This window comes from Colius striatus, chromosome 24 (genome assembly GCF_028858725.1).
Source record: "Colius striatus isolate bColStr4 chromosome 24, bColStr4.1.hap1, whole genome shotgun sequence".
NCBI classification, from domain to species: Eukaryota; Metazoa; Chordata; class Aves; order Coliiformes; family Coliidae; genus Colius; species Colius striatus.
The window spans coordinates 563,906-706,337 of record NC_084782.1 but is presented as its reverse complement, the minus strand read 5'-3'; the positions used below and the strand labels follow the sequence as shown (position 1 = coordinate 706,337).

Sequence of the window (142,432 nt, the reverse complement as noted above, 5' to 3'; positions counted from 1 at the left end):
TAATATGAATTCAGACTGAAACCTGAGCCCCAGACCAGGCACAAGACCTAAAGTTTGAGCAGGAATTCACTCCTAACTCTTCACAGCCAGCAAGAATCTTTCAGCTCCACTTCAGAGAACAGCAGAAGGACTTATTTCCATCCCTAGCCAATACTATTAGGGAAACTATTGGATTGGAGAGATAGGAGAGAAATCACTGCCTATGCTTGATTTCTCCAGTATGTGTCTAAGGGGAAGCTAAAGAAATAGTTGAGCCAAAAAGCCTAGAAGTCAGAAATCCTCCTGGTGTAAGCAGGCTGACTGTAATTTGAGGATATTGCCAAAAAACCCTCTGTTTTGGCCCAGTTCCTCCTATCCCCCATCCACAGCATCTCCTCTGGGGACACTACTGCCCTGCAGTTCTCAAGGAGCAGCCCTGGCTGCCAGGACACTTGTGGCCTCTCCCATGACCCAGGTGTGGAGACTTGGCCACATCCTTGGCTGCTGAACGCCCTGACATTATCCAGCCACCTTGAAATCACTTCTAACTCAGGCCAAGTTAAGGTAAAATGCAAATAGAGGTGTTAATTCCCAGCATCCAAAAATAGACAACAGAGGCAGAGGTGTTTGGAGAAGACATAGGTGAAGAAATAAAGGAAAAACTCACTTTTTCCACTACCTCAGCAAGTTCAGATCAGAGCAACCTCCTTCTGTAACCCCTCCTCTGCTGGATAGCTTTCTAGACAAGGGGGTGAGGAGGGTTCCTCCTCCTGCTGCCCCTGACCTTCTGGTTGCCTCTTTTGCTAGCAGTGAGGTGGTGAGGATATGATTGTCCCTCATGTATTATCATGAGATGCTACCCAGGGGGATCTTCATGCACCCATCACCCCCCCAGCTTTGCAGGGAAAGGAGCAGACCTCTAATGTACCCACCTGCTGAAAGGCATGAAATGCAAAGCCACAGCATCACTGCTGGCAAAACAACATCCTGCCTTGTACCCTGGATCTGCTTAATGCAATGCTCAGCAGCTGTGTGGATCCTCTGCACCTAGAGATCACTTCTCATGCGTTGGATGCCATTTAAATAAACTGGTGTTTAAAGGGAGGTTGTGTTAGGAGAGGTGATGCAGCTGTGGGGTGGTTAAAGGGCCCAATTAACAGGCTTCTCAAGTATGACCAACCTTCAGCAGCTTTGCTTTTTGACAGACTGCTCAGGGTTGCTGGGGCAGGATGCAAACAGGCTTGCCCAGCAGTTCCTCTTGATAGTCAGCTTTACTGACACCAGCCCTGCAGAGCTCCCCAGACCATGCTGTAAGGGGATGGTGACGAGTTTGACCTCTGATGCAACTCCTTCCCCATTGTGGGAGATGAAGAGCTTTCCTCCAACTCCATGAGCCAAATCCAGAGAGAAATGCCACAACTATGTCAGGAAATCCCCACCCATGCTGGGAGGAGTGGGGCTGCTCCTGTTTGCCTCTGGAAGTCACTGCCAGGAGGGATGAGATTTGGTCTGAGTTTTATCAGAAGCAGCTGTTCCAGTTCCCCATCTCCAACGACTTTGTGTTTGATGAGAGAGGATTACCCAAAAAAATAATGAGAAAGGCAGGATCAGATTGGAAAGGCTGGGGTTTATCTAAATGGAACACTTCAATTGCTTTAGCCTTTAGGATTGTTTTTGTTACAGGCAGTAGCACAGGGTCCCTATTATTTTTAATTGGCTTTGTTCCTCATTAGATTGAGCACAGATTGTCAACCAGCAGAATCTCTCATTGAATGCAAATCCAGGCACCAAATATCCAGCCTCCAGCAGCCCTGGACAAGTGCTGACTTTCCTGAACCTTTCTACAGGGGGGAAATATCCCATCAGGGAATTCTCTGTCCTCTCAGATACAGGACACAGGGTGGAATGTCCTGTTCCCCCATCACTGGGATGGATGCAGCTTCAGGAAAAACAGAGGCTGGCTTGTGGAGGGGAGGAAAGACGTCTGAGAAGGGTTTGGAGTGAGGAAGGGACATGTTGATCAGCACAGCTGCCAATTGTCTCAGAGCAGGTAAATAATAGGAACTGTTGGACTGCTGTGTTAGCTGCTATTAATATCTGCTGATGCTCAGGAAATGTTGTCATGCAGAGCAGGAATAGGCTGCTCTTTGCCTCAAATCCAGTACAATAGACCAAAAATACTCTGAGGCGGCTTTCTGGAGCCATTGGTGTCCTCTGTGCCCATCACTCCCAGCAGGCAGCTCTGGCTTCCACACCAGGACAGGGAGTTGTATCCGGCCATTCTCTGCTGGGGTGTTATCTTTTTGGTTTTCTTGGAGGACTTTCTGCCCTTGGAAAGAAGGGAAAGGAGTCCAGGAGCTACGAAATGTGGGAAGAAACACAGGGAGGACACTTGAGTGAGAGGGAAGTGAGCTGGGAGGGACCTCAGGAATAAAAGGGGAGAAGATGGGGATGTGGATGTGGGAGTTGGATGTTTACAGCAATGCAGAGGACTCTGAGATAGGACTGTGTGTACAGGATCAGGTCTGACAGGGATTTGGGGTGAAGGAAGGCAGGAGATGACCCACTATGACCCACCCAGGTGGGAGCAGAGCAGCAGCTGCCTCCCTGGGGGATGAGACAAGACAACCCCTCACTACCTCCAGCAAAGCTGCCTTGGGAGCAATGAGTCTGCATTAGGTAGAGCAGCTGGTAAACACTGTTTATTTGGAGCATCCAGAAAAGCTCAGGAAGGATTTGTAACCCTCTGAGGACATAATGGGGTGGTTCTGTCACCACTGAGATGCAGCCAGTGTTGGGTGGTGTGACGTGAAGTCTGGGAGTCAGAGCAAGGCCACGACCTGACCTCATCCTTCATTAGCTGAATGTTGAGGTGGATTTAGAGTCTTGGCAAATCCCAGACAGCAGTCTCTATCCCTTCCTGTCCTGCTTCCTCTCCAGCACCCCACAATGGCTCATGCAGCAGATCCCCAGCACACAACACCCTGCCAGCACATTAAAGGGTGAAGTTCCAAACTCTTGGAGGTGAGCAGTTCTCTAGGTACCTGCCCATGTTCTCCCACATGCCATCCCACCCATGACTATCCAGCCTGAGGGCAGATCTTAACAAGTTCTACAACCCTAAGCAAGACATGAAACACATTCAGGAGATGCAGCAGCAAAAGCAGGATGAGGGTTGGAAGGGACCTCCAAAGCTCATCCAGTGCAACCCCCCCTGCCAGAGCAGCATCACCTAGAGTAGGGCACACAGGAACTCATCCAGCTGGGTTGGAATGTCTCCAGAGAAGGAGCCTCCACAGCCCATCTGGGCTGCCTTAGAGAAGCACATCTCCACAGCAGATGTGGGCAAAAGGAAGCCAAAACCAGCTGAAGCAGCTGGGGAGTTTCTGCAGGTGTGCTGTGTTTCAGACATCTTTGGCTACAGCCATGTGAGAGAGTAGGATGGTGCCATGGCCTGATGCCCTGGTGAAGGGCACTCAGAAGCCATGAGCCTATTTCCAGGCTGGAAGTGCATCAGAAAGCAAAAGGTACCAGTGGTGTGGCTTTGGGTGGTGGATGCCAAATGGGCTGTCCTTGAGGTGGATGGCAGCCAGAGAGCAGCAGACACATCCTGGGGTCATAAAATCATAGAATCATTTGGTTGGCAAAGCCCCTGAAGCTGCTGCAGTCCCAGTCCTCCCCTCACCCTGCCCAGCCCAGCACTGACCCACAGCCTCAGCACCTCAGCTCCAGGGCTTTGGGATCCCTCCAGGGCTGGGCCCTCCCCCAGCTCCCTGGGCAGCCTGGCACAGGGGCTGACACCCCTCTCAGGGAAACAGTTCTTCCTAAAAGCAAAACTCATGGGCAAGGACATCTGGGACAGCTCTGGGCTGGTGAATCAGAGATGACAACACTCCCCTGCCTTGGCATGGGATGGAGTGCAGGCATGGCCCTGGCACATGAAGCCACACTACAGTGGTCTGCTGTGATTTAGTTTGCTGGGTCTGTATGACAGAGATGCACAGTGGCTTGATTTGCATCTCAAGGAACGTTATCTCTCAAATCCCAGTATGCACTCAGCTGCTTTGGAGAAAGTCTCTGGACCCTTGTGACATCCAGCAAAGAAACAGGCAGGACAAATTGTCTTCTCAAGGCTTCTGTGTTGGATTCTTGCACAGACAGTGGTGAATTATCCTCTGGTAGGGCCTCTCCACTGAGCAGGGAGATGGTCTTTTATGACACCTTTCCCATTTCTTAAGATCACTGGGAATTCCAGCCCTGTCCTCTCAGGTACTCACTGTCCCCTCCAGCCAGGGACTGGCTGAAAATGGATAACCCATGTGATGCCATCATTCAGCTGCTAATGAAAACACTGAACCAGCCCCCAGGAGACACCCTGGCTCAATCCAGATGTCCATGTTGACAAGAAACTGCTGAGAACCACTCCCCAGCTACCTTACAAACAGGTTTTCCACCCCTCTTACAATAACTTCATGTAGATAAGGGTCCCCTGAGAGACAGTGACAAAACTTCCCTGCCCTGGCTGTGTCTGGCACAGGCAGGTCTTTGTGCCCAGAGCAAGGTCATGAAAGAACATTAGATGGATTTGACACATTAGTTCTTGACAAGTCCATCAAGACTGATGCCCTTGTCATCTCCAGGCTGCTTACAAGCAGTGTGACTACTTAATTCAGTATTTCCCTAGTTTCTAGAGTAAACTGGGAAGTTCAAAGCACTCTGGGTCTTCTTTTCCCACCTTTTTGGATGTCCTTTCACAGGTCTTCAACAGGAACTAATGTTCCAGATGCCTCAGCCAGGTTTTTGAGATGTTTATTTGGTCCAGCTTGTTGGAAAATATCCATCTCTGAGCAGCTTGTGCACTCCTGAGGTCCTGACTGAGCTTCTCACCTGTATCTGGAGCCCTCTGTGAAGTCTGGGTGAGATCTCAGAGCTGAGACTTGCACCCTGTGGACCTCAGAGCTGGGTTTGTCCTTGTTACCTTTCTGCTTCACCCTGAATCCCCTGAGCACAGAGGCAGCCACAGGGGTGAGAGGAGATGTTTCACATCCACCCTCTCTAAACCACTCATTGCATTTATCTGGGATGAATTAGCCTTGTTGGTCTTTCAGTTCCTCACAGCCAGTCTATCATGAGAGCCTGTGTCACCAAAGTGCCTCAAAAGCCAAGCCCAGCATTAACTCTTTGACTTGTTGCTGTTCAACCCTTTCCTTTGAAGGCTGAGCAGAGCATTTTCTCACTCCAGCTGAAACCTGTCAGAACTCATCCAAGTGATTGCAGTGATTTTTAGGAACCTCCTAAGGCTATCTAGAAGGAAGTGTTGCATTTCAGTGAAGGTGCTGGTTGCTATTGCTTTAGATCATTCAGATCCCAACTGCAAGGAGCAGTACTGCTGCCTATCAGCCTGGACTTCCCTTCCCCAAGCTCAGCTTAAGCAGGAGCCCTACAGTGGGCATCTTATTTGCAATACAGCTTTTGGTTTAGAGCATAGGCACAATGGTTGCTCCAATGGTTTGCTCTGGGGACAGTTACCCAGCACCATCCTGTTTCTCTCCATGCTCTTTCAGCTCAGATTTGGTATCTCAAGATCTTTCCCAGCTGTGTCTCCATCAACACTGGACCCTCAGCTGTGTGTTGTGGCTTTTCTCATGCCATTGCCTGAAAGTCCTTTGAACCAGGAGGGGGTTAGTGCCTTTGGGCATGTTATATGCAAGGTGAAGTCTCAGTTTCAGTGTGGTTTTTGACACTCTGCTCATTTCACGGAGATTTATAAAGGGGTGAGTCATAGGGAGCCCCTTTAACTGAAAACAACCCTACACACTTGGCCCATTTTGGGTTGTCCTACCAAATCCTAGGGCTCTGCCAAGGCACTGTGGGAAGGGAACACTCCCACAACAGCCATTGGGGGAAGAAATTATACAAGAAATAGAAATGAGGATATAATTAGAGGCTGTTTCAAGCCTTCAGCCTAAATACCAACACCTCAGTGCAAGCAGTCATTCACTCCATGTGTAACAGCAGCTGCCTGTGGCTGCTGCCAAGTGTAGGGGTAGTGTGACCACCAGCACACTGAAATCATTATTGCTGGGGCTGGGGACAAGCTTGGAAACCTCAGTGGGTGGCCCTGGTAAACCTGAGGTGCTTCTATAGGCAGTGAGAGCTGCTGTGGGGAGCAGTCTTGGGGGTACAGCAAGGCTGGGGACAATGGGGACCCCATGAACTCCCAGGGCTGCCAGCAGCTCGCTCCAGGATGAGCTCCCCACGCAGTCACAGCCTCCTTCAGGCACCCACCCGCTGCGGCGTGGGCTCCTCCACGGGCTGCCCGTGGGTCTCTGCTCCCTGGGGCCTCCATGGGCTGCAGGGCACAACCTGCTTCACCACGCTCCTCACCACATCTCCCAGGGGAGCCCTTGAGTGCCTCAGCACCCTCCTCCCCTCCTTCTCCACTGCCCTTGGTGTCTGTGGGGATGTTCTCACATTCTCCCTCCCTGTTGCTGCTGCAGCATTGCAACTGCCCAACAACTTCTCCTTCTCAAAGGTTAATCACAGAGCTGTTACCTCCATCACTAACTGGCCAGGCCTGGGTCAGCTGGCCCCAACCCAGTGACTTCCACGGGAAGCTTCTGGCAACTCTTTCTGTTTAAAGAAGCCACCCCTGTAGCCCCCCAGCTACCAAAAAACCCAGCCCAGGCAAAACCAACACAAGGGGCCCCAGTGGCTCAGCCAAAATGCTCCTCAGCCCCTTCCCCTGCCCCGCATCCCCCTCCCCTCCCCTCCGAGGCCTGGCAGGCGCATGGAGCCGCTGGGCCGCGTTGCCATGGAGACCATCGCCCGCCCTGCCGCCCTCTCCTCAGGGGGTGCAGCCATCTCCTTCCCTGGGCCTCCATCCAGTAGCAGCACAGCCGACCCGAGGTGTGCAGCGAGAAAGCAGGAGAAGCCCCGGGCAGACAAGGTTTCAATGACTTTATTGGTTTGGTTGGGGGTTTCTTTTTCTTCCCGTTTCTCCTTTTATAAATGGGCACAGCACAGAAATCGTTAACAAAAATAGACAGTACCATGACAGTGCTCGATCCATTGGCAAAGACTCTTTGTATAGGCTTTTCTTTTGAACTCTGTCTAAAGTTTTGGCCATTAAGAACAAAAGAAAAACAATGAACAAACAAGTTTCTTTTCTTTTTGTTGTGGGGTTTTTGTTTCCCTTTGAACAGACACCATGAAGCAGTTTCGGTACTAAACTCCAGAAGAGCTCTGTACAAACAAAAACAAAGGTTCAGTTTGAGATATGGTTCCTATTAAAAATATTTACATGCATTTGTTTCTTCCCCCCCCTTCCCATATCCACTGAAAGGTCAAACACTTGGAGATCTTCAAGGTTTCGTTGTCCTTCTCCTGTTGGGAATTGAAATCGGCTCCAAAGTAAAAGTGAAGTGGGGCTCCCTTGTTGGGCTTTTCTTTTGCTTGGAGTTATTGACATCTTCTGGAAAGGGATGTCTTTTTCTTTCTTGTTGGGATGTGTATCAATGGAAAGTTTTTGTTCTCTTTGATTTGTACAAGAAGGTCTGATGTTTATTTACAGCAGGAGCAATGGCTGGTGGTTCGTCCTGGAGACGTGGGGGTGAGAGGTGGTGAGTGAAGAGAGAAGCTTGTGGTTTTAAAAAGTAGTTCTATCAAACTGCAGTGGGTAGCTACTCCTCTCAAGTCAGCAGTTCTGGCAGGTTTGATTGTCAACTGGACTGGTACGACTTTAACCAGGGGGATCCAGACCAGGGGTCGAGTCGCTGACACCCTTGAGGTCTTTGGAGATGTGGTGGATGAGCTGTGTGGAACGTGGGGTGGACATAAAAGCATCTGGGTTATCACATGGGAGTCTCCTGGGGTGACTTTTACCCCAAAATAAAAACACTAGTAAAAAACCTAAACAGACAAACAAAAAGGAAGAGGGAACCAGAAAGGTTTGTACACTCCAGACTGAGACCTCTGCAGAGACCGAGTGTGAAGACGTCCACAGGCTGCAGGCAGAAGGTAAGTGGGACAAACTAGAGCAAAGGCAGAGCCTTGGTGGGGCTTTGCTTGCTTCACCAGCAACCCCAGGGGCTGCTCCAGCTCCAGCCAGGCATGTGGCAATCAGCAAAAGACTCCTTACCCCCAGCCCTGCCAGACCCCGAGCGGCAGGATGAGACCGTTGCTGCGACAGGGTAAAGGGTGGGAGGGAAGGAAGGAACCACAGGGCCAAATCCTGGCTGATAACTCCCTCTCCCTCCTCCTTGTTAGGTGCAGAGTTTACACCAAAGCTGTGCACACACGTGTGCTCTGCACACACACGTATATACATATATACAGAGATATTAATTACATACACATATATATACATACATACACCCACCACACACCCACCCCCCTCCCAGGCTCCAGCCAGGGAGCTGCCCAATTGTTCTAACTCCAACTTTCACTGCTCAAAACCTCAATGTCACTTTAGGAGCTGTCAGAGCCTGGTAGAAAAACCTCAGAGCCCAGAAACACTTGGAATCATAACAAAGGTGGGTGGGTGGGGGGACAATTTATACAAATCCACTCTTGTTTTCAGCTAATGGTTTTGTTAAAGGGCTCTGTGCTGGTGGGGTCAGATAGCTCTGAATTATGAGCCTGAGGAGCAGGAGCCAAGGTTCATGTGGAACAAAGCAGCTCCTGCCCAGGGATTTTCAACAGTCACCAGGAAAAATAGGGAGGGAGTGGGAAACTGAAGAGGCAAAGCAGCGTGGCACACACCCAGCCCTGGGCCATTGCCTCCCCTGCAGAGGGATCCCCCCAGCACAGGGTCCTGCTGCTGGTTTTGAAAGGTCCAAAAGCAAAGAGGGGTTTTTTGGAGGAAAGGGACAACTCAAGCCCTGTATAACCTGTCTGGGCTGAGTCACAGCATCTCAAGGGCTGGAAGGGACCTGGAAAGCTCATCCAGTGCAACCCCCTGCCAGAGCAGCACCACCTAGAGCAGGGCACACAGGAACTCATCCTGCTGCTGGCCAGGGCCACCTCCATTCCCTGGCTTTTCCCATCCTCAACTGATCTCTCACACACATTTCCTGGTGCTCCCTTCCCTTTGACACCCTCCTCCTGCCTCATGTGGCCCAGGACACACTGGTTTACTTTATCATTCTCCTCTGAGGCACCAACTGCTGCAAATCCCACCAGAGAGAGACACTAAAAACCAACCCAGCAGGAGAGGAGCTGCTGCCTTTCACTCCTCACAACTGCAGCACTCCCAGGATGACAAAACTGGCATGGCAAAGAGTCTTCCTTCAGACTCACATAGGCACAGACAAAAGAGGTGGAAAAGCAAATGGGAAAGCCCTCCATGCTGCCCATGTCCTCAGGGCACACAGCTGGAAGGATTGAGCACATCTGGGCACTGCCCCAGCTGGGAGATGCAGCCATTCATGGCTGGTGTCACTGCTCAGGCTGGGGAAGGGGCTGAGTGTGTGCAGAAGGGGATGATGCCAAACCTGGCAGCCTTGAGGAGCAGATGATGTGGGAGATGCTTGAGCTGCCATTGGGAGCTCATTTTCCTAAATGGTTTGGCTCTGCAGCCAAATCAACAGCTGAGAAAAGATGCTTTCCTTCCTCCTGCTGTGCTGTCTCACCTCTTCCCCATCCAGCTTCACACCAGGAATCCCTCAAAAGCCCCAAAGCACAGTGAGACACTCTGGGCATGGTCACATTGCAGCCCCCCCCCAACCCCTTTACATACCCCAGCAGCATCATTGCTCTGAGTTTCAGTGGGGTTTTTACCCATCTTCATTGCTCTGGTAACAAAGAGATGATGGGATCTGCAGTTTTTTGGGAGCTAGGCTTTCCCAAAACAACACAGCCCACGTTCAGCTCTGTCCCACCACTCTCTGCCCTACAAGGGAAGCACAAGAGCAGCCGCCCTCCAGCAAGATGAGGCTGTTTTTTCCTTCCAAGCATCAACTGCAGCAACTAACCCAGTGCTGCTGGGGAGTTGAGGCAACAGGAAAGGCTTCATTGTGATTTATCACCAGTAAAAGGTAAGCTCCAAGCCCAAAAGGCAGTCTCCTTGAGCTCCCATCCCCTCTCTGGGCAGAGAGCAATACAGCAAACACGTGGAAGGAGCAAAGAATTCAGCCTTTGGTTGATTCTGATTCAAATGCCCTCACCTTGGGGCTTGTTTTTGCACACACCTATCTCACCCTTTTAATTACTGCAAGAGGAAGAGCTGCCCCAACCTCCTCTCACTCTCCCACCTCCAGACTCTCTCACTTCTGCAACTGGAAGGGATTGAAATGCTGGGATTACAACTTAAACACCAGCTGAGCAGAGCCAGGGTAAGCTTGAGTGAATAAAAAATGGTATTATGGAGCTTCAGACTATTAAATGGGAGGGAAAAAATGGAATGAAGAGGATTAGGGAAGCAGCTAAGAAAAGCAGCATTTAAAAGATAAAGCTGGGAGAGCTGGGGTGGGGTTTTTTTTCAATGCAAGCTCAAAAGATTAAGTCCATGTGTTTCCAGAAGATGGTGATTTTGGGTGGCCTTGGTACCTGCTGTGCCCAGCTCACTCCATCATGAAGAGGGTTGATTTCTGCCACTCCCCAACAGCCAGGGTCCTCTGTGCAGTTCCAATGGGACCAAGAAAACCCCCCAAAACCATCAAATCTTCCCCTGTGAGCAGGTCAGAGAAGGTGGCTCTTAGCACTAGGTTGGTAGCAGAGTTACTGAGGTGTGTGATCCTCCCTCTCCCAGCATCACCCACCGCTGGGATGGACCCAAGCAATGGGTACAATCAGCCTCTCAGCATCCCCATCCCTTGCCAGCCAACAGCACCATCTTCTCCAAACTGAAAGAACCAAACTGATGATGATTTGGAGGCTGCCATCTCCAAAATGAGCATTGCAGAGCTGGTCTGTGTGCACAAGGGGCTCTGCTCCCTACCCTGTAGGAAAACCAGGTGGGTGGCTTTGGGTCATACCTTGTACACCCCATAGGGAGTGTGGCCCAAACCTCACACCTTCACAAGCACCAAGCCCCATCCAGCCCTCAGATGCAGTGCAACTAAAGTTCAAAGGGATTTCATTTCATCTGTTACTGGGTATGTATGTGAGTGTGTGTATATACATATATATATATATATATAAAGATGCATTTGGCCTCTCAAACTCCTAAATCAAAGTGCTGCTCTCTTGTAGCCTGCCCCAGGGGTTATAAAGGCTCTATAACCACTCACACCCAGAGGGGACAAAGCCTCACTGTGCCTGTGCAGGTTTAAAGCAATCAGGTGAGGGGTTTCCCCCTTCCCTCCCTCATTCTCCTGTTTCAGTTGCTCTCCTAGCAAAGTCCAGATCTCAGTGGGACACCATCCAGATCACAGCCTTCATGGAAACAAAGCCCCTTGACTGCATCACAAACAGCACTTCAGCTAATTAAAAGCCAACTCAACTGAAAGAGCTAATTGGCTTCTCAGTGCAGAGAGCTTGCTGCAAGCAAACCCAAAACCCAGCCTTTCTAGGAGGCACAGCCTGGGGGCTCTGCATCAGGCCCTGCTGCTCTGCACCTTCAGTAGCCTCAGAGGGGAAACCACTGCTCTTGGGTGATGAAGGCTTCCAGGATCTACTGCTCTCAGGGTTCTGGCTGCCCCGTGGCTTCTACTGGAATCCAAACAACAAAACAAGCACAAACCATCAGTCCTGGGTCTTGCTAAAGGTGTGTAGCAGCCAACCTGCCCTGGGCTTGACTGCTGGAAAGCCAACACTCCTTCTGGGTGCCACCAAGGACCCCTGACCAAGCCCCTGTGCTTTGCATTCCTCCTGCTGCAGCTCATAGCCTCGTGGAGCTTTGCTCTGGAGAACCAGGCGAGAGGCTTCTTCCATTTCCACCTCCTCTCCCCACCAAGCAACGGCCCGTTCTGCTGTGTTTGAACACCAGTGCTGTGGCTCCTACTGCCCAAGCTGAGCTTTATTGGTCACAGTGAAAACCCAGTGAGGTCCTTTCTCACCCCAAGGCCTCAGCAGCTCCTGTAGCTGGCAGGTCCCTGGCAGTGCACAGCACAGTGCAGCGAGGCTGCTGGGCAGGAGGGGAAGCAGCACGAGCCACCCTGCCACAGCTTCCCACTGCTCCACAAACTCTCCAAAGAGCTGATCATTTCCAGAGTGCTCTCTTGGTGTTTTATTCTTTTCCCTTCTCCCCACACCCATTCCAAGAGCAACACCCTTCCCCCCAGAGCCTCAGGTTTTCCAGCCCCTTGTGCTTTTCATTCAAGGTTCAAAGCGTGTTTGAGAGTCGTCGTCCTCTCTTGGAACTGAAGCAGGGAGCAAGGTCGTTCCTGGCAGCAACCAACCCCTTCAGAAAGGAAACAAAACATCAAAACAAGAGAGAGGGAAAGAAACCTCCCTCTTTTCCCAAGGGAATCAAAAAAAACCCAACAGAACCAAAAGCAGATCAATCCAAAACCAACCCCCAATGCACCCCAGGGCTGGCAGAAGGTGTCCAGATCCCAGAGTCTTGTTCAGGTGGGAAAAGCCCAACGAGCTCCAGGTGCTGTGGGCAGCCTGAATGCCCTGTCCTGCTTGCCAGGGCACTTTCCTGGGCACAGCTGCCTTGGCAGTGGCTCCTGCCCCGTCCCTCTTGCTGCAGCACGGCCGGAGCTGCCCCAGCCCACCTTGGCGATGCTCCGGGCGCTTCTCATCACCCAAAGATGTGGTTTTTCTCCTTTAGCTGTTGAAGGGTTTTGCTTTGTAAATTCACAGTCTGATCCAAAAAAAGAGAGAGAGAGGGAAAGAGACAGAGAGAGAAAGAGAGAGACTGGATGAAGTAGAGGAGGAAGGAGAGTTTGGAGCAGGGAGGGAGGGAGCGTGAGGCACGCCTGGTTCTGCTTCTACGCGTAAAACTCCTCCTGCTTGTCAGGCTTCTGGTAGGTGACGTTGGCTTGTTTGGGCTCCTCCAGCGTGTAGCTGCCCTCGTCCTTCTTCTTCATCCGGTAGATGAGCAGCATGACCAGGAAGGCAGCAAAAAGGGCTCCCACCACACCACCCACGATCACGGCTGCAGCAGAGAGAAGGGAGAGAGCTGTCAGTGCCACCCCCAGCCTCACAGTGCCTGAAGGGTGGCTGGCAGGAGGATGGGGCAACACTTTGTGGTGCCCGGTGCCAGGACAAGGGGTGATGGGCATCAGCTGGGACACAAACAGTTGCACTGGCACAGGAGGAGAAACTCCTTTGGTGCTGAGGTGAGGGAGCCCTGGCCCAGGCTGCCCAGGGAGGGTGTGGAGGCTCCTTCTCAGGAGGTTTCCAACCCCACCTGGACACGTTCCTGTGCCCCCTGAGCCAGGGGAACCTGCTTTAGCAAGGCTGGAGGGGTTCTACAGGGCCCTTCCATCTCCTACTGTTCTATGATTCAGGGAGGATCATTTTGGGTTCCAGCTTGGTTTGGGGCTTTGCAAGTTTGGGAGCAGCTTTCCTCCTGAAATCTGTGGTTAAGAAAACTGAACGTGATGGTGAGGGGCTGCAATGGCATGATTCAAGGAGCTTCAACAAGCTCCCAAGGGTGAGCAGGACTCAAAGGCATCAACTCCACTGCTGCAGGATGGGCAATGGACTGGCAGGAGACAGCCCAAGCACAGACCTCTGCCTGCACAGGCTAGAACCTCATGCAAGGAGGATGGAAAGTCCCCTGAAGAGCTGCTCATCTGCCATACTCAGCTGAAGGCCACCAGAACAACAGCAGCTTTGCCACACCATTGCCTCCAGCTCCCTTTAGCAGGCAGTGGGACACCCACACCTCTGCCCCATCTCTGCTGCCCCTCTGACTGGGATAAGTGGCCCTCCCAGGGCTCCTCTCCTCCCCTGCACTCAGGGGTGACTGGGTGCTTGTAGCACATCTCATTATCTTCCTGAAGACAAACCATGCAGAGCTCTGCACTCCCAGCAAAGACAAGAAGACCCCTGGGCTCCACCCTCCCCAGCACCAGCCCTGAAGCTGCTTTGGTAGATGAGTGTGAGTTATTCCAGGCTCAACACTACCTCAGCATCCTGCTAAAGACCAACTCCTCTCCTGGGGCAAGGACAGCCCAGCTCTGTTCCCCCTCCCAAAGGAGCCAGCCCTTTCCTCCACACACCCTCAGCCTCTGGTCTCACCTATCAACACTTCTTTCCTCTCCAGGATGTTCTTCTGGGGGAGCTGAGCAGCTGAGTTGCCAGAGTCTATTGTGTTGTCCAACAGCCCTGGCTCCACGTTCTTGCCCACCCCAGGGCCTGGGGGAGGGGTGACCACAGCCATCAGCTCGTTCCCAACATCTGGACGTGTCGTCTCTTCCTCCTCCCGGATCTCAAAGTCCCCGCTGGGGCCGCTGCTGGCCGGCACCTCCAGCTCCTTGTCTGCTGTCGTCACCTCCCCTGGCTCCACCTGGGAGAAAGGACAAGATGGAGCAAAGGACAAGGACCAAAGGGTGGTTCCTTCCTCCAACAGCTCTGATGTGTCCAGAGTATTGATGACAGAGTGGCCTCTTCAGCCGGGAACACAGGGGAGAATGTTGGGGTGTCCCTTCCATGTGCCTCTGAAGTGGATGCTTGTACTGCAGCAAGCAACACAACCCCATACCTTGATGGTCAACAAGAGGCTGAGGCCACTGTGGCTTTGTTCCCATCCCTGAAGAGCCCCAATCTCTCACATGTTCCCTGTAGCCCACATCCCAGACCCTCCTTTGGGCTCTCTGTCCCCAGTGTAGAGCTGCAACATCTCACAGATGCCTCCCTGCCACACCTGAAGTGATGCAACTGTTTGTGCTACAGCAGTGCAGCAAGTGTAAGGATCAGATGTCATCAGATGAGTCCCAGGTGGGTCCCATCCTTCTTTTTTCCCCTCTCTTCAAACTGCCCTTACAGTTGCAGCCCAGGGCAGGAGCAGGGAGATGGGTCCTTCTCCTATAGGACATGTAGCCAGCCCAGCTCCCTGCCACAGTCCCATACAAAGTCCCCACAGAAGAGCATCATGGAATAGAGTCATTTTGTTTGTTAAAGCCCTTGAAGCTGCTGCAGTCCCAGCCCTGCCCTCACCCTGCCCAGCCCAGCACTGACCCACAGCCCTCAGCACCTCAGCTCCATGGCTTTGGGATCCCTCCAGGGCTGGGCACTGCCCCAGCTCCCTGGGCAGCCTGGCACAGGGGCTGACACCCCTCTCAGGGAAACAGCTCTGCCTCAGCTCCAATCTCTACCTCCCCTGGGACAACCTCATGCAGAGGTGAGCCCACCCTGGATCGCAAACATGGGCTGGGCAGATGAGCTGCTCCATTCCCTCCCCACCAGTCCAACCAACCTGTTCATTGCCTCCTGCACATCCCCACATCTGCACCTCCCTCAGAGCCAAATCCCCCCTGACCTCTCCCTTGTCTCAGCAGCCTGAGCTGGACCATACAAAGCATCCCTGAGCAAAACCTCCCCTGGATCTTTCCTTCCCAGGTCAAACACCTCCCTCCACAGCTGCCTGGTACAAATAGGGATGAGCAAAGAGTTTGCTGAGCTGAGGCTGGGGAGGGTGAGTAGGAGCCTTCTCAACATTGGGCTGCCCACAGCATGAGCTCAGGGCTTTGCTGCTTCCCACAAGCAGGAGGTTTTGTGACAGAGATTAATTGAAGGTCAGTGAGAGCCCAGAGCTCTGTATGTCCAGATCCAGATCCTTATGCAGAGAAGAGGGACTAGTTTAGACAAATCACTGCACCTTTCAGTCAAAGAGGTTTTCAAAGGGCCCCTGAGGGGCTCTGAATGGCAGAGAGATCAGTGGATTAAATCCCCTGGCTCAGGACACCCAACAGGCTGGAAATGCACCATTAAGCAGGAACTGAGGAGCATTTGGGCCTCCCACTGATGGGCTGCAAGCTGGGAAATGTCTGGGATGAGCCCACATACCAAACCTAGAGGAATGCTACCCCAGCCCTGCTCCCCTCCTGCCTGGGGAAGCTGCTCTGGAGTAGGGGGCACTGGGGACGTGTGGCATACCCCTGGGTGCCTCCCATCAGCTCTCACATCAGCCCCATCACCATGTGATAAATCCCCCACCCTTTAATCTTCCCTCTCCAGCTCCCAACCTGGCTTGACCTCCCTCTGAACAACTGGCTAAGAATGGAGTAACCCCAAAGGCTTCCCATCACCATCACTTGGTTTCAAACACAACCCACAAGCCCTTTAGCAGGTGAGAAGGGCTCCAGCCTCCTACCTGGGGGGCTTCTGTGGGTGGCAGCGTGGTAGGACTGGATGGCAAGGCAGGGCTTTTATCTGTGAGCTCTGCAGTCCTGGAGGTGCTTGCTTTTGGCAGGGACCTGGGTTTGGCTGTGCTGCTGGGGACAAGCCGTGTTGTGGCCACCTCTGTGGGTGTGCTGGTGTCAAGGACTGAGGTGCTGGGTGTCTCCAAGGTGGTGGCCCGGGTGGTGGCTGCCTTGGTGATGAAGGGGGGCAGGAACCTCCTGACAGTGGTGGGTTTGGCAGTGGCCACAGTGGTGCTGGTGGTGGTGGTGGCCACACTGGTGCTGGTGGTGGTGCTGGTGGTGGTGGTGGTAGGGGAGTCACTGGCAGTAGTACTGATGGTGGTTGCTTTCCAGCTGGGGATCACTGGTGTCTCTGTCACTCTGGGCACGTACAAGATGCTGGTGGTCTGCTCAGGGCTGGTGTCCTCAGCAGGGGATGGTTCCAAGGGGGTGGCCACAGGCTGCACTGAGGTGATGGGCAGCACAGCTGCTGTGGTGGGGAGGGTGATGGATGTGTCTGTGGTGAGGCTCACTGCTGTCTCCAGCCCAGACTCTTGCTCAAAATCTGAAAGGAAGGGGGAAAAGCAAAGGGTGAAGCTGCTGCTGCCCCAGGGCTGACACACATCTGGTTTCACCCCAAAATACCCCGAGAGCACGAACTGGTTCCAGGCTCAGCAGAAACCACAGCCTACAAATGCTCACATGGTGTCAAGGCCCCTCTCTGGGGTCAACAAAACCTCTATAATATGGTACATCTGGGGCAGGGCTAATCCTGCCCACTGGGGCCAAAGGCTGAAGTGGGGAATGGAGTCACTTGAGTCCCACCTTTGGGACGGTTCCCTTTGCTTTTCACTAGCAGAGGGCAGCTCTGCCGATGGTTATCCCTCTGATCCCACCCTCCAATCCCACCAACACCCACAGCCAAGCTCCCAGAACCCTGCAGCTACTTACACCCCGAGCCAGAGCCTGAGTAGACATCATCCAGTTCATCATCCCCGAAGGGATCGTCGTCCCCAGAGCCCTCCAGGTCCACGGGCCTCTCGTAGTTCTCGTTGCGCCAGCGCTGAGCCTGCAGCCGAGCAGAGACACGTGTCAGCAGCTCCAGCCCCAGCACAGCAAGCCAGATGCCTGCACAGACACCCCTCAGCCAGCCCTTGGGGAGGATGCACAGGTTAAATGCACAGGGAAAGGCAAAACCAAGGGAGCAGGAGCACAGGCAACACTTGCATGGAATCATTATGGTTGGAAAAGACCTTGAAGAGCACCAAGTGCCAGCCCTGCCCTTACCCTGCCCAGCCCCACAGCCCTCAGCACCTCAGCTCCAGGGCTTTGGGGTCCCTCCAGGGCTGGGTACTCCCCCAGCTCCCTGGGCAGCCTGGCACAGGGCTGACACCCCTCTCAGGGCAACAATTCTGCCTCAGCTCCAGCCTCAACCTCCCCTGGGGCAACTCCAGCCCCTTTCCTCCTCATGTTCTCCAGCTGAACCAACCAGAACCAACGTGGGATGGGTTATCCCACCCATTGGTTATGGGATATCCCCCAAACCAATCCATTGCTGCAAATCTCTCTGTGGAGAGCTCACCTTGGCTCTGACAACATTTCCCTCTGGAAAAGGGCAACCCCACACACACACACCTCCCAACAACTACTTTTGGCAACAGAAAAATCCACAACCAGTTTGGTTCCCCAGCTTGCTTTGCTTTAGATGATGTTCGTGGGATTCCTGGTACCTGACACACACTCTCAGCTCCCACAACTTGGAAAGTCTCACTATGAAGTAATAGCAGGCTTCAAACATTCGGGTGCTGCTACAACGTGAAGAGCCCTTGCTAGTAGGGCTCTTAAACATCTTGTTTTGCAGATCAAAGCGTCTCCTGTTTGTGTTGTAAGGAAACAGTTTGACACTTCATTACAACGCAAACAAGGAGGCTTTGATCTGCAAGATAGCATCGGCTGTTTCAAGATGTAACGAGCCAGGTTAGTGCTTGGATTTAAAATGAAGGGGTTGAAGGGTCCCCTTCACCTATCAGAGCGTTTTAGCTCTTGATAACAGCTTCAAGTTTCTTTGTTTTCATTGGAGATGGGGACAGAAAGGAGTTTTGAAAAGCCACAAGGTCCCATGACACAGGCACTTGGGATTTAACTCCCATTTTGCCCCCACATCTCTTCTCCTAGAGCCCATCAGCTGGGAGAGGAGTCCTCAGCTGCAGTGAGATGCTGGAGGCTGGCATGTGGGAGGATGCTTCCCAGGGGCTGGCAGCTGATTGCTGCCATGGTGCCCAAACCAAGGAGATATCTGCTGCCCAAACCCTGCCTGTGTAGCCAGTGGGATGCTGCAGATACAGCACTTGTGGCACGTGCCCATGGTGAGAGCATGAGCACATTCCTGGGGTCATAAATCTCTCAGGAAGGTCAAGGGGAGTTGGGCTTTTAAGTGTCTGTCTCTCCTGAAAGTGCTGCTGAGCTTTTTGTGGCTGGATCTATTCCTTTCTTTCCAGCAGCAGCAGCACCCTCCCACCCACCACTGCCCCTGGTTAGAGCCTGTCAGTCTCCACTGCACCCAGGAAGGTCAATGACACAGTCCAGGACAATGCACAGTCCTGGAGGTTCAATTACACAGTCACCAGCTTTGCCCAATAAAGCCCCCACGTTGCTCCACTCCTGAGGTACTGACCCAAAGCTCCTCCTGGCCAGGCTGCCCATGATGCTATTAGGTCAGGCTCATGCAATAACTCTTGGGCACAGGCAGTGTTTCCTTGCAGTTACTGCTGCTTAGAACAGGAATGCTCCCCGTGCAGAGAGAGCTGCAGTGGTGACAGACCCCTCCCCTGCACCCCCTGCATGGCTGTGAGGAAATCACAAATCACACAGGACAGCAGCTCCCACCTCCTGACCTGTCCCTGCCTCCTCATCCATCACTGCCTCCACTGCAGCAAAGACACAGCCAGCTGGATTGGTTCCAAAAGACAAACTTCATCCAGACTTTATCCTGGATTCTGGGAGCAGGGCTGGAGGGAGCCCACTGGCAGAGTCCCCCCAGGGTTGCTGGATCCATTCCCTTGCAGCTCCTGCTCCCCAAGGATGGTGCCAGGGGCTTGTCCTGACCCTGCTGAAGGAGAGATGGGGCTGCTGTCCCAGCAAGGACTGCAAGCCCCAAAAGAGCTACAGCATGAATCTCCTGCCTGCCTGGGGCTGAGAGTCACTCAAGCCACATCCCCAGCCTTGATCAGTCTCCCCCTGTGCTTGGGATGGAGGGACAGGCTCACAGGGATCCCAGATCCCTAAGCAGCCCTCTCTGGGCATCCAATGCACAGTTAGCTCAGAGGGAGCAGAGGCTCCTTGGGGCAGGAAGGAAACCCCAGTACCCCCTGCCCCACATCACCCCCTGCCCTGCCTGCAGTGGGATGCTGAGGGCTACTGATTAGCCAGCTCAAACCACAGGCCAGCAGCTCCCCTCCATGCAATTACAGCTGCCCAGCTAATAGCTCTTGGCAGGGGGTTTTGTTAACCAGCTCAGCCCTGCTTCCCCCAGCTGGGCTTCATTAGGGAAATTAAAGCAGGGGTCAAGGCAGAGCTGCTGGAGGCACCAGGGCTCAGGACCTTGGCTGGGCAGTTCATGGAATCTTTCCTGCAGAGGTCCCCCAGCCTCTGCTACAGCAGGTTCCCCTGGCTCAGGGGGCACAGGAACGTGTCCAGGTGGGGTTGGAAACCTCCTGAGAAGGAGCCTCCACACCCTCCCTGGGCAGCCTGGGCCAGGGCTCCCTCACCTCAGCACCAAAGGAGTTTCTCCTCCTGTTCCAGTGGGACTTGTTGTGTTCCAGCTTGTGCCCATGCAAAAAAGTATCCCCCCATCCTCCTGACAGCCACCCTTTAGGTATTGATCATCACTGATGAGGTCTCTTCTCAGCTTTCTCTTCTCCAGGCTGAACAGCCCCAGGTCTCTCAGCCTTTCCTCATTATCAGATGATCAGTCCTCTGAGCATCTTGGTAGCCCTTGGTGAGAACACTGAGCTCAGATAAGAACAGGACCCCAGAGGACACTCTTGCTCCTGCAGTGATGGTGCTCACACAGCACCTCTTCAGTGCCTCCACTCCACAGCTTGGCTGGACCAGCCTGGAACAGCAGCCAAAGGGCTGTAGCAGCACAGATCACACCCAAATCCTCTGCTTAGAGCCTTGGAAAGTGAGAGAGAGCTCAGGCCCTTTGGCCTGACACCATGAGAGCTGAGCAGGGAGATTAAAGGCTTCAGTCCCTCTCCATCCTCTCTGCACATCTAACCCCCTATGCAGTGTGGATGTCCTATCCCTCCCTCTTCTCTCCCTTTACCAAGGTGGGTGACACCATTTTAAAGCTGCAGAACAATGCTGCTCAGGCCAAGGGCCCCACAAGCAGCTGTGTGTGCAGACCCAAGGATTTGGGTGCTTAAAAGATATGGAAACCAAGGCACAGAGGGGACCTGCCTGCCACCTCCAGCAACCTGCACCTACAGACCCTTCCACATCTTTGCACATGTCCTGGGGGCCAAGGGTCAGCTGGTTTGGGTGTTCCTAAATTGCCTGTACACCCTTGCTTGCCTTGTACACCCTCCCTCCTTCCCTGGGCAGGGAGAATTAGGGTGTTGTATGTTTTAGGCTGTTCCCACAGCAGAGCTTTCATGGAAACACTGAAAACCCCCTGCCCCAAACGTTAAACTCAAAGTGTGCTGCTGCTGCAAACGTGGCATCCACTGCTGAGGCTCTGGCTTGCACACCAGGAGGAAGGGAGCCTTTTAAATCAATGCATCTCCAGTGCTGGGGAGAGGCTGGTGAACCTCCCCAGGATGCTCTCAGACCCTTCACCAGTAGCCATCGGCATGGCAACGGTCGCCATGGAAACCTCCCTCTCCATGGAGATGCATCCTCCAGCACATCCACCCCACCCAGGTCTGGGGTCTGCTTCCCTGGGGGTGTAGTGGGGAAGGAGGGATTAAATGGCTTCGTTGGGGTGGGGAGAGGGGACAAGAGTCGCCACTGAAAACACAGAGGAGCTCCCAGGGGAGGAGAGGGGGAGAAATCCCAGTTCCACTGGCTGCTGGCACCCTTCACAGAGGGTCAGAGCAGCTCCTCTCAGCCCAGCAGCTCTCACTGGGGGGTATCTGCCCCAGGCTGGCTGCTGCAAGTGACTGAAGGCTCTGGATAGTTCTTTCTCTCCTGGCTGCAGAGAGAAGCTCAAGAGGCTCCCCTGAGGGAATGAGAATAGCAATAAACAGAGCAGCAATGTGGTGGTTTCCAAGGCAGGCAGGATGGAGGCTCAGGTGGTGCCCAGAGCTCAGGCTGGTGGTGCTGAGGGACAAAAGCAAGTGCTAAAGTCCTTTGCCTGGCACACATGGAAGGCTCACTGCTGGCAGGCATGGAGAGCAGAGCTGAGCAACTCCAGAGGCAAACTGAACCCCAGGAAAGCTGTGAGCCTGAGGAGCTCACATGCCCCCTCACACGAGGTCCAGACACAGTCCCCAGCACTGAAGGTAGGGTCTGAGATAAGCAGGCTCCTGGCATGGCAAATTGGGAGATGGAGAGCATTTTGTCCTGTGACAGGGATGCCCACAGCCACCCAGCAGCCACTGGAACAAGCCTGGGGCACAAGACAGAGCCAAAGCAGGGGAAAGGATGCACGAGGGATCAGCAGGGATGCAGGGCACCAGCCTGCTCCCAACCTGGAGGCTGCAGGGAGCTGAGGCAGAGCTGCTTCCCTGAGAGGGGTGTCAGCCCCTGTGCCAGGCTGCCCAGGGAGCTGGGGGAGTGCCCAGCCCTGGAGGGATCCCAAAGCCCTGGAGCTGAGGTGCTGAGGGCTGTGGGTCAGTGGTGGCTGGGCAGGGTGAGGGGAGGGCTGGGACTGCAGCAGCTTCAGGGGCTTTAACAACAGAAACAACTGTATGATTCTATGAAATGGTGATGTTGGGTGCAAGGGTGAGCCAGGTTCATCCCCCATGGGAGATGCTGAATGTGGCACTTTGCAGAGCCAGGCTCAGCTCCCTGTCAGCAACCAAAAGCCATTTTCTCCAGGAGCACCCACTGAGCCTGAGGACACACCACAGGAGAAGTGTCAGCTCTTTCTGGGACATTTTCCATGGGATATTTTCAATTAATCACCCCTTGAAAGCAGTTTGCTGGTGCTTTATACAGAAAACCTTCATAACACAGCCCAAAGTGTGATTAGTGACACTGTAAATGGCTGGAATCACAGTAATTCCTACATAAAGTTGGAATGAAAACAGTGTGTCTGAACCTTAAAGGCTCCACAACTTCTTGTCTCCTGCTACACAAGAGAAAACAATCAGGGATATCCCTGAACTTCCACTCTCTGATCCAAACCTCCCAAGTTGAAAAGAGACCTGATGGAAAGCTGCTCCAGACAGCAGCTCAGGGTCACCAGGACCTGAGCTTCAGGACAGGACCTCCATGTCCCAGCACAGTCAGCCTCAGCCAAGATTCTGCCCATAGATTGATGTTAGAGACCACGAGAGCTGGAGATGGAGGTGAGGTGGAGATGCCCAGAGCAGAGCTGAGGAGGCTGGGGAAGGAGCTACCAGGATGCTGAGGGGATTGGAACAGCTTTCTTCTGGGGAAAGGCTGTGGGACCTGGGGCTGTTCAGCTGAGAGGGGATTTCATGCCAGGATGATCACAGAACACAGAGTGGTTTCAGCTGGCAGAGCCCTCTCAGCCCATGGGGTGCAGCCTCTGTCCCAGCCCATCACCCACCAGCCCATTGCCCTCAGTGCAACACCCACCCAGCTCTGAAACCCCTCCAGGGATGGTGACTCCTGCAGCTCCCTGGGCAGCTGTTCCAATGCCTGACAGCCCTGGCAGCACAGAAATTCCTCCTCACATCCAGCCTGAACCTCCCCTGGTGCAATCTGAAGCCATTCCCTCTTGTCCTATTGCTTGTTACCAGGGACAACAGACTGACCCCTGTCTCCAGTGCCAGGACAAGGGGGAACAGGCACAGGCTGGAACACAACAAGTTCCACTGAAACACAAGGAGCAAGTGCTTTGGTGCTGAGGGGAGGGAGCCCTGGCCCAGGCTGCCCAGGGAGGGTGTGGAGGCTCCTGCTCAGGAGGTTTCCAACCCCACTGGACATGTTCCTGTGCCCCCTGAGCCAGGGGAACCTGCTGGAGCAGGGGCTGGGCTGGATGAGCTCTACGTTCCTGTGCCCCCTGAGCCAGGGGAACGTGCTTTAGCAGAGGGTTGGGGCTGGATGAGCTCTACAGCTCCCTTCCAGCCCCCAGCACCCTGTGAACCCCACTGTGTGCCTGTCAGGGTCTGGGCAGGGCATGGCTGGACTCTGGGGGCTCAGGATGCTGTTGGAAACCGAACAGCAGACGCTGACAACGGGCAGAGATCCCACTCACCAGACGTGATGTGAGCAGCAGCCAGTTGTTTTGTGTGACTTCATTCCTTCTCAGCTTAATTAAGGCCCTGAATACCAGCTTCCTAAGCCCCAGTGCATTTGGATTTAATAGGCTGGTTATTTCATGTGAGTAAAATAATCATCAGCGTTTAGTGGCAGCAGCGACGCCTCTGGCTTTGTGGCGGTTCCCTGCTGCCAACGCCACGAGGAGCAGGCTGGGCACAGGCACATCCCCAAACCTGCCTCTGGACACACACACCCAGGAGTTTGGAATCATCACTTGGGGAATATAACAAAGCATCAGGCCCAGGGACCCTGGAGCAGGCTCAGTTCTTCACGCAGCATCTCCTTCCTCCTCCTCCTCGGGATCATTTGTCTCCATCATTTCTCTCATCCCAACCATGCCACATCCTACCCCACTCCATAATCCATAAACATGGCACAGACAATGCCCAGCTGTGAGGCTGCTAACACCTCATCTCCCAGCACACTCTGCTTTTTACCTCCAGGGAGATGGAGGAGGAAAAAGAACCCCAAACACAAAGTCCCCACCCCCTGCTGCAGGTGAAGAGGCACAAAGAAAGCCCAGAGAGGCTCTGTCAGCCTTGGCTAGGATTGAATCAGGCAATTGAGGTGACTTCTTGGGGTTCCCCTGGGCTGGCACAGCCCCCCCAAGGCCTGGGCATCCCCCAGGGTCTGCTGCTTTAGGCAACTGCTGCATCCACAGTGATGCCAAGTGCAGCCTTTTGCTTGGTTTGGTCAGAGCTGATGGAGCCCTTGGCTGTCCTCCAGCAGACACAGGAGAGGGCAGGAGGATCCCCCAAGCCTGAGTGAGCCAACACAGGGAAAATACAGAGCCAAAGATTGGCTCTGCAGCCCCTCCTTGACACCCAGGAGTGGGGAGAGCCCTGTGCCACAGCCCAGAGCACCATGATACCTGCTCCCTGAGAAACCCCCAACCCCCTGTGCCCTCCTACAAGAGCATCCTGCAAACCCAGGGTGAGCAACACAGAAAACATCCATGGGACAGAGCAAAAGCAGCTGGGCTGGCAGAGAGGGACAGGCAGGGCTCCAGTGCAGCCCCAGCCCTGCCCCCTCCTCCATCTCCCCACTCTGCCAGGCTGTGCTCAGGGATGGCCAGTGACAGGACAAGGGGCAACGGGCACAAGCTGGAACAGAAGAGGTTCCAAAGCAACACAAGGCAGAATTTGTTCCCTGTTGAGGTGAGGGAGCCCTGGCAGGGGCTGCCCAGATGGGCTGTGGAGGCTCCTTCTCTGGAGACATTCCAGCCCAGCTGGATGAGTCCCTGTGTGCCCTGCTCTAGGTGGTGCTGCTCTGGCAGGGGGGTTGCACTGGATGAGCTTTGAGGTCCCTTCCAGCCCCTGAGATCTGTGATGCTGTGACCAGGTTGTGTGTGTGATACCTGGCCAGGCTCAGCTCTGTTCCACCCAAAGGCTTCCCAGACTCATTAATTCCCGAGGGTTTGCACATTGCCATGGCAACACCAGCAGCCCCGGGAGAATCCTGCACCCCTCAGCACCCTGCAGGACTCAGCACCCTGCTCCTTACAGCACCCTGCCCCCTACAGCATCCTGCACCCCCAGCACCCTGCTCCCCTCAGCATCCTGCTCCCCTCAGCACCCTGCCCCCCTCAGCACTCTGCCTCCCTCAGCACCCTGCAGCCTCAGCACCCTGCTCCCTACAGCACCCTGCCCACCTCAGCACCCTGCTCCCCTCAGCACCCTGCCCTCCTCAGCACCCTGCTCCCCTCAGCACCCTGCCCCCCTCAGCACCCTGCTCCCCTCAGCACCCTGCCCCCTACAACACCCTGCTCCCCTCAGCACTCTGCCTCCCTCAGCACCCTGCAGCCTCAGCACCCTGCTCCCTACAGCACCCTGCCCCCCTCAGCACCCTGCCCCCCTCAGCACCCTGCTCCCCTCAGCACCCTGCCCTCCTCAGCACTCTGCCTCCCTCAGCACCCTGCCCCCCTCAGCACCCTGCCCCCCTCAGCACTCTGCCTCCCTCAGCACCCTGCCCCCCTCAGCACCCTGCCAGCCTCAGCACCCTGCTCCCCTCAGCACCCTGCTCCCCTCAGCATCCTGCTCCCCTCAGCACCCTGCCCTCCTCAGCACTCTGCCTCCCTCAGCACCCTGCCAGCCTCAGCACCCTGCCAGCCTCAGCACCCTGCCCCCCTCAGCACCCTGCCCCCTACAGCACCCTGCCTCCCTCAGCACCCTGCCCCCTACAGCACCCTGCTCCTCTCAGCACCCTGCCCCCCTCAGCACCCTGCCCCCTACAGTACCCTGCTCCTCTCAGCACCCTGCCCCCCTCAGCACCCTGCCTCCCTCAGCACCCTGCCCCCTACAGCACCCTGTCCACCTCAGCACCCTGCCTCCCTCAGCACCCTGCCTCCCTCAGCACCCTGCCCCCCTCAGCACCCTGCTCCCCTCAGCACCTTGCCCACAGCCCCGTGGATGCTCAGCTGGGTCCCAGCCCCCAGGCTCCATCCCTGGCTCCCTGTCCCAGCAGCTCCCCCCAGCCATTCCAGCTTTGATTTCATTTGCTCTGCTCCATAATCCTGTCTCAGCTTAACGTGCAAAACTGGCTGGAGCTTTTCTCACCTTCCACAAAGGCTGGATTCAGAGCTCTCTGCTCTCCCTCACACTCAGCTCTACAAAGAGCTGCAAAGTAAAAAAGGCTTTATCTGGTTTTGCCCTGCCCTTCCCCAGGCTCCTGGCACAGGGATCCTCACTCTGTGTGTGTCAAACACCTCCCCAGCAGCCTCTCATTGGCACTTGGGGTTTCACACCATCCCTGATGGCCCCAGGAGACCACCCCACTCTGCCAGGAGAAGCCACCCCCTGCTCCATATGGCAGCAACCCAGAGCAAAACAAACATCTTGGGTGCTGCTGAGGGCAGGGAGCTGTGGGTATGGCACACACTGGGGACAGGGCATCTGCCCAGGGAGCTGGGGGAGTGCCCAGCCCTGGAGGGATCCCAAAGCCCTGGAGCTGAGGTGCTGAGGCTGTGGGTCAGTGCTGGGCTGGGCAAGGTGAGGGCAGGGCTGGGACTGCAGCATCTCCAAGGGCTTTGCCAACCAAAAGGGTTCTATGAGCCACATCTCACATCCTGCTGTCCCAGCCCCTTGTCTCTCTCCTCCACTCTCCCAGATGAAACTCTGAGCTTAAAGTCACAGTTTCCTCACCAGAAACACTTGTCAATGTGAGAGGCTGGGGGGAGATCCCAGCATCCCAGCATGGTGGGGGCTGGAAGGGCCCTGCAGAGCTCACCCAGCCCCTGCTACAGCAGGTTCCCCTGGCTCAGGGGGCACAGGAACGTGTCCAGATGGGGTTGGAAACCTCCTGAGAAGGAGCCTCCACACCCTCCCTGGGCAGCCTGGGCCAGGGCTCCCTCAGCTCAGCACCAAACAAGCCTCTCCGTGTGTTCCAGCAGAACTTTGTGTTCCAGTTTATGTCCATCACCCCTTGTCCTGTCACTGGGCACCACAGAAAATGTCACCCCATGGTCCTGACACACCCTTTGGGTGCTGGAAGTGCTCATCACATTCCCCTTTTCTCTTACTATTCTTTTTCCTTCAACTTTCCTTCTCCTTTTCAACTTTCTCCTTTCCCCCATCAGCTCCATGCCCCAGGAGCCAGGGCACTGCCTGAACCCCTTTGCTCTCCCCAGCAACCAAAGGGAGAGAAAAGCCCATTTCCAGCCTCCTTTGCTGGAAAAACCACCCAGAAAACTGCACTTTAACACCTCAGAACTAGAACAGAAAACCCAAAGAAACACTCAAGAGCCTTTAAGGCAGAGCTGAGAAGCAAGAGCAGCTCAGTGTAGTTTTGCACACCCCAAGCTTCATCCCAGAGAGAAGCAAACCTGAGCTGCAGGGACCCACGTTTGGGGCAAGAACTGGGGTGCTGTGCCTTGCTGAAAAGCAGCTTCATCCCTCCTAATTAGACCTGAGAGGCTAATTATTCCCACTGAACTCATTATCCCCACTTAACAGGACATCTTCACCCATCCTCCTGCCTGTTGCTCATCCAGCCAGGTGAAAATCAGCAGCTCCCCCACTCATTTTGGCCTCTGAAGGGTTTCCCAAGGAGCAGATGACTCCTTTTGGCCCATCACTAGAGGTTCAGCCCCGAGCTGGGTGGGTTTTGGTGAGAGCTTGAGCTCCTCTGTGCATCCCAGTCTCCCCAGCCAGATGGTTGGGCTGATCACACACTTCCCAGGTCACTTAAGGGCAACAGCAGCATTCCCACAGCCCCACCAGCTCCTGAGTGATGAGGGAATATTTACTCTCCCAGCCTCAGATAGCAAAGGAGCATCTTTCCCCCCACTATGCATCCTATTTGCTGTCAACTGCAGCCTGTTCTCTTCCCTTCTTCATGAACAGGGGAGGACAGACACTGTAAATAGAGAGAGGCCACCATGTGCAGCCAGAGCCAGGAGCCCCAGGGAGCAAATTGAGTCCCTCCAGGCTCAGTTTTTCTTTACAACCCCTTAAGTGCTGGGATGGTTTGATGCACAGAGCCTTGGACACTGGAGTCCTTGTTCTCCACTAGCCACAGCTGCACAGCCAGAGAGGGGGAAACCTAATCCAGCCCCCTCCCCACTCAGGTTCCCCAGCTCTGTGCTGAAGCTCTGAGGAGGCAGCAGCACCAACAAAATACTGCAGTGGCACCAGCCCTGGAGACACAATGATTTAATGCTCAGGCTGTTCCCTGAGTGCTGGGGGCTGAAGGGCCCTGCAGAGCTCATCCAGTCCCTGCTCCAGCAGCTTCCCCTGGCTCAGGGGGCACAGGAATGTGTCCAGGTGGGGTTGGGAACCTCCTGAGAAGGAGCCTCCACACCCTCCCTGGGCAGCCTGGGCCAGGGCTCCCTCACCTCAGCACCAAAGGACTTGCTCCTCCTGTGCCAGGGCACTTTTCATGTTCCAGCTTATGCCTGTTACCCCTTGTCCTGGCACTGGGCAGCACACCACAAAGCCTGGCCCCATGCTGCTGACACCCACCCTGTGGGTACTTGTATTCCTGGGGTCTCTCCTCAAAGCAAGGCAGCAATGGAGTGAGGTTCTGCATGTGCTGTGCTCCCATCTCCTCTCTTCATTGCAAGCCCTGAGCTGGGACAGACTCTGGCAAAGGGGGTTAATCCTTGTCAAGACCACCCTGAGGACAGGTACCTAAAGTAAAACCCAGAAGGGATGTGGGGAGAAGGACACAGAGTGACTGGGGTGCAGGGATAACACTGGGGCCATCAGCTTCCAGTGAGCTGCAGTGATTTCTCCCAAGTAACCAGTGACAGGACAAGAGGGAAGGGGCTGGAGTTGCCCCAGGGGAGGTTGAGATTGGAGCTGAGGCAGAACTGTTTCCCTGAGAGGGGTGTCAGCCCCTGTGCCAGGCTGCCCAGGGAGCTGGGGCAGTGCCCAGCCCTGGAGGGATCCCAAAGCCCTGGAGCTGAGGTGCTGAGGCTGTGGGTCAGTGCTGGGCTGGGCAGGGTGAGGGCAGGGCTGGGACTGCAGCAGCTTCAGGGGCTTTAACAACCCAAATGATTCTGTGCTTTCCTGGGACTGATGTGCCACCATCACTGGGGAAAGCACCTGACTTGAGAGATGTGGACATTCTCACTGAGCATTTGGAAGATGAGCAGATGCCAACTGTTCCTTGCTTAACACTTCAATACACTTTATTTTTGGCACCTTAAAAACACATCTGGGGCTGATTAGATTCAAAGCCACCAGCACAGGGGGTGCAAAGCCCCAGCTCAGGCTCCTTCAAAATGGTGAGAGGTTCCCAGTGCACATGGAAGTGCTTCTCCCTGCTGAGAGTAACCCAATCCCTGCTGGCTTGCCTCATCACTCAGCTCTCCAACAAGAATTAGAGCAGGCTGGGGAGTCACACCACACTCCCCTGCCATGCCCAGGGGGGAAAGGTGATGCCATGAAGCAGAGTAAGATCAGCAGCCAGGCTGGGACCTCGTCCTAGCCCTTCTAAATGAGACAGAGGTTGTTGCTGTGTCCTTTTTCAGCTGCAAAATCAACCCAGCTTCCTCCACAGCAGCTCAGGAGCAGGTCCATGTTCCCTGCCCCCACCAAACCACCAGCCAGTCCCTCCACTTAGGAAAGAAGAAGAAGAAAAACAAGAAGGTATTTCCTCTTTCTAGTCCACACACAAAGAGCCTCCAACTATTCATCAGCCCTGAACTTTATCTGCTGCAGCTATTTGTCTGGAAATGTAATCAATCTCCCTCCTGATGGCAGCAGCCCCCTGAGCTACACAACCCCCCCCTTCATCCTCATCCTGAGGCATCAGCCCTGATGGTGTGAGAAAGGGACATGGGGGTATTTTAAAAACCTCCTGCATGAGGCAGCTCCTGCATCTCTTAAAACTCTCTGGATGTCACCCTGTCTTGTGCAAAGGGAAGAGAAATGGTCCCAGGAGCACAGGGACAGCGATGGGGCTGGTGCAAATGCAGCTGCTGCTGGGAGCTGGTTCCTGGTGTGTCCTGTCTGGAAGTGCTTGAACTCTGCACTTTGGCAATAAAGCTAAAGTTTTGAGATGAAAGACAAATGGCTGGAGTCTGCTGAGGATCAGAGGCCTGAGCTGAGCTTTGCCCAGCTCTGGTTACCAGTCCTGGCCCAGGTAATAAACACTACCAGCCTCCCAGGGCTCAGCTTACCCAGGACATAAATGAGCTGGAGGCTTCCAGCCTTATAAATGAACAAAGCTTCTGCCAGTGGACATAACCACCCTGTGCTCTCACTGCAGCCACCCCAGGAATGGGGCCTTTAGGAGCCTTTTATATGCAGTGGGAAATCAGAGAATCATGAATGGTGGGATGGGAAGGGCCCTGCAGAGCTCATCCAGCCCCTGCTCAAGCAGCTTCCCCTGGCTCAGGGGCACAGGAACGTGTCCAGGTGGGGTTGGAAACCTGAGCAGGAGCCTCCACACCCTCCCTGGGCAGCCTGGGCCAGGGCTCCCTCCCCTCAGCACCAAAGGACTTGCTCCTGGTGTTCAAACATCTCAGGGTCTCCTGTGCACATGTGATGGGTGTCTGTGTGCAAGGGGGTGATGCTGCTGGAGGGAGATGTTCAAAGACTTGTCCAGCCTGAGCCTCTGTTTCCAGCCCCCTGCTGAAGTCCTCATCATGAAATGGAACTAAACAAACCCTTTCCACTCAGCCTTTCCAACCAGCATTAGGGCTGGTGCAGGAAGGGGGGATGGCAGCATCTCAGCTCTGTGTCGCCTGCAGAGAAGATGGGCTGGGGGCTCTGGGTGCATCAGAGAGAAGGACACACATCCAACATCAGTTCCCTTCTGCTTGAGAGAGGAAATGTCACCTTTCCCAGGGAGGAGAGCTCTCCAGTGGCTGGGGGGAGCACTCAGAGGTGCTGATGTCCACCATGGGTGGATGAAACCTTGAGAATGGTTGAAGACAAATCCCTGGTGCCCACAATAGAACTGAGCATCCCCCAACCTGAGCACCCAGAAGCATCCATTAGAGTGAGGTTGCAATGACCATGGGCACAGCCACATTCATGTGCACTTACTACAGCCCATGCTGAGTGGGGAGAGACTTGCCCCTACCAGCCCAGCTGGAGGGTTCTGCTTCAGTCCTGAGGGTTTAATAGAGCAGAAGGAGCTGGGCAATGGGACCAAGCTCCATCACACAGCCACAGCAGCATCCTGGTGCTCACACACATCTCCCTGAGCTCCTCAGGCCTCAACAGGGCAGCTCTCAGGTGCAGGGCTTGCCTGGCTTGCAGGGAGCATCCTCTCTGCCATTCAGGTGGGGAAACTGAGTCACAAAGCTACTGGGCAGCATCTCCCCAAAAAGCTGCAACAGCCTGGGAGAAGGTCCAGGAGTCCTGAGCTCCATCTCACACAACCTCTGCTCAGGGCATGAGAAAAGCCCCAGCTGTGTGTGTCTGGGGGTGCTGGGGCCATGACCTGATCCAGCATCTCTCCCAGTGCACCCACAGCACCATCCAGCCCCTCTGCAGGGATGGGGCTCCACAGAAAACAAACAGACATAGAGGGTGAAGGAAAAAGCCACTAGACTTGGAGAACAGATCAGTTCAGCAGCTTTCTGATGATGTTCCTTCAGATCTAAAATTGATTAAAATAAACCCAGTGACCTGACTTGGCTGTTTCTATTTAGGACCTGAATAAGGACTTGTGAGCCCAAAAGCTTATCTGCTTTGGAGCTTTTTATTCCCCCCCCAACTGTATCAGTTGCTATAATGAATGCTGCAGCCTCTGGCTGTCACCCTCACACTCACAGGCTCCCTGGCACCATTCCACCCTACAGCCACTGCCACCGACCACTCTGAGCGAGCAGCGAGGCCCCTGACTGCCACTGCTCAGCAGAGTGCCAGGGTTACAGCTCAGAGAATCAGAGCACAGGATCATTTCAGCTGGCAAAGCCCCTGAAGCTGCTGCAGTCCCAGCCCTGCCCTCACCCTGCCCAGCCCAGCACTGACCCACGGCCTCAGCACCTCAGCTCCACGGCTTTGGGATCCCTCCAGGGCTGGGCACTGCCCCAGCTCCCTGGGCAGCCTGGCACAGGGGCTGACACTCCTCTCAGGGAAACAGTTCTGCCTCAGCTCCAGCCTCAACCTCCCCTGGGGAAGCTCCAGCCCCTTTCCTCTTGTCCTGTCACTTGGGAGCAGAGCCTGACCCCCAGCTCCCTGCAGCCTCCTGTCAGGGAGTGCCAGAAAGTGCTGCTGGCTGCCCTCAGCCTCCTCTTCTCCAGATTAAACACCCCCCAGGGCTCTCAGCCACAGAGAATCACAGAATCCCAGCATGGTGGGCATTGGAAAGGCCCTGCAGAGCTGCTCCTGCCCAACCCTCTGCTCAAGCAGGTTCCCCTGGCTCAGGGGGCACAGGAACGTGTCCAGGTGGGGTTGGAAACCTCCTGAGAAGGAGCCTCCACACCCTCCCTGGGCAGCCTGGGCCAGGGCTCCCTCCCCTCAGCACCAAAGGACTTGCTCCTCCTGTGCCAGGGGAACTGTTTGTGTCCCAGCTGATGCCCATCACCCCTTGTCCTGGCACTGGGCACCACAGAGCAAAGTGTCCTCCCATCCTCCTGACACCCACCCTTTCCACACTGATCAGTGTTGATGAGATCCCCCCTCAGCCTTCTCTTCTCCAGGCTGAAATGATGATGCTCCTGCAAACTGGGATCCTCCCAGTCTGGGATATCTCCATCCCACAGGGGACACTGGTGGCTGATGCCCATTCCAGCCTTCCCTTGTGAAGGAGGGTGGTGGGACACACACCTTGCTTCAAACCCACCTCAACACACCCCAGCAGCAGGGTTTACACAACAACTCATTGCTCACAAGGAGATTTGACCCTGGCTGGGCACCAGCTTTGCCCAACCCTGATGATCACTCACTGGAAAGCAACCCCCAGCTCTCCTGGTGCTGAGTCCTTCTGCCCCAGGGCCAGTTCAGCGAGGGACAGGGTGAGGATTAAGGATGTGATGGTGGAGGGGATTACCCACAGCCCTTGCTGGGCACTCAGATCCTGGCAGATTGTCTGTGCTGTGGGGGAAGGGCAGCATAAACCCTCCTGCCTTTGCATTTGATGGATTGGGGGGGGTTATGGTGTAATAAAAGAGAGGATTTCCCTCCATGCTGAAATGACACCAGGGATGGACTCATGGAGGGGCAGAAGTGAGTGACAGCCATTGCAACACTGTGATGGGTGTGTGAGCTTTGATCAATCAAAAGGAACCTTTCTCCAAGGGAATTCATGACCCTTTGCAAGTCTCTGAGCAGCTCAGGAAAGCACCTCCAGCACCTTTTCACCCATGGGGACACTGAGTCACAGAGCAAATCCCCAGCATGGCTGTAAATCACCTTTCCATGACCAACTGTGGAAACAAATGGGAATCTCCTTTGCTCTTCCCTACAGCCACAAGCATCAGCACCCCTGAGCACCCCAAACAGCACCCCAACCTCCACATTGCACCCAGCAGCTCAGAGATCAACACTCATCCTGCCTCCCCTTCCACTTTCCCTCCTGCCAGCTTCCCCAAAGGCACAAGGACAAGTATCTGGAGATAGAAAGCCCTATTTTTAGCACCTCATATCATTAACCTCTGGCACTCCAGAGTGGTGGCATCCCCAGGGTCAAGGTCCATCACACCCAGGGCTGGGGAACACACACTTACATCAGCCAGAGTGAAAGCCAGGGTATAAATGTGCATGTTGGTGGGGTGGAGAAGAGTGTCCTCTCCTCTCTCCTCTCCTCTCCTCTCCTCTCTCCTCTCCTCTCCTCTCCTCTCCTCTCCTCTCCTCTCCTCTCCTCTCCTCTCCTCTCCTCTCCTCTCCTCTCCTCTCCTCTCCTCTCCTCTCCTCTCCTCTCCTCTCTCCTCTCCTCTCCTCTCCTCTCCTCTCCTCTCCTCTCCTCTCCTCTCCTCTCCTCCCCAACTACCCAAAATAACGTTGTTTACACACTCCAGGCTGCTCTAAAAATGTGCATTTCTGCCCACATCCCAACCTGGGAGAGGGAATGGCAGTGAGGAGGGAATGGCCCTGTTCTCTCTGCCCCAGAACCACAAGACCTGAGCTGAGAGTGCAGTGTGGCCAAGCACCCAGGATGTCTGTGGAGGTTCCTTTTGCTGCTGCTGCAGGGATGCTCTGGGGGATGCTCCATGCACATGCTGCAGAGAAACCCTGATTTCTGCAGGGGATGAGGCTGTGCTTGCTCAGACAGGCTCTGCCAAGCTTCAAGTTGCACCAGGGGAGGTTTACAATAGAGATGAGGAAGATGTGGAAATGCCACAGTCGCCCTCACACACACAGGGATGCTCACCTACTCCCCCAGAAAGATGCTCTTTAGTGCTGGCATCCAGCATAGAATCACAGAGTGGTTTTGGTTGTTAAAGCCCCTGAAGCTGCTGCAGTCCCAGCCCTGCCCTCACCCTGCCCAGCCCAGCACTGACCCACAGCCTCAGCACCTCAGCTCCAGGGCTTTGGGATCCCTCCAGGGCTGGGCACTGCCCCAGCTCCCTGGGCAGCCTGGCACAGGGGCTGACACCCCTCTCAGGGCAACAGTTCTGCCTCAGCTCCAATCTCAACCTCCCCTGGGGCAACTCCAGCCCCTTTCCTCTTGTCCTGTCACTGGTTACTTGGGAGAAATCACTGCAGCTCACTGGAAGCTGATGGCCCCAGTGTTATCCCTGCACCCCAGTCACTCTGTGTCCTTCTCCCCACATCCCTTCTGGGTTTTACTTTGGGTACCTGTCCTCAGGGTGGTCTTGACAAGGATTAACCCCCTTTGCCAGAGTCTGTCCCAGCTCAGGGCTTGCAATGGAGATGGGAGCACAGCACATGCAGAACCTCACTCCATCGCTGCCTTGCTTTGAGGAGAGACCCCAGCAACACAAGTACCCACAGGGTGGGTGTCAGCAGCATGGGGCCAGGCTCATCTCCTGTCAATTGGGAGCAGAGACTGGCCCCAGCTCCCTGCAGCCTCCTGTCAGGGAGTGTCAGAGAGGGCTCCTGGCTGCCCTCAGCCTCCTCTTCTCCAGGCTCAACACCCCCATTCCCTCAGCCCCTCCCCAGCCCCTTGTGCTCCAGCCCCTTCCCCAGCTCTGTGCCCGGCTCTGGCCACGCTGCAGCCCCTCAGTGTCCCTGTGGCAGTGAGTGAGGGGCCCAGCACTGACACAGCCCTGGAGCTGCAGCCTCCCCAGGGCCCAGCACAGGGGCACAATCATTTCCACCATCAGCCCAACCCTGAGCTCGGCATGTCCTGAGTGCACAAAGCCACCAACCTCTCCCTGGAGTGACCCCACAATCACCCAGGAGACCCCAAACTCCAATTGCAAGACCCTTAATGGCTCATTTCCCCCCTCCCAAAGCCCACTGCCTCCCTTTGCCCCTCCTGACCCTGCAGCTTTATCCTCCCTAAGCCGATTGCCCACGGGCAGCTCCGTGTGCCGCCGCTGCCCGGCGCCAGGTGAAGCAGGAGGCTCCAGGGGCTGCAGCAGGAGCCTGTCTGGGAGGATTAAAGGGAATTACAGCCACTGCCTCAGCACTGTGGCAGCAGCAAAGCAGGAGCCAAGGTGTTACCTGAGTGCACTCCCCAGCCAGGGGCATCTCCAGGGCTGCACATTGAGCTCAGGGAGAGACATCCCCTTATTCTTCATCTTATTCCCACCCATGGCAGGTGGGTGTGAGCCAAACCTTCCCTGAACACAGCTGGGAGATGTCCATGGGGTTTTTCCCTCTCTGTTTCAATGAGCATGTATCTGCCTGGCTCCAAACTTGTTCCCTGAAGATGGCATCCACCCCTGGCACCCAGCAGTCCCATAGAATCACAGGATCATTGTGGTTGGCAAAGCCCCTGAAGCTGCTGCAGTCCCAGCCCTGCCCTCACCCTGCCCAGCCCAGCACTGACCCACAGCCCTCAGCACCTCAGCTCCAGGGCTTTGGGATCCCTCCAGGGCTGGGCACTCCCCCAGCTCCCTGGGCAGCCTGGCACAGGGGCTGACACCCCTCTCAGGGAAACAGTTCTGCCTCAGCTCCAACCTCAACCTTCCCTGGGGCAACTCCAGCCCATCTGAGGCCAAAACAAGGTGTTTCCCCCAGGACAGGCACAGCCATTCCCCCCACAGCCAAAGGGGGGACATGGGGAGCTACTGAAGGTAATTCTCCCTGTGTGGGTGAGCTTCTCACCCAGGCATCCCCAGGATGGAGGCTGTCCCCAGCATGGGCACAGGGAATGAGCAGGGATGAGCTCTGGGACCTCCAGGCAGACAGGTCTGTGGAGCAGAAAAGCTGCCAGGGTGGGAAGGTCCCAAACTAGAGAACTGGGCTGGGGCTGTGAGCTGTGTGGTTGCTGCTGGCTCTGTGATGACCTCAGAGGGCTTAATCCCCTCTCTGTGCAATGGTGCAACAAGAAAGCAGAAAGTTACCCAGGGAAAAACAACTTTACCACCCCCCACATTGCAGCCAGGGGAGAACTTCTGGCACTGGTTGCATTTTGCTGGCACACACCTCCTCCAGACACAGAGAGTCGAGCCCACAGAAGGCTCTGCCCACACACCCCACAGCCTTGAAAGGAAAAGCAGCCTCCCAGCCTGAAGGAACTGGAGAAAACCCTGTCATTTGATGACTGTCAATATCCTCTCTAGGCTTAAAACCTCCCAGCTGAGGTACACCCCACCAGATCTGCTCCTTGGGGTGGCACAGCAGGGATGGGAGCTGCTGGAAATGGGTTGGGAGGCAGCAGGGCTGGGTCCAGGCTTGGTCCTTTCCTGCCACGTTTCCCACTGTGGATTAAAACAAAAGGAGAATGTCTCCTGATTTTCTCTCCCTAATTCTGGCCAGGAAAGGTTTTCTGTGCCAGTCTCTGTGCTCTGGCTCCTAATTACAATGCAGAGCGTGCAAAATACAGGTCACCTGGTGCTATTATTATACACCTGGATGGTTTCCATTAATTAAAAGGGGGAGAAAAACCAAAAGGAAAGCTGTGGAGGGAGATGTGGAACACAGGAGCCTGAAGTGATGGATGTAAAAATACCCTGTGTGGGGATGAGTCTGTGACTCACAGGGACTTGGCTGAGTGTGGCCAGGACACCAGGCAGATGGGCTCCAAAGATGGGCTGCTGCCACAACCCCATCTGGGTTGGCTCCACAGGCCTCCCATCTGGGGATAAAGGGGGTTTGGGGGTGTCTTTGTGCCCTTGGGGGCATATCTCACCATTGCTGGCAGTGCATGGAGGAGGAGAAGGGTGGTACATGAGCTGTGGGCCAGGCAGCGGGTGCTGCTGGAGGCTGGGGGGTGAGGGGATGAGGGAGATGCTCTCCCTGAGGCCAAAGCCCTGACAGCACACAAACCCATCAGCTGGAGCAGAGGCAGTCCCTGCTTTGGAGATCTGCATCAGGAGGCTGCTCATGGGCTTCACCCTGCAACACCAGCACAGCTCAGGAGCTTCTGTGTGCAGCCAGATGGGCACCCAGCAGCGTTTGGGCTCCCAGGAGCCTCTTTACCCCCTGCTCTGCTCACCCTTCCCAAGGCCAGCTCTGGCTCTCCTTTGGGGCTGGTTCTCCAGGGACAGAAGAACAGGAGGGACATTCTTTTTGAAGCCTCATTTCAGCCATTGAAACCCTCCCTGCAGCCCAGCACTGGTGCTGCCAGCCTGCTGCTCCCTGTCTGCTCAGCCACCAGCCCCTTGCTCAACAGTGCCAGCACAAGGACAACAACTCGTGTCCCAGGCCACTACCAAAACCTGGCCCAGACAAAACCACTGCAGGATGAAGGCTCAGGCAGTGTGGCTGGATGAGTGGAGGTGAGGTGGATGAGAGCTGCTGAATGACAGAGCCCAGAGGCTGGGATCAATGGCACAGAATGGAGTGTGAGGCCTGTGGCCAGTGGGGTTCCACAGGGATGGGTTCTGGGGCCAGTCTGGTTCAACATCTTCATCATCAACCTGGATGAGGGGACAGAGGGAGCCTCAGTGAGTTCCCTGCTGGCACCAAACTGGGAGCACTGGCTGATTGCCCAGAGGCTGAGCTGCCAGTCAGTGAGAGCTGGACAGGCTGAGAGTTGGGCACAGAGGAACCTGCTGAGGTGCAACAAGGACAAGTGCAGAGTCCTGAACAATCCCCTGCACCAGCACAGGCTGGGGGTGACCTGCTGGAGAGCAGCTCTGCAGAGACAGACCTGGCAGTGCTGGGTGAGAATAAACTGACCATGAGCAGCAACGTGCCCTCGTGGGCAAGAAGCCAATGGCAGCCTGGGGGCAGCAAGAGAGTGTGGGCAGCAGGTCAAGGGAGGTTCTGCTGCCCCTCTGCTCTGCCCTGCTGAGGCCTCATCTGGAGTCCTGTGTCCAGTTCTGGGCTCCCAGCTCCAGAGGGACAGGGAACTGCTGCAGAGAGGCCAGTGCAGGGACACCAAGATGATCAGGGGATGGAGCATCTTCCTTGTGAGGAAAGGTGATGGGATGAAGCTGGAACACAAGAAGTCCCATTTAAACACCAGGAGCAAGTCCTTTGGTGCTGAGGTGAGGGAGCCCTGGCCCAGGCTGCCCAGGGAGGGTGTGGAGGCTCCTGCTCAGGAGGTTTCCAACCCCACCTGGACACGTTCCTGTGCCCCTGAGCCAGGGGAACCTGCTGGAGCAGGGGGCTGGGGCTGGATGAGCTCTGCAGGGCCCTTCCAACCCCACCACACTGGGTACATTTGGTTCCAGTGACCCAGCAGGTCCCTTCCTCTACCAGGGCAAACAAAACCCTTCCCTGAGGTGAGGAAAAGGCTTTGGGGTGCCTAGGCAGCCACATCCCCCTCCTTGGCTGCTGGGAAGGGGATCACAGCGTTTCAGCTCATATCCCTGCCTTCATTTGCAGTGCAATAGGGAGGACAATGCTTAATTGTGTTGTGGGAGGAAGAAAATGAGCTCATGGCTGTTTGTGGAAGAAAAGGCTTCAGCTGGAAAGGGCTGTGTGCTAAGGGAAATCACCCACTGGCAGGGCTGGGACAGGGCAAACAGCCACTGCACACACCAAATGTCTTTTCCATGAGGTTGCTGATGGGGAGCAGCGAGGGCTCAGCCCTCCCTGGGGCCAGGAGTGATGGGATGAGCTCAGCACTGGTATCTGGGGACATGGGGACACAGCCCAGGGACCATGAGCCAGGCTGAAAAACCTCTTCTGCTTTTGGGCACATGACACCCTTCCCAGACAGAGCAGCCAGGGTGAGTCAGGAGGCAGAAATCCCCCTGCTCCAACGTGTCACCTCCTTTCCAGGGGCACAAGGCCACCACTGTGTCATTGCAACAGGCTGCCCAGGGAGGTGGTGGGGTCCTCATGCATGGAGATGGGGGAGAAAACACACAGAGAGGAGGTGAGGGGTTGGGCTTAATCTTAAAGGTCTTCTCTAACCAGAATGATTCCTTGCTCTCTGATTCTGTGTCACCTCCTTCCATGGGGGACACCTCTGTGGGGTGAGGTGTCCCTCTGTGGGTGCTGCTGGCACAGGTTGGATGCACTAGAACTGCTTTCCCCCTGTCTAAAGAGATTAAGGGGAAGCCTGCACCCCCCCAAAACAGCTCCCCAGGGAGTCTGGGATGGCTTTGGTGAGCCAGGGCACTGTCACTGTGCCAGGGGATGCTCAACCAAAGGCTCAGGAGAAGGAGCTGTGGGAGTAAAAAGCCTCTTTAATGACCACAAAAGGCAACTGTGGGATTTCTAACCTGACTTTGTTCTTTGTTCTAGACACCACTTCATTTGCTGGGGTTGCTTGAATTGTGGCCATGAAGGTAACAAGGGCAACAACTGAGCCTCCAAGGGATGGGCTGGGGGGATAGATCTCAGCCCCTTTGCTCTTGGAAGATCCTCCAGCCCTGCAAACCATCTCCCTTCTCCCTGGGCTCTCAATGTCTCTCCCTGCCAGGTGCTGCCTCAGTTTCCCCATCCCTAACCCAGGAGCTGTGCTCACAGGGGATCCTGCACGTGCTGCAGAGACAGTTAGTGGGGCCCTGAGACCTTCCCCAGCCACAGGCTCCAGGAGCAAACAAATGGTCACAGTTGAGAGGGATTCTCTCTGTGGTTTGCAAGGAGCAGGGATGCTGGAGCAGGCATCAGCCTGTCCCCACAGTGAAGGAGCTGGGGGAGTGCCCAGCCCTGGAGGGATCCCACAGCCCTGGAGCTGAGATGCTGAGGGCTGTGGGTCAGTGCTGGGCTGGGCAGGGTGAGGGGAGGGCTGGCACTGCAGCAGCTTCAAGGGCTTTGCCAATCAAAATGACTCTATGAGCCCACCCAAAGGCATCACTCCAAGCCTGGGAGAGCTTCTCAGCATCATCTGTAGGGCTGCAGGAAACCTCCAGCTGTGCAGCACCCCTGCAAGTGGCAATAGATGCATTAAACAAAGGAGCTGTGGGGCTTGTGCCACGCTGAAGTGACATGGAAAGGAGAAAGCCATTGCCTTCTCTGCTCCCAAAACCATTCCAGTTGGGTTATCAGAGCCCTGTGGCCCCTCCCAGCCTGTTCTCCTGCTGAGCCACAGCTAATGAACCTCTTAATAATGATTAAGCAGGAACACATCCCAGCCTCTGGCATGCAGCAGCAGATTAATCCCACCTCCCCCTCCCCAAAGGGCAGATCCCCCTCCAAACCCATAAAGGAGCCTTTTTCCAGGCAGCCTCATTTCCTTAGGGCTGTAATTAGGGTAATTAATCAAGGGTGGTGCTTTGCTGCCCGAGGGCTGTTTGCAGGACTGTCCAGAGCTGTCATGGTAAGGGGTGGTGATGGAGATGCTGTGCTTGCCAAATGCAAACCTGCATGGTCAGAGGGACCCCAGCCTGAAGGAGATCAGCCCCAGGAGGAGGGGAGAGCCAAAACCTTGCTAGGGGTGGAGGGGAATGGTGTGAGAGAGCCAGAGCTGTGCTGGGGGTGGGGAGAGGCAGAGACGCCTCTCCCTGAGCTTTGTGCTTTGCAAATGCAAAGCCCTGACACCAGGAGGAATGAAGAAACCCCCCCAGTACCAGGAAGCAAGGCTGGGAGATGTGCCAGTAACTGCTGCCCAAAAGTAGCCAGTGCAGACAGGCAGCTCAGCACCCATGCAGAGCTCAGCACCCATCCCAGGCCTGCAGGGGAGAGCTTTGGTCTCTGGACCAGGAGACAACCCCAAAGCTTTAACCCAAAGCTGCCCAGCTGTGAGCATCCCCTGCTCAGCCCAGAGGTGGCAACAGGGCTGGAGCCACCAGCTGGGCTCTGGCACTGCCAGGATGAGCCCCTGGGAGGGGACAGAGAGGGAGGAAAGGCCCTGAGCTGCCTGAGCCCAGGGTCCTGCCAGCCACCATCAATAGAGCCAACTGACATCTGTAGGACAGAGCTCTCCCTGCCAGCCTGGCCATGACCTACTTTCCTGCCACCCCAGCAAGAGGTGGGCACACTCAGGGGCTGTGGAAGGCTCAGTTCACCTCTTCCCACAGCAGCCCACCCTGCTATGAGGAGCACAAAGAGAGTGAGGGTCCTGCTTTTGACAGCTCCCTGGGTTGTCACACCCAAAGCTGGGCAGCTCCTGCATCCAAAGGGATCCCAGAGCTGGTGAGCTCACAGCATCCAGTGAGTTCAATCACTCTGGAGCTCTGAGCAAACTCAGAAGCCCCTTCCCATATGTGTGATGAGCTGTGGGGGCTCAGCTCCTGCACATCTCCAGCTCCCACTCCTCACTCACTGCCATCCCACAGCCCACCAGCACAAGGTGCAGAGACCTCCCTCACACCCCCTCTGCACACTGGTTTTCATTTGATAAGCCCTTTTGCAACACTGAGCATAAAGCCATAAGCTTGCAGCAGTGCCTTTGGGATGCTCCTTCCCTCAAGGGCCACAGAAACCAATTGGTTTCCCTACAAACAGGGGCTTTTTCTTTCCATTGAGAGATAAAAACCCCATCACATAATCCCCATCTGCTGGGGGTTGGAATCCCACTCCCTGGGGGTTGGAATCCCACTCCCTGGGGGTTGGAATCCCACTCCCTGGGGGTTGTGATCCCACTCCCTGGGGGTTGGAATCCCACTCCCTGGGGGTTGTGATCCCACTCCCTGGGGGTTGGAATCCCACTCCCTGGGGGTTGTGATCCCACTCACTGGGGACTGTAATCCCACTCTCTGGGGATTGCAATCCCACTCCCTGGGGGTTGGAATCCCACTCCCTGGGGGTTGTGATCCCACTCCCTGGGGGTTGTGATCCCACTCACAGGCCAGCTTCAGGGTCTCAATTAGACATGGCACAAGGGGGAAATGCCAGTACTGTTTCCCTCACCCTGGGCAGCTCTCAGCACAGATCCAGGCAGGAAGGGGGAGGTTTCTGCTCTGGCTTTCTGCAATAGATTCCAACCAGCTTCAGCCTGCTGGTGGAAAAGCCTTTTCCTGTCAGGTTTTGTTTTATTTGCTCAGAGCTCTGTAGGGCTTCCAGTCCCTGCTGTTGAAGGAAAACTTCTTCTTGTAGAGGGAAAAGAAAACCCACCTCAACCAGCTCTCAGATACAGTCCCTGGGTGAGGAACAACCAAGCAGTGCAAGAGGAGGGTTTCACTGCATCCAAGGCCTCTTTTTGCTTTAGTGCCCACTGAAGGCAGGAGGGGAAGAGATAAAAGGAAGGAAAGAAATGTTGTGCCCAGCCAAAGAGGGTTGAGAAGGGAAGAAAGAGGAGAAAAGCTCTTTCTCCTGAGGGTGAGTGGTCAGTGCACTGTCAGACATCCTTGCTGGGGGCTGGGTACCAGTATCCCCATGGCAGGACTGTCAAAGGTACCAACATCCCTGGGAGGGAGTTGTCAAACTTCCCAGCAGCCCAAGGAGGGGCTGCCAAATATATCAGCATCCCTGCACTGGTACCAGCACCCTCAGGTAAATGTCACCCAGCTACACACAGGAGCCAGCCTCATGTCTCAAGCCCTGCAACTCTCCTCACCCACAACCCTAAAGCCATCAGACCAGGAGGAAGATGGAAGCAGGGAGAGCTCTGTTGCAGGGGAACATGTTCCCATGGTACTGTGATGCTCCTGCTCCCCAGCAGAAGCCACAGGGTTTGTTTCACCCCTCACTTAGCTCAGTCCCCTGGGCAGATGTTTCAGGCACTGACCATCTCCCACCACACTCTTGTGTCTCCCTAAAAGCCTCAGCTCCACAGGGCACAGCATCATCCCCAGAACAGGGGTGGAAGGGCCCTGCAGAGCTCATCCAGCCCCTGCTCAAGCAGGTTCCCCTGGCTCAGGGGCACAGGAACGTGTCCAGTGGGGTTGGAAACCTCCTGAGCAGGAGCCTCCACACCCTCCCTGGGCAGCCTGGGCCAGGGCTCCCTCCCCTCAGCACCAAAGGACTTGCTCCTGGTGTTCCAGTGGCACTTCTTGAGTTCCAGCTCAGAACAAAGCCTGGCTCCATCCTCCTGACACCACCCTTGAGGTACCTGCAGGTGCTGATGAGGTCCCTCCTCAGCCTTCTCCAGACTGAACATCCCCAGCTCCTGCAGCCTGGCAGAGCCAAGGGAATCACCTTGTGCTCACAAAAGTATTTCCAAGCTCTGAAGTCAGCAGGTGAAGCTTGAAAATGGGACCCCTGAGGAGCAATCCCAGCCCACAGGGAGCCAACATTTTGGAGTTCCCAAAAAGGGAAGGGCTCCTTTACTGGTGGGATCCCACACAGCACTGCAAAAGCTGACATGAAGCAAGCCAAGGCACCCATCAGCCTGATCCACCAACCTGTTTTCAAGTCAAAACAGGGCAGCTTCTCTTCATAACAGGTTCTTTTGTGGTTTTCCTCCCAGGAAACACTTTCCCACTCTTCAGCAGGACCAGCAGCTCCAGGAAAATGTGGCTTTCAGGTCCCACCACAGGCAGGATCTGCCCAGCACCCTCCTGACCATCTCACCCAGACCTGCTCTTCCTCCTTGGATTTCCCCTCCTGGGACTTTCTTTCCTCTTTCTCCTACAAGCAAGGTTCCAACTGTGCCAGAGCCACCCAGCTGAGGGGTGCAAACCCTCAGAGCTCTGTCCCAAGACAAGCCCTGGTCCCCAAAAGCACTGGTAATGCAAAGCATGGCAGAGAGAGCCCCAACACACAGCCAGCCCCACAACCAGAGCAGCCCCTGAACCTCCATCCCCTTGCCCCAGGGAAGCAGCCAGGCTCAAACCTTTGCTGAAGAAAACCCACTGGAGATCAATTTCCCTGCAAGATATGGGGTCAGACAAAGCAACATTGAGTCCCTGTGTGCCCTGCTCTAGGTGGTGCTGCTCTGGCAGGGGGTTGCACTGGATGAGCTTTGCAGGTCCCTTCCAGCCCTTGAGATGCTGTGACTCCCCTTAGCCATGGGATGGGGCTCTGGCAGAGCCTGTTTTCCCTCATCTCCTGCCCCATCCTCAGCCTTGCTGCATCCTGGGGAGGGGAAGGAGCCTTTTGCATGTGATACACCCCCCTGCAGCTGGGAAAAGCCCTGGGGAAGTTCAAGCTTGGGCCTTCCCTAATTACCAGCACCCAGAGTCACACAGGAGGCACTGACCCCACTGCAAACACCACAAAGGAGAAGGAACCCATTGAATTTCTTGGTGTCCCTTTCCTTTTAAGCCAAGGTTGCATTTTTTCACACCCTTGGGAGAACCCTGAGATGGTGGTTTCACATCACTTTGCTGCCCCTGGTCATGAGAGGAGGGGGTTAGACCTTGTGTCCCATCCTCCAGAGCCACTGAGGTGGGAGAGCAGGAGCCTGTAACCCTGGCTGAGGATGGGGAGCCCTTGGAAAAGAGCTGGAGTAAGACACAAACTGTGGTGTTGGAGTGAGGGGGGTTCTCTCCTCTAATTGCTGTTGCTATTTTAACCAAGACAGACATTTCCTTGACGAGTTTCAAGGGCTATAAATGTTTTATGTCCCTTCCCTCTCAGGCAGCAACTTCAGCTGATGCTCAGCATAAGTAAGACCTGGAGTGGAGCAGCTGGGTGCAAAGACACCAGGAGATCAGCCCCAGGGAGAGGATCCAGCCCTGTATCCCCATGGAAAGGCATCACCCCCCCATTGTGTCCTCTCCTTCCTCCATTCCTAGAAGAACCCTCTGCCTGGCCTCTGTGTTTTCTGCTGCAGAAAACTATATATAGTGCCTGAATCCTTTGGGGGCTCTGCTGCCTGCTGAGATATTTATAGCTGCAGGCAAACTCTGACTGTGCTGGTGGGAGCAGCTGGAATTGCACCAGGAGAGGCAGGATCTGGCCCCTGCCCGCAGCAGGACAGTGGGCACTGGGGTGGGCATCCAGCCTGGCAGCCAGGATCAGCCCCTAAACCACCACTCAGTGTGGAGAGGTGTGGGATGCTCATCTGCCATGGCTCAGGGGGGGCTGGGGAGAAATTTGGAGGCCAAATGTGGAGCAAAGAGGATGAGCTGCAGTGCTGAGAGGCTCAGGAACAGCCCAGCCACTGGCATGAGGCTCCTGTTGTTTAGGTTGGAGCTGAGGCAGAGCTGTTTCCCTGAGAGGGGTGTCAGCCCCTGTGCCAGGCTGCCCAGGGAGCTGGGGGAGTGCCCAGCCCTGGAGGGATCCCAAAGCCCTGGAGCTGAGGTGCTGAGGCTGTGGGTCAGTGCTGGGCTGGGCAGGGTGAGGGCAGGGCTGGGACTGCAGCAGCTTCAAGGGCTTTCCCAACCCAAAATGATTCTTGCTTCCATGGCACATCCTCCCAGCTGCCTCTTTGCAGCCCCTTTTTTACTGCAAGGTTGAGCTCAGCCCAAAGGTGAGATGCTCCAAACACAGTGGGTGCTGCTGTGGGATGCTCCCAATGAAGGAATGCTCATGGGGATGTGCAGCTGCCTGTGAGGGATGATGTGCCAGGGCCTGGCCCATGGGCACCAGGCAATCCCTGCAACCCCAGCCATGCCCATCCCAGCCCCACACCATGTTCAGTGGATTCTCTCTCTCTTCCTCCACAGCTGCAAGATCCTTCTCTCTCACTCTCCTCCTGCAGCATTTGGCTGGGTGTTTGAACAGCTCTTGCCATGGCAAATCAAGAGATTCAGGATGCTCCACAGCCAGGACCAGGCATCCTGAGGGGAGCAGGGCTGCAGTGATGCCCTGGCATGGGGAGCTTCCACCCAGCTCTGCATGAACAGCCCTGGAGATCAGCCACCATGGCTTTAAGGGCACCTACACAGAGACCTTGGGGGATGGTGTGAGCCAAGGTCCTGTGCCTGGCTTTAAACACCCCAATTTCCTCACCAGCAAACACACATCAGCACAGGCTCTAATTAACACCAGGCTAATTAACACCAGAATCCCACCCAGCTTTGCACAGGATGTTTGTGATCATCCTCTGACTGGGGCAAGGGCAGCACACACAGGACCTGAGCCATGCAGGCTGCCAGGGCACCCACTTGCAACCACTGCTGCCTAATTAGGGCTTAATTAGAGCCCTTCAGTGCCACAGGAGCATGAGGAGAGTGTTCTGCAGGTCATAGTCCACTGGCAGCCAGGTGCACAGAGCTCAGGAGGAGGGGAGCACCCTGCAAAGCTCATGTGTTCTATTCTGCACTCCCCCCATAGAATCCCAGCATGGGAGGGGGGCTGAAAGGGCCCTGCAGGGCTCATCCAGCCCAAACCCTGCTAAAGCAGGTTCCAGAGAAGTCAAACATAAGGAGAAGCTTTGGAGTGGAACTGTTTGTGGTCCAGCTTATGTTCATCACTGGAGACAAGAGAACAAAGGTGCTGCCCCAGCCTCCTGACCCCCACCCTTTAGGGATTTGTAAGTGCTGATGAGCTCTCCCCTCAGGCTTCTCTTCTGCAGCCCCAGGCTCTGCAGCCTTTCCCCCTCACACACATCTTCCATGCCCTGATCAGCTTGGTAACCCTGCACTGGCCTCTCTCCAGCAGTTCCCTGTCTCTCTTGAAGAGAGGAGGTGGGAAGGGAGCAGTGACCCCAAAGAGCACCCCAAAGCCCCAGGGGCTCAGCAGCCTCCTCTCTCAGTGCCTCCAAAAAAGGGAACCTGTGTCTGAGCAGCCTCCCAGGCCTGGGTTAAAGCATCAGTAGAGCTGCATAAAATTATCTCCCTTCATCAACAAATACCTGGCAGCTCTGAGTTTTTCCACTGGGCCAGAGCCAGGACCTCAGGGTGCTGTTAAGCACCAAGCTCTGTCTCCTCACCATGCTCCCCAGAGGTGCCACTCAGCTCTGGCTGACCCTCATCCCATCAGTGGGAGATGCCCATGACAGCCTCACCTTGCAGGGAGCAGACACACACACACAGCCTGGGCACAGGGGAGAAGGAAAGTGAAAGGCTGAGTGATGCTACTTGGCAAAAAGCCTCCAAAAAGGGTAGGGGGGGGTGGAATAGAAACCTGTATCATCCCAGCTTCCTCTGCTTAACCTTTATGGGAGAGGTTTCCCAGGACAAAGAGACATCTTCAGGAGAGGCAGCACCTAGAAAAGCTGTTTAGGAGCCTGCTGGGGCCACATTTGCCTTAAATCAGCTGGAAATGGTGAGCTGGTTGCTCATTTGGGGCAGCAAAGCTCTCAGTGTGCTCTGTGCCAGCAGCACTCGCTGCCTCTGCAGGGAAAACTGCCCTGGGCCAGGAGAGGAACACAGCAGCTTTCTGTTCACTTGTGGCTTTCCTTGCAAAAAAAAAGAGTAAGGAACAAATAAGATTGGTGGGTTTTGTTAAATGCTCCTTTTAAGCCCAAACTCCCACTCTCTCTCCCCAAAACTCAGCCTTCTGCTCCACTGCTGACATTTACACCCGTGAGCATCACACCCAAACCCACCCAAACCCCCTCAGCCTCCTTCAGCCTGACCAAAACAGCTTCATTCCCCTCCTCCTCCTCCTCCTCCTCTGCAAAACAGCACTTTCTGGGCAAGTAAGCTGTTTTGCCAACAAGTTGTGCTCTGTGGCTGCCTGAGAGATGAAGCTTCAGCCCAGCTCCAGCCTGAAGGGCTGTGATTTGGGGCTGCAGCAGTGGGGACACGCTCCCAGGCTCCCCCAAACTCAAGGGTTGGGAGGGGTTTTTCTTCCCCTGCCCTCTTCTTGCTGAAACAATCCTTGTTTTGCCATCAGCTGGGAAAGAAGCAGCAGCCCTGAGGTTGCTGCTGTTATTTTTATCTCGAAATAAACAGTTGGAGGCACGGCCAAGCTGTTGGGAGCGAGGCTCTGGGATGCTTTGCATGGTGGAAGCACAGATGTAAACACACAGGGCCTCTGGCTCAGCAGGGGCAGAGGGAACATCCCAGTGCAGGGGCAGAGAGAGCTGCAGGCTCCTGTTCTGGGATGCCAAAGGGAGTGAAAGACTCAGGGAGCATCACTGTTGCCATCCCTGTTTGCCCCCAGGAGGTCAGGAGGTTGGGGCAGCACCTTTGTTCTCTTGTCTCCAGTGATGAACATAAGCTGGACCACAAACAGTTCCACTCCAAAGCTTCTCCTTATGTTTGACTTCTCTGGAACCTGCTTTAGCAGGGTTTGGGCTGGATGAGCCCTGCAGGGCCCTTTCAGCCCCCCTCCCATGCTGGGATTCTATGGGGGGAGTGCAGAATAGAACACATGAGCTTTGCAGGGTGCTCCCCTCCTCCTGAGCTCTGTGCACCTGGCTGCCAGTGGACTATGACCTGCAGAACACTCTCCTCATGCTCCTGTGGCACTGAGGGGCACTAATTAAGCCCTAATTAGGCAGCAGTGGTTGCAAGTGGGTGCCCTGGCAGCCTGCATGGCTCAGGTCCTGTGTGTGCTGCCCTTGCCCCTGTCAGAGGATGATCACAAAGCGGTGCCATCCCCTCAGCCTGCTCAACGTGCCACTCTGCAGTTAAACCTTGCTTTAACCAGGGCTCAGAATCACTTTGTGAGCCATTGCTAACAAAAAGAAGCCTTGAAAGAGCCAGCTCTGCAATTTCTCTCACCTTCCCAACCTTGTGAGAACCAGCCCTGCCAATGCTTTGCCCTGCCCAGGAGCATCCTCGTGTCAGCAGCACCATGACAGGGTCAGTCCCAGCCCTTCCCAACCACAGCAAGACCCCCAAAACCACAGTCTGAAAGGGGCAGATGCTGCAACCAGCCTCAGTTTGGCAGCTCCTGGATCCAGCCACATCCCTCCCCCCTGCCCTGACTTCCAGTAGCTCCCATCCTGCCCCACAGGGCACAAGGAGAGGGGAGGGGGGGCCTTTGCCCCATGAGCTGCTCAGAAAGGAGCTCTGCAGGAGAAACTCAGTGGAAATGGCACATTCACTGACTGAGGAGGATGTGTGTGCTGCCACAAAAAGCTCTCTGTTTCACCCCACATCTCTTCCTCCCATCTCTGCTCTGCCCAAAGCCTGAGGAAGCCATGACTGGGACTGGAGGGCTGGACACTCCCCATGGGGAATATTTCCCCTCCCCCATGAATCACCTCATCAAGGGAATAGGGGAAAAAAGCACAAAGTGAGGAGGGAAAAGCTGGGAAAACCTCTCTGAGAGCTGCTGCTCCTCCCTCCACACTTGTGGCATCACCTTCAGGGACACAGACAGGGAAGGATCCCAGAATCCCAGCATGGTGGGGGCTGGAAGGGCCCTGCAGAGCTGCTCCAGCCCCTGCTCAAGCAGCTTCCCCTGGCTCAGGGGGCACAGGAATGTGTCCAGGTGGGGTTGGAAACCTCCTGAGAAGGAGCCTCCACATCCTCCCTGGGCAGCCTGGGCCAGGGCTCCCTCACCTCAGCACCAAAGGACTTGCTCCTCCTGTGCCAGGGGTACTTTCTGTCTTCTAGCTTGTGTCCATCACCCCTTGTCCTGGCACTGGACACTACAGAAAAGTGTCTCCCATCCCCCTGACCCACCCTTTAGGTGCTGATCAGTGTTGCTGAGGTCAGCTGCATGATCCAGTCCAAACCCCTGTGGGGTGTCTCTGGGCCCCAGCTGCATTTCCATGGGTTGCAAGGAGCCCAGGATGCCATCCCACACTTCTCACCAGGAGAGCCCCAAGGAAACACTAAATCAGGACTAAATCACCATCATCACCTCCTCCATACCCCCCAAAGAGGAGCAGGATGAGGCCATCCCCAAAGCATCCCAGAGCAAAGCTCCAGTGGGGACAGGGGTGTGAGCAGCCAGGACCTGCAGAAGGGTTACAGCCAAGCAACACTCCCAGTAATTAAGGTGATGAGTTGATCCCTAAGCTTGAGGCTGGGCCAAGCAGGCAGGGCTGAGGCCAAGCATCTTCCCCCAGCAGGCTGAAGGAGTTGGGGTCCCCAGAGCAGGGTGTCACTCAGGGCTGGCTGGATGCCACTCCCCTGGCCCAGCACAGGGGCCACCCTCACTGCTTAAAGCTGCTCAGCCTGAGCTTTGCCTGCATCTGCTTCCTTGCTGCTGCTTCTCCTCCTGCCCACCCCAGCCCCAAAGGGTCCCCAGCTCATCCCAAACTGCCCCCTGAGGTGTGGAGGAGGAGGAAGAGGAGGAGGAAGAAGAAGCAACCCCCTCCCAGGCCTGAGTGTGGTCCATGGGGTGGGGAGCAGACAGCTGAGCAGAAACAGCCCTTTCTTGGGTTCTTGTGTGTCTAATAAGGGATTGTGCTTCATCCCACCAGGAGTGGTGTGTGGGCTGCTCTGCACCAAGCTGCCAGCCAGGTCCAGCCCTCACTCTTCAGCAGGGGGCTGGGCTGGATGGTCCTTAGGGCTCCCTTCCAAACCTCACCATTCTCTGACTCAACCTCCCTCAAACTGCTCCATGGCCAGATCCAAAGTGATGGGGCAGGAGATGAGGGCTCAGAAGGGATGGACAGGGTGAGGCTTTGGGAGCTTTACAGCCCAGGGGAATCTCAGCCAGACCCAAACCTGTGTGTCTGTGCCACTGCTGGGCAACCACCCCTGCCAGGATGGGCTGTCAGCAGGAGGCACACAAAGGGTTAAAGGGTCCCATCCCAGCTTCCCCAGGCTGAGAGGGATCAGGGCCAGCAGGAGGTCAAAGGGAAGGGCTGAGTCCCGGGGGACTCCTCACACATCCAGCATCCCCCTGAGCCTGTGCCGAGGCTGGGGAGGGGCCGGGGGTGGGACGGGGGTGGGACGTGGCCCCGGGGCCAGCGGGACTTGGGCTTGTTTGTCCGGTCTCCACGGTACAAACGGGAATGAGCTCCCCGGGAGCTGCTCCCGGGCAGGAGCTGCACACAGAGCAGGGGTTGCAGACGGTGTCAGCTGCAGCAGGGGGACACAGGGCCCCGAAGTCACCCAGTCACCCCTTCCCATCCCTGCCCCGGGACAGGCTGGGGCTGTGCCAGTGAGACCCGTTCCTTTGGGGCTGGGGTGAGGGAGCCCTGGCCCAGGCTGCCCAGGGAGGGTGTGGAGGCTCCTGCTCAGGAGGTTTCCAACCCCATCTGGACACGTTCCTGTGCCCCTGAGCCAGGGGAACCTGCTTGAGCAGGGGTTGGGCTGGATGAGCTCTGCAGGGCCCTTCCAGCCCCCACCATTCCGGGATTTTAAAGGCATCAGAGGAGAGGAGAAGCTCCCAACCCTCCCGGGGAAGGTTCCCGATGTCCCCTTCCCGATGTCCCCTGGAGCATCCCCTGGGAGAGGGGGAGCAAACACCCTCCTCCCTCCCTAGAGCCACCTCCCCCAGCCCCTGTGTCCCTCAGGAGCACCCCAGCACCCACCTTTCACAAGCCCAGAACCTTTCCTCCTCAACCACCCCCCGCCCATGGCAACAGCCGCATCACCATCCCCCAGCCCACGCCCCCTCCAAGGGGAAAAGCTGACTTAGGGGCAGGAGCCGCCGTGCCCAGCCGCCCTTTGAGCCGCTCAGTCACACACCTGAGGACGGGGCTGGCTCTGCAGCCTCCTCCCAAACACCGAAGTTGGCCTGGGGAGGGGAAGAAGCCGGGAGAGCACCCTGCACACGGGAAAAACGGGGTGGCAGCACGAGGTGACCCCCAAACCAGAACCACGGGAGGATGGGGATGAGCTCGAGGTTACTTGATGCCAGGCCTTAGGACTTCTTCCTCTTGTAAAGAGAAAGGGAGGAGGAGGAGGCAAGCCCTCCTCCCCACCACGCTCTCCCATTCCTCCAGGGTTGTGCTGGTTGTGTGTGGGGGGAAAAAGCATCTTCTTTCTGGCTGCTGGAGGATCCTTCCCGGAGAACATCACCCCATGAAGCCTCCCCGGGCCCCCCGAAGGAGTTCAGGCAGGGTGGCTCCCACGGAGGGGCGCCCAGCGTGAGGAAAAGGAGTTTGGGAAGCACCACACCATGGAAACCACCCCCTGCGCTGGGCAGGGTCGGGCAAAGCTCCCGGCACACAGAGGCAACGGGCAGAGCCCACCCCCAGCCATCCCCAACGGGGCTGAGGATGCGGGAGAGATTCCCGGGGGGGCAGGTGGGGGTCGGTGCCTGCAGGGATGGGGTCAAACCCCCCAAGTTTCCAGCCCCTGGCAAACAGGAGCGGGATTTTCCTCCCTCTCCTCCCCGTACGGGGTTATTTTAAGGTGTGTTTCGCTACGACCTTCAAATGGCATCTGCCCGCATCCCCCTCCCCGGGCACGCGGCAGAGCCCCGCACCCCTCCCGCACCCTTCCTGCCCCCCAGCCCCCGCTCCCCGGGGATGCGCTGGGGAGGGGGCACCGGGGGGGTGGGGGTAGGAGGGGGCATTGGCTCCCGCCTGCTGCTTTGGGGGGCCTGTGCGGGGCCCCTCGGGACGTGGGTGTCCCCCCCAAGGTGGGTGACGGAGCCCCAGAGCCCCCCCAGTCTGGTACCGACCCGACCCCACCGGGCAGGGCGCCGGCCCCAGGACCCCGCTCCCGGGCAGGTGCGGGTCCCAGGGCTGGGTGCGGGTCCCAGGGCTGGGTGCGGGGTCCTAGGGCTGGGTGCGGGGTCCCAGGGCTGGGTGCGGGGTCCCAGGGCTGGGTGCGGGGTCCCAGGGCTGGGTGCGGGTCCCAGGGCTGGGTGCGGGGTCCCAGGGCTGGGTGCGGGGTCCTAGGGCTGGGTGCGGGTCCCAGGGCTGGGTGCGGGGTCCCAGGGCTGGGTGCGGGTCCCAGGGCTGGGTGCGGGGTCTCTGGGCACGGAGCCGCCGCCTCCCCCCCATCCTTCTCCCTGCCCTCCCCAGTCGGGAGACCCTCGTCCGATGCCGGTCCACGCACGGTACCGATCCCGCTCCCACCCCCCCGCCAGCGCTCTGCGGGTGCCTCCCACCCGCTGCCGACCCTCGTACGATACCGACACCCACCCCGGTCGGGGTCAAGCACAGCACCACGCCGCTCCCACGCACCCTCCCTCCCTCCCACTGCCAATCCACGCACGACAGCGATCCAGGCAACGCCATCCGCTCCCACACACCCCCCATGCCGGGTGCCGACCCCCCTCAATCCCCCTCCCCCGCTCTCCAGCAGCTCCCGCACGATGCCGATCCACGCAGGATAGATGCCGATCACACACGATAGATGCCGATCCACGCGCGACAGATGCCGATCACACACGATAGATGCCGATCCACGCGCGATAGATGCCGATCACACACGGGAGATGATGCCGATCACACACGCCACCGGTGCCGGTCCCCTCCAAGCCCCCTCCCCGCGCCGCTCTCGCCCAGCCCTGCACGATGCCGCTCCACGCACGGTACCGGTTCCGCTCTCAGCAACACGATCCGGTCCCTGACACCCCCCGGTTCCCGCACCATCCCGATCCCATCTCCCGCATCCCTCCCCGCACCCCGCTCCCCACGCTCAGCACCAGCCCCTGCCCGCAGCCGCTCCCCGCCCGGCGCCCATCCCGGTGCCGCCCGCTCCCCGGTGCCCATCCCCGGTTCCCCCGCACTCACCGGCGCGGCGCGGGCGCTGAGCAGCAGCAGCAGCAGCACGGCGAGGCTCCGCAGCCCCCGGGGCGCCGGCGGCAGCTCCCCGGGCATCATCCTGCCGCAAGGACGGCTGGCGGCGGCGGCTGCGGCGGGAGGCGGCGGCGGGGGCGGGGAACGGCCTTTGTTGCCGCCGCCCGCGGGAGGCGGAAGGGGTTGGGGGGGTTTGGGGGGGGTTGGAGGGGGGGTTCGGGGGGGTGTGTGCGGGGTTTGCCGCCGCCGCACCGCCCTCTCCCCGCCGCCCCCCTCCCGCCCCCCGGCGCCGAGCTCTGCCCGCGCCGCCGCCCCGCAGCAAGCGCCGCGTCGGATCCCACCCCCCGAACCCGAACCGGAGCACGGATCCGGACTCGGTCCCCAGCCCGCCTGAGGCTTCATCCCTCCCCTCCCGCCCCCCGCCTCGAGGATGCCACCGGAGCCGGCCGACAGCGGGGTGTCAGGGATGGGGGGTCCCTGGGCGGGGGGGTACAGGGCAGGGGTAGATCAGGGGAGGACTGGGGTAAGTAAAGGACGTGGCTGGGGAAACTGGTGGGGTGCTGGGAGAGCAAAGGGGGCCGGGGCAGGTAAAGGATGAGAGTGGAGCAAACTGGAGGGTCCTGGAGCGGATTGTGGGGGGCAAGGGGTAAATTGGGGGGGCTGAGGCAGGTAAAGGATGGGACTGACTGAGGCAAACTGGGGAGGGGGCTGAGGCAGATTGGGGTGGCCTGGGGGGATGGTGCAGGTAAAGGATGAGACTGGGGCAGGATGGGGGGGTCCTGGGACAGACTAGGGGGAGCCAAGGGACTGGGGCAGGACTGGGGTAAACTGGGGTGGGAGGGACTGGGGTACATGGGAAGGCCTTGGGGGGGATGTGTGGGGATTCAGGAGTAGATGGGGGAAGGTTGGAGCAGGTGTCAGCAACCCTGGGGGGACCTGGCACAGATTGAGGGGGGCCAGGAGGAGATGAGGGGAGAGTTGGGGCAGATTGAGGGGGGTCAAGAGCTGATAAGGTGGTGCTGAGGCAATGGGGGGACTCAGGAGCTGTTGGGGGGGGCCAGGAATAGATGAAGAGACTCAGGGGGATGTAAGGGGGGAGTAAATCAACAGGCAGAGGGGTGGGAGCCAGGGGCACATGGGGTCACCTCGGGGGAGAGGAACCAGGGGCAGATGGGGGCCCCAATATCTGCCTCCAGAGTGGGACCCTGCAGCTCCCCTCCGTGGGACCCTCACTCACCCCCGGACGGGTGCCGGGGCCGGGGCCACCCCCGGGGGTACAGCCCGGGATGGGGATTGCTCTGGGGAGAGCCGGGAGCCCCCGATACAACAGCCCCACGGCACCGTGCCTCAGTTTCCCCGTTCACACAAGGGGTGTGTGTGGGGATGCCGGTGGGAGCAGGGGGCAGAGCAGTCCCCTGTCGTGACAGCCGCTTCCAATCAGCTGCCACGTGCCCCAGTCGTGACTTTGCTCCGAATTTGGGCGTCGGGTGGCCGGGCCGGGGGCGGCGGGGGGTGAGCTGAGAACAGACGGGCAGGAGAGGAACGAGCCGCTTCCCCCACGCGTGTTGCTCCCCCGAGGGGCTCCCGCACGCTTGGTGTGAGAAAGCTGGGAATACACTCGGGTTCTCACCAAATCCCTCATCTGAATGCAATCAGAGCCGGGGAGGGAGGAGGGGGGTTACCTGGGAGAAAGGGCACTGTCCCCCTCCCTCCCTCCCCACACCACCTTAGGAGGGGAAATTAGGCAAATTCAGCTTAAAATCGGGGTGCAGCCCCCGGAGAGGGAGAGCTGGGGCACAGCCCATCCTCCCTGAGCCCTCTCCGGGGCTGTGAGACATCGCGGGGAGGGGTCGGTCTCTGCCTCAGGGTCCCCACCTCGAGTCGCTTCTCTCTGCTTTAATTGCGCTTTAATTAGCAGCATGCAAAGTCATTTCTTTTTTGTTTTTAATAAAGTGCATTAACATCAGCAGCGAGAGGCTGCGGGGGGGCAAAACCCGGGGGGAGGCTTCGGGTTGTGCACAAACACAACCAGGGGGGTAGTCGGGGTGCTGGGGGGGAGCCCCTGGGCAGCAGGGGAGGGGGGGGCTCTGAGGGAGGGTCCCCGGGCCCGGGGTGGGCAGAGAGAGTCTCTGGGGCATGGGGAGGGGGCTCTGGGGCAGAGAGAGTCTCTGGGGCACGGGGAGGGGGCTCTGGGGCGGTGTGTGGGGGTGTCCCTGGGGCAGGGGAGGTCCCTGGAGCTGGTGCATCCCCAGAGCAGGGGGGAGCCCTGGGCGCAGGGAAGGGGTCTCTGGCTCAGAGGGGGTCCCTCACATACAAGGGGGTCCGTGAAGCCAAGGCATCCCCGGGACAGCGGGAGGGTCTCTGGAGCAGGGGGGTCCCGGGGCAATGCGGGGTCCCGGGCGCGGGCGGCGCGGGGCCCGGCGGGTGCGGGCGCGTTGCGGGGCTGCACCGCCCCGCCGTGGCCGTGGCCACCGCTGCAGCCCCGCGGGGACGGCCGGGCAGGAACGAGCCCCCGGCACCCGCCGAGGGGTCGGCAGCCGAGAGGTGAGGCGGGGACGGGGCCGGGGTCCCGCGGGAGGGGCTGCGGAGGGGCGCGGGAGCTGCCCCCGGGACCCTCCGCACGCCGCCGCTGCAGCGGGTGCATCGATGGACGTGATGGATCCCCTTTGACGGGACAGCCCACGGCTGTAACATGGACTGGGGGGGGTGTGGTGGGTCCTGGCTTACATGACAGACCCCAGCTGGTGTGTTGGATCCTGGGGGTCGTGGTGGGTCCCGGCTGGTGTGAAGGATCCCAGTTTATGTGGTGATGGACCCCAGCTGATGTGATGGACTCTGGATGTCCTGATGGACCCCAGCTGATGTGATGGACTCTGGATGTCCTGATAGACCCCAGCTGATGTGATGGACTCGGGGTGTCCTGATGGACCCCAGCTGATGTGATGGATTCTGGATGTCCTGATGGACCCCAGCTGATGTGATGGATTCTGGATGTCCTGATAGACCCCAGCTGATGTGATGGATTCTGGATGTCCTGATGGACCCCAGCTGATGTGTGAGCCCTGGATGTCCTGATGGACCCCAGCTGATGTGTGAGCCCTGGATGTCCTGATGGACCCCAGCTGATGTGATGGATTCTGGATGTCCTGATGGACCCCAGCTGATGTGTGAGCCCTGGATGTCCTGATGGACCCCAGCTGATGTGTGAGCCCTGGATGTCCTGATGGACCCCAGCTGATGTGATGGACTCAGGGTGTCCTGATGGACCCCAGCTGATGTGATGGACTCTGGATGTCCTGATGGACCCCAGCTGATGTGATGGACTCTGGATGTCCTGATGGACCCCAGCTGATGTGATGAGCCCTGGATGTCCTGATGGACCCCAGCTGATGTGATGGACTCGGGATGTCCTGATGGACCCCAGCTGATGTGATGGATTCTGGATGTCCTGATGGACCCCAGCTGATGTGATGGACTCGGGGTGTCCTGATGGACCCCAGCTGATGTGATGGATTCTGGATGTCCTGATGGACCCCAGCTGATGTGATGGATTCTGGATGTCCTGATGGACCCCAGCTGATGTGGTGGACTCTGGATGTCCTGATGGACCCCAGCTGATGTGATGAGCCCTGGATGTCCTGATAGACCCCAGCTGATGTGTGAGCCCTGGATGTCCTGATAGACCCCAGCTGATGTGATAGATCCCACATGTCATGATGTGACACAGCTGATGTGAAGGATCCTGGTTTATGTGATAGCCCTGAGCTGATGTGATGGATCCCATGCTCAGGAATAACCAAAGCAGGGCCTGCACAGAGTAACCTGGCTCTGCCCTCCTGGCAAGCCCCTGCTGTGCCCCTCTTTCACCCTCTATCACCCCACTGGCCGTGGGGCTGCTGCCCAGGCTGGCCCCAGCCACACCAGCCCTCAGGAACTGCTGCCCTGATCCATCCCCTGGGCACTGAGCAGGAGTTTGCAGGTCTGGGCAAGAGCTAAAGCCGTTCCTGCAGCCCTCTGCTGCCACTGCCATGGTGGGAAGGGTGCCTGGGGTTAACTTCAGACCCATGGGTGTAAAGCCAAAGAAACACAGAGCCTGAGCAGACCTTCACCCCACTCTCCAACCTCACACTGAGACATGCTCAATTAAACTGCACTTCAAAGAGACACCTATATATCTCCACCCCTTGCTTTTGCCACATTCTGCAGCCACACCAGGGGTTAAACCAAGTGTTAAAGGACTGCAAGAGCCCCAGAGGCTGCAGGATGTGGGACCCAAGGGCTCCTGTAACCCTCCTTTCTTGTTTGGTAGAGGTTTAGGCTGGTTTCAGAGCCAGGGTGAAAAAAAAGGTGTCAGAAAGCCCAAGTCAGCTCTTTCTGCTGAATTTAACAACAAGAGGTGTGAAAACAGAATAAAGCCACTGCTGGGTCCCAGGGGTGTTGGGTTTTGTTGAGGGGTGAGATGAAGAAAGTGGCAGCATGGGCAGGATCAGTAATTTCACACACTCTAAAATCAAACACTTGGGTGCCCTGAGCCAAAAACATTCATTTCCTGTAAAATGGGAAGTTTCTTCCCCTCCTTCAATCCCCCACATCCCTCCTCTTGCACAAGCTCTCGTGCTTGTGGGCACTTCCCAACTGATGTGGACATCACCTTCAGAGTGGGATGTCCTCCTTTATGAGGAGCAGCCACCAAAGCCAACCTGCACCCCAAGGCTGAGGAGGTCCTGTGGGCTGAGGAAGGGAGAAAGACTGATGGCAAGAAGAGGCTGATTTCCCACCCCTGAGCAAGGGTCACACAGGTCCTGCTGTGTGGCAGAGGGGATGAAACACAGGAGTGTCCCTGAGATGGGGAGTGGGGGATGGAGGACTGGGGGTAGGGGGGATATGTTGCTCTTGCTCACCCAAGGTGGGTCCAGGCCCACCCCAGCTCTTGGGAAAGTGTCCCTGGAAACATGAGCCTGGTGCTCCCTTCCCTTTGTCAGCAGTTCCCAAGGAACCAGGAGACACCGTGGCACTCGATATTGCTGTGGGAACCCACCTCTGGGTGCAGCCCCCATCCCCTTGTGACACCTTCCCTCTCCCCACCTCAGAGTGCAGGAGGGATGAGGACAGGAACAGCCTCTGCACAGCCACCAGCCCCTGGGGAGGAGGGATGGGAGGAGGAAGGCAAAAAACCACATATGGGAAGTGAGAGGACCCAGGGAGTCAGTCCCTGCCCCTCTGCCAGAGCTGCTGTGCTGGAACAACCGACGGCTCCTTCACTGCCAGCTCCTGCCTGAGGATGGAGGCTGCAGGGGCCAGGAAGGCTCAGACAGGGTTAGATGTGCCCAAAGTGGGAAAAAGCCAAACTGTCAGACACCAGGAGTAGCAACAGATACACACATGGAGCCATAGAATTGTTTTGGGTTGGTTGAGTCCCAGCCCTGCCCTCACCCTGCCCAGCCCAGCACTGACCCACAGCCTCAGCACCTCAGCTCCACGCCTTTGGGATCCCTCCAGGGCTGGGCACTCCCCCAGCTCCCTGGGCAGCCTGGCACAGGGGCTGACACCCCTCTCAGGGAAACAGTTCTGCCTCAGCTCCAGCCTCAACCTCCCCTGGGGCAACTCCTTGTCCTCTTGTCCTGTCACTTGGGAGCAGAGACTGGCCCCAGCTCCCTGCAGCCTCCTGTCAGGGAGTGTCAGAGAGTGCTGCTGGCTGCCCTCAGCCTCCTCTTGTCCAGGCTCAACACCCCCATTCCCTCAGCCCCTCCCCAGCCCCTTGTGCTCCAGCCCCTTCCCCAGCTCTGTGCCCGGCTCTGGCCACGCTGCAGCCCCTCAGTGTCCCTGTGGCAGTGAGTGAGGGGCCCAGCACTGACACAGCCCTGGAGCTGCAGCCTCCCCAGGGCCCAGCACAGGGGACAATCCCTGCCCTGCTCCTGCTGCCACCCCACTGCTGAGCCCAGCCAGGCTGCCCTTGGCCTTCTTGCCCCCCTGGGCCCTCACCACAGAGCCTGGCTTTGCTTTTCCTTTGCGGGGGGCTGTGGCCCAGCTCAGGGCAGGAAGGCCGCTCTCAGGGCCAGCCTGGAGGAACAGGCCCCTCTCTCTCTCTCTCTCTCTCTCTCTGTTCAAAGTAACCACAAAAAGCCAGATTCCAAAGTTCTGTATTTTTCAAAATAAAGATCACACGTTGTTTAGAGACAATCTACACAAGAGTTACAAAAAATAGTCGCCCAGGCATAAGCATACACAGGTTTGTTAATTATACACATATGGTTACAAGTGTGCTTGCAAAAAAGTTCATTGGAAATATACACAAGGCTCTGTAAATGTACACCGTGTAGTGTTACAGGTCTATATTCAAACGAGGAAAATTGACAGTATGTTACATTCACTTACAAGTAGACAAAATGCAAAATACAGTTCATCTTCTGTACAAAAAGGGGAAGGGGGGGAAAGGTGATTCACACTTTACAAGGTGAAGAAGGGGACTCTGATTGTTAAGGAGAAACAAGGGGGGAAGGGGGAAGGTCTCTGGACTTCTGCACTTTTCGGTTTCTTACTGTCACAAAAGAAGCAAAAACGTTACTTTTTAAGATTCCAAAAGAAAGAAAAACCCCACTATTTGGAAGTGAATCATTGCTTTTCCTCCTGTATAACATTTAGAAAGGCTCTCTACCGTTCAACCAGGTGACAAAGAAAACCAAGCAGCTGCTTTTTTTTTATCCATTTTTTCTGTTTTTCTTGTTAAACATGAACTAGAGGCTGTATAAAGAGAACATTTCCTTCCAAAATAAAAAGGTAAAACCAAAACAAAGAAGAAAAGAAAATTTACTTCTGGTTGAAATTACAATTTACAATATACAACACTATATGCTACGACCATAAAAGGTGTGAATATACACTGAAATGCACAGGTTTGGCTGATTCTCTCTCTCTTTTTTTTTGTTATTGTTTGCTTTTCTTACCAAAAAAAAAAATTAACCAAAACAAAAAAAAAAACCAGGGTTCATGTCGATTCAAACTTCTCCACATTTACATTACAGAGGTTTACAAATGTACAATTGTACAGTCAGAAGTATGTTCCACTACTTAGGGTACATTATAGATACAGATCAGACATCAAAACGAGAAAATACTACAAATTTCTTTATATATGTAAAGTCTACACCAAGTATACACTATATATTTATAGAAGCAAGACCAAAGCTGGGTTGGGTTGTTGTTTTGGTGGGTTTTTCTGGGTTGTTTTTCCTTCCCTCCTCATGCTAAATTACCCACTGGTGTCTCTCCATGTGAAGAAGGAGATGGGGAGAGGGGGGAAAAACATGGGACACCAGCCCCTGGCTTTAAAAACTTGCTGGGTTGGGGAAGTTTTCTTCCCCCTTAAACACCAGCTAAGCCACCTCCCTTCAGCATGTTCTCCACTCAAATAAAAAGGCAATTAAAAAAAGCTTCAACGAGGTTTTGAAGCTTTAGCACACTGAATCCTTTTCCTTCAGCACACTGAATCCTTTAGCAAGCTGAATCCTTTTCCTTTAGCAAGCTGAATCCTTTTCCTTCAGCACACTGAATCCTTTTCCTTCAGCACACTGAATCCTTTTCCTTCAGCACACTGAATCCTTTTCCTTCAGCACACTGAATCCTTTTCCTTCAGCACACTGAATCCTTTTCCTTCAGCACACCGAATCCTTTTCAACAGGTTTACCAACAGCGTGGAACTAAAACCCAAACTCCCCGCTGACTTTGGATTAAAAGGAGACAAAACCAAGGTTGTTTGCACAAATAATAAAGTTGCCTGTGAGGCAGGTGAATTAAAAACTTGGGAAGGGGGGGTTGGGCTTGTTTGGGTTCTCCCCCCCCCCCTTTTGTTTTCTTCAAACCAACCACCCTGAAAGTTTCCACATTTGGAATATAGATACAACAGTGAACAAAAAGAAACTGTGGCCTTCCATGTACATTTGATACCTATGTACAAGTAATTCTATACACCAGTAAAACAGCAGGGCAATTAGTTAATTAAAAAAAATAATTAGTACATGTTATGCATAATAAAATTAAAGAAATTTACAAAGGCTTTTTCTTTTCCTTTCCTTTTTTTTTTTCTTTTTAAGCAGTTTTAGCAACCAGAAACAAAAACCTTTTGTCTAAGTGTAGCAGTGGAATCTCCTTGGTTGCTGGTTTGTAGGTGCCGGGTGGTCACTGGGCTCCTGCCCCACGCTGCTGCTGCTGCTGCTGCTTTCAGATGATGCCGTTGGGAGGGCCACAAATAGGCCCCAGGTCTACCCCATTCTTCATGTAGTATTTCTCCAGCTTGGCCAAAATGTGTTTTCCATAGGTGTATTTACGGAGGGTGGCGATGTGAGGCCGGATCTGGGAGGGAAAAGGAGGAGTGAGTGAAGGGGAGGAAGCTCAGCTGTGGCCAGCTGGATGCTGAGCGAGCTCTGGGTAACCCAAAGGGCAGTGCTGGGCACCACAGAAAGCTCTGACAGGGTAAACTGGGCTGGAACAGCTTGCTTAGGGCAGAAGGCTGAGGGACCTGGGGCTGTTGAGCCTGGAGAAGGCTGAGACCTCATCAACACTGATAAGGAGCGGTGGGTGTTTGGAGGATGGAGTGACAGCTTGTCTGTGGTGCACAGTGCCAGGACAAGGCAGACACAAGCTGCAACAGACACAAGCTGGAACACAAACAGTTCCATTTAAACACAAGGAAAAACTCCTTTGATGCTGAGGTGAGGGAGCCCTGGCCCAGGCTGCCCAGGGAGGGTGTGGAGGCTCCTTCTCAGAAGGTTTCCAACCCCACCTGGACACATTCCTGTGCCCCCTGAGCCAGGGGAACCTGCTTTAGCAGGGATTGGGCTGGATAAGCTCTGCAGGGCCCTTCCAGCCCCCACCATGCTGAGATGCTGTGATTAAAAGTGATAGTTACTGGAATCACATCAATTACACTGTGAATCAAGTTAATGTTCCATATCTCACTGATGTTATTTTTAGGAGGAACTTCTGGTCAAGCAGATGGTCCTGAGCCACATCACTGGAACCTGGTGCATCTGAGCTTTGTCTCTAGAGAAGGGCTGGAAAGACATAACTCCCAGGGGCTTCAGCTTCCCAAGGAATCACCCTGTCCAAGCTCAGGGCAAAAACATGAAGGCAGAAAAGGCATTGGAAGGGTCTAGTGGGGCTGAGCAGCTTTTGCTGAAGATGGGCTGGGGCTTCCAGGCTACAGGCTGAGCTTGAAAACTGCCTCAACAGGGTATCTGAATGAGCTACCAGGAGAGGCAAGCAGCATTCCTGGGCTGGAGAGCAGTTTCATTTCTGAATCTGACAATTAAAAGATTTCTTTTAAGCAGAAGAAAAGGAGCAAACTGCCCTCACTCACACGATTGCAGAGCAATTACTGCAGCCAGTAGAAAACCTCCCTTGAGTGCCAGGGCAGCCACACAAGGAAAGCCCTTCTCATTGCACTAACAGCCCTGCACTGCTCAAGGCCTCCTGGACAGTTTCAAAGGGAGGAGACATAACAGCAATTTATTTTCAGTACTGGATGAGAAACATCCCTCCCCACAGCACGTGTCTTCAGTGAGACACGGTACAGTGAGGCTCTGCATGGGGAAGCTGCAGACAGGGTGAGGAAGGACACATCAACCATTCCCAGCACTGACCCCAAACCTGGGAACTCCAGCCTGACTCCCCTGCTCCAGCCTCCAGCAGTTTCAATTCCCATCTCACTTCAGGGACTCACCTTGCAGTGATCAATCAATGCCTTGGTGATCAATCACTCCCTCCCCACAGCCCATCCAGGAAGGTGCAACTGCTCCTCCAAGCTACAGAGAGGTGAAGCTCCTCAGGCCCTTCACTCTGCTCACCTTCACTTCTAACACCTTTTATGGGCTTTTTTCACTGTTACAAATTACTGTTCACTATCTTTTCTTTTCAAATCAAAGTGCTCTTTAAGAAGAACACAACGTGCTTGTTGGGACTAACAGCAAGCTGAGCCACTCCATATCCCCAGCCTTTCATTCAGCCTGATAATGGAGCTGGAATCTTCATCCTCAGTCCTATTTAGCTGTCATCTCTGTTCTATTTTTGACAGCCACATTGATAAGCTAATTAGCATTTTATTCAAAAGCCTTGGTTTGACAGGGAAAAGAACATGTCAGTAAAGATCATTTGTGTGTATATAGATATTTAGTGTATGTATCCCTGTGTACACATCAGCAAAGCCACAGGTCATTCTGCTACAGTTAAATGGTGCATAACCCTTGCCACACACTTCAGTTTCATTAACCTCACCATTTCTTTTGGATTAATACAGATTTGGGTTCCAAAAGCTGCTCTGAATGATTCCTAAACCTAGGAATTAACCCCCTGGAGCTTATTTCAGCTGGATGCACGTTGTTTCTACACTGATCAACTGCCTTGTGTAGGGAAAAATCAGCTCCCCAGCAACACCCACTTCTTTTCACAGGGGGAAAAAAATCAATCAGTCAACCACTGGGGCCATTTTACTCAAAGAGTCTTCAACACACTTGATTTCATTGGGATTTAAATGCTTGACATTATTCACAGTTCCTCAGAAAAGCCAACAGATAAGGGCATTTCCCAGGCAGGGTTAGTGATGTACTTCTAAGATGAATCTAGCTGAGACTGGTATTTTTCACAGGCCCTAAAACCCATGACTGGAGAAAACAATCTCAACTCCACTACACATTTATAACCACCTTTTCTTCCCTTCATTCACTGCAATTATGAAGACCTGCAAATGTGACCTTTAAAAGCAGGAAAATGCACAACATCACTTGATTGTTTCCCAGCCTCCTGCCCTTGGGGCAGCAGGTGAACAGCTCTGGGAGCAGAACTGGCAGCAATACATCTTGAACTCCAGTATTTGTCAAAAGTGAAGACATTTTAAGTCCTAAAGCTGGTAGGTATTCAAACACTGCAGCATAATGCTCAACCAGGGAAGCCTCCCATCAAAACTGTATTGAAAAATGAGTCAGAATCATTTGGTTGTTAAAGCCCTTGAAGCTGCTGCAGTCCCAGCCCTCCCCTCACCCTGCCCAGCCCAGCACTGACCCACAGCCCTCAGCACCTCAGCTCCAGGGCTTTGGGATCCCTCCAGGGCTGGGCACTGCCCCAGCTCCCTGGGCAGCCTGGCACAGGGGCTGACACCCCTCTCAGGGAAACAGTTCTGCCTCAGCTCCAGCCTCAGCCTCCCCTGGGGCAACTTGAGGCTGTTTCCTCTTGTCCTGTCACTCATCTGGGAGAAGAGACAGACCTCCACCCCGCTACACTCTCCTATCAGGAAGTGGTAAGGAGTGATCACATCTCTCCTGAGCTCCAGAGCACATGAAACTGCTCCCCAGAAGATGCTGCACCCAGTGAGGGTGACTGTGTCATCCAGGCCAGATCTCTGGAGGACCCTGGAGAGGCCTCAACTTGGCAGTGCTGCTGCAGCAGGTCCCAGCAGCTGGAAGAAGCTTTTGCTATAGCATGAGTGTGGAACTGGGTTACTGGGTCAGGAGAGATTGCTGGAAGCAACCAGTCCAAATGGAATCTCCTTATTTCATATTTTCCTCTTTTAGCTACTACTGAAATCACAGCAGCAGAGAGTCCCCAAATGGTGGGGTTGGAAGGGCCCTGCAGAGCTGCTCCAGCCCAGCCCCTGCTCAAGCAGGTTCCCCGGCTCAGGGGGCACAGGAATGTGTCCAGCTGGGGTTGGAAACTTCCTGAGAAGGAGCCTCCACACCCTCCCTGGGCAGCCTGGGCCAGGGCTCCCTCACCTCAACACCAAAGGGGTTTCTCCTGGTGTTTTGAGTGGGATGTTTTGTGTTCCAGCTTGTGCCTGTTACCCCTTGCCCTGGTACTGGCCACCACAGAATAAAGTCTGGCCCCATCCTCCTGACATCCACCCCTAAGGTTTTGATCAGCATTGGTAAGGGCCCCCTGAGCCTTCTCCAGATTAAACAGCCCCAGGTCCCACAGCCTTTCCTCCTCACACACATGTTCCATCCCCTCAGCATCTTGATGTCCCTGCCCTGGCCTCTGTCCAGTAGTTCCCTGTCCCTCTGCAGCTGAGGAGCCCAGAACTGGCCCCAGGACTCCAGATGAGGCCTCAACAGGGCAGAGCAGAGGGGGAGCAGAACCTCGCTCAGCCTGTTGCCCACACTCTTCTTGATGCCCCCAGGCTGCCATTGGCCTCTTGGCAAGACTCAACTTTAAAATACCTCCATCATCTGGAAATCCCACTGGTAAAAGCAACCAGCTCAGCCCAATTGTCTCCCTGCCTGCAGTGTGGCAGTGCCGAGCCCCACACCCTCACCAGTGGGCAGCAGCTGCTCACCTTGTGCATGACAATCTTCCTCTGAGCTGGTTCTGCCACATCAATCATCTTCTGCACCACGTAGTTGGCGTACTGATCCTTCATCATGGTGTATAAGGCACTGTGAGGGCCGTCGTTCATAGTGCACACCTCGTCGATCAGCATGGCCCGCTCCGTGCGCGACGCGTGGGTCACACACTTCTCCACCACGTTGCTGGACCAAGGAAAGAAGGACAATCTGTGAGCACCCAACGTGTCTACTGGGCTCTTCAATCAACCTCTGGGTGATTTCTTACACTTCATGAAGTCATGAGGTACAAAAAAGCCCTTGGAGATGCTGCAGTCCCAGCCCTGCCCTCAGCCTGCCCAGCCCAGCACTGACCCACAGCCCTCAGCACCTCAGCTCCAGGGCTTTGGGATCCCTCCAGGGCTGGGCACTGCCCCAGCTCCCTGGGCAGCCTGGCACAGGGGCTGACACCCCTCTCAGGGAAACAGTTCTGCCTCAGCTCCAACCTCAACCTGCTCTGGGGCAAGTTGAGCCTATTTTCTCCTGTCCTATTACCTGACAGAAAAGACCAACCCCCAGCTCCCTGCAGCCTCCTGTCAGGGAGTGTCAGAGAGGGCTCCTGTCTGCCCTCAGCCTCCTCTTCTCCAGGCTCAACACTCCCATTCCCTCAGCCCCTCCCCATCACACTTGTGCTCCAGTCCCTTCCCCAGCTCTGTGCCTGTCTCTGAACACACTTCAGCAAGGGCAGAGCATTTGGGAGGGACCTGTGGGCTGGCACAGGAGTAGAAGAACACAAAATAGAAGGAGCAGTTCAAGGCACTTGGGATCTGAGCAGGAAGCTGGGGAAAGGATTGCTTCTGGTTTTATTTCACCCCAGTTTGTGCAGCTCTGCTGTATTTGAGCTTGGTGTCTGTTCTCTGCACGTGCCCATGAGAGAAACAGATGAGTAGCTGTTATTTTGTTTGGTTTTCTCAGCACTGGAGCTTGAAGGGAACAGAGATCCAAGGTTAGAACAACAAGGAAATGCTTTTTCAGGAATGAAAGATCTTAGCAAAGGCAGAGAGCTTCCAGAATCCCTGACTGTATGAGATGACTAGGCTGTGCTCTCCAGAGAGCCACGTTACACAGGAGGTATGAAAGGGGACGGAGTGTTTTGCTAGTCTTACCTTCTGCATCCCTGACTGAATCATAAAATCACCAAGTGGTTTGGCACAACTAGTGCTCAGCTCAAGGGACACCCTACACTAATTAATGCTCCATCTGGAAAGAAGTTTAGAAAAAAAAAGAGCAAGGCAAGTCAGGGAGGAAGAATCTGAAAGAACAACATTCATACCACGCTCTTCTCACTCTTGTTAATGTTACACTTCCCTTGTGCCCAGAAGTATTAAAGCACTAGTCATAAAAAAGGGGGGATGCTGAGCCTTTGAAGAGCTCAGCCTTTATGTTCAAATGGCTAGAAACAGGCACAAATGTAGGAAGTGTTTGTCTTGCTATCCACTGAGGTACTTGGACTTTGCTTCTACTCATGTGTAGCTCTGTAGTATCTGAGCTAAGAACCTCAGACTGCTGCAGCTTCCCTGAGAGGGCATCACTACACACATCTCCAAGAACACCATGAAACTGAGTGTGTCACAACCCAGATTCTTCTAGGAAAAGTGGGATGAAAAACAACTGCTGCTACATTCATTCCCCAAATTGCCTTGTGGCTTGACACAGAATCCCAGGGGCAGTGAAATGCTCTTGTGGCATGCTGTTACCAAGGGATGGTGACCACTTAAGGGTAAAAGAAACCAACACAGTAAGTTCAGGAACTTGGATCAGAGCTACTTTTCCACATCTCCATCCTCCTTCATTACAAGTGAGACTTACCTTGCCAGCCACTCATCCCAGTTTACAAGCAGTTATAAACAGCCTTCTGTTGTTAAGCAGAAACTTACTTTCACCTCCTTTTACCTACCTACAGCCCACCCCTAACTCTTCTGCAACTCCTGCATGTGTCCATGCTCCCATGGGGCAGGGAGGCTTTAAGGAACAAGTTCATACCTAGCAAATTTATGCTGACTCAACACCAGCACGTTGCCTCTGATTTCTGCTACAATCTTGCTCTTATCCTCAGGCCGACCATGTTCTAGTACGTGCTGGATAACATAGTTCCCATACTGATCCTGTTGGAGAGACAGCAGAAGTGTGTGACAAAAGGTGGACAGGAACCATTAATACCAAACTAGTTCCCAATGTGCATGAAGACTCACAAAGTTGGACTAAACACTAATTAAAGCAGCCACTGTAAATCCATGTAAAGGTTTTCTACTTGTCCAGAGAAGTGAACTCTGAAGTTTCACCAGCAGGTAAAATGCTGCATCTTTGTAACAACTGTAAAACTCAAAACAACATCCTTGAACATGAAATGACAATGTTCTTCACATTTCAAGCTTCTTTGCTTCCTCCCAGTTCAAGCATAACCAAATCACTTGTCTTGGAGGGCTGCACCATGGTTCTTGCATAAGGACAGTCTCCCATAGCATGTTCAGAATGTGAATCCAGACCACAACACATCTCTTTTCCCTGTTCATAATACCAGAGGCCTGACCTGATGCCTCACCTCCATGTCCAAGCTCTTCCCACTTCCCAAGGGCTAAATCCATGAGCTTCTAGGACAGGGTTCATTTGCTGTTCTATCCCCTGTGCCCCCAATACCCCAATCCAAGTAAACCAAGTCCTCAGAAGGACTGTGAGGAAGAGGAAAGGCAGACAGGAAAGCAGAATACTGCCCCATATACCAAAGCAGTGATATCTCTGGCACTGCTTCCCCTTTGAGGGCTTTAAAATAACACCTGAAGAAACTCAATTACTTGGTGCTTTCTCTTCCTAAAAGTGATCAGCTCTTTGCACTCACTTCCTTTAGACCTCCCTTGCCCTGGACCTTCTGGAGTTGGGTTCATTAGGACATGAACCCATTCAGTACTTCAGATCCTTTTCAAAGGAAACTAATTACCCCTTTGGTACCTGCTGGATTACTTGCACACAGCCAGAACAATCAGCAGTGAGGCATTTCTTGTCTGCCACGTTCCTTCCCACTCCTCCCCATATTCAGACAACTCCAGCAGCACAACAGCACCAGCTCCCTAACAGCCTGCCAGGAGTTTTCCCCATCCTAACCAAGAACCATCTCACAGCATCTGTGTTCCCTCTTCCCACACTGACCTGAACGAGCTGCTCAGTGTGTTGGTGAAGTTCCTCCAAGATGGGAAGGGTTTGCTCAGGAAGACAGTGCTCGAGGATCCTCTGGATCACACGACAGCCATATGGATGTGTAGACAATGCAAAAACCTGTGTTCAACAAAGACAAGCAAGCACAGGCAGCAACATATCTGTCAGTCTCTGTAAATCCTAGAAGAAACCTTTAGGAATTCAATGTGTATGGTAGATGATGCCAGCTTGCAGCACAGCAGCTCCAGACAGCATATAGTGAAACTGGGAACATCTGTTTCCTATTGCCACAGGACTAACTGGGTGACCACAGGCACAGCACATCCCTACCTGTGCTGCAGCTTCCCCATCCATGAAACAGGAAAACAAATGGTAAAGCCTCTTGAATAGTCAAAAGAACACCAGGACAGCAAAGCATGATCAGAAGCTGTGTCAAAATGCAGTTCCACAAGGATAAATCCAACGTGCTGTTTGCCAGCTACATGTTTGAAGCTATGTGAGAAGTGCCATCAACCAGAAAGGTTACACATGCTCAGCAAAGGATTTTCCTCAACTCTTTGGATTTGTTTAAAAGCCTTAAACCATGCTTAGAAGGGACAACAAAGAACCTCCTTTCTCATTTCTAATGGATTACCAGACCTCTTGGTGAGAACATGACATGTTCCCACCGCTGCTGCAGCTTTCTGTCTGAACTTCTACTTGCTTAAAATGAACCAAAGTAGCAAATCCAAGCACTGAACTTCAACTGAGGTCTACACATCTTTAATAACTATTGAGTAAACTGTGCAGGGGAACAGGACTTGAAATGCAATTAACTGCAGGAAAAACAACTCTTGAGGTGCTGTTTAATCCTGCAAATGAAAGTTCAGATGAAACTGGGACGACTGGTCAAAGAAACGCCAGTGTCACCAACCAAGAGGCATTTCTGCCTTGCCTAACTCTGCAGTGGAAGGCCCAAAGCTAAATTCCAACCAGCAAATCTGCTGAGCCAGTTTCCAGCTAGAATCCTGCTTGTTTCAACACAGCCAAGCAAGTCCCCACCTTCACAGCAGCTCCAGGCACAACCAAACTCCTAAAGCCTGCTTCCTGCTGTAATAACCCCAGGCTATCCTCACATCCCTGTGGCAAGACCCTCCATACTTCAAAGTCCCCTTCCAAAGGCTTAGGTTGAAGCTGGAAACACCCAAACCAGTGTTGCTGTAATGGAAGACAAGCTGAGTACAGGCAGAATAAAGCCAGCTACACAATGAATGTCCAGGGCATCAGTTCAGGAGACACTATCAAGAAAAAAACAAGCAGAATGAAGCCCAAGTAACTGTCCTTTTCTAGATGGAACTCATGTTTTTGCCCTGGTCTCAGAGCCATGGCTAACAGCAGTCTCCTAAGCCATCCTCACAGCCAGAGATCATAATGGAAGTGTATTCCAACCATCCCAAACCTCTGCTCACTACCCTTACTGTGAAGACAGATCAGTGAGAGACTTGTATTCCCCTCCATCAGTCAAAAAATACTTGATGTGGTAGGAAAAGAGGTTTTAGCAAGGATGATTTACTGTGACAAACCTGCACAAACATGATAACAGAATCATGGCCAAAGAGTTTCAAGGCTCCCTAATGCTCCTGTACAAACCTTCAGTTGATGAAGTTACAGCCACTCTCATGCTGTTCAAAGCAACACAGAGGAATACAAAGAGATGCAGTATTTCAGGGAAGGACTTACCTGTCCCTTAAATGCATCAATGATAAACTGCAGGGACTGAGGCTGCACACACTCAATGCACTTCTGCACCACGTGGTTACCATTCTGGTCCTTCACACACTTGAGGACGTGGCCATCCAGCTCCCGTACCATCTCATTCTATTAGGAGGAGAGGAAGACAAACAGAAAGCACCACCAGGATTCATAGCTGATAAATGTCAGGTTTTCCCTACTAAATGTGGGCAAGACCATGAAAGGTACAAAGGATGCACTGCTGTGTTTCAAATGGGAAGCTTTCTAGCTGCCAAGAGCTGAGATGCTTCAGCAAGAAGCCACCAATAAAAATGCTGTTAGGAAATGAAGATGAAGCACTCCATCACACATGAGTGTCCTCTTACAGGCATTCCAGTTTAAGAAATGGTACTGGTCCACAGCTGGACTGTGCATTCCCCCCATTTCCTCCTCTTCTCCCCTCAGAGAAAGAAACCTAAAGTGCCCAAACTTGAGAAACTCTTTGTGTTATCAGCTTTGTATCTCACAAAAACAGGGTCAGCAATTTGTTACTAGCTGACACAGGCAAGGCAATATAAGCAATCTGAGCAGGTACAGCCTAGCTGTGACTAATATGCCTCATGTGCAAGCTAAAAGCTTCACAATTAGAAAACAGAGAATGACAGGTTTGAGGAATTCAACAATACTACAGAACTGGATGAGTTTGGTTTTGCAACTGACACAAAGCCAGGCACTGCAGGAGCAAAGAGAACTCAAAAATGCCATCCTGGAGGAAGACAATTAGTAAATCCTCAGATCAGCTGTGCTGGAGCTTGGGCACCACCCTGCTGACACACTTAGGCAGCAGCAGCTTAGCTCAGGCTTGACCAAAAGGGAATGAGCACTTCTAAACCCTCTTTCCTTTCCTTAATTTAATAACCTTGTGCTGAGATTCTCATAGTACAATCCCCACCACCTTTATTAGCTAAGCTTGCCCAGCACATTTATCATCTTATTTCATTGTTCATAAAACCCTAGAGAACTGCTTTATTAATGAGCTCTGAGTGGGACTCTGGCTATCATCCACATCTCTGCAGTGCCAGGCCTGGCTCGACAGGAACCAGGAGCTCCTGGTAGATGTCACTGCACAAAAGCAGAGTCCTGACCCAGATATCAAAGCAGTGATACCTCTGGCACTGCTTCCTTCGAGGGATTTAAACCAGCACTCTCAGCTCCCCCTGCATACATCATCTGATTTCAGGGAATTAACAGAGAGCCAACACCATCACCAGTGAACTGGAACAAGTAGATGACAATGAGCCCCAAGACAGACATCACATCAGGCACATGAAATGTAACAAACATGCCATGAACCACACCAAAAGAACACCAGGCACGAGAGGAACAAGAGGGTCACAGTTTAGGTCACCAAAGGGCAAAGGAATGTTAAACATCAAGAAGAAAGTTAAAATTGAAACTTACAATTACCTGCTGGTCTGGGGGAATGAACTCCAGGGCCTTCTGGATCACCCTACAGCCATACATCTGCAGGGCCAGGGACAGAACGTGCCCACGGATCCGTTCTGCCAGGGCTAACTTCTGCTCCAGGCTGCCAAACTAGGAAGATAAAAATCAATCACTCCAAGCAGCACAGGAGCCCTCCCACACTGTCAGGCTGGAAGTGTCAAACCAGAAACACTGCAGGTACTGAAAACAAAGACAATCCCAACCCCACCTCCCACATGGATGTGAGCAGGCACAAGCCAGACGTCTGCTCTGTGTCTGTCAGACATGCCTGACACACACACAACAGCCTGCAGAGCACAAGGTGCTGGAGCCACCAGGGTGACATGTGGCAGCACCCTAATCCTTGACAGGGTTACTGGACAGAAGAATCACCAAGAACAGACAAGTTTCAAGGAGAGATGTGTGCCTGCTCAATCTCCTAGGATGAAAACAGATGCATTTCACTGGAAAAGCTTCTCTCTATTTCCTAAATACATGAATACTGACAGCTCAGAACAGGGTCCCTGAAGTCTTGTTGCATCTACATCTCCTGGATATATAGAATGGCAGGGTTGGATATATGTGCTGGCTTTGGCTGGGGTAGTTCATTGTCTTCCTGGTAGAACCTCCTAGTTCATTTTAATTCCTACCATGGGGCTGTGGTTTGGATTTGAGCTGGAAACAGCGTTGATAACCCAGGGATGTTTTGGTTCCTGCTGAGCAGGGCTTGCACAGAGCCAAGGCTCTTTCTGCTTCTCTCACTGGGGATGCACAAGGAGCTGGGAGGGGGCACAGCCAGGACAGCTGACCCCAACTGCCCCCAGGGATATCCCAGACATCAGACTGAGCAGCTAAAGTTGGGGAACGAGGAATGGGGGACGTTTGGAGTGAGAGTGTTTGTCCTTCTAAGTCACCATTATGTGTGATCCCCACTGTCCTGGGGATGGCTGATGGCTGCCTGCTGTGGGGACTGGGAAATGAATCCCTTGTGTTGCTTTGCTTGCCTGTGTGGCTTTTGCTTGTTCAATACCTCAGAGGACAGGCAAAACACCTGAGTAAAACTTGCAGGTGCATGCAGACTTACTTCAAAAAACTTCTGGATGACATAATTCCCAAATACATCCACCATCAACTGATAAGCTGCCTGGAGGATCTCGTTGAACACAAGCTGACGCTCTGCTGGGGTTGCACGCTCCAGCTTCAGCTGAATAAACCTGAAAAAGATGGTTGGTGTGAAGCCTCATCAAACACATCAGCCACTAAACAAATCATTAACACACAGTTGGCCTATCCAGCAACCCAAAAGCTTGGGGGGGGTGCTCATGTGGCATTGTCAGTACACCAAAAGCCTCCTCATTCCAAGCAAAGCAGGTCTCAGCACAATGGTACAGCAAGGTCTTGTGTTTACACAGCTCTTTAAAGGAGGGAAGTTACATCAGTGGGACTCAGTAAGTAACCTGCAAAGCAAGCAAGCTCCTCTTCCGAGAAGGAACTCTAACAACCTTTAGAAAGAAGGCTCTGAGTGTGACCCTGCCTGGCTTTTCACACCTCCTGTACCCTGTTCTGCTTGCTTCAGGGTGTGATACCTCCCACAAGCAACACCAACCCATAGAGCAAAAGCTTCCTGACAGCACAAGGGGGTTTTTTAACCCTACCTGGATCCATGCTGGTCTTGAGAGAACTCCATGATGTGCCCAGCGATCTCCCTCAGCTGCAGGTTGGGGTAGCGGTTGTTGCGGAAGTCCTCCAGCAGGCGGCTGCGGCCCGAGGGCATCACGTCGGACATGCCGTAGCGCAGGCGGGACGAGGGGAACAGCGTGCTGCTGGGGCTGAACAGGCTGGAGGCACTGCTGGCACTGCGGTACTTGGCCTCGGCTCCAGGGGCAGCAGAGATGTAACGGCCGCTCCCGTTTGTGAGCCCTCCTGCAAGGCACAGACACAAAGGTGTTCTGCAAGGTGAAGGGGTGAATCACAGATCTCAAGGGTTGGAAGGGACCTGCAAAGCTCATCCAGTGCAACCCCCCTGCCAGAGCAGCACCACCTAGAGCAGGGCACACAGGGACTCATCCAGCTGGGTTGGGATGTCTCCAGAGAAGGAGCCTCCACAGCCCATCTGGGCAGCCCCTGCCAGGGCTCCCTCACCTCAACAGGGAACAAACTCTGCCTTGTGTTGCTTTGGAACCTCTTCTGTTCCAGCTTGTGCCCGTTGCCCCTTGTCCTGTCATTGGCATCACTGAGCACAGCCTGGCTCCAGCCTCTCAAACCCACCCTTGATGGATTTGTAACCATGACTGAGCTCACCCCTCAGTCTCTTCTCCAAGCTGCAGAGCCCCAGCTCCCTCAGCCTTTCATCACAAGGCAGATGCTTCACTCCAGCATCTCTGTGGCCCTGCACTGAGCTCTCTCCAGCAGCTCCCTGTCCTTCTGCAACTGAGGGGCCCAGAACTGGACACAATATTCCAGATGTGGTCTCACAAGGGCAGAGCAGAGAGGGAGCAGAACCTCTCTGACCTACTGCCCACAGCCCAATACACCCAGGAAGCTGGGGAAGGGGCTGGAGTACAAGGAGCTGGGGAGGGGCTGAGGGAATGGGGGTGTTGAGCCTGGAGGAGGCTGAGGGCAGACAGCAGCACTCTCTGACACTCCCTGACAGGAGCCTGCAGGGAACTGGGGGTCAGGGTCTGCTCCCAAGTGACAGGACAAGAGGAAAGGGGCTCCAGTTGCCCCAGGGGAGGTTGAGGCTGGAGCTGAGGCAGAACTGTTTCCCTGAGAGAGGTGTCAGCCCCTGTGCCAGGCTGCCCAGGGAGCTGGAGGGATCCCAAAGCCATGGGGCTGAGGTGCTGAGGGCCAGGGGTCAGTGCTGGGCTGGGCAGGGTGAGAGAAGGGCTGGGACTGCAGCAGCTTCAAGGGCTTTGACAACCAAAACCATTCTGTGATTCTAAGTGGCCAAGGGATTGAGAGGCAACCTGGACACGCCATTTTACTTCTAATTACTCCCTACCCAGGTGGTTTCTGACTGGTTCAACTAGGAATTGTCCTCAACAAAGCCAAGTGGGATGCCCCCAAAATCAATGGGGATGTGTTGAAGCATCTTCCCTTAGCATGGAGCTGTTGCCCTGAGTTCAGAACAGCTATGGATCTCAGCAGAGAACAGACTGTGGCAACTTCTGTTCTTTGCTCTGTGTTGAAACTGTTAAAAGTTTCAGTGTCAATCCCAGTGTTTGCACCTTTTCAATTTGCTGTTTCCCTCACCCTTCATCCTTGGGTTTTTATCCCCTATCCAGCTGCCATGTGAAGGAGTGATTTGCAAGAAGTGTACAGGGGAGGCAGATGGAATTAAAGTGAAATTAGGTAAGAAACTGGTAGCAAGAAGCAATGACAAACATGTTGGAGATAAACCCCAAATTGTTAATAAATACAGGGAAACAACAATAAAGGCAACAAAGAAACATATGTTTAAATGCTGTGCTTTCATAAATGCCCTGAAGATGTGTACCAGGACAGCCCCTGAGCTCCCCAGCTAAGTCATGTGGGGAACAGGTAATGATTTGCTAACAAGATAGTGTTGCTAGGAACCAACTTCAACATTTAACCCAGTTTCCCTGCCTTTAATGAGTGGGAATTTGCTTCACAGCTCTGGCAGAAGCCTCCTGCCTCTCCTGCAGAGCTCGGGATCCCTCTGCTGGTCACAGACTGCAAGAGGCCAGGAGCCTGATGGCTTTTTCCAGGTTGGGACAAAGTCCTCCCAAGAAAAATGTTCTTAGCACATGGGAACCTGTCACCTGAAAGGCCAATGTGAGGCAGCAAAGGCCAATCACCCAGAAAACAAAAGCTACAAGAACTCTTTGCAAAGGAGGGAAGACCTTGAAGGGACACAGCAGTAAGGCTGTCTGCAAAGAGAATGAGCCTCCTCCTGGCAGCTGTGCACATGGCTGGGTCTGAAAGAAGAATGAAATCTCATCTTCTTATCAAATAGAATGAAAGTAGAAAACATTGACCACAAAAGAGCTGGATGTGCTGCCCTCCTGTGCCACCAGTGCTTGAAGGAAGCCCCTGTGCAGGAAATGCTGTGTGACAATGAAGCACCCAGGATAATTCAGTTCTGGCTCTGAGCTGGGCAAACATGTTCTGACTTCTCTGGAGTTGGTGCCAAACCTCCCCTTTCTCAAGATGGAGACAAAAGTTCCTTGGTCACGTCTCCTTCTCATGCTGCCTTGCCAGGGGTGTAGTCAGCAGCTTCTCAATCTACTCGAGCTCTTAATTGAGCAAGCCCTCTGAAAAGTGACCAAGTGATATTCCTTACTGCTGGAAGCACCAGGATGTTCAAAGCAACAGCAAACCACCTCTTAGCTAAAGGAAGCCAAACAGTGACAAGCAGGGCAAGGGCATAAAGATGTTTCCCACAGCATCTAAAGAGCTCAGAGCAAATAAGAGTCACAGAAGTAACTCACTGAAGTAGAAAACTAGTTCCTGATCATCTGCAAGCAGCTGTAAGAGGAAAGGGTTCAGCACTCATGTTAAGGTGAACTACTTTAACACACTGACAGATCTCAGACTTCACTGGGATCTTACCAATAACAACACAACATCTCCTTCAGGAGTGGTACAGAGGCTGCTGAAGTGTACAGTGGTACAGGAGCTCCTGAAGCTTGCAGGGTAAAAGAAAAGGAAAACAACCCCAAAGAAGGGACAGGACTCCTGTAAGATGTCAGTCCTGATTGCTTCTCTTGTGTCCTCACAGCCAGAACAAACTCTGCAGTGACATGTGACAGCAAAGCAGTGCTGTCCACAGGACATGGAGGCTGTACAGAGGTGGCAGCTGTGCTGTGGTTCAGTCTCTGAACACATCGACCAGTTTTGAATTGAGGTGTCTGGGAGATGTTGAGAAAAGTTTGTATCTGGGGAGGACAAAGTGCACAGAGTCATCCCAAAGACTCCAGGTTGGCCATGGCACTCAGACCCACAACTGGGCATTTCCTAGTCTCAGGGCCACTTGAGATGTTAAGCTGAAAGAAGCACTGATCTCAGGGGAGAGGAAAGGACAATGAAAGCATGAGTCAAAAAGAAAACACAAGGGATGAAACAGGCTGCTGTCTGAAAACAAAGCACTTCTTCTGAGGGCTTTCAGGGGACTTTTATAAGGCCCTCCAATTGCTCTGCAAGGCAGGACTTCCCTGTATGAGAAACATCAGAACAATGAGGGGAGGGGGATAAAAAGAGGAGGATGAAAATGGGAAAAAGAGAAAGCAGGTGGAGAAAACACTCTCCTGCTGCTCTCCCTGCATCACCTCCCTGGGAAGGGCAGGACCAGTAGCCCCCAAAACATCCCCCAGTGTCACTGCCTCAACTTGTCACCCCACTACACAGGGAAATGCAGCCCCTTCAGCCCTCTCAGTTGGTTATCAACAGGTTATCAACCCCTCAGCTGGCTTGAAAAAATAATCTCTAATAAACTGAATTCCCACATGTGTGTATCAGCTTCCTCACAGCTTACGAGTGACAGGCTGACCACAGCACGGGGCAGCTCTCTCCCAAGCAGCTCCTGCAAGAATATCACAGAATCATAGCACAGTTAGAAGGGATCTTTAGAGATCATCTAGTCCAACTCTAAAGCAGGTTCCCCTGGCTCAGGGGGCACAGGAATGTGTCCAGGTGGGTTTGGGAACCTCCTGAGGAGCCTCCACACCCTCCCTGGGCAGCCTGGGCCAGGATCCCTCAGCTCAGCACCAAAGGACTTTCTCCTTGGGTTCCAATGGCACTTTTTGTGTTCTAGCTGCTGTCCATTACCCCTTGTCCTGTCACTTGAGACAACAGAAAAAGTGCTGCCTCATCCTTTTGACAAACATCTTTCAATTACTTGTGTTGGTGAGCTCCCCTCTCAGTCTCCTCCAGACTGAACAGCCCCAGGTCCCACAGCCTTTCCTCCCAAGAAAGATGCTCCAGTCCCCTGATCATCTTAGTGGCCCTCCATAAAAATAAGCAATTAAAATGATTAATTAACCATTGCAAATCCTGATCCCCATTCCAAACTGGGATAAACCCAGAGCTGGACATGTTCAGCTCCAGGTTGCAGTAGGTTAAGAGTTTCTGGTAGGACCACAGCAGCTACATACACAAAGGCTGACAAAACCTGCTTGTGGGGCCACACAAACCGAAGGAAAGTGTAGCCTGGCCATGGGGAAAGCCTATCATTTAAAAGAATCAATACTTATTAAGTTGTGACTCTCTAATAGTGATGAATAGTGGGGAAGAAGAGGGCCCCTGCTGCCTTTAGCATCCAAAAGTGCCTGTTTATTTACAGTTGCTTGAGTGCAGCTATGCTGAGCTGCTCACAGCTCAGAGTTTAAAGCATCTATTTAGCTCAGCCTTTCTCCTCCAATAGCTCTTTTCATATGATCTGGCTGTGTGGTTATTCCAGCTACTTGTGATTGCCCAAACATTCCACAAGGTGACTTTATAAAGTGAGGGTAAAACCCCCAGCTTGAGAAATCACAGAATCATAGAATGGTAGGGGTTGGAAGGGACCTTTAGAGATCATCTAGTCCAACCCCCCTGCAGAAGCAGGGTCACCTAGATCCTGCTTTCCCCCACGTTCCTGCTACACCCCAATTTCCACAGCTATGAGCTGTTAGAAAGCCAGAGCTGAACCTGCACACCCAACAAACGATGGACTCGGGCATCTGTGAGATGTGACAAAGCCAAACTCACAACTTACCCTGCTTTCTACCATAGGTTTGCCACTGCAAGTCAGATTTAATGCCAACTTCTCATGTCTCTGTGTGACCCAAGTGATCTGAAGTGACTCCCCCAGGCTGTGGCCCCCCACGTGCTGCTGGGGCAGGACACAGCTCTAAACCTCACTGCTCACATTTCTCTCTTTGCAAGCAACATGTTTGGGTGTTGCCATCTGTGCTTTTCATTTTTAGGTATTTAGAAATACTTCTCATCCTCTTTGTCACAAACTACCTCTGCTATCACTGCCAAAGGAAAAAATGGGAGTCAGCCTCAAGCTTCTTATAAGGAAAACCAAGGCCTGGGCTGTTTTTATACCATTAAACTTACTTTATAACTCAAGCAAGCTACAACCACATTCAACACTGTCTGCTGTTACAGGTGAAAAAGGAACCTCAGAAAATCAAATGGCATTTTACAGATTTCCAGGTGAAAACCACACAAAAGCAGAGCTACTGGAGATGAGATTATCCTCACTGCATGACCAAGCAGGATGTCAGCCAGAGGAAACCTGGCTCCAAGGAGAGGAATGGGACAGACCCACACTAACTGCTGTGGGGCACAACCTATTCATGCAAATGGTTGTTTTCTCTCCAGAGCTGGTTCTCAAACAGATGAACCTTTCTCTGATCCAGTCTGGAAGACTCATTCTTTTGTTCCCCTGCAGGAGCAACAGATTTTTTCCTAGTGCCAGCTTCAGAATCTGGTTAGTCTGGAGCATGAATTTATTGTGGCTATTTAACTGTCAGCTTAAGCACTGCACAGCTGCATAAATAAAGCTGAAATCCCTCCCAGTTCTTTTAAAGCTTTGGACTAGGAAAATGGGAAATCTAAACTTGATCTCAGAACATCATGTTTATAATTACCATTCCATGCTGACCTTTAGAAGCATCAAATTCATCACACATGTAAAGAACATGATGAACACAGCCTCTGATGAGTGGCTGTGTGCATGGAAAACTGTCCTGCTAACCTTTGTGCAACCACACTGATATGTAACAGAATCCAAAGTGACTTCTTTTTGAGCAAGTACTAAATTATCTGGTGCAGATGCAGTGAATAACATCTCTTACTTATTTATAAGGCCTGGATATGAACACTTCAGCAAGTTCAGATAAGAAGTGCTTTATTCATTAACACTGATCTTATTTATTTTAAAAGATTTACTTTTTGTGTGTAAGAGCTCTGGGCCAACTAGAGGCTCTTCCAGGAGATGTAGCTTATATCGTGTGTCTTACCATAATAATTAGTCCCATGCACTAATGAGCTTTTGTAAGGCCACACTGATGGGAAATTTTCAAAAGCAAACTCACAAAACCCTCAGCTAAAAGCTCAAAGTATTGGCTCCAGATCACACTGCAGATCTGGGCAAAGAGAAGAAGCTGTATTCTAAGCTCATTAATTCATTACCAAACACTTGATGGGTACCTCCAAACATCTGACAGGTTTAAGGATCAGCTCTGTGTATCTATTTTACTCATATGGATTTTATTCACTGCTGTTCTTTTATTCAGGATAACAAACAATTGGTGCTGCTACTGAACCTGCACAAGAAAAACAGGCTCTTGTTTTCAGCTGAGGTGCTGAGGGCCTTGGGTTAGTGGTGGGCTTGGTAGTGTAAGGGAAGGAGTTGGATTTGATTTGATCTTAAAAAGGTCTTCAAGTGAAATGATTCTATGATTTTCAAGCACATGGGAATGATAAGTACAAACCAGAGATGAGGAAACAAGGAGGCAACAGAAGAATGTTCTGCAACTCCTGAACTACCATGAGAGACGTAAACACCTAATGTAGGTGCTGCAAGTTCTGCTTCAATGTTTCACCTACTCTTTCTGCACAAGCAGGGACCCTGCCACAGGAGGAAGAGGAGCAAGTAGGCAGCAGGTATCTGACCTACTCATCAGCAGGGTGTTCACATCCCTGCACTGAGGCAGGGCAGAGCAGTTCCCTGCACTGCTGGGACACTGGCGCTGTGGCTCTTACCCAGGTTTAAACTTGAAGATGATCCATGTGAAGATAAGGAAGGTGGTGGAGTCTGAGAGTGGCCAGGTCCTTGGCTGGGCAGAGGCATTCCCACAGGTCCAGGAGAGGAGGAAAACCCAAGGCCATTATAAAAACTGTGTCCTATAGGTGTCAAACTGCTGGATGTCCTCTTGTACAGGTCACTGCTGCCTGTAAGGGAGTCTCGGCGGGAGCCACTGCCCGTGTTGGAGTTAGCAACTGAAAAGAGCAAAAGAGTACAGTTGTGTGATGTCAACAAGCTGCCTGAGCCCTCTGGACAGGTAGAGACAGTCCAATGACACCTAATAACAACCTCCTTGCACCAGGCTGTTGTTTTCCTAAAGGTGTTTTTATGTGCCCAAATGAAACGTGTTAATTAAAACCACGTTGTTAACGATCAAGTAGAAACTGTTGACTTACAAAATCAGCTGGAATCCTGCCTTTGCATTTGGAGTTCTCTAAGTTTTTATACCAACAGAACACACTGAGAAACAGAGCTAAAAATCTACAAGCAGAAAGAGGAAGAAGATAAAAATCTACCTCAAGGAAGTGACAAAATGAAACAACATTGAAGATGTTGGCTTTAGGACACAAATGCTTTAACACTTTGCTTCTGAACCTTCAGAAGAAGGTTTGGATACCTCAAAGCTCTTTTCCCCTAAGCATATGACTGAGTTTAACAGAAGATATTAGAGTGCCCTGCAAGCATTGCCTTGTATTTATTCTTTGGCCATTAGAGCTAAAGCAAATCTGACATGAGATTTTATCTCTTCATGTTTGCTTAAGAGCATGTACAGCTCTGTGTACATGTACTTGAAATCCTTGTGCTCACCTTTCATTAGATTAGAAAACAGCTCCTGTTTGCAGCAAGCTTTATTGAGATGGAAATCAGAATTGAATTTAACACACAGAGCCAATGGGGCTTTTTTTTGGAAGAGCTGTCTTGATGCTCAAATAGCAACTTTTAAACGTCCTGTCAGCTTGAGGGGGGAATAACCAAATTGATTTGGCATTAAAATCTTGTTTAATAAATAGTGAATCTGTTAACTGTAATGAACTAATCATTCTTCATGACTGCACACAAGTTATAGAAGCAGACACCTCACATTTTTATTCATTGATTGAGGGAAAACAAGTTTGTACATCTTGGCACTGAGCAATCTAGTAATTGAATTCAATTAGTTAAATAAACTGAAAGAAGTGAAACGCTGTGTTCACCTGAATCCAAGATGGTTCCATTTCTCAGGCTGAGTTTAAGAAAGCTATTCAGAATGCCTTGGATTTAAAGCTGTGACTTGATGCAGTGACACTATGTCCCTCAGTGTGTTCTGACAGAGCAGGCACAAAAGGCATGTTTTAACTTGCCCTTCACACTGATGGAAGCAGGAGAGTTCAGGATGTAATTACCACCCCTGAGACTAAGCACTAATTAAAACAATTGTTCTACTTCAAAAAAAACCCAAACCTAAGGAGAAAAAATAACCAAAAGAACCCACAGACACTGCTGTGGTTTGGTTTTATTCTGAAAAAATCTTCATCTCCAACTGCCCAACAAACAAATCAAAACCAACCACAGAGGGACCATTTCTTGCAGTTACAGTAAGTGACTTTTTTGGAGTGGAGTAATAAACAATTCTCTCAATAAAGCAAGGAAATCACCTCAGATCAGTCTTTTTTAAATTCACAAGAAGTTACTTGGTCATTAATCTGAAGTAGGGGTTTGCACACAGATGGTCACCACTCCAGTCAGGTCCTGTTAGATCTCCACTGAGCACAGGCAAGGGAATGCAAAGCTGTTTAAAAACTTACTGTGTAGCAACATGGAGGTGACTGATAATGAGTACAAACAAAACCACATTACTTCAGTACTTCTAATTTATCATCTACTAAAAGAAGTTTCACCAGGAGTCTCTGCAGAGTTTGAAAGCCAAAGCAGTTCCCTGAAGGGAAACTTCCACTTAACCTCAGGGGGATGAAGAGGAGAGCTTGGCAGCTTGTTGCACCAGTGCCAGAGCTCAGAAGCTCACCAGCTGCATTTAGACTTCTCTCCTCTTTCCCCATGAAGAAGCTACTGCTCTTACCTGCTGTCCCAAATCCTCCCAGTGCAGAGCCCAGCGTGGCCCCAAGAGAGCTGCTGCTCCCGAATCCCAGGGAAGTGTTGGCAGGCTGGGCAGAGCCCTGAGAAAAGAGTGAGCTGCTCTGGGAATTGCTGCTGAGAGAGTTGTTGCCATAAAATGAGCTGGATGCCAGGTTGTTGGTAGGCTGCTGCTGGGGCTGGGGCTGGGGTTGCTGGGTCCCCAGAGGGCGAAATGGTCCGTTTGTGGTTCCTGCCAGGCCTCCTGCTGCACCGTTGGCCGAAGCTGCAGCTGCTGCAACCGCTGGGGAGAAAAGCAATTAGAAGCACAGACTGAAAACCCATTTCTGTAGCTGTTTTGGATGTTAAAACCCAGTAACTTCCTTTTATTTACTGTAGGCTTTTTGTTTCTCTCCTCTCTGGATGAAAATCCCCTTTTTGCATGAAACTCCGCATAAAGCCTCTTTACTTTTTATTCACTGAGCTCCACAAGTCTTGCACGGAGTCACTGAACACCAACAAAGCCTAGTTGTTATTGCTGCTGCTTGTATTATTACAGCTACACACATCAAACACACAGAAATGTTCCCTTTCTCCTAAGACCCAAGTTAATACAGCCACACACAGCAACAGCCAATTAAGAAACTCAAGTTCTGCAATAAGCAGCATTGGCCCTCAGCACACCAACTGCAACCCTGCAGTGCCAGTAACATCAAACCCAAGTGCTTTTGTTTTTCAGGCAGTTCCAAACTAAAAGGAAAAAGCAAAATAAACAAGGAGCTACAAAGAAACAATTAAAAAGCCCATTTCATAATCTGAAACTAAGCCTGGCAAAGACTGCTTACATGCACAGATTCTGGCTGAAAAAAAGCCCTTTTAAAGCCTTGAACTCGCAAAGAAACCTCATAAACCCCAAAACAACTCATGGCAAAAGGCCAGGCCTGTTAACATTTTAAGCAAGGTGATCATTTGAGAGTTCTACACAAGCTAAAAACTTTTATGACATGGGGAACCAGATGCCAGCAGACAAATCTAAATAACTGTCATGAAACTCTGCAAGATAACAAAGAGTTGATGTGATGCTGCCTCTCTGGGGCTGCTCTGGAGGCTCAGCCCACAGTGAGCACACAGAGGTTGTTCTCAACAACAATCCCCATACTGGATCTCAGTGAGGGCAAGCGTGTCATCATTGCCAGCAGAGCACAGAGGGCTGCAGATCCACCTTCTGCTGGGGGCAGAGCAGATTCTCATGTGATGGGGCTGGGACTCACCTGCTTGAGCTGCGGAGGAGCTGATGATGACTGGAGCGGGGGCTACCAGACGGACAGGGGCCCCCAGGCCATTCCTGGCCCCTGCATTCACCACGAGAGCACCAGTTTGGTCATAGTAAGCAGCAGGAGCCAGCACTGGGTAACCTGAAGAGGCAAATTACAGGTGCACAGGTAAGTAATCACACAATCTCAAGGGCTGGAAAGGATCTGCAAAGCTCATCCAGCCCAATCCCCTGCCAGAGCAGCACCACCTAGAGCAGGGCACACAGGAACTCATCCAGCTGGGTTGGAATGTCTCCAGAGAAGGAGACTCCAAAGCCCATCTGGGCAACCCCTGCCAGTGCTCCCGAACCTCAACAGGGAAGAGGGTTTCCCTTAAGTTTCCCTTAAGTTTCTTTGGAACCTCTTCTGTTCCAGTTTGTGCCCATTGCCCCTTGTCCAGTCATTGTCCATCCCTGAGCACAGCCTGGCTCCAGCCTCCTCACACCCACCCTTTACAGCACACATGGCAGATCAATCATCTTCAGGCAAGTAGAGAGTAACAAGGTTTTTAAAGGAAAACTTGAATGGTAAAAGGAAAAGCAACAACAGGTCTGCTTCTCCTGGAGAAAAATAACCCCTATTAACAGTCTACAACTCGACACTATTAAGATTCTTCAGGCAGAGAAGCCTTTATTTCCCCCTCCCAAACCTACCATACTGTCATTGTCCTCAATGTAAATTCTGTTTTACTAGTTTAAGAGATGTTAGAGTACAAAAGCACTGCTTCTGTTCCATTTTAAGTACAACATGTGCTGGGATATTTCATAGATGTGAACACACTGCACTTCCAACTCTTGCACTGTATGTGAAGTTGGTCAGTGTGCACATACAGGCAAACAAGAAACACAACTTCAAAGTTATGTATTGTTGAAGGTATGTATCATAAACATATATAGACCTTTAGATGGGCTGGTGCTACACAAAGCAATAGAGTCCCAGGAGCATACAGCCATTTAGGTACCTCACTCTGTGATTCTACAGTTAAAACTTTGAGGGAACAGAGATTCTCCAAGGTAGGGTCACAAAGAGAATGTTCTCTGTCAATATTTGCTTTGCAAACACAACCTCCCCCCAACTCCAATAATGCAGATTTAAGGAGATATGCAGATTGCTTAGAAACATGAATGTTACAGTTAATTCTGCAAGTTAATACAGCAACATTCTTCTTAAACCACGTAAAAACCACAAGCAAGAACCATGTGACACTTTCAGTGAGGAGACCTGAAAGAATGCTGTTCTCTCACAGCTGACCAGCAGGACACACTTGGACATTTGTTACAATAAATTACTGATGTTTGCCCTTTGCTATTACAACAATATTCTGTAAAACTGAATGTCAAAATGATTTGTAGTACAGAGTGGTGGATCAGAGAGAGACTTGATACAGGAGCTCTTCTCCTGCAGGATCAGCAATTAGAATAAAACACAGCTTCCTTTTATTTTCTTGTTTTCAAACCACTGGTGTTTGCCTGGGAGAAATCAGGAAGTGCAAGTCCCTGTCCTGTTAAAGTCAAGCATCTGGCAGGGATGAAGAAACAAGGCTAATGAATGGCACTAAAATGGCTCTGAAGTTTAAAATAGAGATCACATAAGCTAGCAGGATCCAGAGGGAAATCTGAAGGCAACTTCCAAGACAAGTCATCAAGCATGCAAGCAACTAATGCATCTGCACAGCAATTCAGTTGATAACATCAGTTTTCATTTATGACACAGGGCCCTAAAACCTGATTTAACTGGATAGGTAGTTGGGTTCCCATCTACCAGCGTCTGGAAAACACTTTGTATACTCCCAGACTGAACAGAAAGTGAATAAAAACCAACCACCTGTGAGTGTCAGGCAAATGTGACACCCCAAAGAGACATAAGCTGTTATTTTCTTCCATCTCCCTGGGCACTGGAGAGGTTGCAGCTCCCGTGGAGCCCCTACCTGGCATCCCTGCTGCCAGCCCTTGTCCAAAGGCAAGGGCAGAGTTGACAGCTGCAGCAGCCACCAGTGGATCCGTCTGCTGTCCCTGCTGGTTCTGGTTCGGGGTCAAAGGACGCTGACTGGCTCCTCCACGGAGAACCTGGAGAAGAGAGACAAACAGCAGTCTTATTTCTTTGAGACCCAGGAGCAAGCTGTGACCACCAGACACTTGAAGGAGCATCAGCAGCAATGTAATTGAAGTTCCTGCACAAGCAGCGTGTGACAGCTCCTCCCCTTTACTCAGGACAGAGTTGCCCACAAGCCTTGATGCTGCTCCCATGGGTAGAAGACTCAATCTAAATACTACATCCCCTATGAGGCTTACAGAGCACAGCCTGGAAGTGCTTCATCATCTGAGCTCTTTCATTTCTTGATACACCTTCTGCAATACCCATCCTTTGTTACAAGTGTTTGCAAGGCATCTGCCCCATTCCAGGTAACTGCTGAGAGCTCACTGGAGCAGAAACCTTCAACAGCCCAGCTTTGAGCTGGGGGCTGATGACACAAGGTGAGATGGTTTTTCCAAGCTGCCTGCCCCCATAGGAAATGGCAACTCAGTGACATGACACTTACTCATTGGAAATAATGCTCAAAAGATCTCACACAGTCTTTTATATGTAGCTCTTGTGGTTAAACACACATTGCTCTCAAAAAGCCAAGATGGCAAACTGACCTTTCCTGTAATTATCTGTGCCAGGCTTTGTCTTGCCAAAAAAAACCCTTTAACTCAAAGCTGGGTGATGCAAGAGTCTGCACCCACAAGGGAGCTCAGCTCATTAAAAAAGCCATCCTTTGGTAACTCAGCAAAAGGTGTCACCTGATACAGCTGTGAAAAGGGAAAGAATGACTTTGTGCCCCGAGAGACTGGGAGAGGATCCCAAAGTTAACAGGTCTGGACGTGCATCTCAGGGTTTGCTGTCACTGGATTGGAACTCTTCACTCAGGGAGCCTCAGAAGTCAGAGCTGCTTGGTAAGCAGGCTCTGTGCAAAGGCACTGTGCAGGATATATGGGAGAGGAAGGGAAAGGTTGGCCTTTTTTTACAAATATGCTATTAAGATGTCCTAAGTATCACAGATCAGCCATCCCTAATCACAGCTCCAGCTTTCCTAAACATTTGCCTCAGCTCTTCTTGGAAAAGTGTCATGCCCAGATAGCCACTGTATCCTCTGATAGCTGGAGGGTCTGCACTCAACACAGTACCCTGATCCCCCCTCACACCTGCTTCCCAGCCCTGAAAGTAATGAAAAATACTAGAAAGGCTACTGATGATTGATATTTCTGATTTTAACATCAGCCTTGGCACACACCTTCCTGATAGGGAATGGCTCCTCCTCTGAATGCCAGAACATGAATGGCTTCAACACCCTCTCAGTGCCATTTGCCTGTGCATGTGAGGCAGGAGGGCTCTGTGACCTACCAGGGGGAGGTTTGATGATTAACTTTGTAGGGAGCAAAGTGTTCTCCTCCTGGTTACTGCTCCAGGATCATTGGTGTGAAATATCATGGCTTTTACTACTTGAAAAGGCTTTAGGATACCATCAAACAACAGGTTTTGCTGTAGTTTTCAAAGTAGAAGTTAACAAATTCAGCTGCCAATTGCCATCTTCTGGAACTGCTCTCTCAAACACAGAGGACCAGAAAGGAAAGCTTTGTGTTCCCATGAGAAAGGAGCCACTTCACTCTTCAGTAGAGTAACAAACCCTTTTCTTTTTTCAAGCAGGAAGTACTGAGGCCAGAGGCTGATGACACTGTGTGAAGACAATGTCAGGTGAGGACCAGAGCTTAGACAAACTAGCTGTGGTCACACTGCAGAGCCAGTCAGATAACAGAAGCCCAACTCTGCCTCTTGTCACCCATCCTACAGACCCTCCTAAGGAGAAAAGTAGAGCAATATCCAACCACATGTCCAAGAGGAACGAGAACCAAAACCAAGACAGTGGCATGTCTCATCTTTCCAGTGCTTCACTTAGGTTTAACAACCAGAAGTTTGCTCCTACAAAGTTTGGGGTGTTTTTTTAAATGCTGATTTAAATAGCAAGCCACCAATTGGCACTTCTACACAACAACAATGTTCAGGATGGCTCCTCGTTATAGAAAAGGAAGAAAATTATTGTGCCCTGGTAATTCTCATCCCACTCAGTTTCCTTCTGTTCCAGCAGTGGCTAGATTCACACTGGTGTCATCTGCATCAGAGGTATGACTATGATTAAATACCAGACCTTTAAAATGCTTATTTTACCTAACTGAAGTTAGAAAAATTAACCCAGTTAGATTCCAGGTGGAGAAGCAAACAAACAAAGCACCAACAAGCCAATCTGAACAAGAAATTACATTGTGATTCATCACAAAGGTGTGGAACAATTTTCAACAGAAATCAAAATCAAGGCTACATAATCCCCTGTGCTGTCACTGCCAAGGGATTAAGAGCAAAGAGCTGGATGGTGGCTAATCTCACCAAGCACACATCATTTACCAAGAGTGTAAAGAAAAGCTCTCCCTTATCAGCCCCCAGTGTGATCTCTTCATTATTTTTTCCTTTTAGAAAGCAAAGGCCATTTAAACAACAGCTCCTGGTCTCAGTCCTCTCTAACACACTGAACTAGGTAACAACACATCATATGAAAACCCTTCACTAACTCCTTTACTCTTGTCCATCTAGGTGTTGAATTCTCCCAATTTCGGTGCAGACTAAAGCAAAACAACTGCACAATTCTCCTCATAAAAACAGAGAACTCAGTGTTTTCTTTTCCCACTCATCTTTTCTCTCCACACAGATGCCAAACCAATTCATTCTGCTGTTGTTCTGACCCTTTATAGCTGTTCTTCATCAAAAAGAGCATTTTACACTAGACAGTACCCTGAAGGTAACACCAACCTTATTGACATTTGGTATTTGACACACACTCATGGCCTTCAAGTTGCAGTGATGGGCACAAAACCAGATTGCAAGATGATTATTTCCACTTGCACACCAATGGTGTGTTTCATAGAATCATACAGTGGTGGGGGTTGGAAGGGTCATCCAGCCCAACCCCCTGCTAAAGCAAGTTCCCCTAGCTCAGGGGACACAGGAACATGTCCAGGTGGGTTTGGAAACCTCCTGAGAAGGAGCCTCCACACCCTCCCTGGACAGCCTGGGCCAGCTCCCTCATCCTTACAGTAGTTTTTCCTTGTGTTTTAGTGGAACCTTTTGTTTTCCAGCTTCTGCCTGTTACTCCTTGTCCTGTCACTTTGAACAAGAGAAAAAAGTGCCACTCCACCCTTTTGACAAACAGCTTTTAAATACTTGTAACTGTTAATGAGATCTCCTCTCAGTCTTCTCTTCTCCAGGCTGAGCAGCCCCAGGTCCCACAGCCTTTCCTCATAAGAAGGCAGTGTGAGGTTACTGGTTGGACCTGATGCCCTGACCTTTTCCAACCAAAATGACTCTGATTCTTCTCCTTCTTTTAAGGAAGGCCAAAGGCTTTTCTCAATTACAACTGAGTGTCAGGAGTAGTAATTGGTAAAAATAAATAACCAGAACTCTTCAGAGCTGCTGTATTCCCTGTAAATGACTCGGCAAAGCATCCCACCCCTTCCCTTACCTGCTGCTGGCCCTGCTGGGTTTGCTGCGTGGTCTGTTGATTTGCTGAGTTGGTGGCAGCAGCAGCAGCGGCAGCTTGCTGCTGGAAGAGGCTGGCAGGATACACTCCCCAGGGTGTAACTCCATAGTACTGGTGAGGGACAACAGCTGGGCCTGAAATGCCAAGGGAAGCAGTCAGCTTACAGCGTTCCACAGCAAACGGGCACCAAAGACACCTGCTCGTCACGTTTGGTTTCACAAATCCCATTTCAAGGTGATGTGCTTCAAATCCTTTGCAAACAGGGAGGGATTCTGGCATGGGTGTTACTCATTTTTAAAAAGCTTAGAAGTCAGACCTCAAATTTCATCTTGACTTGCTTTTACCTTAGTGGATGAGCTTGGATTCTGCTCCCAGTGATGCTGCTGAAATCCCATGGTTTTATTGTGCCCTAATTTCACAGTGAAGGAACAAAACTGTGTCTCTAACCAAAAGAGAAGGAAACTTGTTCAAGCACAGAGAAACACAAGTCTCAGCTGACATAACTTACTGAAATCTACCATTTAGCTCCTCAGTAAATTAACAAAACCTCTTTGCAGCTGGACAGCATCAATTCTCAAGTGTTGATGGTGTTCTTTTTCTGGCTAGTCGTTTCACACACGCAAACCACCAGGAAAAGGATGTATGAACCTGGAATGTCTCCACAATCCCTCCTCATCAAACTGAAAGAGGCTTAAAAAGGAAATATCTTGGAGAGCACCACAAAAAGCATCATTTTGGAAGGTTCATTCTGTTTTATCAAGTCTCAGTGTTTCACACACTTCATTTGGTGATGGCAGAATGGCAGCCTAGATCCTTAAATAATCCTGAGGAAGCAGCAAGTGCTCTGTGCTGAAGGGGGGAGTCCCTCCCACCAAATAACATCTGTGTGAATCCAATAATATCTTTTAATATGTCTGTTCTATCCCTTTGGAAAGGTCAGCAGAAAAGCAAAAGCATTTCCTTTGCTTTTCAAATACCTCATCTTGCCCCCTGGGTTCCTTCCCCAGGGCACTGAAGCCTTTCTAAGGTAGAGTGCCACGGTCGTATTTGACTCTGTAGGATAAACAAGTCTTCGGTGAATTTGAAGATCACACTTGTTCTTCTATAAAAATAGCTTCTATTTGAAGAGAGACTGTTAGTATTTGAGTTCTAACCAAGTCATTGCAGTATTGCTGTTAGTTATGCCTCGCAGGAAAGGCACTGCAAAGGGAACAAGTGCAGCACACAAAGACTACAAGCATTTGCCCCAAGAGACTTAAAAATACTGCCCCAAAATGAGGGATAACAGTAAAAAGGGAGATGTAAAGTGACACTTTTCAGTGTAAGCTTGGGTATGAATGACAGGGTGAGGAAATTATCCAGGAAGTCTCTTTTCTTAATTTGGTTTGGTTTTTCTCTGCAGAAACACGTGTTTATGTCACATCAACTGCTACACAATGCAAAACTCAACCCAGCACTGCAGCCTGGAGCTCAGCAAGGACAAATGGCTGCTCCCACAATCAATGCTGCACACTGACAAGATCCAGCATCACTTTAAGAGATTCAATGTCATAGTTAATGCCAGACACTAAATTGCTATTTCAAAGCTTTAATAGTTACTGTCCTTTATAATTTTGGGGTTTAACCCCTGTACTTCCCCAGAACTTTGGGGTTTGTAGTGTCATTAACACCCAGGCCCAGCTTAAAGATGTTACAAGTAGTCTGTTGTCTAGCACCCAGCACTTCAGCAATATCCTCTCAACAGTTGGATTTGTCTCTCACACTAAAGCTCTGCCACAAAATCCACCCTTGCTGGATTATCTGTGCCCTGTCAGAGAATGCACCTCGTCTGTCTTACTCAGATTTGTCTTGGAGCAAACAATCACTTGGTTCTTACCTTTCAACCTGGAAATTCATGTGCAGAGGTAGCTAAAATGAAAAAGACCTGCAGCAAAGGAGTGAGTCCCACAGTGGAACTGCCTGTCTTGACCTAAGCAGTGACAGATCCACAGCTCAGTGGTGGATTGTAATCCGTTTACATTCAGGCAGTGCAGATCTGATGGCAACTGCTAGGGAGCTCCTGCACTCAAGAGGAAAACAGTTGCAAGGGCTCTGTTTTAGGTAAGTAATTAGTCTGTGTTTGCCCTTAGGCTACTGGAAAATTGCTGCAAAACCCTTTATCTGGGCAAAATGTGGGCATCTCTCTGGGTTATTTTAATCTCAATTCTAATTATCAAACAAGCATAGTCTAGGTGGGGAGGGGGGTCCCCAGTTAGAGGTCACTCATCAGATCTGCAAAAGCCTTAGGTGCTTAAAGAAGAAGAAACACAAAGTCTTTGAAGTTTGCAAGCAGCTGGGCTTAAAAGAGCTGCAAGTCTGGCTCAGCCCATTTGAGCACATGGTAAGGCTCATTATTGAACAGTGTTCTCAGTGAGGGCAAGTGTGTCATCATTGCCAGACTTACAAAAATCACGTGGGGTGTTTCTTTACTTCAGGAGATATTGCACCTGCTTTTACACTTATTAAAGATAAATGAGGAAATAAAAGCCATTCTAGTGCCTTTGAAATCAAATATTCTCACTATTACATCTCATACGTTGGCCATGGACACCCACAAACATTCCCTTCAGGAAACATCAGCAACACCATCTGTAAGTGTGCTCTTCAAACTTCTTGCTTTGAATCTCAGCCTTCACACTCAAGTGTCTGTAAGCAGAAGCCATACCTGCTCTCTGCAGGAACAGCCAGCCCCCTCTTGCCAAGCATGAGGACTTAGTGACCACCAGGTTAAAGAGCCTCCAGAACCTCTTGGCTGCCAATAGCAAGTTTATCAAATGCTACTGACTTGTGAGCTGATGACTTTACAATTACCAGTACAGCACCAACAGAATCATGAAGCTGTGCCTTTTTAGGGATGGGGGTGAGAAACAGCTGAACTCCAACAGCTCTGGTGCAGCCCCATGCAATCCCTACCCTACAGCACCTGGGGCCAGCAGAGATCTGAAGAGGAGAGGCAGCCTTACATGACACTGTGCTAAAGGCAGTTGGGGAAGACTCAGCTGCATGTGCTCCCCAAAGCCCAGCCCTAGGCAGTGTGTGCATGCATCCATACCTGCCTCTAGCTCTGAGCTGCCTCTGCATGGGCCACACCTCAGCACCAAGTGAATGAAGCTTCTAAGAAACCCAAGCTTGAGGAGCACAGTGCAGACACATCCAAACCCACTCTACCTTCAGTCTAGGAGCACTGTATGCAGATTATTCCAACATCCACTTCTCTACAAAGAGCAGAGACACTTTTCTGCCTGTAAAACACCACCTCAGAGGGAATTCACATTTCCCAGCTTGTCTTACAGAAGACAAGAATTCCTTTTTTGAGTGACATCTCTCTCCAATGATAGAAGGCAATTTCACAGCACTTTTAAAGGCAGCAGTATCTTCCCTGTAGTTTAAACCCACAAGTGGTTTTTTACCTTGAGTCTAGGAAGCCCTCCCCTCTCCATTCACATTTGTTCTCTAAAATGCTACCATTGTTGGGAAGAAAACAGTGTTATCAGAGCTGACAGTAAAAGCTGCTGTAACGGCACAATCTTAACTGACAGAGTTATCTCCACCATAAAACACACAAGTTCCCCCTCTGCACTAAGACAGTAACTGTGAGCAATAAACTATCAACAACTCAAAACTCATTCCTTCCATCTCATAAACTTCTCTGAATCCTCCCAATTAAAACACTCCCATACACATCTTTGTGACTTTATACATAACTGAATTGCTCCACACCCCTTCAGTCCTCCACTCAGTCACGACAGACAACAGGCTCTTGAAACTGCTGGGTCTAGACAGAAAAGGTGCTTTTCCCAAAACAAACATCACCAAGGAGTGAAGTTTGTTACATTGCTGTTTCTAGCTGTTAGGGTCCAAAGCCCAATGAGATGGATGAAGCCCCTTGTATGTCCCAGTGTGGTAACTCTGTAAGTACATGGCAGCACATCACATAGTCTTTTGTTTGGCTTTCAAGAGTCAAAGCTGAAAAATTATTCAAGCAGAGACCCTGATGCCAAGGTTCTGGGATGCTTTAGGTATCCTGGGGTATATTATTTCCTAGCTTAAATTTATCAGATACTCAAGGCAGCTGCAGCTTTAACACTGCTGAGAAAAAGGGGGGAAAAGTTGTAGCTAACAGGCTTGGTGTTTCCCAGAAATCTGGCAGCAGTCACATGTGGTCTTTCTATGAAATCAAGACACTGACCTCCTGCTCTACTGAACTTCAGTGTGTAACTGAAGAATGAGCACTAGCTTTAGAAGCACTGAGGTGATGCAAGAAGGCCAAGCAGAAGCCTCTTTTTACATTATTTGTTTACAAAGCACCTCTTCTGACTGGAACTGGCATTTCTAGTGTTCTAGCACCTCTTCCCCACTAAGTCCTAACTGAAGCTTCCTACTTAGATTTGTCATCAAGAGTTCAGGTCATTCATTCAGTGCCATACATTCATCATCACATGATAGTTTATCGACCCTAGACTATTAGAAATACCCTTGTACTCTAGCTTTTGGCCTCCTTCCATTTAAGCAGTGTCATTTGTTTGCCAACAACACGGTATCTAAATTAAATCTTGCCTTGTCATTATGCAACCAGCACACAGAATTCATAAAGCAGCAAAAAGTCCAAAGCCCATCTTCCAATTATCACCTTGATTCTTTACATACTTCTGTAAGATCCACTAAAAATGTCATCCAACTGGGTTAAGAGTTGCTGAAATCCCCTTTCAGAGCTTGACCTGATAGCAGCCCTCAAAAGCTTAAAAGCTAAGCAGCAGTTATCTAAGAGCTGCTAAACACGCTCAAGAGTCATGTACCAAACCTCAGGGCTGGCTGGCAGAGAGCTGTATTCATTGACAACCAGTGCCTCCAAAACCCTGGCTTTCATTTGGTACAAGCCATTGCACAGGGGAAGAGATGTGCAGCGAGTACACAGGTTGTGAGAGCAGTCTGGCAGCAGCATGCAGGCTCCATTCAAACCCAACACTCGTCTGAACTAAGCAGTACAAAGTGCAGGTTTCCTCTCCCAGTGGCTCATGGAAAAAAAGGATGGTCATAAAAACCATTCTTCTCCAAGTACATCCTTCCTTTGTCCTCGATGCTTTGAGCAAGACCTTTATGGCACACACAGCAAAAGTTTGATGCACAATGTGTTCTTCACACTGCCTGATAAGCTGTTCCACCGAGCTGTCACTTCACCAATTTTGGCTGTGACACTTGGCAACAATTTGGAAACCAATACATGAACGTTTGGGAGAGAGATCTTGCACAAAGACAAGAGCCACTATCTATGCTTGCCATCTGGAAAACTGCATCTTCATAGCTTAAGCCTCACAGCAGATATGAGATGTTTTTACCTAGAGAATCTAAAAAGCAGAAATTCTTAACAGACTGCAGCAAAAGGGAAGGATATCATTGCAGTGTGCACAAGAGTAAATCAAGCTCAACAGCCACGAGCTACAACTTTCCTGGCAGGAAAATACACATTTCCTAAGTATCTCTCACTGTTGTCAGCTACCACATCCCCCCCCAAAACATACAGCAACGTTTATGTCTGACAGTGTTTCATTTCAGACTTGTTCTGGTTGTTTATCCTCAACAGAAGGAGAGCCCACATGAATGACCTCAGGAATTACCACATTTAATCTACCAAAAACGAGAGTTTCCCAAACAAATTCGGCTTTAACTCATTGCCATGGAATTCTCTCTCCATAGTAATTACAAGGCACTAGTGTTTCATGTCCATAATCACAGATTCAAGAAGCAGTTTTGGTACAGGAAATAGTCACCAAGACAAAGACAAGTGGAAGCATCTCACCTAACGTGGCAGCTGCTGCTAGTCCGGCTGCGTACGGATCCGTTCCCGGCGGCGCGGCGCTGATGATGTACGGATTGGGGACGAAGGCAGCAGGAGCTAAACCTGCTGAAAACATACCTGTCAGTAAAAACAAACTTAACTAGAACTGAAACCCCACCAAAAATACTTCTGGATACCTGGCTGTTGAGCACAGAAAGTTCAGGTTGTTGTAGTGTTTTCAAGCTTTTTGCAGGTTATTTGCTACAGGGAGTGAGCAACCACTGCATTTCCCAGAGTCTTATCACAACCATCTACAGAGGACATCATTGACACAAAAGAAAACTAATTCCAAGGATGCAATGCCCCACAAGGAAAGCTGAAGTTGTAAAACAGTCTATATGCAACACACATATGCAGCACAGACAGATCCTTACTGTTCAAGTGCCTATTAACACCACCTAGATATTATTATCTAACTGACTGATACCAGTCTGCGTTTTCTATAGCAAGTTGATCAAGAATCAATGAACCCTACTTTCTGAGTTCCATACCCCACTACACCGTGTTCCAATTAATTGGAAGGAGCTCAGGAGTGTACAGGCAACATTGCAGAGCAGTATTGCTGCTGTGGAGGCATTACCTTCCTCTGCAAGGAAACAGTTTAATCATTAGAGAAATGACTGGTGGGTGGGAGAGAGGCGTGGAGGGGAGGTGAAGAGGGACAAGTTAAAAAGCTAAATCATATTAATTCAGGTCTATCCCTGAACTCCAGTAAGCACACAAGCACACTGCACAAAGCTAGGAGAGTCCTGACACCTTAGTATCAAGCTTTCAGGTGGGAAGAACTACCACTTAAGTTGCTTATTGTGCTAAAATCATTTGATTCCAAAATGGTTTCATTCTCATCATCCAGGAGTAGCCCTCAAACTTCTATACACAGGCAGAAGTCCCTTTCCCCAGTTAATCTGTACTGGTTTAATAATACTACTCATGTGCTTGCACAAATGATATCTTTATGCTCAAGTCAGAGCCACAGGCAGCTGAACCACAGGAAGCACATCCAGGTGGATACTGAATTGGGCATTTCTCACACTTCCCTGTGTTGCTTACCCCCATTCATGTCTCAGAGCAAGTACTTCACTCTGCTTACTGAGCAGCACTCTCAGCAAGGGTGAGAGTGTCATTCCTAACAGACATGAACACTCTGTAACAGTTTTTAAAGTGGGCAAGAGAGACCACCACAATTTTTCTAGTAAATCTTCACACAATATCCTTGTGCCTCCGTGGCGATTACCAGCTGCAAAAACATGGTTAGGATTCTCTAAAACCTACTACATCTTTTGTCCCTGTTATTTTCTTCACAATGTATTCTGAGGATTACCAGAAGTCCAGTAAAATGGAAGGTATTAAATGCAAGACTCACCTATGTGAGGCTGATGGGCAGCTGCCAAGGCGTACTGCTGCTGCTGCGCTGCTGTCAGCTGCTGAACAGCGAGTGCATTCGGTCTTTGGAACAACTGAAAGGGACAAAACCACAAATATAGTCCTTTACTCATGCACAAAAAAGCATTTTCTTCCTTCATTTTAAAGCAATTCCTTTACACAAGGTCTATTTTCACAACTACACACAATGCTCTTTAAAGGGAAACATTTCAAAAGGAACTGTAAAACACAACCCCAAAGCCCTTTGAAATCAATTGCCTGTGAAGAAATATCTGTGAGGTACAGCTAAAGCACAGCCAGGGATTTCCCTGCTATTCTCTGGATAATGTCTGAAAGCCATGTTTTCCCCTACTCCTCCTCAAACACACAATCCCTGAGTGCAGCCTGTGGATCAGTAGTAGCTGCCACCTTGAGCAACATCGAGTCAAATCCCAGCTCCACCGAGAGATGACCCACACGACTTTCTCAGAGGGTCTGAAGCTGCAAAGGACAAGCAGGCTGGTTTGCAGGGCCTGCACCATTTGGGAGAGATGACACCCTTGAGATAGCTGAAGAGCCAGTGCTCAGATGGGATGGCTGCCTCAGGGGCTCACAAACCCCTGCGTAAGATTCCCCTTCAACCTCCTGACTTCCACCTCTAACATCTCCTACATGAATCCAGGCAAGAAGGGCAAATTCTTCTTTGACCACAGACAGAAACCAGACCAGGGGTCATTTTTGATTATCCAAAGGCATATACAAGTCATCCAAAACAAGTCTGCCAGCTTACAGCTCACTACAATCTGAGGGAGCAACGGGGATTCATTCTGAACAGCAGGGAGATGATGACATTATTCTCTGTAGCATCATTCATCCAGGTCCTTACAAGACTTACACCTCCATGTTCCTATGCCTCTACCTAAATGAAACACTCCCTGAATGAAGCCACTCTAGCAGAACAGGGCTCAGCACTAATTACAATATTTAAAGATACATAAGCTGAACAGCTACACTGAAACTATCCAGAAGCAATGGTCATGTCAGATCATTTCTGAGGTGTGAATGACTTCACAAACCCCTGGGATAAATGTCTTCTCTCCCCACTCACTTGGAAAAAAAGAGAAAGTAAGCCTAAATGCCATACCATTTTCACACCTATTACCTCTGCCCTCCTTTCAGACAAGGGGGCTACTTCAGCTGGCAGAAGCAGCAATAGCAATTCTGCCCAACCAAATTTTTGGCAGGAACTTGCAACCACCAAGAAAAAAGCACAGAATCATGTAGAGAATTAGGGATTGTATTTCATAGACAAAAATGGAGCTGATGCTCCTGAGAGCAGCATGAGCAACTTGGTCACAACTGTTTTCCCCAAAGATTGTTCACCCCTTAAGATGTTGGACTCCTCCATCTATCCAGGGAGTTGATGCTGCTTTCACAGAAGCATATGAAATCCACAGTTACTTTATTGCCTCTCTGGGCCTAACATCAGGAGGGCTGTAAACCATCCCTAGCAGTCCTCATTGCACAACACACATCCTCTCTTTTCCCCCCCTTCTCTTAAATATGTCATTCAACAGTACTTCAAGTTCACACAAAGATGAGTGCTTATGAGGGGTGTAATCTTGGTTAATACACTATCTGGCATTAGTAGGTGGATCAAATGCTCCTCTGACATCTTGGAGTTTAAAAAAGCAATGGCATCATGGACAGTGACCTAAAGAAAATGGAATGAGGGATACCAGCTCTGTAGGTGTCTCCAGCAACAGCAGATACAGGAAAACAATATACTCCCCAAACTGTTTCACTGCTGGCTATAGATAACAACAGCCACCCTGGGGTTTGTGGTCTACTTTTGCACCAAGTTCAGCAATCCAGTATTTCAGCTTTCTTCAGCTCACAAACACTTCACAAAAACCTTTCCTTTTCTGTTCTTTTGCCCCCCGGCATCTGTTTTTACAGTCTGGTAACATGTACTCTGTGAAGGTGGACAGCAGAGCAAACAGCTGGACTATTAGTTGCCTGTCTTAAGGACAAAAAAGTCCTTATCTTCTTCTAAAATACTTCTTTATCCCAGTCTACACATGTGGGATGATTTCCACACCTCCCAAATGCACCTCAAAGATGCACTTTTCAATTCAAGAACTAACAAAAACCCAACACAGCTACTCAAAGCAGGAGCATTTCACCCGCTGCTGCTGTGTTTTCCCTTTGTGCTGTGTGCTTGCTCCCTCCCCTTCTCCTTAGCATGGCTGATGACTGCTAAGTTTGACTTCCAGACATACAAGTACCCACAGCAGCCTTCTGCATTTTTCTTATGTTGAAATCAAGCCACAGTATCTAAAAGGCTCTGCAAATAACTGCTGTCAGCAGCTCTTAGAGTTTACCTAAAGACTCAAAGAGGAAGATTGAAAAGATGCTCCTTTACCTAAATTACTGGTGTAACAGGAGGGAAGAATAAGGAACAGAGTGGCTGAGCAGAACCCTTTCATTCACACAAGAAAGTCTGCATCCTCAAGCCAAAGAAACCTAAAAGTTTATCTCTGACTTCCTCAGACAATACTCCAGTGCTTCTTTAAAACCAGGTCATCCACTGTGTTGCCAGCATGAGGAGGGGCTGGATTCCTTCTGTCTGCAGCAGACCTCCTCTCAAATCTTTATGGAGTTTCCCTTCTACAGAAGGGTCACATATATGTTGGTATCATGTACTCAGAGAGTGACTCATATCAGCAACTTCTCCCTCTGCAAGCCTGTAAAGACAACTTCTAGACTCAGCTTACCCAAAAGAAACTTGGTGTGAACAGCTAAAACCTTCTGCAGATTTCATAGTGCCCTGTAGCACACACAAGAAGTGGAGCCAACAGAAACTATCACCATTCCAGGCTTTTCTTAGCCACACAAGCCCCTACACCACATAAGCTCTGGGAATCATCAACTCTATGTATTTAGGAAGAGTTATTAAAGCTTAAATGCACTGTCTCCATCTGCTGACAGCAGAGGCCTACATTCCAAAGGACTAAGTAAAAACTCAAGTAACAGCTTTTTGTCATTTTATTTGGAACCTACTGGATGTGAAACTGAGGTTAAACTACACACCAATATTAAACTGGGGTCTCTAGTGAGTGGAAAAAGGAAAAGAAATCTTTTCTAACAGGAGGATTTACCAAGTGAGGTTGGAGTTGTAAGGATGCATGCATGGGGCACTTGAGCTTACTGGAATCCACATTCAGAGTGAACACCTACAGCTGACTGACAGTTTCAGAGGAATTCAGTAACATCACCCAGCGTTTCAAAAAGCAAGGCTATTTTCCTCTCTCTCACACACACAAATGAAGTTTTATTTACAGCACGTGGGAGAGGTCACCAAGGGAGCTCCAATCCCCCAGAACATGACAGGCTCCACTGTACAGTTATGGGAACATGGTAAGATTACATTTCTGTCAGCCAGTTTCTTCTGCAATATAAACATCTGCCATCTCTAATCAGATTACACGTGGTTAAGACCTTCCCCTCTTAATATTGCTTTTAGCTGTACTTGCTTGTAATCCCTTCAAAGTATGTGATGCTTCCCAACAGACCAAGAAAGACACTTTTACAGACGAGATCCTTTTGTTCAGGACACACTTCTGACAACTGAACAGAAAAAAATATACTGCCAAAAGACAGAATTCTTTCATCCAGGCTCTGACTGGCAGACAGCAAATACCAAGGAACACTGTCTGCTTGGATAACAGGCATGAAGGAAATGGGTACAACTCTGAGCCAAGATACACAAATTTACACAAGTGTGCACTGAGAGGTCACATTTGGCAGAACAGTGAATCCTTGTCTTTAAGTGTCCTGGCTTGTGTCAGCAGTGGGGTGGCAGCAGGAGCAGGGCAGGGATTGTCCCCTGTGCTGGGCCCTGGGGAGGCTGCAGCCCCAGGGCTGTGTCAGTGCTGGGCCCCTCACTCACTGCCACAGGGACACTGAGGGGCTGCAGCGTGGCCAGAGCCGGGCACAGAGCTGGGGAAGGGGCTGGAGCACAAGGGGCTGGGGAGGGGCTGAGGGAATGGGGGTGTTGAGCCTGGAGAAGAGGAGGCTGAGGGCAACCAGCAGCACTCTCTGACACTCCCTGACAGGAGGATGAAGTGAGATGGGGGTTGGTCTCTGCTCCCAAGTAAGAAAGGATAGGACAAGAGGAAACAGCCTCAAGTTGCACCAGGGGAGGTCTAGATTGCACGTTGTGGAAAATTTCTTCCCCAAAAGGATTGTCAAGGCCTCTAACAGGAGTCTCCTCTCCCTGGAGATATTAAAAAGCCACGTAGATGTGTCACAGAGATGTGGGTTAGTGGCAGCCATGGCAATGCTGGCTTAATGGTTGAATTCGATGAGCTTGATGGTCTTATCCAACCTAAACAATCCTGTGATCTCTGTGATTCCTGTAATACAGCACTTACACTTACAAAAGTCATTTGCTGTAGGTGTAAGGAGCTATCATAACAAGACTGAAACTTTAAAACAACAGTCCTTATGAAACAGCCTGGCCTGCCTGTTCTCAGCATGAGCTGGGTGGGAGCAAAGCACGTCAGAGCAACTGGCCAGGCAGGCAGCTGAGCTCACAGCACCACAACCTCCTGCTCCCCACCAAAATCCACAGTTCAGAGAGACAAGACAGACCTGCAGCTTCACAGGCTGCCCAGTAGAAACTTTTAAGCATGACTACACGTAGGTCACATCAGGTCTATGTGGGTACTGCTCAACCCCTTTATACAAAGAAAGGGCCCAAGCACTAGGCCTGGCTGTGGCTGGCCCTGTAGACAGTGTCACACTGCAACAGCTCCTGACATCAGCACACTTCCCAGTGTCCAGCTTACTTGGAGAGTTAATTTCCACTAGCTAGGCACAAGACACATCAAATGTTAAATCTTATTTCTTACAGGCTGGAAGAATGAAGTAAAAACCACCTGAACTTGTCAATGAGTCTCGATGTGGATAGAAGGTACTGACACAGTGCTTGGCAAATGACAGGCTTCACAGTCCTGCAGTTATTTTCCCATATCTAATGGGGTTTTTTTTAAAGAAGTTCACTTATTGAGCTCTAACATATTGCTTTAAAAAACACACAGGCTGCATTGTTTGAAAGTAACTCTTGCATTCCAGGTCCCACACCAGAGCAAGACAAAGACCTGAAATCAGTTTATTATTTTTCCCTTTAGGAACTACACAGCAGCTATTTTGTTTAATCATTAAAACAGTTTCCATCCCCAACCTCCCAAACATGCTGTACAATAAACCATCTGATTAAGCTATAATCACATATTTACACTGCTTTTAAGACCATGATAAGTCTCTGAAGATGGGACTTCAGCACATACTTGGCAGCGCTTTTGCCTCAACACAGAGCATCAACTCTGCTAAAAAACAATCAGCTACTTCAGGAAAGCCAGAGCTAAGTGCCATGCTCTCACCAACAGCTACACCAAAGGATTTTACTCTTCTTTCAGGGATATCATACTTACAAAAGGCAAGCAATAAAAGTTTATGATCATTATGAGGAAAAACTTCTTCCCTATTGAGGTGAGGGAGCACTGGCAGGGGCTGCCCAGATGGGCTGTGGAGGCTCCTCTGGAGACATTCCAACCCACCTGGACGAGTTCCTGTGTGTCCTACTCTAGATGGTCCTGCTCTGGTATGGAGCTGTACTGGATCATCTTTCAAGGTCCATTCCAACCCTTAAGGATCTGTGATTCCCCAAACTAGCAGGAACAAGAGTGGACTACGAGTCCATCGTTGGATCTAGGCCCAGCATTCAAGAGAAGCCAAGAGCAAAGCAAGGACTTGTGTTACTCATCTGGGATGAGAAGCTCAGGCTGTGTGTGTGGGAGAAAAGGTCAAACAAACTGGCTGGGCTGAGATAAGAGTTTGGTACTATTGGACTCTGACCTGAGGTTTTCAACTGTGGTCAAGTATGAGCGAGTCAGTTTAAACTCATTCTTCAGCTAGTTCAGTGCTGCAGAGGCCCCAGAGCAGCGCTGGGACACCCAGGCTGAGCAGTCATTTGACCTTTTAAGTCACTTTGAAGGCTCAAGGGTGGGGCTGATTTTTTTTGTTTAGCAGTTTTTATTAATGTCAAACTCTTCTCCAATGATGAACATACAGGAAAGTGCAGACTGGTTAATTACAGGTCTTTAAGAGTGCTGTTTGGATGGCCATGTTAAGTAGATCTCCTGCCTCTGGGAAGAAATATGCGGCACTGTATAGATCACAAAATCAAATCTAGATCAGGATGGCAGAGGCTGGAAGGGACCTTTAGAGATCATCCAGCCCAACCCTCCCTGCTAAAGCAGGTTCCCCTGGCTCAGGGGGCACAGGAACGTGTCCAGGTAGGGTTGGAAACCTCCCAAGAAGGAGCCCCCACACCCTCCCTGGGCAGTCTGGGCCAGGGTTCCTTCAACCCTTACAGTAAAGAAGTTTTTCCTTATGTTCCAAGTGCAACTTTTTGTGTTCCAGCTTATGTCTATTACTCCTTGTCCTGTCACTTCAGAAAACATACAAGAGTGGTGCTTCATCCTCTTCACAAACATATTTTAAATACCTGCAAGTGTTAATGAGAACCCCTCAGCCTTCACTTCTCCAGACTGAACAGCCCCAAGTCCCACACCCTTCCTCATAAGGAAGATACTCCATCCCCTCAGCATCTTGGTGACCCTGCACTGGCCTCTCTCCAGCACTTCCCTGTCCCTCTGGAGCTCGGGTGTCCAGCTCAAGACATGGCACTGACATGATAAAACCATTCCAAGTCTTCCTCTGTCTCCTCCCGAAGACAAGAGTCTGAGCTCTTGGTGATTGTCCTGGATGAAGTGGAGCAGTAGGGCAGCACCCACACGTTACCTGCTGCTGGGAGTTGTAGTCAAAGAGCCCCACGGTGGCTGCGGCCGAGTCCACAGGTACTTGAGTGCCAGAGTAATCAAACTGAAGAGGCTCCATGCCAACGTGCTCCATGGGATCCAGAGGGACACTCTGTGACTCAATATTGGAGAAATCTTCCACTGGTTTGGCACCATTAGTACTTGCCAGCTGGGCTAAGCCCTCTGATCCATTCTGGTTTGGACCCAGAAGATCTACTTCACTAGCAGAGTTCTGGCAGTTACCTGGTGTACGGCTAGACAGAAAGAGAAGGAATTTGTCACTAAGCACATCCATTGAATGTGATGTCACAGAGTATCACACACCAGAACTGCTTGTACATCTTGTGATAAAAGGGGAAAAAAAAAAAAGGACATTCTAAAATAGTTCCCAAGTGAATTCAGACACAAAACCCCAAACCCCCAGTCCCCTGCCTCACAGGCCTCTTAAAGTACAAATGTAAAACCAGTGTCTGTCTTTCTCCTCAACTGAGAGTCAATCACAACAAATAGTATTTCAGAAATGCCAAAGTTCTTTCTTCAGAAAGCTGCTTGGTAATTATTAACCCTGTGACACTGGCACTGTATCTCACTTGAAACCTTTCTGCTGTCATGTAGCTGCCATGGTTTCCTAATTAGCTAATACATGCACTGGACTCAAGTGGAAAACAGTTCATCTGGATGCAAGGGCCAGGAGCAACGTGTCTCACAACACCATTTGTTTGCTTTTATAGTTTTCCTACATACCAACATGAGGCCCAGCAAGCAGGTAAGCTAGGAAGAAACATAACTGCACTGATTGCATCAATAGCTACAATTCTAGAAGACCTTAATCTCTTGAGAGCTACAAGGAACAAGTCTCAAACACTAGCTATAATTTGGACTAGTCTATAAGCAGAGTCAACCTCTTCAGTAGGGAGAATCATAAATGGTAGGGGTTGGAGAGGACCTTTAGAGATCATCCAGTCCAACCCCCCTGCCCACCTAGATCAGGTCACGCAGGAATGTGTCCAGGCAGGTTTGGAAACCTCCAGAAAAGGGGCCTCCACACCCTCCCTGGGCAGCCTGGGCCTGTGAGCTCCCTCACCCTCACAGTAGAATACCTTAGGAGAACGTAGCCAGGGAAGCACTGTGAGAAGGTGGAGGACAGCATCTGATAACTCTGGTCTGTGCACATCTACTTCTGTATATTGCTGTCTTGGTTTATTTTCACACCTTCAAAACCCATCTAGATATATTCCTGTGTGACATGATCTATGGTGGGACCTGCTTTGGCAGGGGACTTGGACGAGATGAGCTCTGAAGGTCCCTTCCAACCCCCACCACCCTGGGATCCCACGATCTATGAAGGTACATAACGTTGTTACACACAGTTTCAGTGAGTCCAAGGCTTTTTCACTACAGCACAGAAAACCATTCAGAAAATATTGTGTGACACTGATTAATTACTAACTAATAGTGACATACCTGAAGTCCTTGACATCTGCATCGATTCCATTCTGCACAGGCAAACCATTTGTTTTATCCATCACATCCCCTTCCTCCTTCAGATCTCCTAATTTATCACCATCAAACGTGCCCTTATTTTTCTTATCCCCTTTGTCATTCTCATCACTCTCTGCATCCCTTGGCCCCTAGGCAAAAGAGACATTGTTTTAATAAGCTTAGCTTTCAGATCAATTCTACTTTTATTCCAAGATGGTCACGAATCAAAAGAAACACATCACAGTGAAGTCACTTGTGAACATTAGTTCTTACAAATAGAAGTGTAAAAGAGCAAATCAGTCAATCACAATCCAGGAAATAAGGGCATTAGGTAAAACCAGTCTTGAAAGAGTGAGGACTATCTAGCCAGTGTTTTCATTCAGGGTCTGCTAAAATAGGCTTAAAAAATCTCACCCCAGAATACTTTTCAAGAATGTTGATGCAAACCTTCTCTCTAGATGGGACTTTGGCACTTCCAAATTAACTCAGAAACTTTTAAATACAACAGCATGTCCTGGAGAAGTATAAATTCAACTGGTGTGTCTCCAAAAGTCACTGTCTCGGTGTCAAAGATGCAGTAATTGACTAGACAAGGACATGTATTCGAGCAGAACAGGATCACTTTGATTTTGGGGGGGGAATTACTATGATTTACACCCTGAATGCCAAGGTATGGCTCATTTGAAAGCACTCAATCACTAGCTTGATCATTGGTTCATATCATCCTAAAGCACATTTTGAAGGTGGAAAAAAAAGGAAAGGGAAGAAAAAGGGTTTCTGTTCTGTTGTGCATTTTATGAGCTGTATTACATCTGCAGCATTTCTGCCCTTAATGTCTGCATTTTATTTCACTTGGGAGAAGAATAAAGGGTGATTATGCCAGGGGCAGAGTTTTGAACAACAAAAGGGAGACGAAAAACAACATAATTTATGATAAAAAACAGCAAGGGGCATATAAACATATTTATCAGAGACAGCTTTGGTGCTGTCACACAGACAGACATTCAAACCCTGTCCTTCCACTTCACTGGAGTACTCTGTACACCACGGGCCATTTGAACTCTCTATCAGCTAAATCATTTTTCCATTCTCTGTAGTTTAAAGCAGGGATTTTTTTTCCCCCTTCCATATTTAGAAAGAAAATATTGTTTTACAAGCAATCATCTGATTCTTCTTCCCAAAGAAAATGAAATGCTGCTTCCTTACTATTGAAGGGCAGAGTTGGAAATGTCGGTTGTCAATACAAATTTGGAGCCCAACTCTCACCCACACAATGTGATATTCCCCAGCAAAAGCTTTCATTTCACAACTGGCATCCTGACTAGCAATGCTGTGGAGCACACACCTCTCTAACCCCCAATTCAGATGCCAAATTGGCTCCTTCCACCCATTGTTCATTTGTCAGAAATCACCTTTCTAAGCTCAGAGGTTATGGGGTGCCCACTAACGAGGGACAAAAATAAAGAGGATGCATGAAGGAAACCAGGAATCAGCTCCCTGAAGAGAGGAGCACAGCAGTGTAACAGCCACAAACCTACTCCACTTTTATGTTTTTCAACAATTCCTGATGTAGCACTTGGCCCACGAGGTCGAGCTGAGCTGCAGCCCCTTTTTCCCCACTGCAGGGATGGGCCTTGATTATGCCTCTCTCACCATATCCTTAGATTGGAGGCTGCTACTGTGCTCTCTTTACCACCCCACGAAGCACAGCAGCTAATGCTATCTCTCCATAGGAAACAATATGCCCTTGAAAGCATTCCCCAGCTGGAGTGGCTTTTGTAGCTACATTACATTTCTAGCATAATTGCATGGAGCTTTTTTGTTCTTAGCCAGAGACAAAGCAGCCACACTCTCATTCAAAAACCACAGCTAGATCTGCATCCGTATCCAACAACAAGCTTAGACGAGGTGTTGCTGCCAGTGGTTTTTAGATAAAGAACTAGGGAAGGTCAGCAACCTTCACACCCACCTCCCACACTGCACCCCCTAAGTCAAGAGCAAGGGTTAAATCACTAGCCTACCCATTTGGAGAAAGATAGCTCAACTAAAAGCAAATCAAAGCAAGAAGAAACATCTGCCCTTAGGAATGGATTAACAAACAAACAAACCGACCAACCAAGCAGCAAATGGAGAAAATAACATAATGGGAACTCAAATGTCAGAAACAGGCACACTTACAAATCCTCCTTTCCTTAGGCAGGAATCTCCAGGAGATGAGCTCAACACATACTCCACCATGCTAACTCCAAGTCCTCCACTCTCTGACCGTGGTGAAAGCACTGAGTTGACTTCACTATTCACATGAAACCCCTGACCAGGTCTTCTCTGAACCATAATTGGTTGGGAAACAGAGTGATCTGGAACAAAAACATGGGTCATTCTTGTAAGTAGATCCAACTATTCAAAAGAGGCAAGTCATTATATACTTACTCTCTAGGGTCTTAACTGTATTGAGAAGTGCCAGCTTTTGACTCTGCTGATGTCCATTAGAAAAAGCAAGATGGCTTTCTCATTTTTTAAACACTAGAGTTTGGAAACCTACAAGCAATAACTGCATTTAAAGGCTCAAACCATACAATGTCAGAAATGTAAATCTCTCAGAAAAGGTTGCAATTACAAAACCAAGCTTCTAGATTTTAGTGCATTAGTACAGTGAAAAAACAAATCATGGTTTGTCATTTAATACATCATTCTGCCTTTACACCAGCCTACATTTGCTCTCCTGGTCACATAACAGCCATATTTATGTCATGATCAGAGTTTCTCTCAGCTGTTATTTTCTCAAGAAGAAGTTTATGGTAACTTCACTTGGTCTTCGTCATCCCCTGTCCTGCATCAGCCCTTTTGCCATCTCCATAGTGTGAGGATTTGAGATCTAACCAGAACAGACTAAGGACAGGTGCCTGCAAGCTCTCAGGAGCTCTGCAACAACTGTTGGCTGGGCAGAAGAAAGTGGCTGGCAAGGGAAGGGGGGTAGTTCTCTGCTCCTGGCTGCTCAGACTGGCAATAGTCAGTGAGTCAAAAATAATAGGCAGCAGAGAGCAGTTGCCAGGGGATGGTGGAAGGGACCTGAAATGATACTGATACTGTAGATAAAGCAGGCCTAAACTGTCAAGAGCAGTAATTCTATCATTGCTCCTGGCTACACTTTCCTGCCTTCTCCCTCAAGCCAGCACAAGCATCTGTCCAGCCATAAAGTGAAGTGGACAGGGGAGTCTTTTCAGGGATAAAGCTAACAAACAAAAGAGAAAAGCTAGTTTTAAGCCAGATCAATTCCCCAGCAGATTTCATTGCACTGCTGCCTAGCTCCCTGTACCACCAGGAGGGGAAGGGAAGAGTGGTTTGCATCAGACAGTGAGCTGCTGCTTTTAGCAGTACTGGCTTTAAAACTACAGCTTCAAGGCAGAATAGCAAAGAACCAAAGTCATATGGGAAGACTGTAGTGCATGTTGTGGACACAGACAGAAAGGAAACTGATGGAGCAAAGGGCACCTTACAGAAAACCATGTTTCATCAGTTCCACTCTTGTTGGAACAAATGAGTTTTGTGGCTAAGGACACTTCCACACCCCACCTCCAAGCTGTGCTCCTTGCACTGGGGCAACGACCTTGAGTCAGACCATGGCTGTTCTCTTTGTTTTAGATGAGCCAAAGGGGAAACTATGACTTCCCTGACTCACAGCCACCAGTGCAGGCCATGGCTCAGGAATAAAGGCTGTAAGGTGCACAGGATTAATTGAGAATCAACAAGAGGAAGAGATGAGAAGGGCTTTGACTCATGGAGATTGGTGATCAGCCAATGCAGGAGGTTACCTCCCCCAGACGTCTACCCTGCCTGTCTGGTGGATGTAGTCAGGCAACAACAGAGGCAGCGAAGGAGAAAACCTCCTCCTCAGCTGTTGCTGGCCAGAGCCTGGCTCAGCCCTGTAATCCACCCTCAATGTCAGTTTACATTAATGCCAGCAGCCACACGCCACCGTCGAGGGCTGGATGCAGGCGCTGCTGCCGGGATCCACCGCGGACAGGCCACTCAGTCAGCTGGAGGCAGCAGCTCCCCAGAATCTCCCCAGTCCCCACTCACACTGCAGGATTCATCTGATCAGACTGTGAGAAGCTTTATTGCAATTTCACAGCCATTTTGAAATCTAAATACTAAAGCAATGCCCTTACAGCTACCTCAGTACCTTCACCCCAGTAATGGGCATCTTCAGCATGAGCCAAACCCCCACAGATGGTGAAGTTGCTCTAAATCCCATCTCCCCTGGAGCTGCCGTTCACAGCAGCTGTTTGGAAACTGCATGAGATGCTCAGCAGTGTTTAAGGAGCATCTTTGTTACACATAGGAAGGAAAAGGTTAGCATTTCAAACTCAGCACAAGCATGTGATTTAACTAAAACCAACCTGGACACTCTCTCCTTAATCTGGAAACAAGGGACAGTCTCTGATCCAAGGACAAAAGTCTTGGCAAATAAACTTTCCAACTACTACTGTAAAACAACTGGGTTTTTTCCTCTTTATTTAAACTGAATGCTGTTGGGCTTTAGTTGGTTGGCTTACCACTGAAAAACCTGTGTGCTTGTTGGGTTTGGGGTTTTTTTTACTAATCTTGTTCTCTAAGATCTTTGTTCAAACGTAAAAATCATCAATCCCCAGGCAGAAAACATATCAGAAAGTTTCAGCTGAAATGTTAATGGCAATCTACAGTTTTAAAAGCAGGTAACATGAGAGTAACATATTCACATCAGACAATCTTCTTGTAACTAGGGATATCTTTTCACTATCAGGAAGCAACGAGGGGTTTTCTATCAGGTTTCTAGTCTCTAAAACAGATGCTTTAAAGTGTCTTTTTAAAACCAGACTGGGCAGCAATTTCGATGAGTTGCACATTTCTGTATTCGACCCCGACTAAATTAAGGAAATAATGGAGCTACCTGATGTTCCCCAAGCACTGTCTCTCCACTGATCTCCCAGAAATATCCCTTTTGGTCCATCTTTGCTGGAATCATCAGATTCCCAAAACTTTTTACCCGGCAACAGCTGCTGCAATTAAAAAAAACAAAACAAAACAAAAAAACAAAGCATGATTAAAAGAAGGTATAAAATGCAAACATAAACCATAAGCGTCTCCTTCCCAAACATGAATCAATCATTAAACACAAACTGATACATGCTTTATAATCCAAATATTTCTATATTCCTAGGGTGAAAGCATACAGCACGTGCTAGAACGATTCAATCTCTGCAATCCTCTCAACATTCTTAAATGCTTTATGAGCCCCACACACGTAAGCACACACATACAGTTTCCATTCTGCAGCCTCTCAGCACGAGGGCCACTTGCAAGGAAAATGTTAGCAGGAAAAAAGAAGCCCTGTTCTGATAGAGCATTAACATGACTAACACCTGAGCTGGGAGGATACCTCTGGAACTACCCAGTATTCCAGCACAAGTTCTTGCCTTGAAGTACTGAGGTTCTGATGCTGACAGGGACAGAATAGCTCGAGAGGTGCCAAGAGCTCTTCACTTCTCACTCACTGAATGACTGCTGAGGACACTCAGTGCTATCAAGGTTATTTGTAAACACTAATGAGAGTGAGCAGTTCTGGGCCATCGCACCTGCCACACGGGTATTGTGCCTACCAGACAAGACAAAAAAGGTTATGCACTTACTGAGAAGGAGACAGAGACTCAAACTTGGCTTGAATGAATCCAAGGAAGACTGTTGTGAAGTTCAGAAGATGGTGGGAAGAACAACATGCCCTATTTAGCAGATGTATTTTGAAAACACCAGCTTGGCCGAGGAAGCACCTGCAGCCCAGCAGCTACATATGGCAAGGGGAATTTCCAGCCCTGCTGAAGTGCCTTAGATGTCAGGCATACAATCTTCAAATTAAATCTTCTGGCTGAATGAGATGTATGCAGTTCAGACAGGAAACAACAGTGCATTCAGAGCAAATTAACAAAATAAATGAGCCTTGCCTGCTGAAGCTGGAATAAAACTAAAGGAACCGGAAGATTAACAAGTACTCGCATCTGTTTGAAATTACCATCCAGCAAGAATCATCCCATCAGTCCCTGCCTCCTGGATATCAGAGGTGTTGGTAACTCTATACTCCATCAGGGGACATGCACATTTAAAGCTACAGCATAACAAAGTCAATCAGCAGCTGGATGAAGGTGTAGCAAGAATCAATGACTTAGGAGCCGCCAGCTTGCAGCCGTCCCTGGTTGGAGAGAGACCATCAGGAAAGCTGAGCTCACTGTTTAGTTTTTAACTTCAGGAAGATCTCTTTGCTTGTGCATATCATGAAGTAGGTCTGTGAGATTAAACCCAAGGTACAGATTTGGATAATTGGACAGATTACAGAGCAGATTGATGTTGCTTTCATTGTAACACCTATTTTGAGCACCAGCACAGGCTGCCCAGGGAGGGTGTGGGAGGCTCCTTCTCTGGAGATTTTCAAGACCCACCTGGACAGGTTCCTGTGTGACCCCATCTAGGCTGGACCTGCTTTAGCAGGGGAGGTTGGACTAGATGATCTCTAAAGGTCCCTTCCAACTCTTACCATTCTGTGTGTGACTCTGTGTGAATCTTACCCCACCCCTGAAAAGCAGAATTCCTTCCAACTTCTAAAAAAGAAAAAGAACCCCACCACAGATAAAAGAGCTGAGAGGAATTGCTCCTTAACTAATGCTCAGAGTTGCTGTTGATCAGGAGTAACACTGCTTTTGTGCCAAGATCAATAGAGAATAAACTCAATCCACAACAAACACAGCAGTCCCTTTGGAAAGAAGGAGTCTAAAGGCACAAGATGGAGGGCAGGCACGGCAGCAGAGCAGCCCTTGGAGCAGAAGCAGTGCTGCTGCTGGGGGTCTCAGTCAAAGCTCAAGCTGTACACAGACATACAAGTCTTAGAGCAGCAAAAACACGCTCCCAGCTCCTCCACCCGCTGCTGCAGCTGCCTGTGAGCCCAGAGCAAGGGCTGGCACAGGGGCATTTTCCAGCAGAGCTCAAACATTTATGCATACACCTGCATATTGTCTTTACAAGCACTCAGGAATGTAAACCAAAGCAATCCTCACCTACAGAGGTTGAATCAACATCTCAAACTAACATATAACAGGTCAGATTTTAGAATGACGTGTGCCAGTGACACTCCTCTTGTGCCAGTAACACTGCTCTTGTGCCAGGCACACCAGGAGCTCCAGCACAGAGGTCACCACTTCTGAACCAGCTGAGATCCTTCTACAAGACTGAAGACACCATGCAAATATGTGTGTGTGCAGTTTGCTGCCACAGGTTTAAACAAAACTTATCTACAGATTAATGTTGCTCAATTCAATTGCAGTTCTGCTTTTACTGAAGGTACACACACGTACAGGTTGCTTCCTCACCCTAATGCCCTCATCCAACTCTCCTCCTGCTGAGTTAAAGGTAAAACTCTTCAGAGTAGTTTTCAAACTAAGGATGAGACTGAGCTCATACACCTTCAAAGCCCAAGCACAATGCAATCTACTCCAAAGCCCTTCAAAGGTGTGTGCATTTCAACCCCACCTGGACACGTGGACTCCAGTACCTGGGCTGTCCCTAGGGCAGGTTGTACAAAAAGTGTCAGGGACATGCAGCACTTACACCCCCTGCTCCACAGTATTCATTACACAGGCAGAGGCTGTACAGAACACTTTGGGTTGGAAGGGACCTTCAGAGATCATCTAATCTACCCCCTCTGCAATGTGCACTGACAACTTTTCCTCACCTCCCAGGCTGCTCAAAGCACTGTCCAACCTGATCTTGAACACAGCCAGAGATGGGGCATCCACAAAAATGATCTGAGCCCCTCTCCCATGAGGAGAGACAGAGAATTGAGGTTGTTCAGTCTGGAGAAGAGAAGGCTCCAGGACAACCTTTATGCAGCCGTTCAAGGGGGCTTATGAGAAAAACGGGGACAAGCTTTTTGGTAGCATCTGTGGTGATAGGACAAAGGATAATGGTTGTAACTAAAAGAGGGTAGATTCAGCCTATATGGAGGACATATTTTACGATCAGAGTAGTAAACCACTGGTATGGGTTGCCCAGAGAGGCTGCAGATGTCCCATCCCTGGAAACACTCAAGGTCAGGTTGGATGGGGCTCTGAGCAATCTGATCTAGTTGAAGGTGTCCCTGCTCAGAGCAGGAGGCTGGACTAGATGTCCTTTAAAGGTTCCTTCAGATCCAAACTGTTCTATGATCTATAATCCACAACTCTTTGGGCAACCTGTTCCAGTGTCTCACTGCCCTCATGGTAAAAAACTCCTTCCTTATGTCCAAAAGCCTCATCTTCCTTCCCTTACAGCCCAGTATTAGTTCAAAACAATATCTGAGTATGAGAACTTTTCAGTAGAGAAACTCTAAACCTTTGTTTTCCCCAGTTCTTGGCACATCATCCATGCCTACAAGTCCAGATCTTGCACACAGTCTGTCTCAGCAAGACCGTTTAGTTGCTTGTTTTCTCTACAAGGTATGCCATTCTAGTTTCAGTCCTTGTCAGCACCAAGTCTCAACCCTCTCAGAAACGGTAAAATTCAAAAGCAAGAGAGCATTTTAATCCAAGTGCTGAGCTTTCTCTGGGGTTTTTTATTGTCTTCTTCCTGCTGGGAGGACAAGACTCAACTTGTTCTTTTAACTCTCAAACCACTGAGTAGAAAACACAGTGTTACAACCAGCTGCTCCTTCTCTGCAATCAGCAGAAGAAACATCCTGAGATATATAGTTGTGTCCCTCACTCCTTAGAAATGTGTTGGTGACTTGAGGACTTATCATTGCATTGTAACCACAGAGAAACACAAGCAGCCCTATGTTAACTGAATGATAAAAGCAGGGAATCTTGCAGCCCACTCCTCGTTTATGTCACCCAGAAATAACTCCAGACAACTGTAAGGACAAGTGACTCCCATCAGCAAAGCTCATTTTGAAGCATACACACTGACCTGTTCCTCCATCTGCACAAAGGGGTGATGTTAAGGAGGTGAAAGTCATGTCAGTGCTCTCTAGTATTTATAAACACCAACAAACATCAGGTGTCTTACAGGTTTTTTTTAAGCTTCACTCCTGCTGCAGCCATCCAAGTACAAATAACTACTCCTCTGCTCATCCCAAGAATTCTGAAGAAGAAAGCACTAATGGACAGCACTAACTTTTTAGCTGCAACTGAACAACAACTTATTTCCTTTCACAGTATCTTACAGCATGGAGGGACACAAGCTGTTCTGCAGTCACCTCACATAAAAGGTGAGAGGTGGCATGGGCTTGCAGGAAGGAGAGAGGAAACAGTAAGAGGAAGAGTGGGTTTTCTTTTTAAGAGCAAGCTCTAGCTTACAAGAAAATTCAACTTCCTTCATCAGCTCCCGAGTTTCCAAACTGTTAATAAGTTTCCTTCATGTACAGACAAAAGCACTAGTAAGTCCTAAACTGAGAATCATACTATCACAGAATGGTGGGGGTTGGAAGGGACCTTTAGAGGTCATCCAGCCCAACCCCTCTGCAGAAGCAGCTCCCACCTAGATCAGGTCACACAGGAATGTGTCCAGGTGGGTCTTGAAGCCCTCCAAGGAAGGAGCCTCCACACCCTCCCTGGGCAGCCTGGACCAGGGCTCCCTCACCTCAACACTCAAATAGTTTCTCCTTATGTTTTAATGGAACTTTTTGTGTTCCAGCTTCTTTCCATCACTCCTTGTTCTGTCACTGGATACAACAGGAAAAGGTGCTGCCCCAACCTCCTGACACCCACCAGTGAGATATTTGTAACTATTAATGAGATCTCCCCATAGTCTCCTGTTCTCCAGACAAAACAGCCCCAGGTCCTGCAGCCTTTCCTCAGAAGGACAATGCTCTAGTCCAGAAACTGATCTCTACTTTGAGATAAAACTAAAACTGGAATTTAAGCAAAGAAAAAATCAAATACAGAATCTCAAGGGTTGGAAGGGACCTGGAAAGCTCACCCAGTGTAAAACCCCTGCTAGAGCAGCATCACCTGGAGTAGGTCACACAGGAACTCAAATCTAAGAGGAAATTTGCAGGAGTAAAGCAGCACAGAAAAGGGCAACAGAGAGCCCAGCAACTGCCTGTAAGTACAGTCAGAGGAACAGGTCATCTCAGCATTTCCAAAGTAATCCTAAAATCTGAAGCAAGCACGTTCAGTTCAAGAAGGTTCAGTAGTTCCTTCTCCTGAGGAAGTCTGCTGCAGTCTCTTCTTGGTTTTAACACTATGACATCCTCTCTTTCTCGTGGAATATAAACCATGGTGACAGAGGGAGATTTTTAATTTCCATCCCTTTAAAATGTACAGCTCCAAAGCAGCAGCTCCAGCAGAGTTCAGTGCAGTGAGACCATGCATCTCCAGCCAGCAACACCTGCCAAAGGCATCTCCCCCCTGTGTCTCGGGTGTCAGAGCAAATCTCTCTTTCAAAGAGCAAGCTTTGGCACACTGGCCAGAGTCCTTACAAAGAGGAGTCAACAAATCTGGCTGCTTAGAGGTTCAAGGGAATAAGCGGAGAAGTTTGCAACACACCTGTAAGCACGCCCTGGCTGCTGTAAGGACAAGAATCCCTCCAACCAGAATTGCCATCACAGGCATGCATCTGAGGAAACACTTTCAAATCTCAATTGTAACAAAAATATATGCTAAAGATGTGGAAAGGGACATCCACAGCCAGGAGGCATCAGGGTCAGACAGACTGTGTATACAGCTGCACTGTGTATACAGTTACCCAGGCACTCTCCTAACTGAAAGGGAAACCAACGCTCCAAATCAATCCCTGCTCAGGAACCACAGAAGTCAGTTCGGTTCTGAAGTGGAATAGAGACAGGAAGCTTTTATTTGTATTCTCTTTGCTCATTTCAATAAATATTCCCATTTTCCTGACCATACAAACTGGATGACTACCACAAGATGTAGCAAGACCATTTCTGCTGTCTGGAGAGCACCTTGAGACTAACTTAGCCCCTCATTGTTTCATTCCCCTCTACCCCATTCTTCAGGTGTGAAAACACATCCACTTACCAACAGGATCCTGAAGAACTTCACCCAAGCACCTTCTTAACTTTGCAGTGAATCCCAGACAAGGAGTAGAAAAAAAGTCCAATACTCCCTTTTATACACTCCCCCCTCCTTACTGCACCAACAACTACAACCCTGTCCCCTGTAGCTTCATCTTCTTCCCCTCAGAAAAACAAAGTCTCTAACTGGCAGCTCTGTACCATAAACAAAAAGAAACACAATACAAATGTTTATCTCACAGATCGGTTCCAGATGTATTTACAGATACTGGGGAGGGGAAAAACCAAAAGGCAGCATTAAGAGATGGCAACGAGGGTCCTTGTTCTGTCAACTTACTGCTCCAACCAAAAGCAAAGGTTCAGCAAGCAGTAATCATCTGTGCTGAATTATGCAACAGGCAGCCAAGAGGATGAATGTTTCCTCAGGGAAAGTTGTCAGTTGCAATGGGGGAAAAAAAACTGAGTATCATCCCATTCTTTAGGCTGGAAATTAAAAGAACATGCAGCACTTCAGAACTACTTTATTTGTTCCCCAGTTTCTATTAAAATTGACCCTATCTAGTGTGAAAATAATCCTTCTAAACCCTCTTACAGAGGACTTACAGAGTTAGGCCAATATTCAATTTAGCTGAGCAGGGAGGAGGGGAAGGGATGACTTGCACAGCAGCAACAGCAGTTCTACAAGCAACAAGTAACAGAGTCTGTGCACACAGATCCCACTGAGATGGGATTACAAATTAGACAAAATTAAGCACACAGATCCTCTTCACACAAGGCAAATATTAAGATAAAAGAAGCCATCTGTACAGCTGAGAACTCAGTCCATCTGCAGCAACAGGTAGGAGAAAGCAGAGCATGTATTTACAAAGTCATATCAGGGCAGTACTGCAGGTTTACAAACACTAAGATGTTATCTGCCCTAAAAAATGTTGCCATCTAAAAACCAAACAAGATAGGGAGGCTGAGCACACAGCAAGCAAAGCCAGCTGGAGTGCCTGCAAGGATAGCTTTTGCTCTCCTGCCCCAAAGAATGGGCAGCTTCCTGCCAGTCCCAGGAGTTAAACTGGCTGGCAGGAGGGTCTGATGGCACACAAAGCCAAAGGGGAAGCATCAGATGACTGAGAATACAGTGGGGAAGGTTAAAAAAATGATAAATTATAAACCTGGGAAGCTGTGGAGCAACTGCATTTCCCTGGCCCTGCAGCCACCTGACCATCCCCTGGTGTGTTCAGCCCCAGCTCTCATCCCAGCCCTGGTGCCCTCAGCCCTGACATGGCAGTATAGCAGCTGTGCCACTATCACACTTCACAAACACAGAATCCCAGCATGGTGGGGGCTGGAAGGGCCCTGCAGAGCTGCTCCACGCCAATCCCCTGCTAAAGCATGTTCCCCTGGCTCAGGGGGCACAGGAACGTGTCCAGGTGGGGTTGGGAACCTCCTGAGAAGGAGCCTCCACACCCTCCCTGGGCAGCCTGGGCCAGGGCTCCCTCACCTCAGCAGTAAAAAAGTCTTCCTTTGTTTCAGTGGAACTTTTGTGTTCCATCTTATGTTCATTACCCCTTATCCTGTCACTGGACACCACAGAAAAGAGTTGCTCCATCTTCTTGACAAACACCTTGTAAGTGTTGATGAGATGCCCCCTCAGCCTTCTCTTCTCCAGGGTGAACAGCCCCAGGTCCTGCAGCCTTTCATTACAGGAGAGATGTTCCAAATACAGTTGCAGCCCTCCTGTTTGTAACACTGCCAACACACCACAAAGCGAAGGGGAATAAACCAAACCAACTGGAGGGAAACATTATTCAAGGTATCAATACTCACCAGCCCAGCTGCCAATGAATCATAACTCTCTGAGAAGAGCATCAGTGGCAGAGAAAGCAGAGTTACATGGGGAGGAGTCTTTAGGTCTGGGGTGGTTTTTTGCTTGGTTTTTGTTCCTTTGAGCCTTGTTTTGGGTTTTTTTTACAGGAATGACCAGGCCCAGTGTCACAATTAGTCACTGCAGAGACAGGGGCTTATCTAGAACCTACCAAATTGCAGCCAGAAGACACCAACACAGCCAATGGAGAACCACCCATCACCTCATACAATGATTTGGGGGTTGAAAGGGGCCTTAAAGATCACCTAGTTCCAATACTCTCTGCTATGGGTAGGGATACCTTCCACTTCAGCCTCTGATGGTTAAGAGCTCTGCTACAATGAACCATGGAGGCTGTAGCAATTTCACTGTTCAGAGTCAGACCTACCCTGGACTCCAGCACTAAAAGCTGCAGGGGACAGCAGCACAGAGCCATAACTAAAAGCTCATCAGATGAAGTGGGAAATATTTCTTACCAGCATTCCTTTTCAAGTGGAGAGTGAGATCCACTGTCACAGCCAAGATTCATACTTCAAACTTTTTTGTTTAATTCCTTCCATTTTTCAAGTGAAATGCCTATCAGTGGCCCAAAGTCTTTCTGTTCCCATCCTCCTCCCACTCTCTTGGATTAAGTTACAGCTAGCTACTTACCCAGCTGCTCTTTTTATTCTAGAGGCAGGCTTATCTCCCAGCACAACCTATTACCAAATCAGGAACGTTGCCACAGTTCAAAATGCATGTAATGTCCTGATGACAAAAGCAAACACCACCTCACAGTCTCTCTGCACTGTCCACTCCCTCAGAAGACACTGCAGGAATATTCATTATTGGAAAGTTACAGCTGAAAGGGACTGAAGCAAGGAAAAGCAGATAGATATCCAGCTCTCCTGTCCTGAAGGCCAGAAGAGAACTTGCACAGCTCATGTTAAACCTCAGATAAACGTCTCTGCAGCGTGAGCAGACCTCAGAATACAGGACAAGCAGCACAGACACATCTACTCTATGTGCTAAAGCAACAAAACCAACTGGCCCCTAAGTGTGACTTGAGAAGCTCCATCCTCTGTCTTCACCAATTGCTTTTTATTATTTTCCAGTTCAATGCCTGCTGAGAAGTGGAGTTTGACACAAAACTAGTGAAGGTTTCATTGCATTTAAGGGGCTTGTAGTAAGGCTTCAAGATGACTTCCCTCCTTACAGTTGGCAACCTGGAAAAAGTGCTAAAACCAGAGCAGAACAGCCCTGTTAGAAGGTTACTTTCACCATTAGGAACCTTGTTCATTATCAATGGGCCAAAACTTTTCCATTTAGAGCTGACCAAAAGGGTTTCTGTGGCTCTTTTTTTTCCAGTCTCACACTTGAGAAGGTATTGCACTGCACATGCAGGGAAACTTCAGGTGGCTGAGGCTGGGATTTGGAAAACAGAAACAGCCTTGAGGCAGACTGAAGTCATGGGGATTTTTAAGGTTATTTTAAATTGTCCCAGATTAGGATATCTGTTCATCAACAAATATTATCTATCCTCCTGTCAAAATGCAGACTTAATTGCTTGACACTGCCCAAAGTCAAATTCAGAGGCCCAAAGTCCTTAAATCACTAAAACCATGATGATGTTGCTTACTGAGAAGCAAGGAAACAAGAAGATAAAAAGATAACACCAAATGGATAAACATTCTTTTCCTCATCTTTCTCCTCCAGGTTTCACACTGTCAACTCTAAAGGATGGAAGTGTTGCCATCTTCCACAGGTAAGGCTCAGAAGACACAAAATGAAAACACACAAATCGAATTCACTCTTTTCCTCATTTATTTCAGACTTCAATTTGTTCTCAGTACATTGACTTTTGCCATGAGTCTCCTCATTCCAAGAGCAGGAGGAGGGGAGGGAAACCATCAGTGCCTGGCTAAGGCATCTGAAGAACAAATAGGGTATGCTGCAGAAAATCAAAGCCTGTACTTGAAGAACAGAGTCTGGAAAACCAATATACATCTAGTTCTTTAAATTGGCCAGCTGGATCTATGCTGAAATACCTTGGGGAAATACCAGGAAAATTCAATGTGTAAAGAAAGAAAACTGTGGGACTGAGGGACAGAAACAAGAAATAGTGTCTTAGTTTAAAGAGAAGGGTGAAATGTCACCTTTCTGGAAGAAACATGCACATTCCAGTATGAAGAAAAGTCCAGTGACAAAAGGATGTCATGCCCAAAACTTTCTGCATCACAGTTACAAGAAAAAAGAGAAGGAGCAAACAGGTGAGTTGTCACTGGAAGGCTGACCACATCTTCCCATAGAGCAAATCCAAATGCACTTCTCTCAAGAAATGGCTAATAAACTAGGAGTTGGTAAAAATCAACATATCTAGGAATGTCTTCAGGCATTTCAGCTAACATCACGTACTACCATCTTAAGTACAAAACCAGTGCTCTACTTAATGGGCTTTCAAAGAGCATGTAATGCTCTGAAGGAACTTGCCCAAGTGAGATGCTAAAAAATCACATCCACAGACCATTCACATCCCAGTCACTCCACTGGCATGCTTCACATGGAGCCATGGCAGCTGCTTTTCAGCAGCTTCAGACCCATTTTTAATGCTTTCTCCATTGTAAATCCTTTTCATCTACTTTTAGTCAATAGTCTCAATGTAGGTTAATAAAGTCATGGGAAACAAGAGATTTTCCTGCCAAGTACTATGAAAATGCAGCTCAGTATTATCATCTTCCAGAGAGGGAAAGAAGGAGAGAAGCTAAGCTGCAAGCACCATGAGGTCTTTCATCTGAGAGAGGGCACCTTCATATGAATCCCACCAAGCAGTAGTCTTGGTTTGCTCTTTTCTCCAAAACATTCATTTTGGGGTTCTTTAACCTGGCTCACAAATTAGGTAACTGAGATAGGATGGACTAGATGGAGAGAAAATAAAAGTCATCAGAACTTGACAGAGGAACACAAAAAGGAAGGTTCTCCAAACAACAGAGTTGCATCGAGCTGAGCTGCTGCACGTTAATATCCTCCTACAAGACATGATTTTTCTCTGTCCTTCCACAAGTCTCTAAGGGTACTGACTATAAGGAAGAAGGAGCAAGGAAAGGAAAAGAAGCATTTGTATCCAACTTGCAGGAACCTAACACAGGTCACTATAGCAACTTGTTCTTTCAACTCACTCTAATAATAGGTAAACTCTTTTCAAAGAAAACTAATGGCCATCTCCCTCAAATCTGCCACCTCTTTGCCCCACTGTGAGATAACTCTCACTGGCTTTCTATAAAGTGAGAACTGAAGAGCTCACTATCTGACTCTCTGCACGGTCCTTTGACCTGTCCAAAGCTCTTATCACTTCTGCAGCCCCTGATGAGGTTACCCAGCCACTTTAAACATTAAACACAGTCCTGTGCTTTACGACAAGAGCCAAAAGGTGGCCAGGAGTGGAAACAGGGCAGCAGACAGACAACTAACTCCACAGTATTACAGGGTCTGAGATCACTGGATCCAAAAATAAACATGCTACAAGTATTGTAACACTTGTCACAAGACATATTTCTAACTGTTCTTTTACAACCACCATTCTACTCTCTGATGATACAACAGGTGGAGGGCTTAGCTGTTCCTCCTACTAAGATGTATTCCAGCCTGACAGGTTTTTATTTTGCTAAAGCACACACACACAAGCTTCACAGTCACAATGGAGAACTCTCACATTCAGAATCATTCCAGCAGCCTCAAAAACTGTTCTTTTCCTCCTCCCTCCAAAATCCAGATGTTGTCTCTAGGTCTCTCACTTACCTCTCCCATAGCCCGTCCTTCCAGAGCAAGTGCTTGAAAATCATGATTCAGTTCATCCATGGAACGTACCTATTTATAGATGGGCAAGAAAAAAAACCCATGAGGAGGTGCCTGTATTTGGTTGTTGTTGGATTTTTTAAACAATAATCATAGTTTATAGCATTTTGTTCTGATACAGATTGAGAGCTACATTCCATATCACAGCATGTAACAAGGTTACTGAGCTCCAAAAGATGACTTACCTTTAAGGCTCCCAGAAGCTACAACATTTGTAGTGTTAGATTTATACATGCATAAAGAAGGAAAACCAGCAATTGCTTTTAAAGACACACAAAGCCTAACACAACTGCCTTTGCTAAGTTCTTATTTCACACTAAGCTGTGAGGTTTCAGGTGAGGGAGCCAATGCAGAAGTGAGTCAGCATCGTTTCCTTTCAGGTGAAAACCTGGCAAAGCTTCTGGTGTAAAACAAGGTGATTTACATTCAAGTTACATTGATCTGAGAAACAAAAAAACAATTCAATAATGCCATTTGAAATGGGGTGGGAGTGAAAGAAAGTAGAGGAAGCAATTTAGTTACTAGGAACTATATGTGTATCCACAACAATATCTCAAAATGGAAAAATCCAGAAGCACATACTGGGGTGCAAAACACCTTAAGAAAACCCACGATGAGATATGGCCTTGCCACACTCCCAAGAGGCTGACAGTGTGTGGCACAACAGCCACACATCTCCAGGGCTAGGCTGGGGGTCCCAAAATTTGCCTGCTAAAGCAAGAGAGAAGCAGTGCTTCCAGAGGCACACAGGGCAGAGCTGAGGCTGCAGGAGCTCGGGGACAGCCTCAGGAGGGGACATTGGTCTTGTTTCCCTGGAGGATCTGTAGTTACAGATTTACTCAGGCAGTTGTGTCATTTTCTGCTTTAGGTCATGATTTGATGAAAATTGATTCCATTAGAACAGGAAAAGAAGCAACAATTTTCAATTGTCAGCTAAATAAGTCAGACATATTGAGAATACAAGAAAACACTTCTGATGTTCATTCCCAAATCTTGAGGCAAGTGCCTACAGATGCAGCCACTGAGCACATGTGCAGAAGGCAGAGGGAAAAAACGCAACTCTGGACTTGAGGACAAAGCACACAAGTTCAACCATGTGCCAGAATTCAGACTAGATTACTGCCCTCTTCCAGATAACACACCTGTATCATAGCAGGGCTCCTTACAACAGCCACAGACACCTCCAATGGTGCACAGCCAATACTACACACTGCCTACTCCATGTTTACTTAATCCCTGCAACCCAACAGATCTGATACACCTTTGTGCTAGAGCAGAGGTAACAGTTTATAAAATACTTCTTCATGAGTAATCCACACTCTCTCCCTTGCCTGCTTTACAGGCTTTTTGCAGGATGCTAGAGATTAATACACAGCATTTAGTTGTGTCATCACTGAGGAGGCAGGTGATTTGGGCCAAGGGAGAACAGTCAATGGGACTTGCTGGGTGATTTATAGAACAAAAGCCCAAAACCTGGTTTTCATGCTAATGCACAACCGTGCCAGTGATCAGTGCTGTAAGCACCTACACCATCTTCACTGACCTTAACCCTAACTTCTGATATTTACATCACTATTTCCAGCAGAACCAAGTCAAGACTTCATTGTGATTACACTTGCTTTCTATTTTAAGACAAGATTGAATAAACCTCATTCAAGAATATCAGATGCAGGGAAAGCATCACAGATAACCTCCAGATGTCCTAACTGACTACTTCTAGTATTCTGTGACAATACTACTTTGCAAAAGATTAGTAACATACTGTTAAATGATCTAATACATATTTATGTAAGCTGCAAATCCTCAGTGGCCAGTCACTCAGAATCACAGTTAAAAAAACAGGTATCAGTTCAAAGTTATCTGCAGTTATGCCTCGGTCTTAACACCTTCTGTGGTGATGCTTACCACACCAATCATGAACACACAGAGTGAGAAGGGGACTCTACCTCCAGAAACTATAAAACTGGGCACAGTGAGGACTTGACTTCACTGTCACCACCAGTGAAGATGTCTCAGTTGCCTCATGCAAGGCACAAGTTACTAGGAATAAATTCTTCCGAGAAGCATTTCAAGCTGAGCTCATGGAAAATGCTACATTCCCCAAACATTGCCAAGGCACCAAAGCTCAACGGCAGCAAAGGCTTATATCAATGAGACAACAGAGAAGCTACACAAGGAGCTTCAGTAGGTGAAGTTCATTACTCTCACTGCTGAAGCAATGTCCCAGCAAACCCCAGCTGCAGCCACGATGGCTCTGATCCAGGACTTGCAGCACTGAGGAAAGAGCCAGTGGAGAAACAGAAGCTGCTTAGTGTATGTTCCTTAACTTCTCCAAAACAAATATAACTCCCAAAGGTGTATGTTGTGCTATGGGAACCTCAAAACAAAGCTGCAAGAATTATTACGTTTCAAGCATAAACCAAAAGGACACCGAGAGACATTTGTATTTTGTTTTGGTCATGTCCCAACAATTCCTTGCTGCCAAGCTGAGCTGAGCTCCATTCACAGCTTCAGTTGCATCAACATCCCTGGTGAAAGCCCTGTGCTGAGCACATGGGCTGTTTCTGAACAGGAATGAACTTCTCAGCTTCTCTCATCCTTTATGGTATTTGGCATGTTACATGGCCATTCTTTCTCTTCTCAACACTGATAAAAATGCTAGAATCACATATTTTATTTGTTCAAATTAGATGCAACGTTTTCACAGATGTCTCGTTCAAGCACTTGTCTTGAGCAGAGAAACATGTTGTTATCTTGTTAAACCAGTTACAGCAGTGCACGTTTGAGAGTGACATCCACGTGTGAAGCCATGCTCCGGGCTGGCCTGAATTCTTGGTGGAGAAGGTAGTGCTGGTGTAACTATTAACAACGACATCATCTCCAACAGGGTCAAAGCCTTCAATACAAGTTCATGATCCTTCACCAAAAACCACAACAATTCAGGAATTCCTCTTTCTCCAAGAGCTACAGCCCAATGGGCACACAAAGCCCTCCTCAGTGCTGACCATTTGTCTCTTTCCAACATGGAGAAGCATGTTTGTCTTCAAGCATTGCCAAGATTGATTACTGCAGAGGTGATACACAGACCATGATCAGAGTGGTAAAGGGCAAAAAGTGTGACAAACGTGAAAGCAAAGTGCACTGCAGCTGTTTCACAGCTGGTTGGCTTAACTGCACTCCAAATGGAGCGTTACTATTTCCACTCCTCTCTTAAAGGGTCTGAAGGAAACTTTCCTTCAAACACATCTTTGATTGCAAAGTGCCATCCTGGCTTCTCTGTTCAGTGATATGCAGGAGAAATAGGCTGCGTCGATCTCCTTCCCAAACAGGCTTCAGACCAGTCACAATATCGGCTTCTCTGTCTGCTACCAGAAATCAGGTAATGGAAGAATTATTCATTATGGATATTTAAGTCACATGCCTAATCATTTCTCATTCATCAATCCTAACGATTATGGATAAAAACATTTTCTAAATTGGGTCTTCATACCTTTCAGGCACTGACTGCTTAAACTTTACCCTTTATCTCCACTGATCATCGTATCTGTTTGTAATACAGCCTAGTTTATTATTCAGTTCTCAAAGAACTGTACCCAAAAGGTCCTCTTCTAATTTCCTCACTTCTGTAAAACTAAATAGCAACATCTCTTCACCTCATTTCTAAGGTGATATGCACAAATATCACAAGGCTCCTTAATTTCCCTTTGAAGGAACAAATAGCTTCTGAAACAGCAGAACATAGAGACAGTCTCGACCTCCTCAACTTTAACATTCCAGAAGGCAGGCAATACTCTGAAATGGTAATTCAATGCTCCAGATGATCTACCACCTCACTGGGATCTATTCCTGTTAGCAATGACTATCCTATAATGAACTTTGACATGCAGAGCAGAGTCACAATGGTGTAAGCACTAGAAACAAGGAGGTCCACAGAGCAAGAGCTTCTTCATAGATGAGCAGTAATACCAATGAGATTTGATTATTATAAAATCTAGTTCACTATTGAACCAGAATTTGGAAAGAAATCCAGAAGATAATGCCAAGATAAACTGTCTGCACAAGGAAGTGATGCCCTGACATCTGGATACAACATGACAACCTGATTCCACCTGCCTCCTGCTCTCAGTCAGCAGCACCCCTCAGTGACACCCCCTGACATGGGCACACCACCTCTGCAAAGCAAAACACAAAGTGCACATCTTTGACAACTACCAAGCCCAGATCTCCTTGCACTCTTGTGGAGAGCACTCTCTCTATCTGATAAGGCAGAAAACCAATAAGCTTGCTTTTGAAGCTTCCTTAACAAAATTAAGGCTCTGTACACCAGCAACACTGCTCCTGAACGAGACTTACAAAGCAATTTCATCACACAAGAACATTCCTCCCCTTTGCATTAACAGCTGTGTACACACACAGGAATTATGTAAATCTGACTGAAATGAAAGAGAATGTCATTCACCAAGAGCAACTTCCACACACGCTAATGTATGGCACTAGAATATGCTCCAGCTTACAGCCGCTTAGCTGACTCCTATATCATTTCCTGCCTGCACGGTGGAAGTGCTGGTGTCGCAGAGCACTAACAATGAGCCACACCAAGAGCTTGGAGTAAACCCATCCCATTGCTTCAGTCATTTCACACTCTCAGAAGCCCTCTTAGCCAATTTTCACCTTTGCTCTGAAAAGCAGGCGATAAAGCAAGAGACAGCTGTGGTGCTCATAACACAGCAACTCTGGGTCAGACCTCCACATCTTTCAGTTTCCTGAATCAGAGCACTGGGCCTCATGCATGCTGAGGCTTCATAGGCCTTTCCAAGCTTGAATAGCCAGATACCCACCACCTATTTCAGAGAGGACAAGACAGAACACAGACTGCTTTCTGCTCTCATCTACTGCAGACTGCAACAACACAAAACAACTTCTAAGTCAATGGCCACTTTCAAATCTCCACCTTCCACGCAGCAGAAGAGCTTCTGGGCCACTCTGCATCGAACACATTAGTTGTGGGTTTTCCAAGCCCTCAAGGAGTATGCAGTTCACTGATGTCAGGTAGCCATCTTACACAGGGCAATCACATTTATGTTTAAAATAAGATTAGAGGGCCTTATCATTGCAAAACTCACTGATAGCAATTTAGAAACAAATGTTTTCCCGATCCTAAAGCTACACATAATTTGTCCTTGTCCATACCTGGAACACTTTTGAATTTATATAGTTATACCAGAAATAGAAAAAACAATCTTCCAGCAGATAAAGGTGTTCCTTGCTCTGCCAACTTGGTACTAGACCTCATGGTCACACCACCGATCCAGGCAAGACACTGTTCCCTGCCTCTCAGCCTTCCCGAAACATACCCTGTCACAGACCTGGCCACTGTTCTAAAGTTTTGGAAGTTGTTTCTCACAGAAGAGGAAAGAAGACTCAGGTGATCACCTCACCTAAGAGCCAAGGGTCCGAATTACCCATGAGAGAGGGCAAGAGTGGAGGGAACAACTCTCATCAACCAGGACCAAATCTCTCCAGTTAAGCCTCCAACAAGCCATCCCAAAAGGGGCTGATTTTCCCAGTGCTAAAAAGCTGTGAGGCAGCAATGAATGGGGAGGAAAACCTGCAAAAGCATCAATACGACCACAGAACGAAGCAATAAACCCAAGCACCTGACAGGACAGATGCACTGCTGAACTGAAAACTCCAGCTCAAATTAACCTAACAAACAACAAGGCCCACAGGGCTAAATGGCACTTGTCAAAAGGAATCTGGAGTCAGAGAAATTAACAGGAAGTGGGACCCCAAACTGTCCTTATAATTACTAAACAGGGGGTTGAAGGACCTAACAAATTAACATGAAAGCAACAGTATATTTACCTTTTAGATTTCCAGTACTGTATGTTTTATCCTAGAATAATCCAAGGGGTTTTTTATCCCCCCTAAACTGATAGCTACCAGCAAAGTCATGAACTGTAAATTTTAAGTAAATATTAATATCAACAATCAGTGTTAATACTGCACCTTATATTAAGCAAATATGGTTGCTAATATGACCTTTATATATAAACTCAAAGTGTAATATCATATCACATTTCACAGTCTGTAGGTATCCCAGGGAATTGGGTACTAGCCTTAGATATTAAGGAATCCTCATTTATGTAGAATTGATATTCACCTAGACAGACACACAGCAAAAACTATCACAGGCTAAATTTTGCTCTCAAGCACAAAGGTTTTTTCTTCCTCTTTATGCCAGTGATGTTCCCCACAAAGAGAATGGACAGGTGGAACTAAACAAAGGAGATAAAACAAGTCAAACATGGAGGAGAAAAAACAGCAAACAAACAAACCAGAAAGTCATCTGGAGAAATAGCAGCTGAGACTAGTTGATGATCTAAAAAAACTGTCTCTGCACTAAAAAAAGTGCACCATGAAGCCTGAGGGTTTATGATTTTATCTTTTGACATCAGAGAACATTAAACAGATCAAATATCCACATTTATCAGCAGTGACTGAAAAGGGTTTCAGCTATTTATTTCTATTAAGCCAATTATGGTAAATAGGGTAACAAAAGCAAACTAGAAGGCTGCTTCTGTAAGCTCCAGCTCTCCAGTTTTCTCTTTCCCCTCTCTCAAACGCTGCTCTCCATGAGGCCCCATTTCAAGCTCTTGCCCCAGCAGTTTGTTACACCAAGATCTATCTAATCCCCAGCTCTCCCTCCCTTAAATTAGAGCACGTTTTCTCCCACTATCCCTCTCACCCAATCCTACTTCTGACCAGAAGGCAAAACTCCCCAGGACAGTAACTGCTAAAACCAAGGCAGGCTGGGCATTGCAAAGACAGGATTGCAAGCAAGCAGATGAAACCCAAGGTATCCCACAGCCACTACCATTAGGAACTGTGGATGACGTATCCCAGACTTATCTGCCATCCTGGCAAACAAAAGCATGGGCAAGAGCTGGGTGCTGGCCTCACAATCCATGGGAAGGGCTCAGTCCTTGCTCCCTGCTCCTAGAGAGCCTGGAGGGAGCCCTCTGACAATCTGAGCTCTGCATAAGCTTGGTAGGACCATGCTCCTAGAAGACCACTTATTTTGCTTTATTACTCCTGCAGAGTAATGAGGGAAACTGTTACTGTTACATGTGTCAGGATAAATCAAAATGTTCCGATTTCTCAGCTCTTAAGAGTGTTTCTTTGTTTCTGTGAGAAGACAAGAGATGAGATATTTCAAGTTCTCCTGTCTGCACAGGTACATTATGGTTGCTTACCTATAGCACTTCAAAAGTAGGATATTTAATTTGTGCACTCTGCAAGCATGAAAAAGCAAGTGGTGTGTAAAGTTTCAATCCATTAGGTCTCCACATTTTAAGACTCTCTCAATTTGTAACAGAAAAAACAAAACCTCTTTATTTTGTAGTAAAACATGCCTTCAAAAAAGGTCAACATTACTGCTTGAACACCAGGATTGAGGCAGTAAGAACACGAAATACAAAAACATGCAGGCTGCTGCCTGAATAAAACATCCTTAGAGGAGAAGGGGGAAGGGGAAAGGCTGGTTGAACAGCCTAAATACTTTGCAGCACTTGATTTATATACTCATAAGTTGTTAAAGCTTTTTAAATTAACCAAAGGTTTACAAATGTCAGATGGAAACAAATGCCTCCTACTCAGCTGTGGGAGACTGCCTGTTTGTCTTGCTTGAACAGCTCGTGTAGCACGTTATTTAAAAACTATCTCCCCTGCACACACACACATATCTGGAGTATTTAGGAGAGAAGAAAAATGTACCAGCTGACAATAAGAAAAGCACACACGCTGTCAACAGGCTTGCCATGAATAACTAGATCCAGGGTTAAAATATGTTGTTCCATCAACTGATTACAGCACTATTTTTAGTCCTCTCCTACAACAATAGTCGGTAAAGAAAGAATGTGAAGTCACAAGTATTAGACAGGATTAGGTGGTTTAACTACTATTTTTGTAGGAAAGGATTCATGGTTAGAATTGCTACTACCATTAGCATTTGAAGCAAAAAGCTATTGAAATTGCAGATTGGCTAATGCTTACCTGGCATTTAGCCAAGATGATTAATGATTCAGGGTACAGAAATAAATGCAAGAAAGGCCTCCTTTCAGACTGGCTCGCCTTAGGTAGCTAATTATGTTTTTCCTCAGATTTTATTCACTGACAGAAGTGCTTCATTAATGTGGAATCTGGGTTACTCTGCCATGTTTTGGGCACATATTGTTGTGGTGTAAACTTCCAAAATATTAGATTACAGAAGAAATAACCTTCATTTTGCCTCACCAGAGCTGGCAATACCTTGGGAAAACTGTCTGCTGCTTCCCAGATGCGTGTCTGGATCCATATTTTGCAGAAACACTCAGGATTACACTAAGAGCTGCCTTGTCTCACCTCCAGGAACATCTTTCCTTTCACTCCAACCTCTGCTCTGACCTTCCAAGGTTTAAATTCAGAGGGCAAAAGGTGTAAAGAAGGGATGCAGCAATGTCTCATTCCAGTGCTGAGCTCGATATCAGAAACAGATGTGAGTGGCCCCATGTCACAGTTGGCAGCAGGGCAACGGGCTCATTTGAGAGTTTAGTAACAGCCAAGTTTCACTCCAGTACAGAATCAAGGCCCGAAGTGCTGCTTCAGTACAAGGTAAGCAACAAGGCCAGATGCTTCCAATAAAAATAACTGCCCTAGAACAAAAGTTACCCTTAACAAAGGAAGAGGAACAACAAGATATCACAGAGCAGATTGTTTGATAGGAGGGAGCAAAGCATCACATGATATCTGCACACAAAGGCAAGTTTGTTCACAGACCCACAAGACCATTACTGAAGACAGCTTTAAAATTGTCTTAGCATACACCTATAAGGAAGTTTTCAGACCCCAGCAACACTACATTCGGTGCTGGAGCAGCTCCTTGTTAAAGACATTTCCAGTCAACAGTCAAAATTAATTGTGCCAGTTCACAAGGAAGAGGCTACTGTGGATGGACTACAGGGCTTGTATCTTATGCAAAGTTTCACTCATTTCCAAAACTGCTGTGAGCATTACAAACTGTTCTGCAGAAGCACAGACAGGTCACACAAACGTGGCAAACCACTAAAGACCTGACAAGGTGAAAGTCACATAAGCGAGAAGGGAAGAGAAAATGAGCAGAAGTTGTGCTCTAATAACACTCTATTCAGAGCACACTTGGGCACAATGTATTAACTGAAATACTTGAAATCTTCTTGAAGCTTTGAAATTTGCAAATTCAATGGTGTGAAAACATCTTTGCTCTTTTTGAGCAAGCATCACAGCAAGGAATCAGACTACAAAGATGATATACCACAGAGAAATCCCCAAACCAGCACATCAGGTTTCTTGTGCAATCCCAGCTAGAGCCAGATAGCTTGCAATTGCGTGTCAGAGACAGTAAAATCCACGGCTCCAGAGGAAGCAGACTCTTCAACTGACCTTCTTAAGATTTCAGGGTGTTTTTACTCCCCTATACAAGATAATAATACAATAATAATAATACAATACTCAACCTTAGATATCCAATTTAGCCAATCTACTCACTCTCCCTCTGTCTCTGAAAGATTATTCAAAGGGCAATATAAAGCAGAAAATGAAATCAAATGTCCTGATGCTCCTCCCTCAAGATACCTCTCTACTATAGAGAAATCTCTGCAAAACAAATCAGCCAAACCAGATACTTCATTTCAGCACAGCATTACGTTCTAAATGATGTGCATATCAAGTCAGCACAGCCATTTCAGTGTCAGTGGAAGAAAAGCCTGAACCAGTTCACTGGGATACAAGGAAGTATCCATGAAAATTCAACAGATTTCACGCAACACACCTCAGAAAACATTCAGGAACCACATTCCATCATGTGGTGTATGCAACTTGCTCCATCCCTCCAACTCTAGCCCAGACAACAAGCCAGATTATTCAGACCACAGCTGCCTTCACACACCAGGTGCTTTCCATCAGTAGATCAGGAATTCTCTGTCCTGAAGAGTTGTCACTTCAACAGGATTCCACTTTGGAAGAGCAGACACTAGGGCTTCCCCTTCCTTAGCTTCTAGGACCTTTTCAGAGGACCATGCCACGACTTCAAGACAAAATCTGGTCATGGTGCCTGCCATTAGGTGCCAAACATTATCAAATGTCAAATCCAGACACTTTCACGGCATAAAGCAGCACAGCTGGGAGTAGCAGTGCTCTGGAAGGGCAATCCACGGGAGAATTACCTTTTGTCTCCACTTGAATGCAAGTTTCCAGTTAAGAAGTTGCACAGTCACATTGCCAAAAGGCAAAAGGGAGCCTAAAACCCAGTCCCTCTTGCTCTCACTATTCTTCATCAGCTAGATGTGAAGAATTCCCCACATTCACCAAGACGATCCCTGCAGAGTTCTATTGTCTCAAATTATTAATTAAACATGCTCTCAAAGAAAGTAAATCCCTAAAATCATTTGCTTCTACTAAGCAACTCCCATGTCACCCTAACTGCAATTCAGACAGTCCAAGTGTATCTATTTGCTCTAATTCAGAAGGGACCACCACCAGAGAAACTCTCTCTTCACTCCAGTTCAAGAACATACATGTATGCACAAGCCACGGGAGACCCCAGCCAAGAAAACCCAGCTAATTTTCCTAAAGTCTGCTCAGTGTTGATAACTTCTCCCAGTTGAATACCTCAACTGTCTTCTCATTCCCCTCAGGAGCAGCAGATGGCTGTTTGGATTTGTAATGAGATATGCAACCTTTCAAGACCAAGACAAATCCAACCCAGGCCATTACTCATCGGGAGTTCTCGTACATCCTCATCTATGTCAGGAGAGGTTTTGATGGCCATCCCTTTTTTTTCCAGAGTAAACAGCCCCAAAACAGCCTTCTGTAGCTATCAGAACTGTCTGTTCAAACAGCCTAAAGGGCATCACAGGGGAGATGGCCTTAACCTCTTCAGTTTTAATCTTAAAATCACTGCCTGAGGTTAATACTCAGTTTCATCTTGCTGGTTTTGGGGGATAAAAAGAAAAGACTATGTTTTGCAGTCAAGACCTGGATGATAGATCTGTCTTCCATGTAAAGTTCAGTGATTATTTGTAGTGGTAGACAGACAGAATACTGCTTAGGAGTTCACAGGCTCTCATCTAGGAAACAAGAAGATTCCACCATTGCAGCAGTGTCTGCAAGAACCAAGAGGAATTGATGACATATGATACTTTTGTGGATGGTGTATCTTTGATAACTGAATGTGCAAAATGACAGCAGCATCTTTAATTGCTTTATTTTATATAAAACTGAAATTATTCCCCCCACAACACCTTCTGGAGAAGGGAAACTTGCAAAGGAAAGAGAGTTTCTAGGTAAAATATAAAAAGAACCAGCGTTTTCCTGCTGTTCACAACAACAGGACACTATCATAGAATCACAGAATGAGGGGGGTTGGAAGGGACCTCTCCTGTTCTCCAGACTAAACAGGTCCTGCAGCCTTTCTTCAGAAGGAAGATGCTCCAATCTTAGCTACCTCTCGAAATCAGAGAAAGTCACCCCTACTAAAGCTATTCTCCCACCCCTCAGCTCTCAGAGCTGCTATTCACAATACTAACAAGTGACAAGGAGGAACAGCCAGCACAATAAAAAATGAAAAGGAAGGGTCCTGTAAACACCTTCTGACTCACAGCACTGGTAGCTATTTAACAACAGATGATGAAATGCTATCATTTGGTTAAAAAAAAAAGAAGTCCCTGGATTATTATCACCAAAGACAGATGTCTGTCTACAGATGGAACAAAGAAGAAACCAGGATTCAACAACTTAAAAAAATCCCTCTACCTTTAATTACGACCTCCCAAGCTCTAGGCAGGCATTAACCTACATTACCCTACAATTATTTTTTCTTTCTATTATCTTTTAACTACTGAGCTTTCTAACCAGTCTTCAAGGCACAGGCCCTCATCTTTCAAAGCCTAAAAATCAAAAGTACAGTAATATAAAGGTATCTACAGGAAACTGAGATTTAGCAGACAGCTGTAATAATTCCCCACCTCTCTGCATGTCCCAGCACTTCCTTCCACTTCTATTCTTGCAGGACAAATTCAATTCTATCCTGGCTAAGCCTGAACTGAATTAAATCATTTTGCGTGCATAAGTCTATTTCTTGCTCCAAGGAATTTATAATTTAAGAAGCAGATGCAGAGGTGGCCAAAAAGTCAAAAGGAATGGCAGTATGAGGATTACATACATCCTCCATTCTGCTTCCCATGAGTAAAACCCTGAGGCAAACAGAGAACCATGGAGAAAGAAGTGCTCAAGAAAGACTGAAGCAATAAACACATGGATCAAACTGCCCAACAATCACTGGAGCAGACAGCATCAAAAAAGGCACACGAGAAAAGGCCTAGTGCCCCATCTCAGGGTTGACTTTAAAACACAAAGATTAGTTTAAAGGTGCATATCGAATGCAAAACATCAGGACTGTGACAAACGCATTACAGACAACGTAAAAAGTACTAGGAAGTAGAACAGAGAAGATTGCACATTGATTATACTACAGGGGACATTTTTGAGGTTCAGATCACAAAAGACATGAGGGAAAGAGAGAGAAAACATCACACAGAACCTCAAAAGATTAATCCTGCAGGTGTATTTGTCCACATCACCTTCTCAGAAGGGTTCTGCCTTCAAAGAACACAAGCACTATGTTTTTCTAAGTTCATTTAAACTAGCATAAGCTACTACTTATTTCATTAGGTGGTACAATTATTAGTATGATTTTATTCAAGAAGTTACTTAAGAAAAAGCAAGCTGAGAAAAAGGAACATCTGACATCAGGTAAGGCCTCTAACAGGACTCTTTTGTGTGAGAGGAACTTTTAAGACTCCTGGTTATTAAAGAAGGCAGTAAAATAAGTTCAAACACCAGAGTAATCTTTAATGACTGCAGGATCTGGGTGTCACATCCCCCACCCCCTCAACCTCCAGTGAGTTTCGTTGTCTTTGGTTTTAGAGAATTTCAGAGAAAGGAAGATGAAAGTCTGAGTTGGAGGATGAGAGTCTTAGAATTTTATTACATTCATTTTAATTCATGAAGTCATCTTTCTTCAAAGGGTCCCAACAGCAGCAGTTCCTGCCTAAACCTCTCCACACCAGACTGCGTGAGAGCTTTGTATTTGAAACACTAAAAGTTGCAGCCTTTCAAGAAGAAATGTTTTGTTTCCTCACACAACTTAAAGCACATTCAAATCTCTTCCATCAATGTGTCTTGACACAAGTTTTACACTTGGCGACCGGAAATTCAGTTAAGGGAAAAGTTCCATCTCATTTCAAAGCAGTTATTGCCACAGAAGGGAATAGCTACAATACTCTCCTAGCTGCTTAGTTCATATTGCAGTATTTTATGCAATTTTTCTTCCAGAACAAATTAATAGAGCACTTCAGTTTACTTCTTTGTTGATGTACATGCTGACTTCAGTGAAGTTGCAAAATTCACTGCAATGTTTGCTTTTAAATGGTTTGGATGGCAACACATCCCCCCAGGAGGAACAGCAAAGGAACAAGGGTTTGTTGGCTTTTATTTGGAACAACAACAACAGAAAAGAGGCAGGAGATACTCATAAAGGTTGCAAAAGCTTTGTGCCTGCTGCTCTGGCAATATTTGCAGGAACCGTTGCTTTTTAAAGCATGCTTACACCTAAGTTCTGCTCCCTCAGCAGATGAAGCACATCTCCTCCTTTGAAGAGTGAGTTACAGGTCACAGAGAGAGAGCCAGAGTGAGTCATGCACACATTTAAGTCACAGCACAACCAACAATGCAACTACTGAAAGGACTTCTAGTAAATATCACTGCTGAGACACGTTTTGGCCCATGACCCTTTTAAAAAATGTGAAGTGGCTGTAAGAAGTTAGCTGTGTCTGTAGAAGTACTGATTCATCACATTCTTAAGGCTGCTCTCTTCTCAGTTCATTAAGCCCATTAATAGCCCCTTCCCCTCCCAGTCATAATCCCCTAAAAAAACCCAAACCCAAAACAAACAAGCCAAGAAACCCAAGAAAACACATTACCAGCAACTTCCAGCATGGTGTTTTTCAATATTGAGAATGGGAAAAGCCCAACCTACATGCATTGGCAGTTTTGTAATACCATTACATAAGAATTATTTAACTACAGCAACAGATTTGAAAAAGCAGCAGCAGTCACTGCTACGCTGGTTCACACATCCAAAACAACAACAACAACAACAGATCAATACAGAGAATGATAAATTCTGCAAGCATGCATTTGACTGTCACAGAGTGGATTGAGATTTCAACACCCTCAAGAGCAGAATTTCATCTTAGAGCTACCAAGGCACTGCAATCCTGAAAAGAGAAAACAAAAAGTACGACTGTTGCCATTCTAACCACACAATAACCAGCTTAAGCTTTACACAGCATCATTAAAAGCATCTATCACAAGCCCGATGCATTCACGGGTGGAGTTTGGAAACATTGAACTTTTTTGTGTTTGTTTTTACCTGATGTTCTGCATGAATGTTATCCCCAGTAGGCCAGCGATGTTTGCTGTTATTATAGCCGCCTCCACCACTTCCTCCTCCCCCAAGCTGCTCACCATGCTGCCTCTGGAAGAAGTAATCCACCATTGCGTCGTCCTGGGAGCGGCCTGCAACTCCTATGGATCCAGGAACGGGACTGGAGTGTGTCCCTGCTGCAAGCGCTTGGTTTGCAGCTGGCTGTTGCTGAGCCTGGGACCCTGTTCCAGATGTCAATACAACAGGCATGGTGGGATTAGCTGTATCTTGAGTGTGCTGTTTCAGGTGGGGGCTGAACGAGTCCTGCCAGAGTACTGCTTTTCTCTTCAAAACACACGCAACGCTCATTCCACCAACACCTATGGGGTGGAGGGGGAAGGGGGAGAGACGGCGAGAGGGGAGAGAAGGAAAAGCAACCATGAAATCCTCACAGCTTCAGCTTTACATATTAAATAACACACCCATCTGGCGACTGGTAGGGAAACATCACGATGCCAAATCTGACGCCTTTTAACACAATTATTTGCTCCATTAACCCAGCAACTAAAATATCATCTAAAAAAATGCACACTAACCCAAAACCCCACATTTGGTGCTGCAAAGCGTTAGCAGGATATGCAAGATTCACATAAGGTGCCTGTGACACTGAGGTAGACCTGCTTTGGCAGGGGGGTTGGACTGGATGATCCCTTCCAACCTCCACCATTCTGTGATTTATGTGAGAGACAAAACCCTGACTGAAGGGCTGTCACCGAAACAAACCTCCTAACAACACAAATCACACCTTCATTGGCTGCCATGCTCCTCTACACCAGATAACTCAGGAGATAGATCTTCAATCAATACACAAGTCTCACTGCCCCTCAATGTGTTCACTCAGTCATGCAAAATAACAGGGCAACAGATTGGGGTTGTGGGGGGTTTTTTCCCCTCAAAATAGTGAATTTCTGCTTATAGGGTGAATAAAGTCCCAAACACAACAGGCACTCTTCCTCCAAACTCAGATGCTGGCTTCAGTCATGAGGTGGTAAAACACATCAGCATGTTTTGTATGAGATTCCCCGGAGAAACAGCAGCTAACCTCTCAGTGTCTGGGATCTTGGCAGAACCTTCCAGAGCTGGGGCAGCTAGCAGTGCTGGTCCTGCTGTCGATCTGGATGAGTTGCAGAAACTGCCCAACATTGAAAATTCCCCAAATGCTTTGCATACAACCTAAAATCATCTGCATGCAGTAGGGCAACTGGCAGACTAGGCTGACAGCAAGTCACTAATTTACTATCCTCCCCCCCTCAATGCTTTGATAGCATGCTGGCTGCACAAAAGCCACAAGTTTGGGGATTTTTTTAAGACAATGTTATCACCTGATCCTGAGAGCAACGCAGCCACTCCACGTGTGAACAGAAAAATGTTTCCTCCCGTTACATAATGCCCTGCCAAGGCAGAGCACACCAATCACATCTGGTTTTAAAGGCATGGAATAGCCAGAAATATTCTTTCTTTTCAAAAAGATTGCTAGTTTATAACTTGAGTTACCTAAAGACAAGCCAACAAATATCACAGAAAGTTATAAGGCCGAAAGCAGGATGGTGGGGGAAGAGTGTTCAGTCCTTATGGACTCCCCACTGCAGCTGCACACCAGCCTGAGAATGCTTTTCCTCTTGTATCTCAGTGGTTGCAAACCTTGGCCCTGGTCCTGACAGCAGCTCTGACACTCTGAAAGGCGTCTCTGTGTCCTCTCTGCTCATCGTAGTAGTTGTGAACAACAGTCAGCTACTACAGGCAACTTCCAAGAACAATGTTCTAACAGCACAAAGTTGACAAACACACAAAAAACTACAAATCCTGCTTTCCTCAAGTTCATCCCACTAACTGAGAGCAGGGGTCACATTCAGAAGAAAGGAACTACGGAGAAATGCAGAGGGATTTTTCATTGCACCTACAACATGCACTTGTTGACACACACTCCCTCCACGGCCACACAAACACACAACTCAGAGGGGCTTTTTAGCCATGCAAAGATCTCCACAACTTCAATATCAGGACCATTCCACACAACCAACTCCTCTGTCTTTCAAAATGTTGGCTATCACCACCTTCCCCAAACACTGGGACAACACCAATATTACTAAACCTTCCCTGATTTTCAAGACTACTACGATTTCGTGGCATTTTCCTGTTAGTTTCCCTTTCATAAACATTACCAAAATCCTTCAGTAATATGAAATTTAGGAATAAAGCTTCTCTATGCAATAAGTAAAGAAAAAAACCCCAAACCAACAACAAACCCAAATCATCACTGGTAAGAAATTCAGGTCTCACCACGCTGGGGTGTATATGGATGGCAGACAATGAAATCTCAGCAGCCTCTAGGAAACAAAGTTACTACTTATTTCTGGGTAGTCTTTAAAAAATAGCCAGGAAGATACTATGAATCCACAAAAAGTTTCAAGTCTCTCACTATTGGCACAAGCCACAGGTACAACACCGTGACTTTGGGGGCTGCAAGGTGCTGCTGGTCACCAGCACAACCTCATTTCTGCTTTAATTTGCACACAGATCGTTAACAATCGGCGTTTCTTTAAGAACTGGGAGGGTTTGGAGACCCTAGAGAATCTCAGCCGAGGTACTGTGAGGATCTGCACAAGCACCTCCTGCTCCCAGCCGCTTCCTCTTTCGTCTAGTCCAGCCCAGGCAGCTCCAAACACGAGAGAAAAACTTGGCAAAGGCGACATTTTGAAAGGGAGCAAAGGGGAAAAAGAGCATTCTGGGTAGTTCAAGTTCAGTTCCAAGGCGTGTTTTTATAGAAATGCTGTGTTGAACGTAAGGGGACAGCTGAATCCTGTCATTCAAAGCACACAGAGCATCACAAATATGTGAAGTCACCTACACACCGCACATTCACGAGCTACCAGACTAACAGCGACGAGGAGCCTTCTCATTCCCAAACTCTTAGTGCAAATCTATAATAAACTTCTCCTAGGTAAAACCTTTTGTTGGGAAGAGCTGCACATTTCCAAAGAAGAGCTTTTACACTGCTACAAAGCACTCCAAGCAGGCAACTTTCCTTCTCCCTTCATAAAAAACCCTGTTTGGAAAAAATCAGCTCTGCGTTATCGTTACAGGCACATTATGGGACATTCCACCAGCAACAAATAAACTTCAGGAGCCACGTCCAAGCGAGTTTTAAGGCCAAAGCAGCGGCGACAACGCTGAATGAGGCGGCTTTAATCCTCAGAGAGCACAGCAAAGCACTCACAGCTTCACTGCTCTCAGGCAATAACCCTCTAAAAATAACAGACCACGATTAAATGAGAGTCCACATAAGAGGCACGTTCCCAAAAGTTGAAGGGAGTTTGGGTTGGGTGGCTTGGCTTTTAGGTTTGGGTTGGGGTGGTGGTTTTTATCTGGAAGTTAAAGACTGGAAATTCAAGCAGAGCCATTGTTTGAGAGCTGTGTGGCCTAGCAGAACTTTTCACATGAAACCTTGTGTTTTCCCTCAAAAACCAGGGGAGATCCAGCAGGCAGCGGGTAAATTGATCAGGCACCGACTTGCTCCAACCAGCGTTAAAGCAGTGGAAGATAAATGCTCCCCCTTACCCCACCTCCCTCGGTCTTAATAAAGGAAATTCCTTACTCATGATCTGTCTAATAAAATCTCTGCTCTGAACAAAGTTATTAAACATTGACTAGAAATGAATCTCTTTTTCTTAAAATCAAGAGTATTTCTCAGGTTGAGGACTCTGAAAATTACAAGTTTGGCATTAAAAAGGGGCCAAACGGTGTTGGGATGTGAAAACGAGATAAAAACAAGGAAAGAAAAACAACAAAAACACACAAACACAAAACCCCCAGGGTGAGCCGGCACATCAGAAAGTATTGTCTGCATTTCCCTTCCCTCCCACTCGTGGGGCACCGTCCCCCTCCTCTGCCAGGGACACTGAGGCCTCACAGCCCCGCCGAAGACCCCCTCCCCCCCCTTGCAAAGACTGGGGGGTGGGGAAGAAACCCAACCACCACCCCCCTACTCCAGCACCGCGCCGGGCCAGGCTCCCCCGGGCAACAAAGCAGGGCCTCGGGTCTCCCCGTCGGGCTGCGCTGGGCCTCCCGGGAGAAGGGGCAGCTCCGGAGGGAATCCTGCGGCAGGCCGGGCCCGGGGGGACGCGGGCGGGGGGCGCCGCCGCCGCCCGGCCGGGATGGGCTCGCGGCCCCCCCCCCAACAATAACACCCCCCCTCCTCGCCGGGGCGCGGCGGCCAGCGGCCTGGGAGCCGCTCCCGGGAGGCGGGGGCCCGCCGCGGCCCCTCTCCCCGCTAACAATAGGGGCTAGGCCCCGGCCCCCGAGCGCCGACAAGGAGCCGGGCGAGAGCCGAGCGAGAGAGCCCCGCCGCCGCTCGCCTTCGGGGCGGCCTGGCGCCGCTCCGCCCGCCTCCCCCACCAATATGGCCCCACCGGCGGCTCCGCTGAGGTGTGCGGCGCGCCGGGGGCCCGGTCCGGTACCGATACTCACGGGCGGAGCGGTAGGATGAAGACGGATCTCGGCCCCCCCCAGGCCGCTCGCCGCCTGCCTCTCCCCCTGCCTTTCACTCCGACAACATGGCGGCCCGGCGGGGACGGGCGCCGCGCTGCACGCCGGGAAGGCGAGGCCGCTCCAAGCGGCGCCGGGCCGCTGCTGCCCCGGACGGGCCGGGCCGGGCCTGGCGCTGCCCGCGGCCCCTCCCGGCGGCGCGGCGAGGGCGAACCGGCCGTGCCCGCGCCCTCCCGCGCGTCCCTCCGCCGCTCAGGGCCGGCGTGGGGCAAGGCGAGGCCCGGGCGCCTTTCAGCGCGGCCCCTTCCCCCGCTGCAGCTGGGGGGCACACGATGGGCCCAGCCCCGCGCCGCCGCCGTCAAGCGCTGCCTCAGCCGCCCGCCCCCCACCGCTGCCACGGGCACGGCTCCCCCCGGGCCGCCGCCAGCCCCCCTGCCCCAAACAGCAGCCGCCCAGCCGGGCCCCGCTCGCACAAAGGCGATGGAGAGCCACGCCGAAGTGCAGGCGAGCGCGGGCAGGGACAGCGGCTTTCCCTCACCCGGCGCCTTCACGAGCCCAGCGCCGGCAGCCAAGCACCATTTCGGGGTGTTTTCACAACTCCTCTTCCCCCACAAAGCCGGGGCTGTGGGGAAACTACAGGCCCCAGCGTGCGCTGCTGCGGCGCCGGCCGGGCCCGCGGTCTGGGCATTACAACAAAGCGCTGGGCGCTGGGAGCGGTAGTTTCTGCCTCAACACCTCCATGTTAAAGGGGCAGCTCGCCGGGGAGCGGCCGCCGAGGGGCTTGTGCATCCTTCCACATC

General features: G+C 50.2%; 2 protein-coding genes and 1 non-coding gene across 11 annotated transcripts; all 3 read right to left on the bottom strand.

The window, feature by feature from the left end:
• Positions 1 to 6,922: 6,922 nt before the first annotated feature.
• On the bottom strand, positions 6,923 to 53,966 carry SDC3 (syndecan 3). The gene is made up of 5 exons (XM_062014592.1): positions 53,853 to 53,966; positions 17,169 to 17,286; positions 16,190 to 16,782; positions 14,116 to 14,383; positions 6,923 to 13,024 (listed from the first exon to the last, which is right to left on the bottom strand). The coding sequence occupies exons 1-5, from the start codon at positions 53,940 to 53,942 to the stop codon at positions 12,858 to 12,860; spliced, it is 1,236 nt and encodes a 411-aa protein (XP_061870576.1). The 5' UTR covers positions 53,943 to 53,966; the 3' UTR covers positions 6,923 to 12,857.
• A 6,015-nt stretch (positions 53,967 to 59,981) lies between these two features.
• PUM1 (pumilio RNA binding family member 1) lies at positions 59,982 to 141,714 on the bottom strand. 9 transcript variants are annotated; one of them, XM_062014292.1, is made up of 22 exons: positions 141,615 to 141,714; positions 137,094 to 137,467; positions 122,528 to 122,596; positions 110,794 to 110,902; positions 108,042 to 108,220; positions 105,846 to 106,012; positions 104,365 to 104,635; positions 97,496 to 97,589; positions 96,094 to 96,210; positions 90,240 to 90,391; positions 86,616 to 86,754; positions 84,647 to 84,790; positions 83,383 to 83,679; positions 81,284 to 81,520; positions 74,224 to 74,491; positions 73,653 to 73,782; positions 72,545 to 72,679; positions 71,093 to 71,230; positions 69,368 to 69,493; positions 68,207 to 68,328; positions 66,178 to 66,370; positions 59,982 to 62,207 (listed from the first exon to the last, which is right to left on the bottom strand). In XM_062014292.1, the coding sequence occupies exons 2-22, from the start codon at positions 137,454 to 137,456 to the stop codon at positions 62,076 to 62,078; spliced, it is 3,582 nt and encodes a 1,193-aa protein (XP_061870276.1). In that variant the 5' UTR covers positions 137,457 to 137,467; positions 141,615 to 141,714; the 3' UTR covers positions 59,982 to 62,075. The 9 variants fall into 9 exon arrangements, with proteins under 9 accessions (XP_061870276.1, XP_061870278.1, XP_061870279.1 ...); XM_062014294.1 differs by having other exon boundaries at positions 72,551 to 72,679; XM_062014295.1 differs by having other exon boundaries at positions 96,094 to 96,198.
• On the bottom strand, positions 92,612 to 92,695 carry LOC133627753 (small nucleolar RNA SNORD103/SNORD85). The gene has a single exon (XR_009820379.1). It is a non-coding gene; the product is annotated as a small nucleolar RNA SNORD103/SNORD85 (small nucleolar RNA).
• Positions 141,715 to 142,432: the final 718 nt, after the last annotated feature.

Excerpts from the sequence above, each read along its gene's own strand:
- SDC3 (XM_062014592.1), bottom strand. The coding sequence starts at position 53,942 with ATGATGCCCGGGGAGCTGCCGCCGGCGCCCCGGGGGCTGCGGAGCCTC. Across the intron at positions 16,783-17,168 it reads CTCAGGCTCTGGCTCGGGGT|ATTTTGAGCAAGAGTCTGGG; the intron begins GTAAGTAGCTGC and ends CCTTCCTTTCAG. Across the intron at positions 13,025-14,115 it reads GAGGAAAGAAGTGTTGATAG|CCGTGATCGTGGGTGGTGTG; the intron begins GTGAGACCAGAG and ends TCTCTGCTGCAG.
- PUM1 (XM_062014292.1), bottom strand. The coding sequence starts at position 137,456 with ATGAGCGTTGCGTGTGTTTTGAAGAGAAAAGCAGTACTCTGGCAGGAC. Across the intron at positions 73,783-74,223 it reads CAAGACCAGCATGGATCCAG|GTTTATTCAGCTGAAGCTGG; the intron begins GTAGGGTTAAAA and ends CATCTTTTTCAG. Across the intron at positions 68,329-69,367 it reads ACACTGAGCAGCTCGTTCAG|GATCAGTATGGGAACTATGT; the intron begins GTCAGTGTGGGA and ends TCTCTCCAACAG.